Genomic DNA, 144,179 nt, shown 5'->3' on the forward strand with positions numbered 1-144,179 from the left:
GTACATACATAGACAAAAATCTGACATTACAGAGATATACATATAATTATCCATACATGAGGAGTAAAGTCCCTGCTCGCATGCCTGAGCTTACAGACTATCAGGAGGGGGTGCGAGACAGAATGGCAGAGGGGCAAAGTGCTTCATTGTTCTTATGGTCTGGCGATCATTATAAATAAGGCAGTGCAGGTAAGGGTGGATGAACCTGTCACCAGCCAATGCCTGCATGCACAGGTCTAAGTGCTTAGATGCTTGGTGTGTATGTATGTATGTATGTATGTATGTGGCTGTGTGTGCGTGTTGGAGGTAGGTGTGTGTGTGTGTGTGGGGGGGGGGGAGGTTGAGGGTAGCAGTCAAAATTAGGGAACCTGGTAAGCCTGCTTGAACAGATGAGTTTTGAGGGCACGTTTGAAGCTTTGTGTATTGGAGGTGAGCCTGACAGTCTTGGGTAATGCATTCCATAGAACTGGTGCAGCTCGGGTGAAGTCCTGGAGACGGGAGTGAGAGGTGCGGATTAAGGTGGATGTTAGTCTTAGGTCATTAGAGGAGCGTAAGGCACGGGTAGGGCGGTAGACGGAGATGAGGGAGGAGATGTAGGGAGGTGCAGCACTGTGGAGAGCTTTGTGGGTGAGCAGGAGGAGTTTAATAGGGAGCCAATGTAATGACTGGCAAGGGGGGGAGGCATCGGTATAGCGGCTGGACAGGGAGATGAGCCTGGCCGCTATATTGAGAATGGACTGGAGAGAGTTTAGAGGAAGGAAGGCCGATTAGTAAGGAATTGTAGTAGTCTAGACGGGAATGAATCAGAGCGACAATGAGAGTTTTAGCAGATTCAACAGTAAGGAAGGGACAGATTTTAGAGATGTTTTTTAGATGCAGATTACAGGAACGTGAAAGTTTTTTTTTTTCTTATTTCCCATGTTACTATCTATATTGTAAAATAATCCTGAAATCTTGCAGTTTTCATTCTCACCATTGGGTCCAAAACTAAGCTGAGACTTCCTGTTCTGTCTGTGATAAGGAGGAGGCTGCGGTAAAGTGATCTGTACAGAATTGCAGCAACAGGTGACACCAGTAGATCAGTATAAGACAATAACAGCTCCCTGTGGAATGACCTCTTCAGGGTACGCTCAGAAATGTTTAAAATTAATCTCATAGGGGTAGACAGTCTTTTGTCGTCTATGTCCATGAGAATTGCTGTAAAGCATGTCACGAAATGCTGTTAAAAACAGATCAGGCAAGATGGCAGCCCCCATAACAATGTACAAAAAGGGAAATAAAAAAAATTATAATAAAAATAAGAAAATAGAAACAGATTAGAATAAAAAAACAACCCTCAGTATCTGACTCGGTAAAAGAAAATCTAGGCAATATATTTCCTAAGTCGACCAAGGTGGAAGGTGTTTTCTGCAGTGTTTCCTTTCTCCAGCTCAGGTGGCAAGGGGCGTTTGAAAATTGGTAGCCCAGATGGGGTACCCCCAAGATAAATCTTTTTCTAATACTCATTCATTTATGTTATTGCATCACTTGTGACTTACACAGAACAAAACTGTAATATAAAACACGAACTCTCTCATGTTTACGAGTGTATGAGGAAGTTAGTCAGCAGTCAGCACTTGCATCACTGACGAAATCTGCACAGATTTTTAGTGACATATTGTTCTCCAGATGTGAAGCAGAAAAAGATGTAAACGAATATTTTTTTGTAAATTCCATAAAAGAAGGTTGGTGGACAAAACCCCACACAAATTACTATATATCACCGGGAATCCATAAACCCCACCAGAAGACCAGATGATGGGCGTAGTGTACTGGTGAAGGTGGTATAAGGGCAGGGGGTTACTTTCTGCTAAAAGGAGCTAGTGAGCAAACTATTCCAGGAAGGCAACAAGTGGTGGCTAGTGCCTGGTCACTGATCAGCTGAAATTCTCACAACTGAAAAAGAGAGGCCCACATCTCTCCTTGTAAGCCTAAGTAGGGATTCCCTCACTTGTAAATTTTAAGAATTTTTTCTTAATACTGTTTTTATCCTACATTTATTCCTATATTAAAGGCTCTGTTGGGTACCAGAAAACCAGAAAAAAACAATGCAGCATGCTCCAAATACCATGGTGGAAACCTGATGCACCCCATTAAAGTCATTGAAGGTCGATTGGGCACCATTCAAGTCAAGCTTGTAAAGGATCCACTCGTGCAGATCAGATGTGTACCTCATAATTATATATGTAAAGAAGAGCAAATGTTAGTTTTTATTACAGTAACTTACATCGCTGTACTGTTTTTCTCACCCATGGATCTATTCACTTCCTGGTTTCCTCTCTGAACTGTGAACACATTGTCCCATAATCCCTCTTCATTGCAGGTTTTCACGCATGCGCCGTAGTGCGTGGGAGCAGCGCAGGCGCACTGAGGGCCAAAGCCTATGCCCTCAATGGCTTCAATCAGTGCCTCTCAGACGCGCTACGGCGCATGCGCGAATCAAGCCGCGGGAGCTTGCATGCACTACACAGAACCAGGAAGCTACAGATGACAGCGCCAGGAGGCCGGGGGACGGGCGGCATGAATATTCAATACAAGCTGGGAGGAGGTAGTGGTGAAGCGGGCCAAAGTGCGGCACCAAGTGCGGCACAAAGCCATCACCACTCCCCCTCTTTGACAGTTATGAAGATAAATTACAGAAAGTACAGCACTGATCTGGAAAATAGAGGTATGAACCGGTTATACTTTGGTCTAGGCCATTTTATACCTGGGTATAATCTGGATGGGGGTTAATCTGGCCTGCTACACCGGGGCCCTAAGCTCCTGGGGGGCCCATGGCCACCCAAAAAGACATATACTATAGTGGTGTCTTGTCTCCTGACTACAGTTCTGCCATGATTTGCTAAAAAAAAAATGCTTCTTTTTTACCGCAATTTTGTACACATCAGGGCATCATGACATTATTTTGTACTATTAACACTATGCTTGTGCTGCCATAGTTACAGTGGGATGGGTGGGGGGCAGGTTTGGTGAACAGCCCAGGGCCTATGGTAAAGTTAATCCGCCCCTGGTGTTGGGGCAAGCTTGAGAGTAAGTTTGCCAGCCACCTCCCTACCTCTGGGCCTATCACAGCCCTGAAAAAGCTGACATATCAGGTGTTAAATTACCACAGACCTTGCTTCACCAACAGAATACAAATCATGGCCCTGACTTTTTAGTCTGATGGAAAGAGCTATGTGCTCAATTTAGGTCCAGTTTAGTGGGTCACCACATTTATATTGCAGCAACATGCTCAGCAGTGCTTTTCAGAGATTGCTCACAATATGAATTGTGGGAGGAACCCACACAAACTCCTTGCAAATGTTGCTTTTAGTGGGATTTAAACTCATAACCCCAACACTGCAATGACTTAGTGTAGTACCATCGCCACTGGGCGTCAGCAGGTGAATATACAGTTTTAGCTCTGGAGTCCAGTAGGTTGGGTATAATGCTCTGCTGCTATTAACATACATTTGGTCTCAGCCTCCAGGACCAGAAAAAGCTTATATGAACACTACAGCTGGTAATTATACTGGAGAACACTGTGTGCCAACAATGACGTTTTCGGAAAGTCCCTTATTGAGTCATGAGTAAACTGGACCGCAGAGAAGCCTGACCAGCCCTACCGGACTACCATGGGATGAATGAAGAGCTGACCGACTATCCAAAATAAGACTTCATCAATATATTAGAGGGATTTCCCTGTTATATGTAAATACATTATCGTAACTGCGTAAATGATCTAATATGCTTAAGGCTATGTTCACACTACGTAAGGCTCTGGACGTAGCGTGTTCCGTGAATAAGCGGCCGGAGACTTACGTAGTTTGCGTACAATGGAAAGTATACGATGTACGGCGGCACAGTTCACACTACGTACGAACTTACGCCCGGATCGTATGCGGCGCCGTAAAAAATGAACCAGACCATTGTTTGAGGACGAAAATGCCGTAACTTACGCCCATAGCGTTACATGTGGTCCCGTACGTAGTGGTGATTTCTTCATTTTGCAAGCTTTTTGTGTCGATCCAAAAGGTTCTGTGGGGTGTCCGGGGCTAGGCGAAGATTTCCAAGTAAAAGACCGCTGTCAGATCGCTACGTAGGGAGCTCGGGAAGCGTAAGTAGACTACGGGCGTAAGTTCGCGGTCCGTACATAGCCGGCCGCAACTTGCGTAAATTCCCAGCGAAAATATGCGGCCGGACATATACGTAGTGTGAACATAGCCTAAAGGAATATTCCTATCTCAACTAAGACAGCTATACTTGTAGAGCTTATCAAGTTAAATATTTTTGCAAATCCATTCATTTAGCAAACTTGCCTCCTTCTCTTGATATGCTGCTCTTTTCCTCCCATTGGTGACAGCTCGTTGTTTAGGTTGCTGACCACCACTCTGCTTTAAAAGCAGGGATCTGATTGGTATACGTATAGCTATAATGTAGTTGTATAGAGATATAGGGGGAGATTTATCAAAAGTAGAAAAGTAGAATTGTCTCAGTTGCCCCTTGCAACCAATCAGATTTCACCTTTCATTCCTCACAGACTCTTTGAAAAATGAAAGGTGGAATCTGATTGGTTGCTATGGGAAACTAAGACAATTCTACTTTACACCATGTTTGATGAATCTCCCCCATAGTGTGTATATACTGTGTAGTATATATAAATATGTATAGCAGATATACTGTATATACATCAGCCAGACCACTGCTTTTAGAGCAGAGTGGTGGTCTGTAAACTCCCAAAAATGGGAGGGAAACAGCAGCATATCAGTAGGAGGAGGCAAGTTTGATAAATGAATGTATTTGCAAAATTATTTAACTCAACGAGTATAACTATATTAGCTGAGATGAGAATACCCCTTTAGGGTAGCTTCACACGTACCGTATCGCAGTGGATTTGACTAAATGAATGAACACAGCATCAAATCTGCCGCGGATTCACAGCAGATTTTACAAAGTGGATTTGATGCTGTGCTCATTCATGTAGACAAATCTGCTGTGGATCCGCAGCAGAAAATCCACTGCGATACGATATGTGTGAAGCTACCCTTAGTATGCGTTGACGCGTACAGGATCTGCAGCAGATTTGATGGCGCAGATTTAAGCTGCAGATTCAAAGCAAATCAATTCTAGGCCATCAAACCTGCTGCGGATCTGCTGCAGATCCTGTACGTGTGAATGCACCATTAATGTTTTAAATCCTTCAGTTTGTGAAATCATAGGAGATATCTAAAGCAGCAATTCTCTACACATCTAATCCTGCTCTCAGCTGAAAAGTCAAGACAATGCTCTGTGAGCTAAATGTAACGTCAACACAAATTTCTTTGGTAGTGTTCCAGTTTAGAGTAAATGCTCTTTAGCTCAGAGAGCATTGTCCAGACTGGATACATCTGTATCACTTCTCAGCTGAGTGCAGGACTAGCTATGTACTATGTATCAGTCTGGAGTCCAGGCTGTAGAGCTCACAGAGCATTGTCTAAGCTGGATACAATTGTATTACTTCTCAGCTGAGAGCAGGACTAGCTATGTACAATGTATCAGTCTGAAGTCCAGGCTGTAGAGCTCACAGAGCATTGTCTAAGCTGGATACAATTGTATTACTTCTCAGCTGAGAGCAGGACTAGCTATGTACAATGTATCAGTCTGAAGTCCAGGCTGTAGAGCTCACAGAGCATTGTCTAAGCTGGATACAATTGTATCACTTCTCAGCTGAGAGCAGGACTAGCTATGTACAATGTATAAATCTGGGGTCTGGGCTGTTCATCTCACAAAGTTGAGCAGAAATGCTAAACTGTGCAGGTTCGTCACTGTTCTCCATACTCGAACGTTCGGGATTTGACTCCTGGCGGCTGGAAAACATGGATACAGCCTATGGCTATGTTCACACTATGTATATTTCAGTCAGTATTGCAACCAAAACCAGGAGTGGATTAAAAACACAGAAAGGCTCTGTTCACACAATGCTGAAATTGAGTGGATGGCCGCCATATAACAGTAAATAACTGCCATTATTTCAATATAACAGCCGTTGTTCTAAAATAACAGCAAATATTTGCAATTAAATGACGGCCATCCACTCAATTTCAACATTGTGTGAAAAGAGCCTTTCTGTGTTTTTAATCCACTCCTGGTTTTGGTTGCAATACTGACTGAAATACACTGACTGAAATATACGTATACTGACTGAAATATACGAACCTAAATAGTTCAGCATCTCTGCTCAACGCTACTCTTCAATCTATAGTACTATCAGAAAATAGATTGTATTCCTATATCTGTCTTTAATCAATAGAAAGAAATCTGGGTGCTACATTCCATTTAAAATGTTATCTTGTGGTGAATCAGCAATTGCTTGGAATACAAGGACAGGTAATCCATAGGTGATATCTTAGTCATGGACTAATAGGTAGAAGCTCATGGTCTCAGGTTTGGCGGCCTTTGTCAGGCTCCCAGCTACCATGATAATTCATGCCAGCCCGCCATCTTTTTGCCAGGTGCCATTGATCTAGTAATTAAAGCATTACCTACTGATTTCTTATTCATTACAGGGCTGTCAATCACCGAGAGGCTTTCATGTGATCTACACGTATAATATGGTGCTTTAAAGAGGATGTACCACCTGGTACATCCTCTTTAACCTAAACCCACTGATCGAACGGCGCCGGCACGGGGAAGCCGGTGCCAAAGTCCGTTTTCGGACCGAGGCCCCGTTCCCGTGCACGGCGCCGTTCTATGCACCAGAACCGGCCTGTGCTCAAGCACTGGAGGCTGGCCAGGCCGCCGCCAGTGGGAGGGAATTCCCTCCCCTGTATGACGCAGCTCCATTCATTCTAAGGGAGCTGCGTCATACAGGGGAGGGAATAACCTCCCACTGGGGCGTGAGCACCGGCCGGTTCCTCTGCATAGAACAGCGCCGTGCATGGGAACCGGGCCTCGGTCCGAAAAACGGACCGCTCCACCGGCTTCCCCGTGCCGGCGCCGTTTGATCAGTGGGTTTAGGTTAAATAGGGTGTACCAGGTGGTACATAATCTTTAAGGGGTTTTCCAGGTCTTCCAATTCATGGCCTCTCATCAGGGTAGGCCACTAATAGTAGATCAGTGAGAGTCTGACTGCCTGCACTTCACCATATAAGAGGGCCTGGTATGAAGTGAATACATGAAACCCCATGCAGCCACTATCCATCATTCAGAGCTGTATCTGGTAGGAAGTGAAGAGGTCACAGTAGCTGCATAAGTGCAGCGGCCCCTTTAATCAGCTGATCGGCAGGGTGTCACGAGTCAGACCCCCACTATTCCAGGTTTGATAGCCTATTATGAAGGTACCCTTACACCTTATACTAAAGTTGGCTTGCGTCAGGTTCCGCCGACAGTATAAGATATATGGGGGCTTCATGACTCTCCACTAACAGATAATGTTGGTGAAGATAGGGGTAGAGTGTGATGGAGTTTCACTGCCTGACTCTTTTGATAAGCAGTTGTCAGAGCCAGTGTACTGGCCGTGTCCATATATAAACTCATCACAGCTTTAAAAGCAAAGGGAACTCTTGTTTATAAAACTTTTCACACTTCCTCTTCATGAATGGGATGATTCATTACTAGCACTGACTAATGCCAAAGGCCTTAAAGGGATCCTACTTGTTTTTTCTAAGATATAACACCACTGATGTGAAGATGCCCCAATAGTATATACCCCTTGTGTCCTGTAGTATATACTGTAGACCCCCTGTATGTTCCCCCAATAGTATATAGACCCCCTGTGTGCCCCACCAGTAGTATATAGACCCCTGTGTGCTCCCCCAGTAGTATATAGCCCCCCTGTGTGCTCCCCCACTTGGATATAGACCTCCTGTGTGCTCTCCAAGTTGTATATAGACCCCATTCTGCTGCCCCAAGTAGTATATAGACCCCCTGTGTGCTGCCCCCAGTATTATATAGACCCCTCTGTGAAGCCCCAGTAGTCTATAGCCCCCCTGTGTGCTCCCGTTATATAGCCCCCCTGTGTGCTCCCCCCTTTTATATAGACCCCCGATGTGCACTCCCCAAGTTAAACAGACCCCTGTGTGCTCCCCCTCCCATATAGTATACAGTATAACCCTGCGATCACAAGGGGACGCACTCCCCTTGTCCTGGCTCCGATGCTCCAGTGATGTCACTGGAGCGCCGCCACCACAAGGACAAAGCTGCCACTTGTGACCGCAGGGAAAACCCTTCCTGCGGCCACAAGAGTGACTGACAGGAAGGGAGTCAATGTCTCCCGCCCTGTCAGTGCTGCTGCATGTAACTATGAGCGCTCATTACGAGTGCTTATAGTTACAATTCAGATGGCAGCAGCGAGCGGGGCAGCGGCCCTTTCCAGCGGTCTTGAGCACAAGAGTGGGGCGTGGGGGCCCCCCTAGATGTTGGGGGCCCCAAGCGATCGCTTGGGGTGCTTGGTGCCGAAGACCGCCACTGTATATATATATATATATATACTGTATATATATATATATATATATATATATATATATATATATATTTTTTTTTTTTTTTTCTTTCCCTTTTGTTCTAAGCAGCAGCACATAATGTGTTAGTTTGTGCTGCTGCTTCGGACTACAGGAAAGAGAATTTACAGTGAGTAGAAATTCCAATATATAGGTATGTGTATATAGTCCAACGCTATTTCAGATCTGAAACATATCTATATAGATCAGTAAAATCTTTGGGGATATGTGGGTACATTTTTCATGAGAAGGGATTGTCCCTACCAGGCCATAGTACTAGTTAAATGGGAATTTTTCACTAAAGGGAATCTGTTGACAATCTGTTCCAGCTTGCTATGTTTTGATATAGAGGAGGTTTGGGGAGGGGATGCAAAATCTTTGGCTTTAGGTGCTACCCATTCCTATGGGATATCCCATGTTACATACTGTACATATCACCCCCTAAGGTATACAAACCCCTACACTAATTCATACCCCAGACCAGACCCCGGAGATTTCTTTCTTCTAAGTGTCTGTGTTAAAAGCAATAGGAAAATAGAAGCTTTAAAAATTATGTGACCACATGTTTTCTGGATGCAATACAGCTCTCCTCATGTTTAAGGTATTTCCTCACCTTGTAGTACAGTGTGATTCTCTAATACACCTAGTTGGATGAGTGGAGTCAAAAAGTTCAAGAGGAGAAAGCAAAGTGGGAATACGCCAACTTCTAAAAGGCTTCTTACTAGAACTTAGGACCCTCTGTCACCTTTACGCCCTACCCAGTCCCACTTCTCCTCATGACCCACATAGATTTTAAAAATTAAGCCATTTAATTGCTTCCTCACAGCTAAAAAAAAAAACTACCCCACTGCTCACCGTCTGAAAGGGGTCAAACCCTACACTTTGGTCTCCTTCTCCCGGTCAAGAATGGTGGAGAGGCCAATGAATCGTGGCTACCATAACCCAACAATGACTGGCTTGGAAGCCATGGTGCTAACCATACCTCTGTACAGGTATCAGCATGCACCCACCAAACCTTTTTCAAAGATCAAAGATTTAAAGATCCCTTTAAATGTTCATATCTGCTTAATACCATAAAGACAGTAATGCTTCCATGAACCTGGAGATCTCTGACTTTTAATACATAGTAGTAGATGTGACCGATGAGTAATGTGACCTGTTACATCAGATTTATGGGAATGTGTGAATCATCGTCATTAAAGATCTTCTACTTCTCGTCCTATCACAAGCTATGCTCGTCCATTACTGGCCATTTTCATTTCTATAATTTTCTCTTATGGGAAATAAGAATTGTCATTGACTGCCAGGATGCCTAAAAATGTAGGTGCATTTTGGTGTAAGAAATACAAGTCTATTAGTGACACATGTGACCATTTCATCACCAGTTTCCTCTATAGATAAAGAACAGCTTACACTAAAGCCTGTGCTGTTAATAATAGGATTCTCTGCCTAAGGATTGACATTCTGTACAATGAGGCAAAAGTCTAAGGACATCCCTTTATTGCATAAACAAAAAAGAAAAAGAAATCTATATACCCCAGCCAGTAATGGGTGAGGGGAGCTGTCATCTAGGCTATAACTGGAACAAAAACCACCATATTGAATCAAAGGCAAGTTTATCCAGTAGGAAGGTGGTCATGTAGCATGTCCTAGAAGACCAGAGTTGACTCAGAAATTGCCTTCCACAGTCAAATTTGTAATATCTCTTTTGGTTCAACAGTTATCAATACAGAAAGTTGCAAATGAAAACATTTTCTTTAAAGCACAGCTATTTAACATGCTCAATGTGCTGTCGCTGGTGCTGAACACAGAGCCTAAAGGGGTTATTCAGCATTAAAAAACATGACCACTTTCTTCCAGAGACAGCACCACTCTTGTCTCCAATTCAGGTGTAGTTTGCAATTAAGCTCCATTCACTTCAATGGAACTGAGTAACAATACCTGCACCCAAACTGGAGACAAGAGTGGTGCCGTCTCTGGAAGAAAGTGGCCGTGTTTTTATAGTGCTGGATAACCCTTTTAAAAAGGTAATCCAGTGAGATCTTTTTTTTTTTTTTCAGATCAGTTGGTTGTAGAAAGCTATACAGATTTTTAATTTGCTTCTATTTAAAAATCTCACGTCTTCCAGATAGAGATGAGCGAATCAGCCGGATTTCTGGTTCGTATGAATCAGAAATCTCGGCGGCCGACTCCCGTTGCCTGCTCCCTCCGGGTGGATACATCGTAAGGAACGCCTGGAAAACTGGGATACAGCCAAGGCCAATGGCTGTATCCCAGTTTTCCAGGCGTTCCTTACAATGTATCCACCCACTGCACAGAGGGAACAGACAGTGGGAGTCAGCCGCCGAGATTTCTGATTCATACGAACCAGAAGTCCGGCTGATTCGCTCATCTCTACCTCCAGTATGTATCAGCTGCTGTACGTCCTGCAGGAAGTGGTGGATTGTTTCCAGTCTGGCTCTATGCTACCACCTCAGTGACTGTCCAGAGCAGCAGCAAATCCCCATAGAAAACCTCTCCTACTCTGGACAGGTCCTGAGATGGACAGAGGTGGCAGCAGAGAGCACTACATCACACTGGAAATAAAACACCACTACCTGCAGGACATACAGCAGCTGATAAGCACTGGAAGACTTGAGATTTTAAAATAGAAGTCATTTAAATATCTTTATAACTTTCTGACACCTGTTGATTTGAAAGAAGAAAAAAAAATCTCTTTAAGGTGCTGGATCTAATAATTATGAAGACTCAGCAGAAGGGGTAACCATGCAACCATGGGTAACTGCATGGAAACATTTTTCAATGCCCATTTTCTTGGCAGTCCAGGCTTTATTTAGGGGCTCTTCACATTAGAGGCTATTGGTTCAGATACAGAGTTCTCATTGTTATTCTTATAGCATAATAAATGCAATAATCCTATGGTAAAATATGGCAAATATTGTAGTGAATTCACATTCTTCACATTATTCTATCCAATAAAAATAGTATCAATCCATTTAACATGCTCAGACATTGATCTAGGCTGCTCCAACAATACACAGCACTGATACAATTGCTATGATACTATAGTGACACGTGTGATCATTTCATCACCAGTTTCCTCTACAGATGAAGAACAGGCTTTATTCCATTGCTCGCTGTGAAACATGAATATGCAAAAAAAGAGCCCGTGGAGCCTCATTCAAGAGTCTCGAAACACAGGACTAGCCAGATATCACTCCGAGAGGGACCCAGCCAAGGGGTGGCTCCTGTAGGGAAACCACCAAAACCACCATATTAAGTGGCCAATAAGTCAATGTAATGACAAGGGAAAAACCAAGGCCAGGTATCCATCCACAGACAGCTGTATCGGGGTTTTGCCCTTCATCAGTGTGGAGCAGGATTCTGGCTAGTTGGGAGAAATGCCTAATAAAGCCATAAGATAAACAGATCGCTGATCTCAGGGAGACCAGCCAAACGATAACACTGCCGGCTGCCGGTTAAATCGCTCCATGCAGTGGGATCCTAGGTGCATTGCTCCCTGGGAAATATGAACATGCAAAAGAAGAGCCCATGGAGCCTCATTCAAGAGTCTCGAAACACAGGACTAGCCAGATATCCCTCCGGGAAGGACCCAGCCAAGGGGTTGCTCCTGTAGGGAAACCACCAAAACCACCATATTAAGTGGCCCTATAAGTCAATGTAATGACAAGAGAAAAACCAAGGCCAGGTATCCATCCACAGAGAGCTGTTTCGGGGTGTTGCCCCTCATCAGCGTGGAGCAGGATTCTGGCTAGGTGGGAGCAATGCCTAGTTAAGCCAGAAACAGATCACTGATCTCAGGGAAACCAGCCAAACGATAACACTGCCGGCTGACAGTGAAAGCGCTCAATGCAGTGAAATCCTAGGTACAGAAAGTTGGAATCAGAAACATTTCCTGTTAAGCACAGCTATTTGGTGTGGTAGATGTGCTGTCCCCTTTGCCAAACATAGAGCTTAAGGTGCTGGCTCTAATAATTATGAAGACGCAGCACTAGGGGGCGCTATATGCAACCATGGGTAACTGCATGGAAACATTTTGCAATAATTCTTTGGTATTCAAAGCTTCTTCTAGGGACCTATATTCACATTAGATACAGTACATTCCTGCCTGGAGGCGTTAATTCAGATATAGAGTATTCTCCAGCAGAAATCAAGGCCATCCTCATCCTAGCATTATAAATACCACTAATTAGGGATGGTCTGAACCTGGTTCGGACGGGGTTCGTACGAACCCGAACCCTCTGCAATAATTACCGCTGTCTGCCCGCTCCGTGCAGCGGACGGATGCAGCGGGAGGACCGCCTGGAAAACTGGGATACAGCCATAGCCATAGGCTGTATCCCAGTTTTCCAGGCGGTCCTCCTGCTGTATCCGCCCGCTGCACGGAGCGGGCAGACAGCGGGAATCCGATGCCGAGCGTTGTTCATTTTATTACCTTATATTCCATAAAAATGGATCAAAAAGTTTCATCCTTCCCGAAAATGATGCCAAGCCCTCACACAGCCTTCTAGAAAATAACAAAACAAAGTTATAGGGGTCAGAACATCTTAGTTTTGTTTGTTTTTTTAGAAGGAGGATAATAAAGTTACATTTTGCGATAGACTTTCAGATATGTGAAGGCCTAAGCCTTGCATGTTAGGATTGTACCTGAACTGTGTAACACCAAGATCTAGAAGTAGTTCACTGTCAAATGCTCCATTCTTTTTCCAGTCTTGTGACTATGGGAAATTCCAAGATATAAAAAAATGGAAAAAAAAATGACACATGTGACTTATGCAATGCGGGATGGAATGCGCTTGTCTCTTCTGATTGGTGGAGGAGTGGGTCAGTCTAATTATAGATGAGGACACGGCCAGGCATGAGTCACCATCAGATGTGGCAGGTGTGCAAAGGTGAGACAGCTCCTAGTAAGGTAAGAACAATGATTTCTTTTATGTATGTTATTATATTACATTGTTTGCTTATTTATTTTATTATGTTATATCCTTTATTTATTTTTACATTTTTTTTAAATCATAAATTGAGACTTGAATTTTTTTTTTGTTTTAAGATTTGCATAACTACTAAGACTTTGTTCCACATCCATTAACTGAAAATGATGAATTTGAGTTTCCTAATTATAAAATTTCTATCTTAAGGGCCTGTTCACACAGAGCAAAAGGGGCAAAATTGTTGCAGGCCCTGCTTGAAATTCTGCCTCTTTTGGTCTGTATCAACAGGCCCTTAAGGGGGCTAAGAAGGAACAAAGATAATTTCAAAAACAGCACCAATACTGTACTTTAGTTGTGTGTGGAAATAGAGCTTTGCTTAATTCACTTCAATAGAATTGAGCTGCAATACCACACACAAACTGAGGGAAAGGGTAGCGCTGTTTATAGAAGAAAGCAGCTTTATTTTTCCCCAAACATTAACAGGAGTTGTAGACTTTTTGATAGAAGTGTTCCTCATGGATGAGCCAAACAATGCTAATCTTGCTGCTAAGAGAATTTAGAGATTTTTTTTTTCCAGATAACTGGTGCTAGAATGTTACAGAGTATTTATAATTAATTCTATTTAAAAAAAATCTCAAGTCTTACAATACTTATCAGCTGCTGTATGTCCTACAGGAATTGGTGTATTCTTTCCTGTCTGACATAGTGCTCTCTGCTGCCACCTCTGTCTGTTTCAGAAACTGTCCAGAGGAGTAGGAAATCCCCATAGAAAACTTCTTCTGCTCTGGACAATTCCTGACATAGACAGAGGTGGCAGTAGAGAGCACCGAATTTGAAAGACATAGTAAACAATGTAGATGAATTAAAGGTTATCTCCATGTGCTATAAACGCCTCTGCCAAATATCCTTCTTTGCACATACAGAAGCTCATACTTCACAACCTGTTTTGGGTTTCTGCCATTTCCCTCTTATTTCTCATGTGTCCCAAGTTTTCTCTTGTTTTAGTTGGAGGGGCCTGAGCTGAGTCAGTGTGTTGTGATAGAGATATGCAAAATAGTCCTCTGAGAGGAAATAACTTTTGTCTGTCTAGTGCCACCTAGTGGAGATCCAGCTACTGTATACAGCAGTGATTTTCAACCTTTTTTGAGCCGCGGGACACTTTTTATACTTAAAAAATCCCGGGGCACACCACCAACCAAAATGGCACAAAATGACACTAAAACAGTACATATTATACATATAGTTAATAATATAGATTCTAAATGTATTTATACTCACTCAGTGTGAAACCTGGGCCTGTTTTCTTCTCCCCCCTGTGCTTCTCTCCACCATGCTTCTCTCCACCATGCTTCTCTCTACCATACTTCTCCCCCTGCTTCTCTCCTGTGCTTCTCTCCCCCATGCTTCTCTCCACCATACTTCTCTCCCCCCTGCTTCTCTCCACCATACTTCTCCCCCCTGCTTCTCTCCACCATACTTCTCCCCCCTGCTTCTCTCCTGTGCTTCTCTCCCCCATGCTTCTCTCCCCCCTGCTTCTCTCCACCAAACTTCTCTCCCCCCTGCTTCTCTCCGCTGTTTCTCTCCCCCATCCCCAGGTTTCTCTCCCCCATGCTTCTCTCCCCCCCTGTTTCTCCCCCATGCTTCTCTCCCCCATCCCCAGGTTTCTCTCCCCCATTGTTTTCTCCTGTTTCTCTCCCCCATCCCCAGGTTTCTCTCCCCCCCTTCCTCCTCACCTCCTCTGAGATGGTCGCCGCTGCTGTCCGCCTCACCTACTGGACGCCCATAGGGCCCGGACGTGCTCCTCCAATCAGCGGACACAGGGAGCGTGGTGTGCTGCGGCGCACCACGCTCCCGGTCTCCGCTGATTGGATAGGAGGAGCACGTCCGGGCACTACAGGTGGCCAGTAGGTGAGGCGGACAGCAGCAGCGGGGCGATCTGCAGGGGCACCATAGTTTGGGGAACTTTCCCCGCGGTACACCCGACCATGTGTCGCGGCACACTAGTGTGCCACGGCACACTGGTTGAAAATCACTGGTATACAGTACAGCTTTCGACAGCTTTCTCTTACAGTCCCTGCATACAAATGCCCACAGAAGCTATTCTGAGTAGGGAGAGGAGAGGAGAGAAAGTGCCTGCCAAAGCAGCTCTGAGAGTGGCTTATCCTGCCAAGAAGAGACGTTGCATGTTAAATCCAACATGTTGCATCTCTTCTTTAATATCAACGGCTGGGAAAAAGTTATAAGGTCACATACACATCAGAAGGCCAGAAAACACTGTCAGCTTTAAAAAAAAAAAAAAAAAAAAAAGGTACCATATTTTCCGGAGTATAAGACGATGGGCATATAAGACAAGCCCAACTTTTCCAGTTAAAATATAGAGTTTGGGATATACTCACCGTATGATACTACCTCTGTTCCAACACACACCAATCTGCCCTTAATCGAGTTGCCGCATACGACGGGGATGCGGCGACTGCAGATTTTCCAGTCTTTCAGGACCCACCCTATAAAATGACACTCGTCCTATAAGACAACCTCTGACTTTTAAAAAAAGATTTTCCTGGTTAAAAAGTAATCTTATATGTAGGAAAATACTACACTGCAAAGTTATACAGATTTGTAAAGTACTTCTATTTAAAAATCTCCAGTCTTCCAATACTTATCAACTGCCACTATCTGTGGCCACCTCTATCTATGTTAGGAACTGACCAGATCAGTTGCAAATCCGCGTAAAAAAACTCTCTATTACATTGTTAACGTCACCTGCAAACCTCATCCCCCCCCCCCCCATATAAGGTGATTGGCTTCCCGGAGGCGGCCAGTCGGCTGTGTATAGTGGAGAGTAGGTTGTAGCCGGCAGTTAGAGAAGGAGAGAAATACAGAGATAAAGGGACAGAGAGGAGAGGAGGGTGGATTGGGATTCATTATACCAAGTCACTGGGTGTTGGGTGTGCATTATAGGAAGTCACAGTGAACACAGTGTTCATCTTTATAACTCACTGGGTGCTTATTTATCAATGTCCACTGCTGTCCTGGGAGAACGTTGATATTACTCGACTGATCCACCAACGTCCACTGCTGTCCATGGTGAAAATCGAGTGATTGACAGGCTGATTGACATTTTAAAAAAATTTACATTTCCCAATTTTGACACTGTCACCGCAACAGCCGTTGGAAAAAAATCACTACTCTGTAATAGTCCCACTATTGTAGCTACTACAGTTTGCCAGTTTTAATAAAAATTCATTTGCATGCGATTTGCGAATATTCGCAAATTCGCCCGAATATTCACAAAGTAAATTTCCAAGGGATTCGCTCATCTCTGGATGTCACCCTGGTCATCTTCCTAACCAGGTCAACCCTACTAGTGTATTCCTGAGGATCTCTACCTATTCTTAAGGTTACTTAAGTTACAACCACCCTTTTTTCTGTATTTTGGGTCCACTTGTTTCCTTGTTCCTCAAGAAAATCGATTCACTATTTCACAACACATATAGGTCAGTGACTCTGCAGGTCTCTTATTTTACTCATTTTCAATCACTTTTCAGTTATTATGCTTTTCTCTTTTCTTACATGCAGCTGCTCTGTAAGTTCTGCTGTTTGCCTTTAGAAATACACAATGGTTTACATAAATCCTGCTGCATGTGTTGCTCTCCTCGTCTTACGGTGGCCTCAGCCTCAGGGTGGTATTACACGGGCCGAGCAGGGCCCGATAATACCTGTAAGCGAGCAGTGATCTGCTAGATCGTTGCTCATTTACTGGGCCTATTACACGGCCCGATAATCGTTTGACAAGAGCTGCAAGGACATCGTTACTGATGTCCTTGCAGCCCTTGCTAAACTGGCATACATTACCCATCCACGTTCCAGGGCTGCTCCTGCCGTCCGCTTCACCACGGGTCCCGTGCGCGCTCTAGCTTCACAGCGGCCTGTCAGCTGGTAGGCCGCTCAGCCAATCACAAGCCGGGACCGCCGCGGCCTGTGATTGGCTGAGCGGCCTATCAGCTGACAGGCCGCTCAGCCAATCACAGGCCGCGTCGGTCCCGGCCTGTGATTGGCTGAGCGGCCTACCAGCTGACAGGCCGCTGTGAAGCTAGACCGCGCACGGGACCCCGGGAGAAGCGGACGGCAGGAGCAGCCCTGGAACGTGGATGGGTAATGTATATCGTTAGTCGCCGTCCACGCACCGCTATTACACGCAGCGGTACGCGGTCGGCGCCCGACGAAAATAGGTTCTAACCTATATCAACGATCAGCCGATGATCGTTGTCATCGGCTGATCGTTGCATTTATTACACGGAGCGATAATCAGCCGAATCGGGCCAATTCGGCCGATTATTGTTCCATGTAATAGTACCCTTAAGCAGTGCATCACCACTGGCCATTTTTTGCACGGCAAAGCATAACATGCTGTTCATGGTTTCACCAATATGTTGTGCTTTAGTTTCTTGTAGTATACACAGCACACCATGTGGTAAAGATTGTTATTGCAAGAATAGGTTTTTACCTATATCCTATAAAATACATAAAACTAACTTGATTATGGGGTTAAAAAACATAGACTATATATACCATATGGCTTCTGCCATTAGGCGGAATGAGTATTCCACCTCAGGCAGCAGATCCTTCTGTCCCGGAGGTGGTGGCCTAATCTTCCTACGCTCTCATCACCCGCCTCAACTCCAATGCAATGCGGGTGGTTAGGACACACTATATACTGCTCTGTGATATTTATTCAGTAAAGTTTGTAGAGAAAATATATTTAAAGGGGAGAAAAAAACTAATTAACAGGTGTCAGAACTAACAGGTGTCAGAACCTTATACAGATAAGGGTGCATTCACACTACAGAATCGGGGCGGCTAACCCGCCGTGGATTCTGTAGCTTGCCCCCGCTTGTGCCCGCGTCCATCTCCACCCGTGCCATAGACTCCATTCTATGGTCAGGTGAATTCTGCTGTCTGCCCAAAGAATTGACATGTCAATTCTTTGGGTGGATGGCAGAATCCGCCTGCCCATAAAATGGAGTCTATGGCACAGACGGAGATGTTCACGGGTGCGAGCAACAGAATCCACAGCAGGTTATCCACCTGGATTCTGTGGTGTGAACACAACCTTACGCTCTTAGGTGCCACAATCAGTGCTGGTAGCTGCTGTTTTCCACTCCACTAGTTGTCTCACTCCCCCAGTGTTCAACTGCAGTATGTGTGAAAAGGTTTAGCTTTGTTTATGTTTGACAAATCACAAGTGCCTTCTCTCTGTACATCACTTTCTCTCTCACCCACACTTCCTGTCACACTACCCTATATAAGGTAGGGGTTTCCTGGTTCAGTGCAGTTAAGAGGAGTCCAGGGCCTGACCTATAAGAGTCTGGTTCTGTTCCAGTAAGAGAGTAACAGCCAGTATGCAGTGCTTAACCCTTGAGGTGGGGTTCTTGGTTTGGTGGTGTCAGCTCAGCCAAAGGTGTTAGTGTTGTGACGCGCATGCTTGTCCAGCACACAGGTGTTATGTTGGTACCTGTTTGTTTGTGTGGCTGGCTGTGTTCCCCAATGGTCGGTAACCTGCCGGGTTGTAGTAGGTCCCTTGGCCTCTTGTCACTGCAGTCCTGAGTGGCAACTGAACCACCCGGACTATCGGTATGGCCACCCACAGAAAGGGGAAAAAGAAACCCTAGGTTTGCGGTTTGTGTGTATAGGTGCCAGTGCGTATAGAATATCACAGAGTCCCAGTGATTTAAAAATAGAACAGCTTTATTGTCAAGTTTTTCAATATAACAATACACTTTTACAGCATAGATAAATTTTCACATAGTCTTTTGCTGCTTGACCTTGTTGTGCTTGAGGAGGTACTTGAGAGTAGAGTGGAGGAGATGTAGTTGTAGCGATTTTTGAAGAGTAGAGTGGAGGAGTGAGTCAAAGGAGCCCCAACCCAATGTAGCTGTGTACTTTGCTGGAACCTGAAGATATACTTTGTAGTGAGAAGTTTACTACAGTTATGAGCTAGCTGTCCTGTTAGGGTAATACAAGCCCCAGTAGTGGTTCTCTGGGTGTAGTTAAGTGTCCAGGAGTGCCTCAGTTACCTGCACTGCGCAATAGGATATGTAGGCCTTCAGTACTGGCTGCTTTGTCCTATCGGGGGGTGTTTTCGGCGTGGGTTAGGATGTTCCTCGGTGACCTCTCCCTTTAAAGTGCTTAGCACTACATAGTAGATATAGTAGTAGTTGTGAAAGAACTGGTTGTCTCTTGCTGCATCTATACACTACTGTATCTAGACTAGACTGCACTGAACTGAACTGCTCACTTTCTCCCACACAGGGCTAACTAACTCCTCCTTCAGGGGGTAAGTGTGTGAAGAAAACAGGGATAGGTAGAAAAAGAGAAAGACCCTCCTATTGGTTAGCAATAGAGATGAGCAAACCGGGTTCGGATTCGAGTCGATCCGAACCCGAACGTTCGGTATTTGATTAGCTGGGGCTGCTGAAGTTGGATAAAGCTGTAAGGTTGTCTGGAAAACATGGATACAGCCAATGACTATATCCATGTTTTCCACATAGCCTTAGGGCTTTATCCAACTTCAGCAGCCCCCGCTAATCAAATGCCGAAAGTTTGGGTTCGGATCGACTCGAGCATGCTCATCTCTAGTTCGCTCATCTCTAGTTAGCAACATCTCTAGTTAGCAACAAACACATGGCATAACAAACATTAACCCATAACTTCCTGCAGCTGTGCATATAAGAACATAGGCATATAGAAGATACTGACACCTAGTGGTAAAACTTTAGAATACCTCATCACCACTTTACCTGAAGTGAGAACTTTGTGACGTGTGCACGAGACACTAATAGTGGGATATCACACATATATCTCCACTTTTGGGTTCCCCTTTTTTGTACTTGCCTGTTTCTGAGGCTACCCTATAAAATGGAGCAGCAGTTTGCCACATTCAGCTAATTATCTCCTAGGCGATAACTTCTTAAAATAGGATTACCCCTTTAGGAAAATCATTGGCAATTTAAAGTGTACCTGCTAGCAGGTGGATAAGCTTATAGGTAATCATCATGAGACCAAGAATACCTTTCTTTTCTTTATAGTCCTTTCTATTGCTGAGCTATAAGCTATATATTGTTAACATGCAAATCAGGCATAAGTGCCCAGGGGGTGTTACCCAGCATGGTATCAAGCCAAGGTAAGCCAGTCCATCTCTTCTTTACAGCCGCCCCATGGCCTCCATACATCGGCCTACCCTATGTAACAGGCAGCCAGTAGATAAAGAGAACATGGGTCTGTCTTACCTGGAAACCTTATACTGGGGAACGCCCCCTGGACACTTAAGTCTCATCTACATATTAACACAAAAGCTTATATCTTGGCAATGGAAAGGACTATGAGGATATATAGGTATAGCCAGAATTTTGATATGAAGCCCTTTACTCCATTTACTCCTGTTTTCTGCTGACAGGTTAATATGTTCTGCGTACCCCTCTGTAGGCAGCTCTACCATACAGAACTCATGAACTTCTAATAAATGGAGAATTTCTTGTAAATCCTATGGACTTTTTTCTGTTCAGTATTTTATTTTTAATAAATGAAAAAGATCCCACAATGCTAATATGTTCTAAATAGGGGAAGCTGAGGGATTTCTGCAGCCGCTCCGCCTGACATCACACTCACTCTCTCTCTCTTTACTCTGTTAATGTATAACAATTTTTGAAGGTTACAGTCCTCCGGCATAAACAGCTACAATTTTAGCTTTAAAGTGATGCCGATACCAGTGGCATGGTCCTTATTTTGAACCACAATTTCCAGCACACAGCGCTGGTGGGCCTGGGGGCTGGCCAGGCATGAAGGGCATGAAGGACTGGGGGTGGGCCCACCGCAGATTCCCCGCCCCCCCCCCCCCCCCCCACGGTGACTTGGCTCCATTGATTCTAATGGGGAGGGAAGATCGTCACACTGGGGGCCAGCGAGCCCCCAGTGTAACGATTAGTTTGATGATCTTGTCCTCAGTTTGATCTTGTTCTCAGTTTGTTTTTAGATAACCTCTGAAAAATTCGTAACTTAATATTTTTATCTTCTATAAAGCTAAAATGTGTTTTGATGAAGATGACTTTATATATAAATAATTTAATATTGCATATGTCCCTAAAAATTAGTAATTTTCTTTACTCCTTTTCATGGGCTTGGGTTTAGCAGTTAGGCATCTGGCAGCAGGAGGGGCCCTCCCCATACAGTCTCTATGTCTGCCCTCCTCCCTCCCCTTACAACACTGTGTCTGACTGGTGGTAATATACATTACATTTAGGACCACAGATTTTGGCAGAACGTGTATCAGGTCACATGACTTGCCCCCTATGGCAGACATCTTGAAAAAGGAATGATCAGCTGTCCTGTGTATGTACAAGAGGAGCAGGACTATATATGTAGTGTGGATGCAGACTAGCCTCTGTGTTGCTTCCTATACACTGTATAGACACTAAAAACAAGATCCTGCAATCCTACCTTATTGTAGAAAACAGTCAGAAGCTCCCAAACCAGCAATGAGCAGTCTAACATCTGAACCCAGTGTTTTCTTTGGCCACAAAGTCTGCACAGTGCACAGGCTGCTTCTCTCTTCTTCCTGCTCACTCATCCCCCTTGGCCCCTCCCCCCTCCATAGACTATAATTGGAAGAGCAAACCAATCTTCATTCTTCTTCTCTGTAATGTGGATATTTTTTTCTTGTTAATGAACAGATAAGCAGCCTTGTGAGTACATAAAGAAGCTTTCTTCTAATAAAACCAGAGTTTTGATTATGGATTTATGCAAAGATGTTTTAAATGACAGTTACCCTTTAAGTATCTTTAACTTTAAGTTTCATTAAAATCAAATTCTGCACCGCAGTATAAAACCTCTGTATTATAGACATAATCCTATTTACAGGGACTAAATACTAGGGGGAAAGAAAATTTTGAAACATTATAGGAATGGCTGGTATTTCTCTGTTGTCTCCGTAACCTTTTTTTTATTGCTTCTAAGAGGGTGAAAAGTCATTGTGAAGTCTTCTCAGTTTATACAGTTGCTGTTAGTTTCCTTCTATTCACATAGCTTTCATAGTCTTCTCAAACACATCAGTCACCTTGACATGTAATAAACTTTAAAAGGAGACATTAAAGAAGAAGTCTGGTAAAAATATTTTCTTCAGAAGATCCTTAGTAAATCTAAAGTTATATAACTTATAACTTTACTGTAATCAAAGGCTTTACCGACTTTGCCTTGCCTCCCTTGTATGGCTGTACACTAATCAGTGGAAGGGGGAACTGGATATGGGAGTTGCAGGGGGAACAGACTCGTGCCCAGAGGGATGCTGGGAACCGCAAAGTGCGGCTCTGTGCTAAAACAGTAAGTGGAGCGGGCCAGGAGTGTTCGGAAAAGGCATCTGGGGGCCCGAGAGGGTGACAATTTCTGGCAAAATACATTGGCAGGGATTTGGTAAGTAGAATCCCTGACCAAAACACATTTGTTTGTTTTTTTATACTGTGGCTGGATTTCTCCTTTAATTTAACATACTCCATTCTTCTGGTTTCCTATCTTTATTATAAAATAATCCCAAAATCTTGCAGTTTTATTTCTTACCACTAACCCTAAAACTAAGTTAAAAATTTCTGTTCTGTCTGTGATGATAAGTAGGAGGCTGCTGTAAGGTGATCTGTACAGCATTACAGAGACAGGTGACACCAGTCGATAGAGTCAATAGATGAAGCTCATAACCTTGTCTCCCCTTCTCTGTGGAATGATCTCTGCAAAGGTGACAGAGTATGCCCGGTAATGTTTCCTATTCATTACAATAGGACAGATCCTGTCATATATTAGAAAATAGAAACAGATAAGAAAACAAGAACAAGAACAAGATGTATCTGACAGGAATGTGCAGTAGCGTGGTGTGAACTGGGCCTGGTTTTTGCTTTTGTGTGTCACACCCGATTGCTTCTCAACTTCGGTCAATTCAGGAGTTAAGCTGAGTTCTGCTGGAGTTTAATATGCAGCTGAGGGGTCTGTGTCATTGACTGGCTTCTCTGGCTGTGTGCAACCTGGAAGATCAGAGTGCCGGTCCAATGGGGATCCGGACCGGGCTCTTGGTCAGCATAAAAGAAAGCTGAGGCAGTCTCTCAGCGCTGGCTATTAGGTTTCATACCCTGGTCCCAGCTCCCCCTGTCTTTTCCTGCGATCCCTGTCCTAACTCTCTCTGCTTGCTCGACTTCGTCACCTGCTCTCTGGCTTGACTTTTGACTATCCGATTGTTACTTGATTTTGTACTGCGCTGCCCGTTTGGTTCTGACCTTGCCTGTTTGACTATCCCATATTGTGTTTGTCTGTCTTGTTCTGTGTGCACGTATCTAGCACAGGGAATGTCTTCGTGGTTGTCCACGGCTGCCTAGGGCGGGTTGAGGCAAGTAAGTAAGGACAGTTGGTATGTTGAGCATCAGGGCTCACTGTCATGTCTTGTCCCTGCCTTCCCTGTCCTGACATTATCAGTATCTGGCTCTAATCAGCAAAAAAAATCTAGGGTACACATTCCCTTTAACCTTTTACTATAGCAAGCTACTCCTCCAACCAGGAAGAAATAAGCTGAACCCCACCCAAGAAGGAGGGAGATACACTGTATACGATACATAGGCTTCTATTCAGACTTCTTCCTCACAGTCAGGATGACATAATGGGAACAGTTTCCAGCAGACATTTGCACTTTTATTTGTTGGTTTTCATTCTGGTTTATTCTTCCCTCTAGGTTTTGGTTTTGCTTTAGGTTCAGAATTTTTATTTTTTTTTGCTTAATGTTTTTTGTTTCTTTCAGTTCTTTTTTTTCTTTTGTTGAAAAATTAAAATGACAAAAAAAATTGACAATTCACTGCTGCACACAATGGAGCGAGTGGCTGCGGCATGTCAGTTTTTCGTGCAGTCCGATGGAATCCCAGGGATTTCATTCATTCAAATGCAACATATGTTTTTCATAAATGATGGCAGTTATTGTAAATGGCAACAACAGCCTTGATTTATGTAAAACATATGTTGTGTGAACATGGCCATAAATGGTATTTCATAGATGAATTGTTAGTGATGGTGGAGATCGATTACATGGGAGATGGTGCTATTCTTTGGTGCTTACTCGTGATCCCCATGCTCCTTCCTCAAAGTTCGGAGTTCCATTGATGTATCTATGTGCACATGGGTGATTCATAAAAAGTTAGTAAAATTGCTGATTGTTGCAAAGATGAATATATGAAAAGCAAAAGCAAAGTGAATGTGTCATTATCTTTATTTCTTATGACTATGTGAAGGGGATAAAGGCGGCCCTTATACCTGACACAACTCACCCAGTGTGAACAAAGGACACCAGGAACCGGGCACTGGAGCGCCGCGATGTGGGACCCGCCGCTGGAACCGGGAGGTGAGTGGACGTCTTTTCCCTCAGCCACCTCACCTTTCCCAGCTCACATACTCTAAGCCAGACTCTCTCCAAGCCTAGAGGTTCCAGGTGTCTTTATATACAAATTTACCCAAAATGCAACACTCTTAAAGCAATATACACATGGGTTTACATTTAAACATAAAAGTGTTACAAACATATCCTTTTCTTACACAGCATAAAATCATAATACATATTGTGAAAATAAATAGCATAGAAATACACAAAATAACCAGGAATACAAAACCCAGTATAGCTGCATAGCTCCAGCTCAGTCTCACCTGGCAGTAATCAGGTCAGTGCTCCATATAAACCCAGCACCCCCTCCCTTCTGGTTCCTCCTGATGCTGTTTGTATGCTGGTGGATGTGTGTGTTGGTGGGATGTGCTGCACTTGTCTGTCTGTAGAAATAACAGTGGGTAGAAAGACGTTTTGCTGGCCAGCAGAGAAAGAAAGTGAGAGACAGACACAAACAGACAAATTTATACATCATTCACCCCCCACCAGCACTTCATGGCCATTATGCTTGCTCTTACCATCATTGATCAAGTAGATGCATTGGCGAATGGGCATGTGATCACCATGATGTAATAGTAAGTAGGCCCGATGCCTAGTGTAAGCGAGCGCCCATTTGCTAGATGAGTGCTCGCTTATTACACACCTCAATAATCTCAGAACAAGGGCTGTACATAAATATCTGTAGCCATGTCTGTGCAGCCCTTGCCTTTAGGTATAAAATAATAAACTGTATACAAACCTCTCCACGCTCCCGGTGTTCTCCTTACTTCTGCCCACTGATTGGTTCAGAGACCGGCTCTAAAGTTCCAGCAGCGGCTGCAGACAGCTGACAGAAATGAGGAGAACACCGGGAGCATGGAGAGATTTGTATACAGTTTACTTTTTTTTTACTCAGCCATCAGCCATTGGCTGCAAATCGCAATTACACTTAGCGATGTGCAGACGGCACTGGATTATTGATTTTTCAGCAGGTTAAAAGACAACGATCAGCTGATGATCGGCTCCTTGGCTGATCGTTGTCTTTATTACCCAAAGTGATAATCTGCCGCATCGGCATGATTGGGCACATTATTACTTAGTTTAATAGGGCCTTAAAGCAAATAAACCACTAGGTACATTGCAATGGGCTTTTTACATTAACGGATTGGCACCGGTTGTGATGCCAGTGGCTCCGTCCTTTTTTTTGAACCGTAGGCCAGTTCCTGTGCATGGCGACAGGCTATTCCCTGGGACCAGCCCAACATGAAGCACTGGGAGTGGGCCCGTCGCCCCCCAGTGTGACGATCTCCCCTCTGTGATTCAGCTCCATTGATTATGGGGGCTCGCTCCCCAGTGCTTAATGCCCAAATGGTGCTAAGGAATAGACTGGCGACGTGCTCGGGAACCAGACAGTGGTTTGCCCGCTCCTCTCTGGGCCAGTGTGTATTGTGCAAACCGCTGCCCGACACCAACAGGAAAATATATTCTATAACATTGCAGTTCTGGATCAGGACATTACAGATCATAGGATTCAATGACCCTTCCATCTATAGTGCCCAGTATTTTATCTCATTTATTTAACTAAAAACCCTTTGGTACAATATAAGGCCAGGTAGCCGTAGGACACAACTCTGAACACATAGGGGAATAACTAGTGTCTATACAGTGAATTGCTAATACAGTTGTGATGTTGCATGAAAGAACTTCTCTATTTTATTGTTATGTTATAGCACTTTATTTGCTGCCTCCAAGCTTAATGTTCTTAGTGTGCAGTGATTCCCCTTAATAAATCTAACATTTGATATCAGTAGGTTAGGCCCTAGGATGATGTGATCGCTCACCACTTCCTAATATTTCAGTAGACAATTTCATACTATTCCTTGACCAAAGGTCAAAGTTTATTACAGAACTGAGTCTGCCAGTTGGCATCAAGGTCATGTAAAAATTTACCGTACAGGCAATTGTTATAAGGCATAAGGACCACAGTGAAGAATAATCAATCATGCTTGAACAGTATGCCACTGACCAAAGTGTAAATAATAGGGATTCAGTATATTAATGGAAGTGGGTACTTTATTACTATAATGGGTACTATATTATTAGTATAATAATAATATAATAGTATATTGTTCTATGGTCCAAGGATTGTAAGGTTGAAATAATAAAAGTCATCCCTCACTAGTGGACCTGTCAGTAGTTTGAGCTACAGATGTGTCCACATCGTAACCTTACCTCTAATTTCAGCATATTCAGAGTTGTATCTTGTGAGATTAATAGATATAGTGTAAACCCTATGTAAATGTATGAGAGGAGACACTGACTGTCATCAAAATGAGGCCTCTAGAGCAGTGCTTCTCAAACTGTGAGGTGGGCCTCACCAATGAGGCGCCCCTAGTTGTTGGTGAGGCCCAGCTAAGGAGCCAGTTTTTTACAAAACTAACTACAGTATGATCTGCACAGTCCTCTAAAATCTCCATTTTAGCAACATTATTAATTGATTTTGTACTTGCTTAATTACTATATAGAGCTTGGGAGATGGGTGAAAGGCAGCCCTAGTATTATTTTCAGCTTTTAAATGGACTTCCACCACAGATGGTGAGGCCCAGGCATCCTCTTGGTCAGTCTGGTGAGGCCCAGGCATTGCCTTGGTCTGTTGGGTGAGGCTCCAGTAGAAATAGTTTGAGAAGCACTGCTCTAGAGTAAACTGCTAACATATGGGTATATTATAGTAAAAGGCTGCCATGGGAAATCCCATTTAATCACTTATCTAATGAAAAGGTAAGGCTGGACACATGTGTTTTAAAAACTATATAGAGGAGTTGTTAGGTGCCCAAGGCAGGCACTTTGCACACTATCACCACTTGACGTCTCACTCTCCCTTGTTACTTAGGCACAGCTGAAGGTGTAAGGGTTAACTGCTGATTAATGTATGGTCAGTTCTGACCAATCTCTAGTTCAGGTACCACACACACACTCCTGTCCTATAACACGCTTTCCTTTTTATAATCCTAGTATATTCCCCACCAATAGGAGGTTAGACTCCCCTATATAAGTGAGTTAGTTCCTGGTGGGAGCGTCTTTTGTCTTTGGTCTAGTCAGACAGTGAGTTGCTGCTGCAGTCTTCAGCAAGGCCTGGCATTAGGCCAGGGCCCTGGTATGGTCCTCTAGTCAGTACTGGAGTTGGTGAGAGACAGTTTGTCAGAGAGAGAGACTTTCAAGCTAAGATGCTCTGCTAAGCCTAAGGATGGGGTAACTATCACCTTAGGTCAACCTTGTCTACGCCTTGGATTTATCCTCAGTGGAACAAAGGGGCTAAGTCGAAGTATTCCACTGGTATCTGCTTGTCCTTCTTCGGTAATCTTGAGGGGTTAGCTTCATCCAGTTGTTCAAGCCTGGGACTCGTGTTACCAAACATGACAGTCTCTGAATTCGTTTGGCAAAAGGCGGTCTTCTACTTCTGTTCACTTCTTCTAACCATGAATACAAGGAGTTATTCTTCTGCTGCGCTAAGCCACTTTTCACACTATCCCAGCAGAATACTGAACAAATTAGGCAAGGTCCCCAAGATAGTCCTTAAATCTATCTCAAGTCAAGCAACACTTCTTCTACCTCTACCTTCTACTTTCAGTCACTACCTCAAGCACTATCAATGCCTCTACCTGCACCTATGTTATTTAACCTGTATTGCACTGAAGTTCTAAGGTAAAGTCATTCCTTGTTTAAAGGGGTTGGCCACTTTATAGTAAAATAGGTCAGTACAAAGTATTAGTAAGTGTAGTCACTGTATATACTGACAGCAACTCCCTGTGTCCCTCATAGAGCTAAAATCAGACCCCCCTGCACCAGACTGGGCTGCCCTGCTCTGTTTTGTTTCAGTCCATAAAATGGCTGACATGGAGGAGCATGTGACCATGCCCTGTCCACTGTGTCCTCCATAGACATATACAGGCTCAGTGGTGGACACTGGGGGGCGGGACATGGTCACATGCTCCTCCATGTCAGCCATCTTATGGACCAAAACACGACAGATCAGGGCAGCCCAGCCTGGAGGAGGGGAGTCTGATATTAGCTCTATGAGGTACACAGGGAGCTGCTGTCAGTGTATACATTGAGCACACTTACTAATACTGTACACTGAGCAATTTTACTATAAAGTGGGCAGCCCCTTTAAGTGCTGGACTCGGTTCCCATTTTTGTACTAGCCATCCCTGTCCCTGTTGCTGTACCTGATCTTTGCTCCTGTTACTGTACATAATCATTTCTCCTGTTACTGTACCTGATAATATACCCTTTTCCAGGTTGCTGTACTTAATCATCAGCCTAATCATCATTAGTGCACCTGATTGTCACTGCTCATAGTGTATCTGATTGTTGCTGCTGTTAGTGTATGTGATCCCCACTCCTATTAATTTACCTGATCCTTGCTCCAGTTAATGTACCTGATCCTTGCTGCAGTTACTATACCTGATCCTTGCTCCAGTTACTATACCTGATCCTTGCTCCAGTTACTATACCTGATCCTTGCTCCAGTTACTATACCTGATCCTTGCTCCTGTTACTATACTTGATTGTTGCTCCTGTTACTGTACTTGAAATGTAAAAAAATTTGCTACTTAACTTCTAAGCCCCATAATATCCTAAAAAGTAAAAGGACCATTACCAAATAATGCAAGCATGGCATAGACATATTGTAAATGAAAATTACTATGTTCTGTATACTTTGTGTTGCATGACTATGTTTGTTACATGCAGAGAATTTCAAACCTAGAGAAATACATTTCTTTTTTATTTCACCAAAATTTACCACTAAAGTGAAGTTACATTTTGTCACAAAAAAAAGAATCTAAGAATCACTTGGATAAGTTTAAGTGTCAAAAAGTTTAGTACATAAAAAAAGACCGGTCAGATTTGAAACATAGGGCTCGGTCCTTAAAATGTATCTATCATGAAGGGCCACCACAGGATCAGTGGAAAATTTCAATCTCCCGGTGGAAGTTTTGGGTCTCCATGGCGACAAACACATTCCATCATATGAAATTCATTTTATCAATTCAGTCCTCTTCCCCCAGTTTTTAGCTGCTGCTTTCTGTTGAAAACACAAATATGTGTGTGAGCCTTTGTCTCTGCCCCCCCTTTCTTAGATGGCTGATGTGAACAAGTGCTTGACTGGCTTTATCTGCAATTTGTAACTTCTTTCTGAGACTTGTTTACATCAGCTGTCTCAGAAGGGAGGGGAACTAGGGGGGTTACAGAGAGAAAGGCTTACCAACATATTTTTGTGTTTTCATCAGAAAACAGCAGCTGAAAACTGGAAGAAGGAAACTAAATAGACAATAACATAGTTATGTGTGAGTGGTATACCCCTTTAACGCTGCAGAAGTAATGGGTAGCCATAAGAAATGTTAGTGAGATTGAAAATCTTTGCTAGACAGATCCCTTTGTGATAAAGCTGGTCAGAGGATGTCCTGCTGCCGAGACCCTCAACGATCGATTGCAAACTGTGGAGCAGCCTTGCCTCAGTGTTCCAATTCTCTGCAGTGACACCTCAGGTGAAAGTGAGTATTACACAGTGTTTATTAAAATCAATGGTTTGTCCATACAATGCATGAACATATCAAGTCCTCCAGAGAAAAAGAGTGGTTGTCATAATCCATTTGATACACTCAGACATCTGCTTTTGGTATTGTGAGGTTTAAGAGGATTTATTCTCTGCCATTAAGTAGCATCAGACTACCAGCAGTTGTCCAGTGTATAGATTCTTTGTTTGCTGGGAATGGAAACTTTCTTGCTTTTATCCAAAAACTTAAAACCTGTTCCTGGTCACACAGGTGAGGGTTTCTTACAGTTGTATTCAGTCTAGACAATCCTCCTTGATCCAAACAACCTTGCCTCCAGACTGATACATTGTAACAAACTCTCAGGACTGGAAAGAGATCTGTGCTGATGATGTATTAAGGTTTTTAAGGTATTTTCCAGCTTACTAGTTCTTGCCACAGATGTTTTGTAAAAAAAAAACAAAAAAAAAAACACAAATAAGTGCTTGAAATCTATGTCCGTCAGGTACTACTTCTAGGGTACATTTCACCATTAGCAGCCCCCCCCCCCCAGACCTTTCCAGCTGTCTTCCTCATTTTTAATTCTGAAATAGCTCATCTGTTCCTCTTTTTTGTTATACAGAAAAACCCTATAAAGCACATTGGGCTCGGATTTGACGTTTTTAAACACCATGCTCCACCTGTGTAGGTGTATGGAAAATTTTTTCTGACTAATCATTTTTAAAGGAACACACCAGGGAAAAATGATAAACAGTTTTATGTCCAACGCTAGTGTCAAAGGGGTGGAGCAGGATGCAAGAAATATCTCCTTAGTGCCCCGCCCCCATACTTGCCATTATACAGGAAACCTATTGTTACTGCAAAAATATTTTGTATTCTAATCCAATGCCATATCGACTATCCATCACTGGTGAGATGGTTAATTACTCCTGAAACAAAAATCCCCCTTTAAATGTACCCCAATGACTTTCAAATTATGACTAAGGATCCAGAAAGCAGAGATTTGGGAGCTGTACACTGGGGATCTCACATATCACCTTCCTTTAAGAGTATATTTGACTGAAGAACAAAAAAAGCAACAATTTTGTCAGATTAATAATTTGGTGGTCTCATTGTTCCCTCCATGTCCCAGCACAGGACCTTTACACAGTGAGGACTCCCACAAACAGCTCCTCTGATCTCTTTCATCTTGGGGGGAGGTAATAGAATTTATTAGGGTTATGGTCGATTTTTTAGCATATGAGAAGAACGAACAGGTGCCTATTGTTAAAGGAGAAGTGCGGTGAAATTTTTTATTAAAGTATTGTTTTGCACCCCAAAACCTATACAAATTACCAATATACACTTATTACGGGAAATGCACATAAAGGGCTTTTTTCTCTGCACTTACTACTGCATCAAGGCTTCACTTCCTCGATAACATGGTGATGTCACAACCCAATTCCCAGAGCTGTGCGGGCTGTGGCCGCTGGAGAGGATGTCGGCAGAGGGATGCTCAGTGTCCCCCTGCCATCATCCTCTCCAGCAGCCACAGCCCGCACAGCTCTGGGAGTCGGGTCATGACATCAAAATTCTATCCAGGAAGTGACATCATCGTGTTATTCAGGAAGTGACATCACCATGTTATCCAGGAAGTGAAGCCTTGATGCAGTAGTAAGTGCAGGAAAAAAAACCACTTTATGTGCATTTCCCATAATGTAAATGTAAAGTGTATCTTGGTGATTTGTAAAACTTTTGGAGGGCAATACAATACTTTAATTAAAATTTTCACCACACTTCTCCTTTCAGACAAATTTTAAAGAAAATGCATAGTTTTATCAGAATAAACAAGGTGACAAGGTGATTTTAGTGCTCTCAATGCTGTCATGGAGCCTCCCAGTCCCCTTCATGATGTACAGCTAGCTCTCATTCTCAGCATTCCTAGGGGCAGACCAGAGATGAGCTTTTTACCAGTTGTATAAGCACAGGCTTTTCTCTAGTGAATAACAGCACAACACATTGCATACTCCTCTCTGCTATTCCATAGTGCTGGTGATAGTACACTGAACAGGCATAAAAATGTGCCAACTGCGGATTTGAAGAGAACACCACTATAGATGGCATGAGAGGAGAGAAGGGGCTACTGATGGAATGGGTTTGCAAGATGTTTTGAGAGTGGAAAGGAAAGAAACAGCAGCAGCACAGCAAACACTGAACAGGCTAGCACTGTGCTGGGTTTATGATATACAGTAAAGCTGTATAGATGTGAAGAATAAGGGATTACTGACAGGCTTGTTTTACAAAGCTATATGAGCAAAAAGGAAAGAAACAGCAGCACCAGTGCAAGCACTTAAAATGCTGCACTGTACTGGGGGGATTATGTAAAGCACTGAACCACTCTCCACTGAACTGAGGGATGAGATATACAGTATATTAGATGTAGAAGAGAAAGGGTTATTGTTGCACTTGATTTACAATGTGCTATATAAGCGGAAGGGAAAGAAACAGGAGCAGCACACCAAAGAGAGCTTTACGGTAAGTCATGCTGCTGCAGGGATGAGAAGGAAGCCTTTATCTTTTAACAACGGTGCAGATGATCTGGAGTTTCATTGCTTGTAGGTACAAATGACAGGATTTATCAAGATCACACCCAGACAAGGTATGCCCCCAACTTTTCCCACTTGTAATTTGTGTTGCTGAGGCTGTTACTACAGACAGATTTCCTCTGACAACAGGCAGTGAACTACAGATTGCAGGGAAAGGAGATGCCTAGAGTCCAAGACTTAAGTGCTGTTCTATCTTTCGGATAAGGAATAACTAGAGTGCGTTACAAGAATCTTAGTAACCAAATAGACTATCCTATGAATAGTTGTTGTTTTTTTCCCCCAATTTAGACTTCTTACCCAACTGACAGCTATGGGTAGGTTCACACTGCGTTTTTGCAATCCGTTTAACGGATCCATTTTTTTTAACGGACAAAAAAAATTGTGTCAGCAACGTCAAAAAAACGGATTCGTTTTGATCCTTTTTTTTTTATTTATAATGGAAGTTAATGGAAAAACGGATCAAAACGGATGCACACAAATGCAGCCGTTTTTGCAATCCGTTTTTAATCCGTTTTTTTTTTTTCTTCCAAAAAACAGATGAAAAAAAACGGATGGCAAAAACGCAGTGTGAACTCAGCCTATCTCTTCTGATCCCCACATAGATATGCACATTGGGGTTGGCTGAGAATGGGTAGAAGGAAAAAGCCTCCTCAAGACAGTTCTGGTTGACACAGGGCCTTCCTTATTTGCTAATTGTAGATTTGAGATTACTATAAGAGAATTGGGTCGCTGTGTTGCCAGTGACATACTTACATGGGAATTAGTAAGCCTTATGGGGTGTATGTTGCAGAACTATACTTTTACCAGTGATACAATTTTGCCATCTGTAGACATTGCTTCCATTATATTTCCAGTCTCATACAGTGCTCCTAAAATATTCATGATTTTTTTTCAACCAAGATAGGATCTCTCGATGCTCCCATAACATTGACAAGAATTGTCATTGCCACATTATGGTAGTCTATCTTCCTCCCTTTACTATCCTGCTCTGTACTCTGTAGACAGAATGTATATAGGGGAAGTCACTAGGCATGTACAGTATCTGCAGTCAATACCAGCATAAGAAGCATATCATCAAATACATATTATTACCTTTTCTGCAGAACTGACCTGAAGACTAGCAAAGTAATCTATAGGAAAGATTTCAGGTACTTACCATGGTAAAGAAGTCCACCCACTCATTACAGTATGCTCAGTTCTTTTATCACCAAGGCCATGGTTTATGGACTGTAGAATGTGACTGGAAATTTTCAGTCAATGTGGAAAATACCATTATTTGTCTGATTTCTCATAATGGGATGGTTAAGTGCACTGCAAAGTGCAGACGTGAAGGCAAAGTATCACAATAGCCTAAACTGCATCTTCACAAGAAGACTAGCAGATGTATGCATGCAACTGATAAAAAAATATATGGACCTCTGATGGTTCTCCTGAATCTAGATCACTTTACACTATCTAATTTAGACCAACTATTATTTGGCCTACTTTATGTCAGTGTAATACACCAACATTTTTGTGCATTTTTGACACTTGACAAATGCACTTAGGCACAAACCTTCTCAGATCAATCACAGAGGTGCAAAATACCCTAAAGGAGAACAAAAATAACAAATTGGCTGCAGGCAGAGGGGGACATAATAAGAAGCTCTACTTACCTGTTCCTGTGCCCCTGCAGCGCTGTGTCACAAGATCACTAAGCGTTGCTGGAACTCTTTTTCTCCTGAGTTCCCTTGTTGTCATGACCCAGGAGAAAGTACCCGACCTGGCTGATAGATTGCTTGCTCAGCCAGTCAGTGACTGCAGCAGTCTGTTGCTTCAGTCCCTGACTGGCTGAGTAGGCAATTCATCAGCTGGGTCAGTATGTCACTGGAGCATGACATCCAGGAGACTGGCGGGGGTCTGTAAGTGGTAAGGCAGCCCTATGGGGATAGGGTAAGTAGAGCTTCTTTATTATTTATTCCCCCCAGCCCAAGTCAGTTCCTCATGGTGGCCACACTTCTCCTTTAAAAGTGTCTAAAACATTTAAATTGTGATATATGGCAAATTGCACCAAAATGATAGTGTATTTGTAATAGTATATTTGCCTCTTTGCATCTAAGCAACATAAAACCTGCATTGTTTTATTACATTCAGAGTGGTGACAAGATGATGTAAATGCTCTTACTGCTGCTATTGAGCCCCTGACAACTTCCTCCATAGTGCACAGCTATTTCTAATTCTCTCCATTTTACGGGGCAGTGCCAGAGCTGAGCTCTTTGCCAGCAGTGCTCACTCCTGGTCTTCCCTTCCCTTACTTGTCTGGCCAATCACAGAAGTGCCCTGAACATCTGTCACTGTGCTGGGGGTGGTATTGCAGGACTAATGTTATTTTGTAATGATGCCATTCTTTGTACCATAAAATATGCTGCAAAATAGAAAAAAAATTGAGAGCTGAAATTGAAACAGTAGTTCATTTTTGCCCAACAATATTTTTGGGGAAACACAGCAAAACTGGCAGATTTCTTGGCAAACAAATCACCAAAGACTATACAAAAACAATGATAAATGCTCCCCATTATTCTAATTCTGCAGTACTATTACAGACATTTTTTTATAATTTTTTATGTTTTACTACTTCAAAAAAATTATTACAACTTAAAAAGAAATAAAAAAGCATTACTCTGATCCCTGTAACTTTTTATTTCTTTGTGTATGGAGCTATATCATTTTGCAGTACATGTTTTTTTTTTTTTTAATCCCTATGCAATTTTATTTATGATGTGACCAGAAATCATCAATTTTGGCATTTGGTCATAGTTTTCTTTTTAGCCAATTACTGTTTGGGATCAATAACAATATATTTGATTAGCTTAAACAATTCTGATACTAGCGTTATGTTCACACATAGTATTTCTGCCAGTCTTTTTCAATCAAAATCAGGAGTGGAATTGACAGAGAAATTAAAATGGAAAGGTTTGCACAGTTTCTGTGTTTTTAACCCACTCTTGGTTCTGGTTGAAAAATGCTGACCAAAAGACTGATGGAAATACTATGTGTGAACATAGCCCACGTGTTTATTTTTACTTTTTTTTTCAATTTGAAAAAGGTGGTAATTTGAACTTTTTAAATATTTTTTTTTTCTATTTATTCATATTTATATTAAATTGCCATTACATTGCATTGATCAGTGCTCTGCTTGTACACCTTGCCTGAGCTAGAATGTACAAAGAGATTTATCATGACAGGCATGGAAGCCATTAAAATTCCCCTTGCTTTTATAGTAACCCATCAACATAATCACAGGGGTGTAGATTAGACCCCTGACAGGTGCGGAACTTTCCAAATCACTCTCTTCATTCTGTGATCACCATTGATCCTAGCATCTTGGGGGTTAGACTGCCAGGATCGGACTGATTGACTCCCAATAGCTACAGGTAGGTGTCAGCTCTATGATACATTAGATGATAACAACTCATTTCTCTGTATCTGTAACAACCAGTGCTAGGACAATGTGTAAGTATAGCAAACCACATAATCCAAGCCATTTATGATCAACATATGCTGACTGATGCAACGTAATAGAACCAGCACAACTCAATGACACAACAGGGAAGTGGTGCAGCCATATTGTAGCTTTACAGAAGGAACAATAATGTGGAAAAAGACTGATGAGCAGACATAGAAACTGCAGCAGCAGCATATTATTGTTTGTAGCTTCTGATCCTATAAGCAAAAGGGAACCCAGAGCCACAATCTCCAGAAGCTTCCATTACCATTGAGTCAGTGCCTTATACCGGCAATGAAAGCAGAATGCTTTAGGGAACTGATGTTCAGTATAAGTCGAACTTTCTCACCATAAACCCAGGTCTTTAGTCATTGCAGCCCACACAGGAATACAAAAGTCCCTGTACAATATGGTTCGACCTGGGATTTTTTTTTTTTAATAATTGCCTGTCTATTACTCTTAAAAGGGCAAATCAAGCTACCCTGAGACTGGAGGGGTATGGCTCCTCCTTGAGAATGTCACTGCAAGGCATGAGTTATAGAACAGTAATGCTCCACTTGGAAAAAAGTATACCCTGAATATTGGTGTATTCAACCAGAGCATGTGCTGTAGCCATGGTTCTACAGAATACATGGAAGGCCATACATCATAACTTGCAATGTGGGAAGCCGGTGTCTCGTGAAGGTATATTTCACAGGGTTTTTCCCAAACCCCATCCAAACGCTTTTCCGTCCATAAAGCCCTAAAGCTCTTGAAAGTAACGTGATTGTTTGACGTCACGTAACCTTAGATGCTAATTGCAACGAGGATCAGAGATGAGGGAATTTCTTAGAACACACGTGGGTCTTAGAAAGTAGTTCTGCTACACACAGTGACATTCTAGAGAATTCTGTGTCTCCAACATTGTGGCATTAACTTGGAAACTCCCTTTTCCCCAAGCTCAAAGTGCAGTCCATCAAATATAGCTGGTTATGGAAGAACGATAGAGCCCAGTTCTTAAAATCACCATACTGTGAACCAACCCATCATCTAAAAAGGTAGTGGAGATTGTTAATGAAAAAACATCTATTGCCATTTTTGGAAATTCTACCCAAAAATGGAAATAGTGAGGCATTTATGCTTTCAGTTATAAAGTGTTGAATAAGTAAAAAGAAAAATTGAAAAAAAAAAAGACCTCATGAAACAAGGACCATAATTTTCTCCGGAAGACTGTTAGAGATTACAATTCTTGGTGGTTGCAATGGGTGATAAAAGCCTTGAAGCTGTGTTCATAAATAATAGTTTAGTTGGTATTTTTAAGCAAAACCAGGAGTGTGCTGAAAATACAGAAAAGCTTCATATCTTTTCAATAAAATGTTTCTCTACTCCTGATTTTGGCTAAAAATATTCACTGAAATTGATGTGTAATCCCGAGGCTCACTGATTGAAAGCAGCAAATGAAGCAGCAAAATAGTGAAAGACATTTTTTACATAACTAGTCTGGTTTGTGCAAAAATGTGTTACTTTTTGCCTGTCTGCCCACTTGATGGGTGGACAGGGGGCACAGCTTTACCATGATTTAGACTTGCAAACAGGCATACAGTTTTAATAGTTTGTACAGTTTATAAGACCCTATTTTCCTATACACTTTAAGGAATTTTGATCTAAAAGAGAGGTGCCCTCTATTTAAGACCCTTTACCAGTATCATGGCTATAGCGGTCGCAGGAGGTGCAGCTGCGACTGGGTGCATAAATCAGGGGAGCCCAGAGACCCTCCTCTTTAAGGCATTGCTTACCTGCTAATAGTCAGCTCCAATGCTCATCAGTATATGGAAGTTTGTGGAGCAGCACTGACAGGAGCAGAGGTAACACATTAGTTAGAGGTGGAGAAGACATAAAACAAGAGGCTCAAAGGAGTGAAAGAAATAAGAACTGTTTGTTAACCCTTTCCTCTCAATTTAGCATTTTCCTATGCTCTTCATCAACAAAGGTTAAAAATGAATAATTTTGTAGCTCTTTATATAGATTGGTTTTACCAATTATAGCTATGACAAGACCTTTAGCTTCATGTATATGTATTTTTGTAGAAAGCATATCTATAAGACCACAGATAAATAGGGCCAAACCAAGCATTTTTAGCGGGACCAGTAAACCTTTAGCTACGCCCCTGACGTATGCAGAGTATGCAAAAAAGGTCTTAAATTCTTGTGTCTTAAAACACAGGAATAACCAGATATCCCTCCAGAGAAGGAAAGCCTGCTGCCAAGGGGTGCCTCCCAGTGGGGAGATCACCAAACCACCCTTATACGTAGCCCCTTAAGTTCCAATCGGTTGTGAGTATTGGAACATAAATAGGGAAATAGCAAGGAGGTCGCTTTTGCATCAAAGTCTAACATGATATGAGTTTACCAAAGCCATGCATCCATCCATAGATAGCTGTTTCGGGGTTTAGGCCCCTCGTCAGTGTGGAGTAGAATTTTGGCTAACGGGGGTAATGAAAAGTAGACCAAAAAAACACGGCAATCACTAAGCTCAGGGAGATCAGTGAAAAAAATCCAATGAAATGCTCACTCAAGAGTCTCCATTGGTGGTTTTGTGATCTCCCCACTGGGAGGCACCCCTTTGCAACAGGCTTTCCTTCCCTGGAGGGATATCTGACTATTCCTGTGTTTTGAGACTCCCAACTGAGGCTCCTTTATTTCCATATTTAAATTTAATGGGGCAATTTATCAATGGAGACACTTGAGTACTTCACTGGAATTTTTTCACTGATCTCCCTGAGCTCAGTAATTACTTTGTTTAGAATGGAGAGTAGTTACAAATAATCTCTCTCTCCCTGGAGGACCTGCCCTGTATAACCCAAACAACCTATTTATTTCATTGCTCACTGTGTAATGTGTCATTCAATTGTGGTAGTGCTGAAAGGAAATTAAAACCTTATTAGATTTTCACATAGACATAGGTTATGTTCACACAAGGTTTTTTTCAGCTCCGTTTAAAATGATGTCCGTTATTTTAAGTGTAAAATAGCTGACGTCATTTAGCTGTCTGGCCTTCCCTTGGTGCAATGACTGGTGTTTGTGCATTATTCTAGTTTGGGTTACTAATTGGCCTTTGGGTGTGGCCTAATTGAAAAGTCCATTGAATTTAATAGTAAAAAAGGAGAAACAACAGTGGAAAAAGAAAAACTGTGTGTGAACTACTAACAAAAAATGTCCTCTGTTTGCAAAAGATGTCCAAAAATAATGATCATGTTCATTATTTTGATGTCCGCGGTAAAAATGTCCGTTATTCAATGCATTGTGTGCATTGGACGTCCGTCTTCCCATTGACTTCAATGCATTGCCATTGGAGTCAGTTAAATCGCGGCAAAAATGGACGTTTTTTAAAATATCAAAATTGGGCGTCTTTTCTTTATTTTTGACGTTGTGTGAACATAGCATATGAATGATCCCTGAGCTTACTATCAAAGGACCCTTTTAACAAGCAGGAATTGTCTATGGCGTTGAATCCCTAATATAACTATAGAAGCAAAGCTTATTGACTACGATGCCAATTATTCTTCATCTTTATACTAAGCTATCAACATCGATGCAGAGAAAACTTTTGAAGAACAAATCTGCCAATTATAAAAAGCAATGAGCTGTTGCACCATGTCCAGTAGTTTTACTCAACAAATCTGCACAGAGTGTAACCAATACTTCTTGCAAAACACTCCTAAAAATAATTAGAGAAGAGTACATTCCCCAAATGACTATTAAAACATTGTAACAATACAAGGGGGTTTACTCTTCCGAGACAACCCTTGTCACAATGCAGTAACAAACAGCTAATATTGCGCCTTCCTCCAGAACACTTTGTAGACTATAGAATACCACTGGGGGTTTAAGGCCACTTTAGTTCAATTAGGGCAAGATAAGCTTGGGGACCCCAGTACAATGTGTATATAGTAATAAGGGGTAAAACCAAAATACAGGTTCTGAATGTAGGGGTCTGGTCTGAGAAGGGTCTGGTGTGGGATCTGGGCTAATCAAGACTTGTGGACAGGGGTTTGAATATAATGTAGTTTGGGTCTGAATAAATGTAGGGTTTTGGCCTGTCTGTATTTATTCCAGGGTCTGAATATATTATGAGGTCTAATGTGGGGTTTGACATGACGTTGGGGTCCAGTCTATGATCTGGATCTATTCAAGGGTCTAGTCATAATGGATCTGGGGTCTATTTATTTGTAGGGTTGGGTTTGTAGTCTAGGGTGTGAATTAAAGAGGTGGTTCGGGGAGCAGAAAACATATTACCTGTTCTGTTCCCCAATGCTCCACCTTCACCCTTGGCACATCTTGGCCGCAAACCTTCTGAAGCTAATGGAGATGAGTACCAAATCACGATCATTGCATGAGGACAAAACCACTTTGGCGCTCAATGCCCAATAGCTACATAATGTTGCTGATGTTGTGGTGGTTTCAAAAACTACACTTCCAAGATATGCCAAGTAGAACACAACAATTATTAATAGTGTTTCTTTTCTCTTAACAATCCATTTATTTGGGGGGGTCTAAGGACTGATTTTTTTTAGGGTCCGGTTGAAAGTCTGTTTTGTTCTCTGCTATAAAGGGTTAAGGGGTTGTCTGTGCAGGACAGCATAGCAAATACATCAATGAATGGTTATTTAATTCACCATCCTGTACAACCCAGCTGCAAGAACCTCCTGAGCCTAACAGCCAAAAAGATACTGTAGCTGGGTCATATGTTTAAGAAGGTCCTGGCAGATTCTAAGAGTCAGTACCACTACACCATGGGGGTTAAGGCCTATACTGTACGTTGTTCGCATACATAAATGAATGCATGAATCTATAAATGGCATATAGGTTTAATATGAGGGTACAACTTAATTCATACATAGCACATATTTAATAAATTGAGTCATAATTTGTTGAGTATGGTGGGAAGGGCAGCTATAAGACTAGTTACACCACTGAGGATATTTTAAGTCTGGAAGGTATCTACTCTTTTCCAATGGCTCATTAAAGCTACATGGTCTGCATCTATGATAGGTATGAGATCTATATAGCAATTCCTGCACTAATACATTGAATATACTGGTCCCATTCTTTGGACCACTGGATAATTAATCACTTTTTACACCGACAAAGCCAGGGTGATGTGGACCTGAGACGATCTGTAGGGTCAGAAAAAAGATAGAAGACAGATGGATACCTATCTCTATGTATCCAGTTCTTGACATGTTCTTTACCCCATCCAGATATTCTCTTTGGCACATTATGTACATATGTTAATGAGAACAGTTTCGCTTCTGTAATGCAAATGTATTATTAGAGAAAAGGAACCTGAGTAATCACATAACACAGTTTTTACACAACAAAGTCATTACTCTAGTTACTTTAGGAATAAAACCATACGTCGCATAATATTGGAAGGCAAGTGTAACGGTAACATAATAGCCCCATTTTTTTTTTTTTTTTTTTTTTTTACCAAATCAGTTTTTGGATCACACCTAACATTTTATGTTTTAGGCAGATGAATAATATTGTTCAATATATGGTTTCTGAAATGTTAAATTTGTCCATAATCCAAGGCTATAGATGTCTTGTGCCTGATGGTCCTATTGTTGATAAGTGGATTTTCTTCTTGTCAGACATGAAGGACCTATGTTATCTAAATAGTTTTGAATTTTACTGTCTGTATCTGAGGCTGTACAAGCTTTAATTCTTTGTACGTTCTCTTGAGATTTTTTGGCTTCCTTCCTCAGTCTATATTTCTGTGCGAAAGTGATATGTGTGTGTTCCCACAGAATTTAGACTTATGTCTTTGTGCTCTACTGTATCAATGGCTTCCACTAGCCTCTCAGGTGCATAACTTAACAACAAATTGTCTTGGAGCTCTTAATAGTGAACTGTGAAAGTAAGGGGGCCACCCCTGAAACATTGCGTCAGGCAGGAGAAATGCCAGCTCCGGTGATCGCACACCTGTAACATCCCAAGCAGTCATTTGAATGTGTATCAAGATAAACAATAAATGTAAAATGAAGACGACACAACCGTGAGTCAAACTCTGGTTTATTGCCTTACTTCAAAGTGATACAGTTCACTATTAAGTGCTCCAGGACAATTTGTTGTTTGTGTATGGGGACCTTGAGTCTTCCCCATAATTGTAGGCTAGCAGTATTAAAGATATAATGCAATAATTTCTCAATCTTACCTAACTCTTACCTTAATAGTTCTTCTGGGACAATAACATTGGAATTACACGAAGGGAATAGGGTATATTTTGGCTGCAATGGTTATTATCCACTTAAAGGATATGTTTAACATTGCAACAAATATTGTGTGATGGCATCAAAAAGTAAAACTAAAGCAATTTTGTAAATAGTTTTATGTATAAATCTCTCAGAGGATCAAAAAAGGTCAAATACCCAGTAATCAATGTCTTCTGGGAAGCAGACTTAGACTTATTAAAGTGAATGTTGTTTATATATCGGCCCTAGATACTGAAATGTTTATTGTTTGTACTAATCTGTTTCGATGTTCCGATTGCATTTTTTATTTATTTCATTTTTAATACATTATTATGGGGGCGCCCATCTTGCCTGAACTGCTTTTTACAGCATTTAGTGACATACTTTATGGCAAGCCTCATGGACAATGAACATCTCTGGACCCAATTTTTGTATTCACTAATTTTGCAGTCCAGTTTCATCCATCTGTCATCTACAGATTTATCAAGTTTTGTATGTAAGAAATAGGAAACAGATTAGGTTAATTATACTGCAAGATTACACAGGGTCTCTGTCAGGACAAGGGATAAGGACATAGAGGTAAGGGGTAATCCTAACCTTCACCTGCATTGCTGTTTCTGCCTACTTGGATAATCCACCATAAATAGAAGCCCCCAGTTTGTGACAATCTTGTTGCTAACTGACTTCAAGGAGGGATAGAGGGATAGGGGAAACAAAAGACTGAAGGCCAGCAAGGAGTCAGCCCCAGGATATCATGACAATGTTTAACTCAGTATACAGAGGAAGGGTATGTTCAATTTAAGTAAAAGCTGTGGAATTTCGTGGCGGAGCCCCCACCATGGAATCCCATCTGCCTCAGTGTGTCTGCCTCAGCGCGCCTCCGCTTTACGCCACTCTATGCTCAAATAATTCACATGTCAATTCCTTGAGCGAAGAGTGGAGGTGTGTGCGGCATCCCATTGAAACAATGAGGCAGGCGAGATTCTGAGGTGGGTGCTCTGCTGTGGAATTCAGACGCTTTTACTCACTGTGAACATACCCGAATAGTAAGAATCAGGTTACAGGGTAAAAGTCCAAAAGAGTATGTTAGATCCAAATTCACAGTGCAGAGGAGGTAATCAACATAGTAAAAAAAAGGCAAGTGAACGTCGCCAGCGCTAAGTCTAATTGGCATATCATATCATCCCTGCTCCCTGACCAGCTGACCAGCCTTAATGTCAATAGAGGCACTGTGGGAGGGGAGTTGTCAGGGTGGGAGAGCTGTGATAGAGAGCTGAGCAACTACTCAACCAGGAGGTAGTGAGAGCACATCATAAGAGAACACAAAGGAATCAGTTCATCCATGCCCACGGCATATATTTCTAAACCAGTGCTTCCCAACCTTTTCCACCTTGAGGCACCCCTTGGGGGAAAAAAATTGGCTCGGGGCACCCCTACCAAATAATGTTCTACAAAATACAAAAAAGATCATTCAGTGACTCACTGGTGACGTCTTCTTTGATCTAAGGCATCACTTTCCCTTTTCCTTTCTATCTGGGCCGGACCACCGTGACGATTTCTTCCAGCTACGTTTCATGTCTTCAGAACCTGCCAGACAAACATCTTAGGCTCCGCACATTTCTAGCAACGTTCTTCCCTTTCTCCCTTCTATAGGCTCCCATAGTAACTGCGCTGTTTGGTGTCATGTGCAGTAAAGTGAATAGGAATTTGGGCTGCCTCCATTTGTAGCAACCCCTGCTGTGCCCCCATATAGTAAGAATGCCCCTGATGTGCCCCCTTATACTAATAATGCCCCCTGATATTCCCCCATTATACTAATAATGCCCCCTGACATTCCCCCATTATACTAATAATGCCCCCTGATATTCCCCCATTATACTAATAATGCCCCCTGCTGTGTACCCACATACAATAATAATGCCCCCTGCTGTGTACCCCCATACAATAATAGTTTCCCTTGCTGTGTACCCCATACAATAATAATGCCCCCTGCTGTGTACCCCATGCAATAATAATACTAATCACGTAGTGTGAACATAGCCTAAAAATGCTATATGGTTCTGATTTTCTTTAACCTAACCTTGGATTACCCCTTTAAATCTCACTTGGATATTTGCAACTTTTTATTTTTTAAACCACGGTCAACAATTTTTAGAAATTGGGCAGAGTTCACTGCAGAATTTTGGAGCCCCTGTTGCCCAGGATATTTACTATAATTCCTTATTTGGCCTTTGGCATATTCTGAAGATATTGTGTGGGTGTGAGCACGAGGCTCGGGGGATGCCAGCATAGAAAATCCCTTTAAATAGGGAAGCACACTGACCCTGGACTTGTATGTCTAAGCAAATACATCATATTGCATAAATGCGGGGTTAGAAGTTTTGTTTAATATGGCATAACCGAGTGACCTCCTGATCAACCTGAGAATGAACTATATGAACAGGATTGACCTCTTAGGGTTGTTGTTTTCCTATGTTCTATTGATACATATTCTCCCCAGAAACACTTGGGATAACAGAGAAACCATAGTTGTGCATTGATACCTATTATATTATACTGCATCTATACAGGCAAACTGATTTCCTGACTCGATAAAAAAAAAAAAAAAATTGGTTGCAAGAATCCCACTATATACAGACATACTGTATCCTTATCTATCGGGCACAGTGAAGAATAGATTAAAATAGAGTCTCTTGCTCTGGAGGACCGTCCATGTCAGTGCATTACATAAGCAACCTATTGATTTCAATGGATACTGAGAAATGCTTTTGCAGTGCTGCACTGGAACAGAACACTGCAATATGTTCTCCCTGATTACAGCCAATTACTGGGGGGTTTAGCAGTGGGTAACCTTGTTTTTTCCTATCTTTTCATTGGGGGATAATTTTGCAATAGACTGAATTAGGGGCAGAGCTAAAGAGGTCGCAGTTGTCGCAAATGGGCCCCTTACCACTACACTATATGCTGCCTGTGCTGCTTTTGTGGTGTGCCCCAGTCACTTGCTAGATGGAAGTGTGACGCCACTTCCTGTGGTGGATGGCCAAGATACAGCCGAACCATAAGCGTTTTTTCACATGACGCCTGTGCCTGGTGGGCACACAGGTGTGATGGCATGCCTGCTTTTAAGGTATAAGGCCGGTTGTACCCCTATCCCCTGTGGTCGGTGTCCTGTGGGGTTGCTGCAGGGTCCCTTGGGGTAGTGTTGTCACAGGTAATATAGTCAGAGATGGGCAGAGCAGTGTAATAAACCTCCCGAATAATAGTAGGACCCGCCACCCACAGAAAGGGGAGATGTCCCAAAGTTGCGGTGTAAGTGCTGTGCAGGTGGTAGAGAATAATCACAGACTCCATTGATAACATTGACTTGGTTTACTATTGGCAAATGTGCAACAGGTAAAACAGAAGTACTTGGATATATATATATATATATATATATATATATATATATATATACACTCAATAAAGTAACAATAAAAACTGAGAGGTAAAACCACCAGATCTGTCTGGTAAGTGCTGAGTAGGATGTAATAGAGTTGATGAGGTTGTACTGAGGTAGCGTAGTAGAGAGGAGGGTGCTGTGAGAGTCTCAACCCAGGTACTAATGTGCTCTGCCGGGATGTTGGAGTGTATCGAAGAATACTTGTAGAAGAAGGAGACAACCTGTGCCCATGTATTGACGTTTCTATAGTCTTCACACCACCTTATGACCACTAGCCTTGGTGGAACCGTACCAATGGGTGACACAGGCCCCAGACCTTGTTACCTGGGATGAGCAGAGTGCTGAGGGCTCCCTGGCTGACACTCGTGCTGCGAGATGTAGTTCATAGACCTTCTAGCAACCTTGCTCCACCCGGATCAGTTCCTAGCTCTTTGGCTCTGTAATGGATACTGTCCTGCACTGTTGTAGCTCCTAGTCCTCGGCATGGGTTGAGATGATCTGCTGGCTAGTCCTTTCCTGAAGGGTCTAGCACTGCATCACTCGCGATACAGGTACTTCAGGAAAGAAGTCTGTAAGAGGGCTCTGTCCTGCGTCCTACCCATGCGGGGTACTGACTACGACTGCGACTTCTCTGTCAAGAGGACCTGACAAAAATTTCACCATGTAGGGTAAAAATTAGCCAAACTAGGGAGGAATCACCATTATCTGGCAGTGGAGCCAATGTGTATGCCATTTTAGATTTGTCATTATGATGGAATTGTCCCCCCGCCCCTTGCCAGCTCTGCCACAAGATTCTTTGTTGTCAGCTGGTAGTGCTCGAGGATCCCATTGTGTGACTATAGTATATTACAGAAAGGGATCGCCCATAGTGGAGAACCCCTTTAATCATATGATATAATAATAGAGAATACTGAGAATTTGAGATGAATTAGGAAGCTTGTATGGAATGGAAACTGTGACCTCCCTTAAAGTCTTCCCACGGTTAAAGAATCTTCTGTATTTGTTTATGTCACTTTGAAAGCTTCAGTAGTCTTTTGGTTATGTCTACTTCACGGTAACTTGCTTTTATTGGAAAGGATTGACCTGTCTATTATTTGTTTAACAAGTTAAGGGAAGATTGTATAGTCACTTCCTGAGTGTCAGTAGATGCTATAATGTATAATAACACATTACTCAATGACTGATCTGACATGTACCCTTAGAGGGTTTTTCCATTGTATACTCTAAAAATACACCATCACTTACTCATTAGGGTGGTCAGCCAACCCTAAGATTAAGGAGCTCCAATGCTGTATTACAAAAATAAAAGCTTTCCTAGAAAACTAAGCTTCTGGTCCCTGGCTGTCTATAGAGGTGCAGCACTGCTAGGTTCACTAGAAGGGACCTATCAGGCAGAAAAACAATATGAAGCTCTACATTATTCCCCACTGCTTCTTTAATAGTACAATCATGGCCAAAAGTTTTGAGAATGACACAAATATTATATTTTCACATGATCTGCTGTCCTCTGGTTTTTATGTGTGTTTGTCAGATGTTTTTATCACATACAGAAATATAATTGCAATCATATTATGAGTAACAAAAGCTTATATTGACAGAATGAGTTAATGCAGCAAGTCAATATTTGCAGTGTTGACCCTTCTTCTTCAGGACCTCTGCAATTCTCCCTGGCTGCTCTCAATCAACTTCTGGACCAAATCCTGACTGATAACAGTCCATTATTGCACAATCAATGCTTGCATTTTGTCAGAATTTGTTGGTTTTTGTTTGTCCACCCGTCTCTTGATGATTGACCACAAGTTCTCAATGGGATTAGGATCTGGGGAGTTTTTAGACCATGGACCCAAAATCTCTGTTTTGTTCCCTGAGCCATTTAGTTATCACCTTTGCTTTATGGCAAAGTGGTCCATCATGCTGAAAAGGCATTGTTGATCGCCAAACTGCTCTTGGACGGTTGGGAGAAGTTGCTCTTGGAGGACATTCTGGTACCATTCTTTATTCATGGCTGTGTATTTAGGGAAGACTGTGAGAGAGCCGATTCCCTTGGCTGAGAAGCAACCCCACACATGAATGGTTTCAGAATGCTTTACAGTTGGCATGAGACAAGACTGGTGGTAGCGATCACCTCGTCTTCTCCGAATAAGCTGTTTTTCAGATGTCCCAAACAATCGGAAAGGGGATTCATCAGAGAAAATGACTCTTTGCTGCCTTCCTTGAGACCAGGCCTTGCTCCAAGAGTCTCCGCCTCACAGTGCGTGCAGATGCACTCACACCTGCCTGCTGCCATTCCTGAGCAAGCTCTGCACTGCTGGTAGCCCGATCCCGCAGCTGATCCTGGCACTTGCTGGTTTTTCTTTTGGCAACAATGGAACCTGTCTCCTTGAAGTTAAATCCTATCTGTATGTTTTGGATGTGGGAGGAAACCCAAGTAAACACAGAGAGAACATACAAGCTCCTTGCAGATGTCATCTTTGGTGGGATGTGAACCCAGGACCCTAGCCAAGCTAGACAACAGTGCTAACCACCCCTCCCCCAGTCTTCTGAAACTGAACATGAAAAAAGTTTTAAAAAGTTGCATTTTCAAAATTGCAATCCCCCCCTAAAAAAAAATAAAAATGTAAAAACCCCATAGTAGATTTCTCCCATCAAGTGTTGTCATAGGAGACAACTATTTGTCCCAGTCAAGGTCAAAGACTCCTACATCGCTATAACAAACACCTGCAGAAATTCTTTCATACTAAAGGAAGAAATAGCTGTTGTTGGTGTTCAGTGAGATAACTTTTATATTGAGTCAATAAGAACTGGATATCATGCTTGATAAAAAGGGAACGTGCAGCGGCATGCTTATTCTTCATATGATTATACATCTATAGGAATGGGACTGCTGGATAATAATGAGATTTCTCTGTTTGTTCAGCAGGTTTTAATCGGGACAATAAATATCAAAGGGAAATTCTCAGTATGTAGAGGAACCTCCTCCCACACGAGAGACGTCACGCTATCTGAGCACTTCCCTAACACAAGTTTCGGCTGCTCCTAGACTGCCAGTGTGCTTTGGATTTCAGAGCGGCAGGGTTGTCACCTCCCGGAGGACTTGGATATTATAGCAGAGGTCGCAGCATAAAGCAAGTAAGTTATTACAGCTCTCACTCCTTACCAGGAAATCAGGTTCTTCCTGTCCATGGCTATGTGCACACTGAGCAATTCTCGAGGAATTGTAGCTGAAAGTTTTCAGGCAGAATTCAAGCAGAATTTAAGCCCCCCATTGACTTCTATAGGATTCCTCTAGCAGATCTACAGCAGAAAATTCTGCTTGGAAATTCTGCAGTGCGAACAACAGAGCAGAAAACCCATTGAACACAATGGGACTTTGCTCTGCACATTTTTTACGGGAGGAATTTCAAGCTGAATTTCGAGCTGAATTTCAAGCTGAATTCCTCGCCTTTTCCTCAGTGTGCACATAGCCCATGAATGGCTTGTCAGTCTGATCTCTGGCACCAGCAACGGTGTGGTTTGGTTCTGCAGTAGTTTGTTGTTAACTACCTTACAACAGCGTTCTCAGGCTGTAAAACTACAACTCCCAGCATGCCCTAATTGGTGTCGTTTCCATCCAATGGAGGGTCGTAGGTTGGAGATCACTGTCATATCTTTTCCAAAATAGATTGAAACATAAAATTCAGCTTTTAGTTCTCATTCTGTACGGATGTAGTAGAGCTGAGTTTGTTATTACACTTGTTGGAGCCACGTCTTGTTAGTTTTATGTATGTTATAAAGGTTATATTAGGGCAGGCATGGCCCTCCAGCTGTTCCAAAACTACAATTCTCATCGTGCCTGGAAAGCCAAAGGGCATACAGACAGAGGAGACCCTTACTCTCACTTTGATAGTTGTGGTCCATCAATGTGTTACATAGATGGTCACCGATGCAAATAAATGCATGTAGCAGTATGATTTCTCCTGTAGTTGGCGCTATAAATAATAATCAATAATCAATTTGTGGTCATTGCAAATGTGGGTTCATGGAGTTGAAGCCTGGAGCTGGTGGTGATGACATCTTACCGGGATAGTCTGTAATAAGTAGCTTCCTCTACAACACTATATAAACACTATATAAAACCAGAATGTGATATCTATGGGTGCCAAAAGGACAATCCTCCATGCACTAGAACCCCCATACTGTACAAAAAGACCTCCAGAATGACACCTCACACAGCCCCATAGACCAAAGGATAAAAGTGTTTAAAAAAGGTTTTAATTTTTTAAAAGCCCTCAAATAAAATAAAAGTTACACAAGTTACATACCGTTGTAATTGTTACAACTTGAGTAATATGCGTAATAAGTCATTTTTACCCTAGGGCAAACGGCGTAAACAGAAAACCTCCCCAAATTTAAAAAAATCATTTTTTTTTCAATTTCATCACACATTTCATTTTTTTCTGGTTTTGCTGCATATTTTATGCAAAAATTAAGTCTGCCATTGCAAAGTACAATTAGTGGCGCAAATAAAAGGGCTCATTTGGGTCTGTAGGTGAAAATTGCAAGCGCTATTGCCTTTTAAACACGTGGAGGAATAAACAAAAGCGCAAAAACTAAAATTAGCCCAGTCCTGAAGGGGTTAAGGATAGTCCTTTCTACTTCTCCTCAAAAGCGTCAATGAAGCCATGGTGCTACCAGAGTCCACCAAAGCAGCTCTTTACAGCAGTTTTCTAATAAAGCTAATAAAGAGTAAAGCAATGTCAGAAACTTCTCATGGGCAGAGATTGTTCCCCTCTAGTAATGCTTAAAGTTTAAAATGTAAAACTATAACATTAAAGAGCAACAATAAAAGGTTCTATGATGACTAATATGTAAGGATTGTAAAAGTAAGTTAACCTTGAAGTTTTTAGTCTAGCACTTATGTGGAAATACAAGAAAAAAAAAGTTTAATGTCTTTAGGTAACCTTCGGCTGCTAGTTATTTATCAGAATAAGTGTGCTGCAATAAGTGTTGGTGTAGGGTGTGTGTCCAAGCAGTGCTTATTGGTGTCCCTTTGAGTAATTTAATTAATCAAAATTCCTTAAATAGGACCTGTAGCCAACCCCCCAAAAAATAAGTTATTATGAAATAGCAGTTAGGGCATCCTGATTAAACTTCTGTCTACAGTTCCTTGATACCCCCTCCCATTTACGAGATATGTGGATTTATAGTTTGTCTGACAATTCAGTTAAATGGGTTATCCAGCATTAGAGAAACATGGCTACTTTGTACCAGAGATAGCATGACTGTTATCTCCAGTATGGGTGGCGGTTTGCAACTCACTTCCATTGAATTGAATGAAGCTTAAATCCCCCTATACTTACCTCATCGTGCCGGGTCCCGCTTCCTGAGCCGGTCGGGTGACTAAGATTTCAGCGCCCGAAGCCCAGCGCGTGGGCTCACAGGAGAGTCCGATGCCCATAGAGAATGACGGAGCATCGGACTCCCCATTCATTTTCTATGAGCATCTGACTCTCCTGTGAGCGCGCAATGAGGTAAGTATAGGGTGATCCAACAGGGGGTCGGGAGTCTGTCACCCCGGCACGGGGGGTGACAGGTTTCCTTTAAGGAGGGGTTGTCCAGCATAATCTTTTTCTTTCAAATCAACTGGTGTCAGAAAGCTATATAGATTTAAAAATCTCAAGTCTTCCCATACTTATTAGCTACTATATGTCATGCAGGAAATGCTGACATCTCTGGCCGAGAAAAGAACTGTACAGAGCAGGAGAATTTTCCTATGGGGGTTCATAGAAAACTGAGACAGGGCTGTATTTACCACTAGGCACCCGTGGTCCGGTGCCTAGGGCAGCACCTTGCAGGGGGGCAGCACCAGGGAGCAGGGGGACAGAAAAAAACTATTTTTTTTTTTTATTATTTTCCCTCCTCCCGTTCAGACTTGCCAGTAAATCTGGTGTCTTTTCCAGGGGGGTGGGGGTATGGTGGTATTGGTCAGGTCTGGTATCGCCAATAGGTGCGTGTAGATGGGGTGTCTTCAGGTTTAGTGCCAAGGGCAGCAGCAGCTGTTAATACAGCCCTGGACAGAGTTTCTGTGTCGGCCAGAGATGTCAGCAGAAAGCAGTGTCAGACTGAAAATAAAACAACAGCAGAAATCTGTATAACTTTCTGATACCAGTTGATTTGAAAGAATCCAGATCCAGATTTTTGCTGGACAACCCCTTTAACCCCTCAAGGACCGGGCCTGAAATGGCCTTAAAGACAGAGGCAAATTTTATGAATATGACCAGTGTCACTTCATTCATTAATAACTTCGGGATGCTTTTACCTATCCGGCTGATTCTGAGATTGTTTTCTCGTGACAAATTGTACTTTACATTTCTGGTAAATTGGAGTCGATACTTACAGTATAATGAATCTGAATCTTGTACAGAAAATGGTTTTGCCACATAAATTATATATTAAATAGCATGAGCGATATGTCTACTTTATGTTGGCAGCATTTATTGAACTATCTTTTAATTTATTCAGACAATAGGAAGCCTAAAACGTTAGCAGCAATTTTCCAAATTTTCTGTAAAATTTCAAAATCAGATTCTTTCAGGGACCTGTTAAGGTTTAAAGTGTATTTGAGGGGACTATATGTTAGAAAGCCCCACAAAGCACCCCATTTCAGAAACTGCACCTCCGAAACTCTGCAAAAGCACATCCAGAAAGTTTTTTAAACCTTTAGGTGAGTCACAGAAATAAAAGCTAAGTGTGTACAAAAATTGAAATTGTCAATTTTCTGTGCAGAAATTCTATTGTATTCCAATATCTTTTATAATTATAAACTTATTACCAGAGAAATGCACCGCAATATTTATTGCCCAGTTTCTATAGTTTATAGAACTACCCCATATGTGGCCCTATTGCGCTATTTGACGCAACCACAAGCCTCAGATATAAAGGAGCGCCTAGTGAATTTCAACGCCTCCGTTATATTTGGTCAATTTTGACTGTAACACTTGAGGTTGGCAGAGGCTCTGGGGTGCCAAAACATAAAAAACACCCCTAAAGGGACACCATTTAGAAAACTACATCCCTCGAGGAATGTAACAAGGGGTGCGGTGAGCATTTGGACCCCACAGGTGCTTTACAGATTTTCAGAACAATGTGGCGTGAAAAAAGAAAAATGTATTTTTTACACTGAAATGTTGTTCTAGCCTTCAATTTTTCATTTTCACAAAGGGATAAAAGGAAAAAAAAAACACAAAATGTGTAGCGCAGTTTCTCCTGAGTACGGAAATACCTCACATGTGGACATAAAGTGCCAAGCGGGCGCAGGACGAGCCTCCAAAGGGAAGGAGCGCCAATTGGCTTTTGAAAGCTGGATTTCACTGAAATGGATTTCAAGCGCCATGTCGCATTTACATAGCCCTCGTGCTGCCAAAACACTGGAAACCCCCACAAGTGATCCCATTCTGGATATTTCACCCCTCAAGGAATCTAACAAGGGGGGCAGTGAGCATATGGACCCCACTGGTGACAGGAACAAATGTGGAACAATGTGAAGTGAAAGTGAAAAATTTCATTTTTTCACTTTCACGGCACAAATGTGCCTGTTATCAAGGGGTCCATATCCTCACTGCACCCCTTATTAGATTCTTTGAGGGATGTAGTTTCCAGAATGGCGTCACTTTTGGGGGGTTTCCACTGTCTTGGCAGAACAAGGGCTCTGTAAATGCGACATGGTGTTCATCATCCATTCTAGCCAAATCCAGCCTCCAAAATCTTTCCCTTCGGAGGTTTGCCCTGCACCCTGGCGCTTTATGTCCACATGTGGGGTATTTACGGACTCAGGGGAATTTTTTTTTTCTCTTTTAACCCCTTGTGAAAATGAAAAAATCAAGGCTCGACAAACATTATAGTGAAAAAAATTTCATATTTCATTTTCACGCCACATTGTTCCACATTTGTGCCCGTCATCAGTGGGGTCCATATGCTCACTACACCTATTGTTAAATTCCTTGTGGGGTGTAGTTTCCATAATGGGGTCACTTGTGGGGGGTTTCCACTGTCCTGGCAGCACAGGAGCTTTGTAATTGCGACATGGCCTCCATCCTCCATTTCAGCCTCTAAATGGTGCTCTGTCCCTTTGGTGGCTTGCCCTGTGCCCATATGGATCATTATGTCCACATGTGGGGTATTTTCGTACTCAGGGGAAATTACCCTACACGTTTTGCGCTCGTTTTCTTTTTTAAACCCTTGTGGAAATGGAAGTGGAATGGAATGCGCCACTTTTGGGGATTTTCACTGGCTTGGCAGCACAGGGAGTTTTTAAATGCAACATGGCCCTCAAAATCCATTCTACCCAAATCCAGCCCCAAAAAGCTAAATGGCGCTCCTTCCCATTGGAGGCTCGTCTTGCGGCCGCATAGCGCCTTAAGTCCACATGTGGGGTATTTCCGTACTCGGGGGAAATTTCTCTACATGTTTTGTTTTTTCTCTTTTAACCCCTTGTGCAAATGAGAAATATCAAGACTAGATCAATGATGTTGTGTAAAAATAGTTCAAACTTAAACATTGGCTTGGCCATGAATTTTTCATTTTTCACAAGGGTTTAAAAGAGAAAAAAACACAAAACGTGTAGAGCAGTTTGTCCTGAGTACTGAAATACCCCACATGTGGGCATAAAGTGCCATGTGGACGCAAGACGGGCCTCCGAAGGGAAGGAGCGCCATTTGGCTTTTGGAGGCTGGATTTGGCTGAAATGGATTTAAAGCGCCATGTTGCATTTACAAAGAACCTATGCTGCCAGGACAGTGGTAAACCCCCACAAGTGACCACATTTTAGAAACTACACCCCTCAAGGAATCTAACAGGGAACAAATGTGGAACAATGTGACGTGAAAATGACAGATGTCATTTTTTCATTTTCACAGCACAAATGTGCCCTTCATCAAGGGGTCCATATCCTCACTGCACCCCTTATTAGATTCCTTGAGGGGTGCAGTTTCCAGAATGCGGTCACTTTTGGGGGGTTTCTACTGTCTTGGCAACACAGGGCCTTTGTAAATGCGACATGGCATTTACCATCCATTCTTGCCAAATGGCGCTCCCTCCCTTCGGAGGCTTACCCTGCACCCACATGGTGCTTTATGTCCACATGTGAGGTATTTATAAGTGTTTTTTTTCTTTTAACTTCTTGTGAAAATGAAAAAATAAAGACTAGATCAATGATTTAGTGTAAAAATTAAAAAAAAAAAAAATCATTAAATGCTGGTCTATCCTTGATTTTTTTTCATTTCCACAAGGGGTTAAAAGAGAAAATAAATGCAAAACGTGTAGGGTTATTTCCTCGGAGTACGAAAATATCCCACATGTGGACATAATGTGCCGTATGGACACAGGGCACCAAAGGGACAGAGGGCCATTTAGAGGCTGGAATGGAGGATAGAGGCCATGTCACATTTACAAAGCTTCTGTGCTGCCAGGACAGTGGGAACCCCCCACAAGCGACCCCATTCTGAAAACTACACCCCTCAAGGAATCTAAAAATGGGCGCAATAAGCATATGGACCCCACTGGTGACGGGCACATATGTAGAACCCCAAAGCCACTGATTAGAGTAATATGTACACTAATCAGCCGCTAGGGGGCAGTACAATGTACCTAGATGAAGCTAGCCGAAGATGGACAAAAAAAGCAAAAGAAAGATGCCGGGATCAGGTGAGTAAGGTGCTCACACACCACACACACCTGCTCTGCACTCCTCAGCTAACTGATTGAGGGGTGCAGATCAAAGTATAAATATTTATTTTTACTTATTGGCCGGCCAATAATGGCGATCTGGAGGGTGGCACCATGGCCCCCTTCACAGTACACACTGTACACTGTCTCGGACAGCACCAATCATCATTGATTTCCGGGTCCTTGGGTCACCGATGACCCGGGAACCGGAAAATCACTGTAGTTGGCTGGTTTAAATAAATCAGCCAATTACAGTGATCGTCGGCATGGTGGGTGTAATCCACCCCCTATCATTACCCAATCGCTGTGTGTTTACACACAGCGATCGGGTAAATAGCGGGCGTAAATGTACGTGCATTAAGGCATTAAGGCACGGGCTGCGGGGGCGTACATTTACGCTCGCTGTCATTAAGGGGTTAACTAGAAACAACACCTGAACTGGAAACAAGAGTCGTGCTGTCTCTAGAAGAAACTGGCCGTGTTATACTAATGCTGGATAACCCATTTAATAGTCAGCTGGAAGTTAAGAAAGTAGTCAGAGTCCAGAAAGCCCAGAGTCAGAAATACCAGATACTGTATATCAAAATGCAGGAAACGCTTGGTCAAGACACACTAGTAAACTAGGCTCTATCTTATGTTTGGTTCACCCCTGACAGGAAGTTGAAAATAAAAGAACTTTATAGGTGTGTTGTCTCCAGATTCCCAGTTCCCTTCTCTCTCATTAATTGATTGTCCTTGAGAAAGAGATTTAATATCTCGATACGCGTTGGGCTATGAATAAAACCTAGTAAAGTTTATACAGAATCCTAATTTACTTGAGAAATCGATACAGGAATCCCAGTGTTTCTCTCCAGATGCTGAAAGGTAGCTACAAGAAACAAAGACTGATCTAGATGCCTGCTGAGATGTTTCTGAAGGAGAACCTGGAGGTGGAGGGGACGTTCCAAAACTCCCCTCCTCAGCGTGAGTAACATCTGTGGTCCCTTTTTAACGATACATATTTATGATTTTATCAGATGTAAAGTTCGCTCTCCTATTTTTTTATATTTTTTTGTTTGGTATTTCGGAGACCGGGGAACTGAGAGTTCACACCGGGAGGATCGCAGCGAGCCTTGCATAATTATCTTTGGGCGTGTTACTTTTAGGAGTGGTGAAATCCTCACCACTCACCAAGTGTAAGTTCACCATTTCTAAGGACTAGTTCACACGGAAGACTTTACCGCTCCCAAAGTTTTTTTTTCTTTCTTTTCTATTTTTAGCTCTCTGTAAAGAACACATCATTCCTTGCTGACACTTGAGGCTTAGCTGGACCTTGTCTCTGAGCTCCTCCATGTCTGACCACATCTGACATCAGCATGTCTGATAAGCCCCTCCAGCCTACATAACTATCTCCCTGTCATATACATGCTGCCTTGTGATAAATGCTTTAGGGAGGGGGGGGGGGCAAAAATAAAATGTTTTTGCTAAGCTGCATTTCCTGTGTGCCAAGGTGGAGAACAGGAAGTGGTGATTTACCTCGGCCAGTGATTGGAAGCACTGAGTAGTGGGAGATCAGTAGTGGATTGGGGATGACTGAGTACATACATTTTTATTTTTTTCCTCCCACCTTGGACACTTTGTATATAAAAACATTTTCCTGTACAATCTTTTTGTTAATTTAGCACCCTGCTTGCTCTACAGAACTCAAATGCTAAACTTCTTCTTTACTGCAGAGACTCGTTATAGAAAACTCCCATAACTTCCTCCTAGTTCTACTTAAATAAATAAATAAGCTTGAAAAAACAGACTGATCTGCATTTCTCCAATTGAATTTCATCACGAATAACAGAGCAGCCCAGTTTACTTCTTTTTTCGTCTGCTAAGAGGCAGCAATGAAATATTCTGTGATTTTGGGCATTGGGCATGGGTAGAATTGAGTTTGACAGTTTATTTTCCTAACATGCAAACATTGATAATATTGGCACAGCGAGTGGTGGTGGCGACCAGGGCCAGCCCTAGGGTAAATGGTGCCCTGGTGGTAAATGTGAAACCTTTTTTTGCGCCCCCCCCCCTCCAGACAACACCCATCACCTGACTCCCCGCCATACCCACAACTACACCCCAGCCATTGAAACAACTACCAGCCCCCCACACAACTACCAGCCACGTGCACAACTATAGCCCATTACACAACTACCACCCCCAGCTCCCCACACAACTACCACCCCATTACCCCACAAAACTACCACCCCCAGCCCCCCACACAACTACTATCCCCAGCTCCTCACACAACTACCACCCCCAGCCCCCCACACAACTACTATCCCCAGCTCCCCACACAACTACCACCCCCATCCCCCCACACAACTACTATCCCTAGCTGCCCACACAACTACCTTCCCCCAGCTCCCCACACAACTACCACCCCATCTCCCCACACACAACTACCATCCCCCAGCTCCCCACACAACTACCACCCCCTAGCTCCCCACACACAACTACCATCCCCCAGCTCCCCACACAACTACCATCCCCCAGCCCCTCACACAACTACAACCCCCATCTCCCGACACACAATTACCAGCTCCCCACACAACTACCAACCCCATCTCCCCACACACAATTACCATCCGCCAGCTCCCCACACAACTACCACCCCCATCTCCCCACACACAATTACCATCCGCCAGCTCCCCACACAACTACCACCCCCAGCTCCCCACACAACTACCACCCCCTAGCTCCCCACACACAACTACCATCCCCCAGCTCCCCACACAACTACCATCCCCCAGCCCCTCACACAACTACAACCCCCATCTCCCCACACACAATTACCAGCACCCCACACAACTACCACCCCCATCTCCCCACACACAATTACCATCCCCCAGCTCCCCACACACAACTACCATCCCCCAGCTCCCCACACAACTACCACCCCCAGCTCCCCACACAACTACCACCCCCAGCTCCCCACACAACCACCAACCCCAGCCCCCCTGTGTAGTAGAAAAACAACAAAAAAAGGACACTCACCTCTCACATGGATCCTCAGCAGCAGCTTCCTCCTCCTGAGGCTCTGGTCCAAGTAGTGGCTATTTGCACATACAGGGAGCTTCTTGAGCAGCCAACCTCACACATAGCTCAGCTACCTTCCCTCAAAGCTCCTATCTGCCTGCACTCTCTTCTCTCCTGCCTGTCCCTGACATGTGACATCAGCAGCAGCACCAAGGAGAAGATAACAGGAGAGAAGAGTGTGCAGGCTCTGTGGGACTGGAGATATGAGCTTCGGGGGGAGGTAGCTGAGCTGTGTGTGAGGCTGGCTTTGAAAGGGACAAAGTGTCTCTGAAGCCATCGGACACTGTCAGCGGCCACTGACAGATATGCTTATAGTGTCAGATGGATTCAGGGACACCCCCCCTCCAGTGTTTGTCAGTGACTGTGGCCTACTTCAGTGCGTGACAGCGGCGTCTGGAAGCAGTTGCAGTCCCGATTAGCTCTCTTCCTGTCGGAGCCCCCCCAGCTGGCCAGGAGTGAGGTTGCACACTCCAAAGGTCGGCCCTGATGGCCACAAGAAGTGCAAGGGGGAGGAACTCCATGAGTAGAAAGTATAGAACCTGAAAGGGGGGGGGGGGGGTAGGTGATGCCCCACTTACAACACAGAACTGGGTTGGATTACTGTTTTTCTCTTGTTTGGTCCATCAGCTGTGATTTCTTTAACAGGTTTGCCTAAAGTGGAGGAAACCCAACTGGATCCCACACTTGCTACTGGGTTTATGCACATTGCCGTTTCAAAAGTTTTATAATTCACCTCTAAACAGCCATATACTTCATTCCCCTCCAAAATGAATTACATTTCTTTAATAAAGTTATATAACTTTGTATTATATCCACTAGTGTTCTTGTAGAAACCAGGTATTTTTTAGGCTACGTTCACACAGAATTCCGCCACTTTTGCTCCATGTGCATGTAGCCTTATTTCCTTAAATAAGGAGGAGGGAGTTTGCAGCCGACTAATAAACCCAATTACAAAGTTTCTTAAAATCGCCTGCACTATTGATTTCTGCAAAGAAAAATTTCACGACAGTGACTCTTTAATCATAGCACATGTGTGTTGTGCAAAAGACTCAATAGTCAAGTAAACAGACTCATGTAATGCAAATATATAAACATAAAAAAGCTGGATAAAAAACTATTACTACAAGCCACTATGGAAAGTATTATGTTCGTAAAAGCAATATTGTACAAAAAAATAAAAGAGGAGAAAGGAAGAGCTAAATAATCGTAGTTGTACAAGTTCCATGAATCTGCCATATCGCAGCAAGTATCTGCTATAAATAAACTGTATGGTGACAATAAAAACTCCCATGGGCCATGCATAGGCATTTTATGTACTTGGCAGCAGGTTTCTTCCCTTTCCAAATTCAGAATACATGCTAAATGCATATGTATGTGTCAAGAGAGTGATTGGGCAAGGGTTATTGGTAATATATAGACAACCTGCCTATACATATTCTTTTAATACGTATGAAGGCTAATCAGTGGTCCTCCTTCAAGGTAAATTCACACAAAGGGGTTATCCAGGCTAAGAAAAACATGGCCATTTTTTTTCAGAAATGACCACTATTCAGTTTGGCTGTAGTTCTGCAATGCTATTCCATTTAATTTGATGGAACAAAATTGTAATACCACTCACAACATGAGAGCAGGGGTGGCGCTGTTTTGCAAAAGAGTAGTCTAATCCTGCCTAACCACTTTAACATATCTGATCCTTTGTTCTTCTAGAAGATTCTGTCAGAACTATCTGGCAAGGCTTTACCCCAACCTCCCAATCCATATAACTTCTTAAAGAGTAAAAAAACAATTGTCAGCTATAACTGATAGCTGTACATTTATAGGGAGATTAGAAATGACGACTGCCGACAGGTTTTCAATCTCTGCCATATTTGATGGATCATTTTACCTAATCGGAAATGTCCTTGGCAAATAGTGTGGATCAGTTAGGTTTTTGTGATGTCTATGTTGCATTTCTTATTGATAGTTTATAAACGAATAGCAATCATTCTCTATGAAGAATACTGTAAATGGAAAATATTACTAATGACTAAGCAAAGCAGAATGAGGAGGACTTGTGCTGTAGGCCTCTCCTCCTTGGAAAACCCCTTGAGATCATCCCCGTCTTCTTAAATTCTGCAGTCTCTCTGAGTTTATTTCTTGCCTCGTCTGATATGTTTTCAGTTCTTTGGCATTGCAGTCACATGACCCAAGAGGCCTCTTTCTGGGAAAACTCCATTGAATTTTACAGCTCAACATAGAGGTAAATTGAATATGTGCTCAAACAATCCGGCAACAGATACATTTTTAAATATTTTAGAATTACTAAAATTTAGCATTTACATCTTCCAGCAGCCTTTAGCTCTTTTCTCCTTTGTAGGCTCTGTGTAAACTTACAGAAACTTCCTGAATAGCTGAATAGCTTGTGTTGACTTGTTCCAGATTGGGCCAGTTTGCCTTATTCATGGATAGGCACCCCTAAGTTACCCCCACATAGCTAAGCTAACTTTTTCTAGTTGGTTATCCAAATATTGTAATTTTTTTCTCTTTTCTTTTCCCTATGATAATTTATTTTTATATGACTAAGTTTTATATTACTAGATCAAGTTTTTTTTTTTTTTTCAAAGGTCTTGATCACTTTTTAAAATTTTATTTTACCCTTTTTTCTTAAATGTATCCCCTTTCCATTACGGATGTTTTAAATATAGAAACGGTGGTTTGGGAAACTGCCGAATTTTTATTATTTATTTTGTTTACTATACAGACCTAGAGAAAGAGTAGTGGCTGCACCTCACACCCATGTTTTACATTAGTGCCTCTCGGCTATATTTAAAAACCAACGCCAGAATGTTGGTATATAACTTGATCAAACCATATTGCCTCATGTACCGTGTGCAGGTCTTTTGGCACACGAGTCCCTACTCTAAAACAGCACTGTGCTGGTTATTGACCGCCAACCCCGCAAGGCAAGCGCCAACAGGGGAGGGGGGGGATGAAATAGCCCTGCAACCCCACCGCCACAGGACCAAACCCCATGGGCCCCCACGCCTTGCAGGCACCGCAAGTGGAGAAGGCAGCTGCCAAGCAACACAAGTGTGAACAAGGTTACTACTAGGAGTGCAGCCACTCCTCTTTCTTTAGGTCCTTATTTTGTTTACTATTTGCTTTACACATTCTGCTCCCTATTATAAAAGTAATTTGGGGAAGATTTTGACATTTTTTGGGTTTTTTCCCCTGTAACTGGGGCTGACACATTAGAACCAGTGTAACCAGTTTATACAGACTAGAAACGCTCCTTCGACCAAAAATCAGGTGAGGCGCAGGAAAGGCCTAAGCGGCTAATCGCAACTTTGGTGCAGGTGGTAAAAAACAACATAATTGGTTGCGCATTTCCTGTGTAAACAATATATTTAAATGGCCACACGAACAATACAGTGATTGTTCATGTGGCCCGGTCACCCAGCAATGCCTTCTAAAGGATCGAATAAGACATAATAACTAAAGGAAAGAGTAAGAGGACTGGAGATGGTTCTGTATTATTTCTGTTTGAGAGAGGATAGGGAGAAGATAGTGGAGACAAGTGCTCAGGAATGAGCCTACCTTTATATGATGCTACACTTTGGCTTTGTAATAATCTTAGTATACAAAATTCCACCTAGCTTTAATCTGTGAAGCCTCAGAGAAAATGTTCCAGTGGCATTCAATATGATGAAGAGGGTGGGGAGGAGGGACGGAGGGGTGGTGCAAAGTTAGGGCCCAGATACTCTAAGCCACCCCTGTAGGGCAAAATACAAGTGCAATGGTCTTTTAAATACAAAATTCAAATAAAAAAAACATAGCGTAAAAGCGAAAAGTGGCTCAGTCCTTAAAGTGACACTGTCACCCCCTTTTGTGCATTCTGACATCTCTACACAGATATAAAGGGTAAATTTTAGCGGTTTTCATACATTATTTTTTATCATAAGTCATGATGCTTGTTTAAGTAAAAAGTCATTTTTTTATCAACTGCAGATTATGCTAAGTGGGCGGGGCCTTGCACCATTAGCGCCATTTAGCCCACCCACAATGTCACCGTTGGCTCCGCCCCCTCACCAGCCATTGGTACAGGCTGGCCTAAAGGTCTAGGACCCACCCCCTCTAAGTCGGCCAACCAATGGCCGTCAAGTGGGTGGGGCCAACAGTGGTGTTGTGGGCGGGGCTAAGTGTCGCTAATGCCGCGGGGCCCCGCCCACTTAACACAATCTGCAGTTCATAAAAGATCACTTTTTACTCGAACAAGCACCATGACGTATGATATAAAATAAGGTGTGAAAACTGCAAAATTTATCCTTTACACATGTGTAGAGATGTCAGAATGCACAAAGGGGGTGACAGTGTCACTTTAAGGTTAAGGAAGTGAGTCACCTAAATTTTCTTTTAGTAATTAGAGTTGGATACTAAAATTTGTTCTTTCATTCTAATCCGTTTCTATTTTCTAACTTTACTTTTTTTTTTTTTTTATTTCACTTTTTGTACAGTGTTATGGGGGCAGCCATCTTCTTAACAGCCTTTGGTGACATGCTTTACAGCAAGCCTTGTGGACATAGATGACAATAGACAGACTCTGTCCCCTTAAGATGAATGTAAAACATAATTGAGCACACTCCCCAGGGAGATGCTATTGTTTTGTATTGATGCTATCTGTATACTTTTCTCACACATTGCTGCAATGCTGTACAGATCACTTTACAGTAGCCCATACCTCCCAACCGCCCCGGATCAAGCGGGACAGTCACGATTTTCGGGTGATTTCCCGCTGTCCCGAAACGGCCCCCCTGTGTCCCGCCGCCCCCCCTCATGGCGTCACTGAAGCCATCTGACAGTGTAAGCGGCTCCTGCGGCTGCTGACAGTGTCAGATGGCTTCAGGGACGCTGTTTGCACATGCAGGGAGCTTCTGCAGCAGCCGGCCTCACACACAGGTCAGCTGCTGCCCCGGAAGCTCTCTGCTCCAGCCCCGCGCGGTACCTGCTTTCCTCTTCTCTACTCTTATCTCCTGTCTGCTGCCGCGGCTGCTGGTGACGTCACAGGTCAGTGAAAGGTCGGAGAGAAGATGAAAGCAGGAGCCGGGGGGCTGGAGCTGTGTGTCGGGCTGCTCCTCTCCTGCTCTGTCCCTGACAACCTGTGACCACAGCAGCAGCTGGAGAAGCTATGTGACTGATCCCTGATTAGGTGAGTATATATCTTTATTATTTTCTGTCAGGGATGGGTCTGCCTAGAGGAGAGGGAGGAGTGGGACCTACAGTACTATAGTGGGGTTGGCGGTACTACAGTGGGACCTACATTACTATAGGGAGATTGGGGGGGGGATACTACAGTGGGACCTACAGTATTATAGGGAGATTGGGGGGGGATACTACAGTGGGACCTACAGTACTATAGGGAGATTGGGGGGGGATACTACAGTGGGACCTACAGTACTATAGGGAGATTGGGGGGGGATACTACAGTGGGACCTACAGTACTATAGGGAGATTGGGGGGGGGGGATACTACAGTGGGACCTACAGTACTATAGGGAGATTGGGGGGGGGTACTACAGTGGGACCTACAGTACTATAGGGAGATTGGGGGGGGTACTACAGTGGGACCTACAGTACTATAGAGAGATTGGGGGGGGGAGATACTACAGTGGGACCTACAGTACTATAGGGAGATTGGGGGGATACTACAGTGGGACCTACAGTATTATAGGGAGATTGGGGGGTACTACAGTGGGACCTACAGTACTATAGGGGGTGGGGGTGGGGGGTACTACAGTGGGACCTACAGTACTATAGGAAGATGGGGGTGGGGGTGCTACAGTGGGACCTACAGTACTATAGGGAGATTGGGGGGGATACTACAGTGGGACCTACAGTACTATAGGGGGGTGGGGGTGGGGGGTACTACAGTGGGACCTACAGTACTATAGGAAATGGGGGTAGGGGTGCTACAGTGGGACCTACAGTACTATAGGGGGTGAGGGTGGGGGGTACTACAGTGGGACCTACAGTACTATAGGGGGGTGGGGGTTACTACAGTGGGACCTACAGTACTATAGGAAGATGGGGGTGGGGGTGCTACTGTGGGACGTACAGTACTATAGTGAGATTGGGGGGGATACCACAGTGGGACCTACAGTACTATAGGGAAATTCGGGGGGAGTGGATACTACAGTGGGATTAACTGGGGGAGGGGGATTACTACAGTGAGAATAACTAGGGGAGGGGGATTACTACAGTGAGATTAACTGGGGGGATTTCTACAGGGGGATTAACTGGGGGAGGGGGGTTACTACAGGGGGATTACTACAGTGAGATTAACTGGGGGAGGGGGGTACTACAGGGGGATTAACTGGGGGAGGGGGATTACTACAGTGGGATTAACTGGGGAGGGGGAATACTACAGGGGGATTAACTGGGGAGGGGGATTACTACAGGGGGATTAACTGGGGAGGAGGGTTACTACAAAGGGATTACTACAGTGGGATTAACTGGGGGAGGGGGGTTACTACAGGGGGATTAACTGGGGGAGGGGGGATAACTACAGGGGGATTAACTGGGGGAGGGGATTACTACAGTGGGATTAACTGGGGGAGGGGGGTTACTACAGGGGGATTAACTGGGGGAGGGGATTACTACAGTGGGATTAACTGGGGGAGGGGGGTTACTACAGGGGGATTAACTGGGGGAGGGGGATTACTACAGTGTGTGGGGGAGAGGGGAGCTACTACAGTGTGTTCTATGGGGAGATGGGGGTTACTACAGTGGGATTAACTAGGGAGATGGGGTACTACAATAGGATATGGAGGCACAGAGGGGTCTGTACCATATGGGGCATAGAGAGTTACTGTGAAGCAGATGAGGATGAGCCTAAAATGTTTGTCTCACAGATGGCCGGAGAGGTTTTCAAGATGGCCGTGCATGATGGCGAAGAAACACAAAAGTGACCAACAAGAGAAAACGTCCCCTGTGAGTCACTGAATACCTGCACTATAATCACTTATAAGGTCTGCAGGTGTACAGTTTAATCTACTGCTATATAGTCGCTGCTGAGGGAGAGTACTTCTCTGTGTATAGTAGATGTTATACAGTAATGGTATAAGGGGGTATAAGTCACTATGCGGTGAAGATCTGGTGATATTATTTGTTTCCTATATAATGGTAATAGTTGATGTGGCTATAGGGGCGTGGTTATGTAGAGGGCGTGGCTATGGGGGCGTGGCACACTGCCGTGACTGTCCCTCTTTCCTCCCAGCAAAAGTTGGGAGGTATGCAGTAGCCTCCTCTTATCAGTACAGACAGAACAGGAAGTCCTATCTTAGTTTTAGCCCCAGTGGTAAGAATGAAAACTGCAAGATTATTTTATATTATAAATAGAAAAATGTCAACGAAAATTCTTTAAAAAAATGTTCAACATAAAAACAGTATTTAAATAATAAGTAATTTTTATGATGACACATTCCATTTCAGTATACTACACTACTAAAAACAGCTCAGGCGAGATGGTAGCACCCATAATGCTTTTGTTTTGTTTCCCTTGGTTATGACCTGCCTCTGGGCATCCACTAAGGTTGTCACACATGCTTAGTTTAGCTACAATCTCCTAATCTGTCCTACTACTACTGGCAGTCAGTCTCCATTGTGCATGTTAGCAAGGAGTTTATGGGAAAGTGTGTGCTGTGTTGCATATCAGCATCAAGGTCACAGTTTATCAATGAAAACAGTAAGTAATTGAACAGTACGTTGATATAAATTATTTAACATATAAACAGTACATTTGAACTCTTGTGATACAAATCTGATTTTATAGGGATCCCCCTCTGCTGCTGAACGGGTGAGTGGGCTGGAAACGTCACGTCTCACACACCAGGAAGCAGCCAGGCACCGCCAACCGGTGCAGCACTATTTGGGACCCGGTGCTGGAGCCAGGGAAGTAAGTGGACGTCATTGCCTTCATCTACCCCTTCCCCGGCCATAGGCAAAAAAGCCCCCCTTAAAGAGGACCTGTCATCTCCGCTGCCCAGGTGACAGGCTCTCGACCCCCCGCTGGAGCACCCTATACTCACCTGATCGCGCCGGGTCCCGCTTCTTGAGCCGGTCGGGTGACTGCGATATCAGCGCCCGAAGCCCGGTGCGCACGCTCCTCAGATGAGTCCAACACTCCTAGAGAATGACAGGTGAGTCCGACGCTCCGTCATTCTCTATGAGCGTTGGACTCATCTGAGGAGCGTGCGCGCCGGGCTTTGGGCACTGATATCTCAGTCACCCGACCGGCTCAAGAAGCGGGACCCGGCGGGATCAGGTGAGTATAGGGTGCTCCAGCAGGGGGCCGGGAGCCTGTCACCCCGGCACGGGGGGTGACAGGTCCCCTTTAAGCAATAAAGTATAAAGATAAATCAATCATAACAGTTGGTGGGTTACGTGGGATCCTATCAGTGTCATGGATATGTTATACTTTTGGCAATCCCTTCTCTTTGTTCCTTACTGGCATGTGTTGTTGTGTTATATTGTATTATATTTTGTATTTTACTGTCTATGAAAAATCTTATAAATAAACAATTTATGAAAAAAAATTAATCATAACAAAATTACTTTTTTTAATTACAGATAAATTCTAAGATGAATTTGTGGCCGATTGCTTTCTTGACTACCTTTTATCTCATCAGTCAAGGTAAGTAAAACAACAATCTACATCAACTATGTACATCAGTGGATTCTAGCTTGAGAACTACAGGTTGACCAATGACCTACATAATAAAGGAGAGGTGTGCAACCAATTGCTCTAGGAAAGCACTTGTCTGACTGGTCTTTAATGTTTAAAAGGGTATTTCGACCCTAGAGCTACTGAGGCAGGAGGAAAATAATAACATACTTACCTAGCCCCATCCCATGCCTCTATTTGCCTCTGTCCAATCTCAGGATCTCTCTTCTTCCTGCTTCTTAGATGAGTGCTCAAAAGCGATACCTTCTATCTCAGCAGATCACTGGCCACAGCAGTGTCTCGTCTCAGCCACTGACTGACTGAGCCAGCAGGTCCTGCTTCTATGTGCTCATCTAAGCATTTAAGCAGAAGGGAGACAGAATATTAGAGGACTGGACAGGGACATACATGATCTGCTCAGGAGCAATGAAGACATCATATTCTTTTTATACTAGAGCTGAAATACCCATTTAAAAACAATCATGCAGAGAATTCAGTATCATGTAGTAAACAAGAGAAAGACATTAGAAAGATATATGGGGTATTTACAAAATATTGATATCTGATCGGTGGGGATACAGCACGCTGATCACCTGTTTGCCTGACCTCTGGCTATGCAATATAGGCAGTGAATGAGCTTCATTCACACAGGAGTGTGAAGTAAATGGTGCCTGAGGTCCTCCATTAGATGAGTAAGTCTGTCCAGTAGTAAAAAAGTCTATCGTTAGATAGGTGTCCCCTGTAAAAATTGTCCTCTATTAGGTAGGTGGCCCCCATAGAAAATACTCCATTAGGTAAGTGATCCCTGTAGCTAATATCCTCCATTAGGTAGGTGGTCCCTATAGATATTATTTCTTATAGGTGGGTGGTCCCTGTGGCTAATATCGCTATTAGGTACGGTAGATCTCCCTCAGCATATAAAACCCACAGCTAGCAGTTTTTCTTATAAGGCTGTTCCACCTGTAGTTTCTCCCATTAGGTAGGTTACCTCATTAGATAGCTCCCCCTCCCCTCGCAGATAGCTTTGCACATAGCTCTTCCCCACCACCACCTAGAAGGTAGTTTTAGGTCGGTCCTGCTCCCTGTTACCAAGAATAACTGAGCCCAGATTATATATATATATATATATATATATATATATATATATATATATATATATAGTATAAGAAGTCATTAAAGTTAAGGCACTATTACACTAAATAATTATCTGCCGTATTTGGCCGATTTCGGCCGTTACAGCCGATAATGGTCTGGTGTAATAGAAGGCAACCATCAGCCGACATGAACGATGTAGGCTGATCGTTGCTGTCATTTGTCTTTCAATATGTTTAAAGACAAACAACCAGGAGCCCCCACACGCCTCTCCCCGCCTCCCGGCTCTTACCCACTCATTGCCGAGGATGCATGTAATAGCTGCGGCATCGAGCAGGGAACAAGGAGCAAGCGAGCGCTGGCATAGCTAGTTTGCTCCTCAACATTGCCCCGTGTAATAGGGGCTTTAGAAGGAATTGTACGCTTTGTCTGACCCCTGTGTGGTGGTAGAAAAGGTCCCTGTTGTATTGCATCACATTTTACAAATATGTCAATAATATATAAATTTTACAAATATTTTTTAATGCTATGTAATAATAAATATAATTATTATTATTTTTCTATCATTGCAGGTACAGCCACGCCAAGTAATGAAGTAACGGCTTATGTAACAGGGGTGGCAGATCTAAAATGCCGCTTTGAAAATACCCAGAACACTTCACTTCATCACTTACGTTTTGTCTGGGAAAAAGAAAAAGCACAGAAAGTGGGCTCTGGGAATCATGTGGTGGCTGAGTTAAACAAAGGAGAAAGAATATGGGATCATGTCACTGACATATTCAAAAACCGCACTATAGAGATCATGCCCAATGGGGACCTACAGATATCTGACATAACACTAGAAGATGAAGGGAAGTACTTGTGTTATGTCTTTAAACAAATTAAAGATTCTGTCTTAGAACACATAGAAATATGGAAGCTTATCATACTGGGTAAGAATTATATTACATCCAACAATTGTCTTGCTTCTGACTCTCCTGTGTGGTATAGTAAGGAGGAAGTGTCCTGTGTGGTGTAGTATAGAGGATGTGTCCTGTGTGGTGTAGTATAGAGGACGTGTCCTGTGTGGTGTAGTATAGAGGATGTGTCCTGTGTGGTATAGTAAGGAGGAAGTGTCCTGTGTGGTGTAGTATAGGGGAGGTGTCCTGTGTGGTGTAGTATAGGGGATGTGTCCTGTGTGGTGTAGTATAGAAGATGTGTCCTGTGTGGTGTAGTAAGGAGGATGTGTCCTGTGTGGTGGAGTATATAGGATGTGCCCTGTGTGGTGTAGTATAGAGCATGTGTCCTGTGTGGTGTAGTATAGAGGATGTGTCCTGTGTGGTGTAGTATAGAGGATGTGTCCTATGTGGTGTATTATAGAGGATGTGTCCTGTGTGGTGTAGTATAGAGGATGTGTCCTGTGTGGTGTAGTATAGAGGATGTGTCCTGTGGTGTAGTATAGAAGATGTGTCCTGTGTGGTTTTGTATAGGGGAGGTGTCCTGTGTGGAGTAGTATGGAGGATTTGTCCTGTGTGGTGTAGTAGAGAGGATGTGTCCTGTGTGGTGTAGTATAGAGGAGGTTTCCTGTGTGGTGTAGTATAGAAGATGTGTCCTGTGTGGTGTAGTATAGAGGATGTGTCCTGTGTGGTGTAGTATAGAGGATGTGTCCTGTGTGGTATAGTATAGAGGATGTGTCCTGTGTGGTGTAGTATAGGGGACGTGTCCTGTGTGGTGTAGTATAGAGGATGTGTCCTGTGTGGTGTAGTATAGGGGAGGTTTCCTGTGTGGTGTAGTATAGAGGATGTGTCCTGTGTGGTGTAGTATAGAAGATGTGTCCTGTGTGGTGTAGTATAGGGGAGGTGTCCTGTGTGGTGTAGTATAGAGGATGTGTCCTGTGTGGTGTGGTGTAGTATAGGGGAGGTGTCCTGTGTTGTGTAGTATAGAGGATGTGTCCCCGTGTTGTGTAGTATATAGAGGAGGTGTCCTGTGTGGTGTAGTATAGAGGATGTGTCCTGTGTGGTGTAGTATAACGGATGTGTCCTGTGTGGTGTGGTGTAGTATAGAGGATGTGTCCTGTGTGGTGTAGTATAGAAGATGTGTCCTGTGTGGTGTAGTATAGGGGAGGTGTCCTGTGTGGTGTAGTATAGAGGATGTGTCCTGTGTGGTGTGGTGTAGTATAGGGGAGGTGTCCTGTGTTGTGTAGTATAGGGGATGTGTCCCCGTGTTGTGTAGTATATAGAGGAGGTGTCCTGTGTGGTGTAGTATAGAGGATGTGTCCTGTGTGGTGTAGTATAACGGATGTGTCCTGTGTGGTGTGGTGTAGTATAGAGGATGTGTCCTGGGTGGTGTAGTATAGAGGATGTGTCCTGTGTGGTGTAGTATAGAAGATGTGTCCTGTGTGGTGTAGTATAGGGGAGGTGTCCTGTGTGGTGTAGTATAGAGGATGTGTCCTGTGTGGTGTGGTGTAGTATAGGGGAGGTGTCCTGTGTTGTGTAGTATAGAGGATGTGTCCCCGTGTTGTGTAGTATATAGAGGAGGTGTCCTGTGTGGTGTAGTATAGAGGATGTGTCCTGTGTGGTGTAGTATAACGGATGTGTCCTGTGTGGTGTGGTGTAGTATAGAGGATGTGTCCTGTGTGGTGTAGTATAGAGGATGTGTCCTGTGTGGTGTAGTATAGAGGATGTGTCCTGTGTGGTGTAGTATAGAGGACGTGTCCTGTGTGGAGTAGTATAGAGGACGTGTCCTGTGTGGTGTAGTATAGAGGACGTGTCCTGTGTGGTGTAGTATAGAGGACGTGTCCTGTGTGGTGTAGTATAGAGGATGTGTCCTGTGTGGTGTAGTATAGAGGATGTGTCCTGTGTGGTGTAGTATAGAGGATGTGTCCTGTGTGGTGTAGTATAGGGGACGTGTCCTGTGTGGTGTAGTATAGAGGATGTGTCCTGTGTGGTGTAGTATAGAGGATGTGTCCTGTGTGGTGTAGTATAGGGGAGGTTTCCTGTGTGGTGTAGTATAGAGGATGTGTCCTGTGTGGTGTAGTATAGAAGATGTGTCCTGTGTGGTGTAGTATAGGGGAGGTGTCCTGTGTGGTGTAGTATAGAGGATGTGTCCTGTGTGGTGTGGTGTAGTATAGGGGAGGTGTCCTGTGTTGTGTAGTATAGAGGATGTGTCCCCGTGTTGTGTAGTATATAGAGGAGGTGTCCTGTGTGGTGTAGTATAGAGGATGTGTCCTGTGTGGTGTAGTATAACGGATGTGTCCTGTGTGGTGTGGTGTGGTGTAGTATAGAGGATGTGTCCTGTGTGGTGTAGTATAGAAGATGTGTCCTGTGTGGTGTAGTATAGGGGAGGTGTCCTGTGTGGTGTAGTATAGAGGATGTGTCCTGTGTGGTGTGGTGTAGTATAGGGGAGGTGTCCTGTGTTGTGTAGTATAGAGGATGTGTCCCCGTGTTGTGTAGTATATAGAGGAGGTGTCCTGTGTGGTGTAGTATAGAGGATGTGTCCTGTGTGGTGTAGTATAACGGATGTGTCCTGTGTGGTGTGGTGTAGTATAGAGGATGTGTCCTGTGTGGTGTAGTATAGAAGATGTGTCCTGTGTGGTGTAGTATAGGGGAGGTGTCCTGTGTGGTGTGGTGTAGTATAGGCAGGGGCGGGCTGGGCCGGGGGGCAGGGGGGCGCATGCCCCCCGGGCCGGTCTTCCCCCAGCTGTCAGGGCCGCATGGCTGCTGACAGCTGGCTGGAGTCCTCAGTGCCCGCCTCCCCTGCTTACAGCCCCGCCCCTCTTCAGTCATATTTACCTGTGGCTGTGCTGTGGATCCGGTCTGTGCTGGAAGCGGCCGCTGAAGCCCCGCCCCCATGACGGTAAGCCCCGCCCCCTTTATGGCCATTATGCTTTCTATAAGCCTATGAGGCTTATGGTAAAAAGCAAACTGCTGTACGCAGTATCTTCCTCCGGCCACTAGAGGCCGCTCTCTCCTCCCAGCTCGTTCTCCTGTGTCTGGGCTAGAAGAGCCTGAAGACCGAGAAGATGGAGACTGCAGGAAGCCAGGTACCTACACAGCAGGACATCTACACAGCAGGACATAGGGCAGGGGGAGGGGACCAAGGCTCTCCAGCTGTTGCAAAACTACTACTCCCATCATACCTGGGTAGCCATAGGCTGTCCATGCATGATGGGAGTTGTAGTTTTGCAACAGCTGAAGAGCCAAGGTTCCCTATCCCTGACATAGAGGATACATATACACAGGAGACCTACACAGGAGGATACATATATACAGGAGACCTACACAGGAGGATACATATATACAGGAGACCTACACAGGAGGATACATATATACAGGAGGAGACATACAGAGGAGTATATAGAGGATACATACAGAGGAGTATATAGAGGATACAAATATACAGGAGGAGACATATATACAGGGGTACATGGAGGATACATATATACAAGAGGAAACATACAGAGGAATTAGGGCTGGGTGAGTAATCAAATTAATTCGCCCAGAAGGTTAGAATCGATTCGATTTTTTGTGAAAATCTTAAATTTAATTTTCACAAAAATCATTGCAGGCGGAGCAGCATGGATTGTCGGGTTGGCGGCCAAGCAAGAGGTGCAGGTCAAGCGGGCGGCGCGGAGGTGAGGTGCATGGCGGGCTTATGGCGGTGCGTGGAGTGTCGGGCCGGAGGTGAGGTGCAGGGCGGTCGGGCAGTCCGCCTAACAGAGCTGCGACTGACCTGCCTGAGCTATAAATATCACGTCCTGCTCCCCTCCCGGCCACACGTGCAGGTCCCCGGTCTCTGGAGCAGGTGATATCACCACTACAGTCCCTGTGGCCTCCTTCAAAGACCGGGGACCTGCACGTGTGGCCGGGAGGGGAACTTGTGTGCCAGGGTGAGAGGAAGAGGAGGAGGGCTATGTGCACTCCTGCCCCAATCACCTCCAGCTGCCCCAGTCTCCCTAGAGTCACCCCCAGTCTGCCTCAGTGCCCCTCAATCACCCCCAGTCTGCCCCAGTCCCCCTCAGTCACCCCCAGTCTTCCCCATTTCCCCTCCGTCATCCCCAGTCTGCCCCAGTCCCCCTTCAGTCAACTCCAACTGTCCCCAGTCCCCCTTCAGTCAACCCCAGTTTGCCCCATACACCCCCAGCTCTCCCAGTCACCCTCAGCTCCCCCAGTTTGCCCCATACACCCCCAGCTCTCCCAGTCACCCCCAGCTCCCCCAGTTTGCCCCATACACCCCCAGCTCTCCCAGTCACCCCCAGCTCCCCCAGTTTGCCCCATACACCCCCAGCTCTCCCAGTCACCCTCAGCTCCCCCAGTTTGCCCCATACACTCCCAGTCACCCTCAGCTCCCCCAGTTTGCACCGTACACCCCCAGCTCTCCCAGTCACCCCCAGCTGCCCCAGTTTCCCCCAGTGACCCCTCAGCTATACCCGTATTACTACTACACCCCTCATCTTTACCTGTACTACTACTACAGCCCACATCTGTACCTGTACTTCTAATCCCCCTCATCTGTACTACTAATACACCCCTCATTTATACCTGTACTACCATACCCCTCATCTTTACCTGTACTACTACTACTAATGCCCCTCATCTGTATTACTAATACCCCCCATATCTATACCTGTACTACCTCACCCCTCATCTTTACCTGTACTACTACACCCCTTATTCACTTTACCTCCACTACTACACCCTACCTAGATGGAGGCACCAGTGGTATGGTGGTATAAGTAACTATGTGGTGATAATATTTGTTACTTATATAATGGTAATAGATGATGTGGCTATGGGGTCATAGAGCGCAGTTATGGGCGTGGCTATGTCCCTCTTTCCCCCCAGCAAAAGTTGGGGGGTATGCATATATACAGGAGTACATAGAGAAGACATATATACAGAAGTATATAGATGATACATACAGTATATACAGTAGTACATAGAGGAGACATATATACAGAAGTATATAGATGATACATATATACAGGAGTACATAGAGGATACATCATATATCCTCTATGTACTCCTGTATATATGCATCCTCTATGTACTGCTGTATATATGTCTCCTCTGTACTGCTGTATATATGTCTCCTCTATGTACTGCTGTATATATGTCTCCTCTATGTACTCCTGTATATATGCATCCTCTATGTACTGCTGTGTAGGTCTCCTCCTGTGTATATATGTATATATATAGTTACACTGATCAAATTTTCCTGCATTGCATATTCCCTCGTGAATATATATATATATATATATATATATATATATATATATATATACGCACACACAGGAGGAGACCTACACAGCAGTACATAGAGGATACATATATACAGCAGTACATAGAGGATACATATATACAGGAGGAGACATACACAGCAGTACATAGAGGATAAATATATACAGGAGTAGACATACACAGCAGTACATAGAGGATACATATATACAGGAGTAGACATACACAGCAGTACATAGAGGGGACATATATACAGGAGGAGACATATACAGGAGTACATAGAGGATACATATATACAGGAGTACATAGAGGATACATATAAGTATGTGTGTTTGTTGTTTTGTTTATTATTATTTTTACTAATGGGGGGTGCACACACGAGGGGGGTGTTCTAAAAAGAAAAATGCCTATACCCACAGGACCACAGCAGTGATATAAACTATTGTAAAAAAAAAATACAGAAACCCCAGCTTTCCCAGCATCTTGTATTTGTAGTCAGTATAATGGAGGTCACCCAGCTTTTCCACCATCTTATACTCAGTATGATGGAGGTCACCCAGCTTTTCCACCATCTTATACTCAGTATGATGGAGGTCACCCAGCTTTCTCAGCATCTTATAGTCAGTAGGATGGAGGTCACCCAGCTTTCTCACCATCCTATACTCAGTATGATGGAGGTCACCCAGCTTTCCCAGCATCTTATAGTCAGTAGGATGGAGGTAACCCAGCTTTCCAGCATCTTATACTCAGTATGATGGAGATCACCCAGCTTTCACAGCATCTTATACTCAGTTTGATGAAGGTCAACCAGCTTTCCAGCATCATATACTCAGTATGATGGAGGTCACCCAGCATTCCTAGCATCTGTCTATGGGTACGTTCCGTGTCATCGCTGAGCCGCCCCATAGACTTATACAGGAAAGTGACTTCTGATCCCTTCACAGGGCACAGTAGGATATTTGGTCACAAATGATGAAGATGTTATAGGTAAGGGCCAGAGTGGTCCTTAAAGGATGGGCCGCCAGCCTGCTACTTATGGGCCAGTGCTGTGTGCTTGCCCCCCGGGCTAAAATTTGCCAGCCAGCCCCTGAGTATAGGGGAGGTGTCCTGTGTTGTGTAGTATAGAGGATGTGTCCCCGTGTTGTGTAGTATATAGAGGAGGTGTCCTTTGTGGTGTAGTATAGAGGATGTGTCCTGTGTGGTGTAGTATAACGGATGTGTCCTGTGTGGTGTGGTGTAGTATAGAGGATGTGTCCTGTGTGGTGTAGTATAGAAGATGTGTCCTGTGTGGTGTAGTATAGGGGAGGTGTCCTGTGTGGTGTAGTATAGAGGATGTGTCCTGTGTGGTGTGGTGTAGTATAGGGGAGGTGTCCTGTGTTGTGTAGTATAGGGGATGTGTCCCCGTGTTGTGTAGTATATAGAGGAGGTGTCCTGTGTGGTGTAGTATAGAGGATGTGTCCTGTGTGGTGTAGTATAGAGGATGTGTCCTGTGTGGTGTAGTATAGAGGATGTGTCCTGTGTGGTGTAGTATAACGGATGTGTCCTGTGTGGTGTAGTATAACGGATGTGTCCTGTGTGGTGTGGTGTAGTATAGAGGATGTGTCCTGGGTGGTGTAGTATAGAGGATGTGTCCTGTGTGGTGTAGTATAGAAGATGTGTCCTGTGTGGTGTAGTATAGGGGAGGTGTCCTGTGTGGTGTAGTATAGAGGATGTGTCCTGTGTGGTGTGGTGTAGTATAGGGGAGGTGTCCTGTGTTGTGTAGTATAGAGGATGTGTCCCCGTGTTGTGTAGTATATAGAGGAGGTGTCCTGTGTGGTGTAGTATAGAGGATGTGTCCTGTGTGGTGTAGTATAACGGATGTGTCCTGTGTGGTGTGGTGTAGTATAGAGGATGTGTCCTGTGTGGTGTAGTATAGAGGATGTGTCCTGTGTGGTGTAGTATAGAGGATGTGTCCTGTGTGGTGTAGTATAGAGGACGTGTCCTGTGTGGAGTAGTATAGAGGACGTGTCCTGTGTGGTGTAGTATAGAGGACGTGTCCTGTGTGGTGTAGTATAGAGGACGTGTCCTGTGTGGTGTAGTATAGAGGACGTGTCCTGTGTGGTGTAGTATAGAGGACGTGTCCTGTGTGGTGTAGTATAGAGGATGTGTCCTGTGTGGAGTAGTATAGAGGACGTGTCCTGTGTGGTGTAGTATAGGGGACGTGTCCTGTGTGGTGTAGTATAGAGGATGTGTGCTGTGTGGTGTAGTATAGGGGAGGTTTCCTGTGTGGTGTAGTATAGAGGATGTGTCCTGTGTGGTGTAGTATAGAAGATGTGTCCTGTGTGGTGTAGTATAGGGGAGGTGTCCTGTGTGGTGTAGTATAGAGGATGTGTCCTGTGTGGTGTGGTGTAGTATAGGGGAGGTGTCCTGTGTTGTGTAGTATAGAGGATGTGTCCCCGTGTTGTATAGTATATAGAGGAGGTGTCCTGTGTGGTGTAGTATAGAGGATGTGTCCTGTGTGGTGTAGTATAACGGATGTGTCCTGTGTGGTGTGGTGTAGTATAGAGGATGTGTCCTGTGTGGTGTAGTATAGAAGATGTGTCCTGTGTGGTGTAGTATAGGGGAGGTGTCCTGTGTGGTGTAGTATAGAGGATGTGTCCTGTGTGGTGTGGTGTAGTATAGGGGAGGTATCCTGTGTTGTGTAGTATAGAGGATGTGTCCCCGTGTTGTGTAGTATATAGAGGAGGTGTCCTGTGTGGTGTAGTATAGAGGATGTGTCCTGTGTGGTGTAGTATAACGGATGTGTCCTGTGTGGTGTGGTGTAGTATAGAGGATGTGTCCTGTGTGGTGTAGTATAGAAGATGTGTCCTGTGTGGTGTAGTATAGGGGAGGTGTCCTGTGTGGTGTAGTATAGAGGATGTGTCCTGTGTGGTGTGGTGTAGTATAGGGGAGGTGTCCTGTGTTGTGTAGTATAGGGGATGTGTCCCCGTGTTGTGTAGTATATAGAGGAGGTGTCCTGTGTGGTGTAGTATAGAGGATGTGTCCTGTGTGGTGTAGTATAACGGATGTGTCCTGTGTGGTGTGGTGTAGTATAGAGGATGTGTCCTGTGTGGTGTAGTATAGAGGATGTGTCCTGTGTGGTGTAGTATAGAGGATGTGTCCTGTGTGGTGTAGTATAGAGGATGTGTCCTGTGTGGTGTAGTATAGAAGATGTGTCCTGTGTGGTGTAGTATAGGGGAGGTGTCCTGTGTGGTGTAGTATAGAGGATGTGTCCTGTGTGGTGTGGTGTAGTATAGGGGAGGTGTCCTGTGTTGTGTAGTATAGAGGATGTGTCCCCGTGTTGTGTAGTATATAGAGGAGGTGTCCTGTGTGGTGTAGTATAGAGGATGTGTCCTGTGTGGTGTAGTATAACGGATGTGTCCTGTGTGGTGTGGTGTAGTATAGAGGATGTGTCCTGTGTGGTGTAGTATAGAGGATGTGTCCTGTGTGGTGTAGTATAGAGGATGTGTCCTGTGTGGTGTAGTATAGAGGACGTGTCCTGTGTGGTGTAGTATAGAGGATGTTTCCTGTGTGGAGTAGTATAGAGGACGTGTCCTGTGTGGTGTAGTATAGAGGACGTGTCCTGTGTGGTGTAGTATAGAGGACGTGTCCTGTGTGGTGTAGTATAGAGGACGTGTCCTGTGTGGTGTAGTATAGAGGATGTGTCCTGTGTGGTGTAGTATAGAGGATGTGTCCTGTGTGGTGTAGTATAGAGGATGTGTCCTGTGTGGTGTAGTATAGAAGATGTGTCCTGTGTGGTGTAGTATAGAGGATGTGTCCGGTGTGGTGTAGTATAGAAGATGTGTCCTGTGTGGTGTAGTAAGGAGGATGTGTCCTGTGTGGTGGAGTATATAGGATGTGCCCTGTGTGGTGGAGTATAGAAGATGTGTCCTGTGTGGTGTAGTATAGAGGATGTGTCCGGTGTGGTGTAGTATAGAAGATGTGTCCTGTGTGGTGTAGTAAGGAGGATGTGTCCTGTGTGGTGTAGTATAGAGGACGTGTCCTGTGTGGTGTAGTATAGAGGATGTGTCCTGTGTGGTGTAGTATAGAGGATGTGTCCTGTGTGGTGTAGTATAGAGGATGTGTCCTATGTGGTGTATTATAGAGGATGTGTCCTGTGTGGTGTAGTATAGAGGATGTGTCCTGTGTGGTGTAGTATAGAGGATGTGTCCTGTGGTGTAGTATAGAAGATGTGTCCTGTGTGGTTTTGTATAGGGGAGGTGTCCTGTGTGGAGTAGTATGGAGGATTTGTCCTGTGTGGTGTAGTAGAGAGGATGTGTCCTGTGTGGTGTAGTATAGAGGAGGTTTCCTGTGTGGTGTAGTATAGAAGATGTGTCCTGTGTGGTGTAGTATAGAGGATGTGTCCTGTGTGGTGTAGTATAGAGGATGTGTCCTGTGTGGTGTAGTATAGAGGACGTGTCCTGTGTGGTGTAGTATAGGGGACGTGTCCTGTGTGGTGTAGTATAGAGGATGTGTCCTGTGTGGTGTAGTATAGAGGATGTGTCCTGTGTGGTGTAGTATAGGGGAGGTTTCCTGTGTGGTGTAGTATAGAGGATGTGTCCTGTGTGGTGTAGTATAGAAGATGTGTCCTGTGTGGTGTAGTATAGGGGAGGTGTCCTGTGTGGTGTAGTATAGAGGATGTGTCCTGTGTGGTGTGGTGTAGTATAGGGGAGGTGTCCTGTGTTGTGTAGTATAGAGGATGTGTCCCCGTGTTGTGTAGTATATAGAGGAGGTGTCCTGTGTGGTGTAGTATAGAGGATGTGTCCTGTGTGGTGTAGTATAACGGATGTGTCCTGTGTGGTGTGGTGTAGTATAGAGGATATGTCCTGTGTGGTGTAGTATAGAAGATGTGTCCTGTGTGGTGTAGTATAGGGGAGGTGTCCTGTGTGGTGTAGTATAGAGGATGTGTCCTGTGTGGTGTGGTGTAGTATAGGGGAGGTGTCCTGTGTTGTGTAGTATAGAGGATGTGTCCCCGTGTTGTGTAGTATATAGAGGAGGTGTCCTGTGTGGTGTAGTATAGAGGATGTGTCCTGTGTGGTGTAGTATAACGGATGTGTCCTGTGTGGTGTGGTGTAGTTTAGAGGATGTGTCCTGTGTGGTGTAGTATAGAAGATGTGTCCTGTGTGGTGTAGTATAGAGGATGTGTCCTGTGTGGTGTAGTATAGAGGACGTGTCCTGTGTGGTGTAGTATAGAGGACGTGTCCTGTGTGGTGTAGTATAGAGGAGGTGTCCTGTGTGGTGTAGTATAGAGGATGTGTCCTGTGTGGTGTAGTATAGAGGAGGTGTCCTGTGTGGTGTAGTATAGAGGACGTGTCCTGTGTGGTGTAGTATAGAGGATGTGTCCTGTGTGGTGTAGTATAGAGGATGTGTCCTGTGTGGTGTAGTATAGAGGATGTGTCCTGTGTGGTGTAGTATAGAGGATGTGTCCTGTGTGGTGTAGTATAGAGGATGTGTCCTGTGTGGTGTAGTATAGAGGATGTGTCCTGTGTGGTGTAGTATAGAGGATGTGTCCTGTGTGGTGTAGTATAGAGGAGGTGTCCTGTGTGGTGTAGTATAGAGGAGGTGTCCTGTGTGGTGTAGTATAGAGGAGGTGTCCTGTGTGGTGTAGTATAGAGGATGTGTCCTGTGTGGTGTAGTATAGAGGATGTGTCCTGTGTGGTGTAGTATATAGAGGAGGTGTCCTGTGTGGTGTAGTATAGAGGATGTGTCCGAGTATTAGAGTACAAACTTCTTTGTAATCATTTCTCTTATCTGTAATCATTTCTCTGAAGACTTTACATTTCTTTTCTAGCTAACTTTAGTGTCCCACATATCAGCAGTGACAGTCATCTAGTGATGGAGCAGAATTCGGTTGTCAACTTTCACTGCTCGTCGTCAAACGGCTTTCCAAAACCCTATGGAATATATTGGGTGATTACTGATGAAAATGGAACACACAGTCACTATATAGACTGCAATCTGAACCACGGTCCATTGTGCAACATTAGGAGCAACTCCAGAACCTTCCACATCTTCAGCAATTTTACATGGACAGTGAAAAGCAACATCAGCATCACCTGTACAGTGGTGGCTCACCACAACGTCTCCTCCAAAGCGCTGCACGTAGGTCAGTGATTTATTCTATTAAAAAAAAAAAAAAAAAGATTTCCTTAAAGTGTCTAAATCAACAGTAGATGTGATATAAAGCAAGTTTGCAATATTCGTTCATTATTTATTTTTGTTGCTATCATGCTGTAAAACAAATCTGTACTTAGCAGAAATCCAGGTCCAGTCTCCTGAAGGCAGATTTTCTGCTCGTTGAAAAAAAAACAACTAAAAACAGGAATTCCGGCCAGTACAGAGAGCAACGGCTCAATGTGTCCATCAGTCACATGACTGCCTTCTCTCTGTAAGGGCTCACATGACCTGGGATACACAGGACTTCATGTTTTCCGACTGTTTCCTGTTTTTTGAGAAAAAAAAAAACAGTCAAAAAACAGGAAGTGCCATTTTTATCATGATAACTAAAAAAAAAATAATAATAATGAATGTAAATTGCAAACTTGCTTTATAGCACATCTACTGTTGATTTAGAGTTTAAAAGTTATAGCAACAGTGACACTTTAAAGGAGACATTTCTTAGCATGAAATGCATAATTGTGAGTTATTTACTACATATTGTTTGAAAGTCTGACAGATCCACGTTAGATCAGTGGGGGTTTAACACCAGCATCTTCATTATTTACTTGCAGCAGTGATCCCCCTCTGTGCATCCATATAGTGGCTAGACCAATGTATGTAAGGCCACCGTAGGTAGTGACCCCTATGTAGCTATCCCCCTCTGATTAATTAACCACCCATAGTTAGCCCTTATTTCCCTATGTAGGTGCCTTATGGTAAGTAGTCCCCCTGGTTAAGCTCCACCATAGGTAATTCTCTGAAAGCATTAACCCCAGTTTTAAGCCCCCATCCCCTTATGTAAGCATCCCCTCTCTGTAATTTAAGACATTTTCTTCTCTATCCGGCCCAGTCATCGTGAAGGTCTCTCCTGGCCACATCCCATCTCCACAAAATCTGCCGGATGAATATTTTTGGCTTACCACTCCAGCATCATCCTCACTTCTATGCAAACTCCCTTGCTGTAACAGTAACTTTCTCCACACAGTAACAGTGTTGACTTTGTGTTCCCATGTAGATTAAGGGCCAATTTAAGCACTGAAATGGTACTTAGGCTCCCTCCATGCCCTCTCAGTAGATAAGCACCCATCTGTGCCCTATTGAATAGATAGGTTCAACCTGAGTATTCATACAGAAGATAGGCCTGTCTTTGCTTCCATATAGTAGTTATCCCGTCTGTGACCCCCATATAGTAGTTAGACCTCTCTGTACCACCCATATAGTAGTTAGGAACCTCTTTGCCTCCATAGGCACTCTCTATGCCACTATAAGGTAATTAGGCCTATCTGTGCAGGATGGCCCTCCATAGGTAGAAGACAGATACCCCCCATACTCACCTGGCTGCACAGTTAACCAGTGTCTCCTCTTCACCCCCACTTTGTGAGTGTAGAAAGGGCACTGGTGGGAGAGAGTAGCCCTTAAAACACTTTCTGCGGGAAGAGTGACTGAGAGGGTGAGGGGCCAAAGGCTCCTTGCATCATAAAACAAAGAAACATAAAATTTAACTGTAAGCGATTGTAACGCCTGGAGTTGTGGATCCAATGAACCGTCACTAGCGATGGCACTAACTTCACCAGGGAGCGGAGTCTAAGGGGCCGCTGGTCTTCACCAGAGCCCGCCGCAAGGCGAGATGGACTTGCTGCGTCAGGCGACCCCCAGGTCGCTACCCCTGGCTTGGTTGCTAGTGACGGCAGGCTAGGCGTGGCAGGAGCAGTAGGCAGGAGATAGTGCAGGCAGAGGTCTGTAGGCGTGATCGCAGGTGGCGGGCAGGAACTAGGGACAAGGACTGCGGACAGGAACAAGGAACAAGGACTAAGGTCAGGAACAACAGGGAGCTGGGCCAACCGCTATGGGAAGCAAGCAGAGGCTCCAACACCTGTAGTGGGGCAGGGCTGGAATTTATAGGGAGTGATTAGTGCAACTTCCAATTAGGGGCGGACTGGCCCTTTAAATCTGAGACAGCCGGCGCGTGCGCACCCTAGGAGGCGGGGATGCGTGCACCGGCCGGCACAGACAGGAGTGAGTCGAATCTCTTCCCCCTCCGAATCAGGAGGCTCTGGCACTCTAGCTTGGGGCCCACCAGGAAATCCCCAGACCAAAACTGGGCTTACCAGTCTGTCCCTGTTTTATAACCACCACAAATCTGAGTTTTGTGTTTGTTAGTTTCTTCCTATGTCAGGTAAAGTAAAAATAGTAGTTCCTGGTTGAGCAGTTACCCAGTGTTACTTTCCCTCAGCTGTTCACAGTGCTCCCTGCCCAGAGCCAGAGCAGCTGCTGAACATTCCCTGCCTGAATCTGCTGTATTCGCTACCTTCTCCTCTTATTGGAGCTTTGTTTCAGCACAAGGCAGCATGCTGTAAACACTGTGAGGGTACGTTCACACTTCCCGCATCCGCAGCGTATTTTCCGCTGCGGATCCGCAGCAGATTTCATTTAAATAACTGAACACAACATCAAATCTGCACCATCAAATCTGCTGCAGATCTGCTGCGGATCCTGTAGGTGTGAACGCACCCTAAACCTAAAAATAGGACTAATAATTAATATCCATATGCATCAAGACTGTATACACTCACCGGCCACTTTATTAGGTACATCATGCTAGTAACGGGTTGGACCCCCTTTTGCCTTCAGAACTGCCTCAATTCTTCGTGGCATAGATACAACAAGGTGCTGGAAGCTTCCTCAGAGATTTTGGTCCATATTGACATGATGGCATCACACAGTTGCCGCAGATTTGTCGGCTGCACATCCATGATGCAAATCTCCCGTTCCACCACATCCCAAAGATGCTCTATTGGATTGAGATCTGGTGACTGTGGAGGCCATTTGAGTACAGTGAACTCATTGTCATGTTCAAGAAACCAGTCTGAGATGATTCTAGCTTTATGACATGGCGCATTATCCTGCTGAAAGTAGCCATCAGATGTTGGGTACATTGTGGTCATAAAGGGATGGACATGGTCAGCAACAATACTCAGGTAGGCTGTGGCATTGCAACGATGCTCAATTGGTACCAAGGGGCCCAAGGAGTGCCAAGAAAATATTCCCCACACCATGACACCACCACCACCAGCCTGAACCGTTGATACAAGGCAGGATGGATCCATGCTTTCATGTTGTGGACGCCAAATTCTGACCCTACCATCCGAATGTCGCAGCAGAAATCGAGACTCATCAGACCAGACGTTTTTCCAATCTTCTACTGTCCAATTTCAATGAGCTTGTGCAAATTGTAGCCTCAGTTTCCTGTTCTTAGCTGAAAGGAGTGGCACCCGGTGTGGTCTTCTGCTGCTGTAGCCCATCTGCCTCAAAGTTGGCCGTACTGTGCGTTCAGAGATGCTCTTCTGCCTACCTTGGTTGTAACGGTTGGCTATTTGAGTCACTGTTGCCTTTCTATTAGCTCAAACCAGTCTGCCCATTCTCCTCTGACCTCTGGCATCAACAAGGCATTTCCGCCCACAGAACTGCCGCTCACTGGATGATTTTTATTTTTCGGACCGTTCTCTGTAAACCTTAGAGATGGTTGTGCGTGAAAATCCCAGTAGATCAGCAGTTTCTGAAATACTCAGACCAGCCCTTCTAGCACCAACAACCATGCCACGTTCAAAGGCACTCAAATCACCTTTCTTCCCCATACTGATGCTCGGTTTGAACTGCAGGAGATTGTCTTGACCATGTCTACATGCCTAAATGCACTGAGTTGCCGCCATGTGATTGGCTGATTAGAAATTAAGTGGTAACGTGCAGTTGGACAGGTGTACCTAATAAAGTGGCCGGTGAGTGTATATAACCTACAACTAAAGAATGCTGGACAAAATTCTTATTTAATCAATAAATGCTTTATTTTTACATACAGAAAATATTATTTAACCCCTTAACGACATCGGGCGTAAATTTACGCCCTGATGCCGGTAAGGAAGTTCAGAGCGGGGCCGCGCGGCGACCCCGCTCTGAACCGCGCCGGTCCCGGGTGCCGCGAGTAGCCTGGGACCGTAGGTATTAGCGGGCACGGTCCGATCGCCGTGCCCGCTAATACAGTATTCAGATGCAGCTGTCAAACATGACAGCTGCATCCGATTACCGGATTCAGCCGTTCCCTGGTGTCTAGTGGAGGAGATCGCTCCTCCGGGATGTTATCCCGGAGGAGCGATCTCCGTAACTGAAGCCGGCCGGGGGCGCGTCCAAGATGGCGCCGTCCTCGGCTCGGCACTCGTTTGTTTCCGGCTGCAGCAGCCGAAAGCAAACGAGTGCCGATCTCATGGATCTCTGCAGCATATCTATGCTGCAGAGATCTCAATGAGAGATCAGAGCACTTATACTAGAAGTCCCCCAGGGGGGCTTCTAGTATAAGTGTAAAAGTAAAAAAAAAAGTGTTGTTAATAGTAAAAAGCCCCCTCCCCTAATAAAAGTCTGAATCACCCCCCTTTTCCCAGGTTATAAATAAAAGTAAATAAATAAATAAATAAACATGTTTGCTATCGCCGCGTGCGTAATCGCCCGAACTATTAATTAATCACATTCCTGATCTCACACGGTAAATGGCGTCAGCGCAAAACAATCCCAAAGTGCAAAATTGCGCATTTTTGGTCGCATCAAATCCAGAAAAATTGTAATAAAAAGCGATCAAAAAGTCGTATATGCGCAATCAAGGTACCGATAGAAAGTAAACATCATGGCGCAAAAAATGACACCTCACACAGCCCCATAGACCAAAGGATAAAAGCGCTATAAGCCTGGGAATGGAGCGATTTTAAGTGACGTATATTTGTTGACAATGGTTTAAATTTTTTACAGGCCATCAGATACAATATAAGTTATACATGTTACATATCGTTTTAATCGTAACGACTTGAGGAACATGCATAACAAGTCAGTTTTACCCCAGGGCGAATGGCGTAAAAACACATTTCCCCCAAATAAACAAAATGCGTTTTTTTTTTTTCAATTTCCCCACACTTTGAATTTTTTTCTGGTTTCGCAGTGTACTTTATGCAAAAATTCAGCCTGTCATTGCAAAGTACAATTAGTGATGCAAAAAATAAGGGCTCATGTGGGTCGCTAGGTGGAAAAATGCAACTGCTATGGCCTTTTAAGCACAAGGAGGAAAAACCGAAAACGCAAAAATCGAAATTGGCTCTTTCCTTAAAGGGTTAAAAACATATTAAAAAGGGAAGCAGAAAACAATACAATACATGCATCAGATGGTTTACAAGGCAGATATAGGTAAATATTGCATGCACTATATATTTAAACAATGATGGTAAATCAATCAAACCCCAGAGGCACAAAAGTGCTTATATGCAGATAAAGTGCTAAAATGAAAGGTGGACCCTTGATAAAGCTGGTACGGCAAAACGCAGCGTTGGGTGAGTGGTGTTACTAGGCAGGATATTTTAGTTCTCAGAGGTTCAAATATAGTCACTTTTTATTTATTATTTTTTGATATTGCACTTTAGTCTGCACTTGCAGCATTACACGTGTAGTTCATTTTAGCACTTTATCTGCATATAAGCACTTTTGTGCCTCTGGGGTTTGATTGGTTTACCATCATTGTTTGAATATATAGTGTATGCAATATTTACCTATATCTGCCTTGTAAACCATCTGATGCATGTATTGTATTGTTTTCTGCTTCCCTTTTTAATATGTTTTTAAATAATATTTTCTGTATGTAAAAATAAAGCATTTATTGATTAAATAAGAATTTTGTCCAGCATTCTTTAGTTGTAGGATATATATATATATATATATATATATTAAGTAATATAACTTCATTAACCCCTTAACGACCGCAGGCGTAAATGTAAGCCCCCAAAGCCCGTGCCTTAATGCAAACGGGCGTACATTTATGCCCGTCGTGTCCCCAATCGCTGTGTGCACACACAGTGATCGGGGAAGATGGCCTGCTATAATGTATAGCAGGCCATCATAGCTTGTCGGCACGGGGGTGTTTAACCCCTCTCTTGCCGTCGATCGCCGACGATTAATTCAGATCAGCCAATAGCGGCAATCTGCAGCTTTCCGGGTCATAGGCGACCCGGTGACCTGGAAAGCAATGGCGTTCGGTGCTGTCCGAGAACGGCACCGGCCGCCATTACTGTTAAAAGTAATGGTGGCCACGGTGCCACGTCCCGATCGGCCGGCTGGGACTGACCGGCCGATCACGGTGATATAAGTCCCCCAAGAAAGGGTTAAATATCTTCTGTTGACACCTCAGCCAGGAGACTGAGGTGTCCACAGCAGGTATTGACTCATACTCACCTGATCCAGCGTCCCAATCGCGTCCTCTTCTTTGGTCGGCGTCTTCAGCTATTTCCGTCGGTCCGGCTTCGGCAATCTTCGGCTCCCTTCGACTTTTTCCGGAATTTGCGTTCTACTTCCCCCTAGCGGCTGATAAGTGTCTATAATACACTTATTAGTAGCTATTGAGTTGAAGAAAAAAAAAAAAAATTTCCAATTTTTTTTTTTTTTTTTTTTCGCAACCTACCGCCGCTGAGTGCTGATCAGCATCGCACGTAAGTGCGCTGCTCATCAGCAACTCCTCCTTTCTGGCGTAGGGTGCTTTTTTCTATATCCTACAGCCACGTTCTGCTGATAAGTGCGGCATTTAACAGCAACATCTTTTTGGGCGTAGGTTTTTTTATACTTAAATAATACTTTATACCTAAATAAACACGTAAAAAACACTATTACACTACACAAAATAAAGTTTTACACTACACCACTACACATTTACATACCCCATATACCAATCCCCATGTAAAAATGGCCCTCAGGGTGTTTTCGGCGTCATACGCATACGCTATTATTGCCTCCGACACCAAAACAGCCAGTGAGGATGAATGGGGGGATCCTTTTTTCCTCCATTCATGCTCATCCTCATCATCCAGTGACGTGTCTGGGGTTAGCATAGCGTACGCTGCCCCCCAGACACGTCTTTTCCGCCAGTACTGTCCCAATAATAGATGACGGTATGGCGTGAAATTCTACTAACTCTGTGAGAGTACCTCAGGGTACACTTACAGATTTAGGGAACGTGCACACTGCAGATTAGCGAAGGATAACCCTTTGTGCATTCCGTAGCGTGCACCCGCCGGCGGACTGATGCAGGCGCGCACGTGTCCGTCCGTGTCATAGACTCTATCCTATGCACAGGCGGACTCCGTCGTCCGTCCAAAGAATGAACGTGTTCATTCTTTGGACGGACGACGGAGTCCGCCTGTGCATAGAATGGAGTCAATGACGTGTGGAGACCTGCGCGCCCGCATCAGTCCGCCGGCGGGTGCCAGCTGCGGAATGCATGAAGGGTTATCCTTCGCCATTCCGCAGTGTGCACGTACCCTTACAGTGTATGAAGGAAGGGACACCCGAATCCAGCCCCCAGATGCCCCCCCCCCCCAATCCTCCAAGTTAGTGGGAAGATCGTCCGGGAACTGATCTTCCCACTGCTGGATAAAGGTTACCACCTGTATGGAGATAACTTTTATACCAGCATCCCCTCTTACGGTCCCTCGCTGCCTGAGCTACTGTAGCTTGCGTCACGATCCGAAAATATCAGAAGCCATAATAAAGCCCTAATATTTAGCAGCCATGGAGCGGACCCAGCGCTTCTGGATATGAAGGACCCCGTATTGCACCAGGACAACATTTTCCAGGTGACGTCCCGCACACTGGAAAACAGGAGACCCCAGAAGACGTGCAGATTGTGGCGTAATAGGGGGATCAGGAAGGACACCATTTTCCAGTGTGCCACCTGTCCTGATCACCCAGGCCTCTGCATACAGGATCGCTTCAAGGCGTACCACACGTCAGTTCTTAATTTTCAAAATTCGGTCCCTTATTCCTATTTCAGGGGTCACGTTGATCCAGGGATTATTCTGATCGCCATTATGGAGTCGGGAAGGAATTTTTTCCCTGTGATGGGGCTACTGTCGTCTGCCTCAAAAGGGTTTTTGCCTTCCTCTGGATCAACACAGATTGAATTTGATGGACTCCTGTCCTTTTCAACCTTATAAACTAATATTTGGCCTAAAACCCCCAAATAAATTAAAATTATCCCTTTTCCCCAATGAAGTAGGCATGGCCGCCATTCCCATTAGAGACTTGCCATGATGCAATTACAAAGCCTCTGTGCGGCCAGGACAGTAGAAACCCCCCACAAGTGACCCCATTCTGGAAACTACACCCCATAAGGAATCTAACAAGAGGGGCAGCAGTGATATGTCCCCTTGGAGACGGACACATTTGTGCCCTGAAAATGAAAAAAAAAAAATAGTATTTTTTATTTTCACACCACATGTTTTACATACTGTATGTGCCTGTCACCAGTGGGGTCCATATGCTCACTGCACCACTTGTTAGATTCCTTGAGGGGTGTAGTTTCCAGAATGGGGTCACTTGTGGGGGGTTTCTACTGTCCTGGCAGCACAGGAGCTTTGTAATTGCAACGTGGCCTCCATCCTCCATTACAGCCTCTAAATGGCGCTCTGTCCCTTTGGTGGCTTGCCCTGTGCCCATATGGATCATGTGGGGCATTTTTGTACTCAGGGGAAATTACCCTACATGTTTTGCGCTCATTTTTTTTTAAACCCTTGTGGAAATGGAAAAAATCAAGGCTAGACCTTAAATGTAATTTTTTTTTTATTTTTACACTAAATCATTGACCTTGTCTTGATTTTTTTCACTTTAACAAGGAGTTAAAAGATTAAAAAAAACACAAAAAGTTTAGAGCAATTTCCCCTGAGTACGAAAATACCCCACATGTGGACATAAAGCGCCATGCGGGTGCAGGGTAAGCCTCCAAAGGGAAGGAGCGCCATTTGGCTTTTGGAGACTGGATTTGGCTGGAATGGATTTCGAGGGCCATGTTGCATGTAAAAGGCCTCTGTGTTACTAAGACAGTTGAAACTCCCCACAAGTGACCGCATTATGGAAACTACACCCCTTAGGGAATGTAACAAGGGGTGTAGTGAGCATATGGACCCCACTGGTGACGGGCACAAATGTGGAACAATGTGGCGTGAAAATTAAATATTACATTTTTTACACTATAATGTTGGTCTAGCCTTGATTTTTTTTTCATTTTCACAAGGGGTTAAAAGATAAAAAAAAAAAAAAAAATATCTGTAGAGCAATTTCTCCCGAGTACGTAAATACCTCACAAGAGGACTTAAAGCACCATGTGGGCGCAGGGCAAGCCTCCAAAGGGAAGGAGCGCCATTTGGATTCTGGAGGCTGGATTTGGCTAGAATGGATGATGAACACTGTGTCGCATTTACAGAGCCCTTGTGCTGCCAAAACACTGGAAACCCCCCAGTGACCCCATTCTGGAAACTACACCCCTCAAGGAATCTAACAAGGGGTGAAGTGAGCATATGGACCCCTTGATGACGGGCACATTTGTGCCGTGAAAGTGAAAAAAATTAATTTTTCACTTTCACGTCACATTGTTCCACATTTGTGCCCGTCACCAGTGGGGTCCATATGCTGACTGCACCCCTTGTTAGATTCCTTGAGGAGTGTAGTTTCCAGAATGGGGTCACTTGTGGGGGGTTTACAGTGTTTTGCCAGCACGAGGGCTTTTTAAATGCGATGTGGCCCTTGAAATCCATTCCAGTGAAATCCAGCTTCCAAAAGCCAATTGGCGCTCCTTCCCTTTGGAGGCTCGTCCTGCGCCCGCTTGGCACTTTATGTCCACATGTGGGGTATTTCCGTACTCAGGAAAAACTGCGCTACACGTTTTTTGGGTTGTTTTTCCTTTTATCCCTTTGTCAAAATGAAAAATTGTAGGCTAGAACGTTTTAGTGAAAAAAATATTTTTTTCTTTTTTCACGCCACATTGTTTTGAAAGTTTGTGAAGCACCTGTGGGGTCCAGATGCTCACCACACCACTTGTTACATTCCTTGAGGGGTGTAGTTTCCTAAATGGTGTCCCTTTTAGGGGTGTTTTTTTAATGTTTTGGTACTCCAGAGCCTCTGCCAATCTGAAGTGGTACAGTCAAAAATGACCAAATAACAGAGGCATTGAAATTCACTAGGCGCTCCTTTGTATCTGAGGCTTGTGGTTGCATCAAACAACACATTAGGGCCACATATAGGGTATTTCTATAAACTGCAGAAACGGGGCAATCAATATTGGGGTGCATTTCTCCAGTAATAGGTTGATAATTATGAAAGATATTGGATTACAATAAAAATCTATGCACAGAAAATTTAAATTTTTATTAACATGTATTAAAATTTTTATTAAAGTTTGGTATTGCCCCCCAAAAGTTATACAGTTATAAGGGCCCTATTACATGGAACAATTATCTTGCGAAAAATTGTTAAATCGTTCGAATTTAAACGACAATCGTTTAGTGTAACTGCAGGCAACAATCGAAAAATCGTTTGTATGTCATTGATCGTTGATTTAGATCTGAACCTAAAATTATCGTTAATCGTTCACTGTAATTCCACGTTCGTTCGCTCAAGTTCCGCGTTTTTTCACTAATCGTTCAGTGTAGTTGCACATTGTTCATTGTTTTTCTGGTATCAGAAGGAATAAACGATCCTAGTAATGATCGCAATAACGATAATAGTAACGATCGTAACTAACGATTATTGTTCTGTGTAATATAGTGAACGTTTTCAGGTTAACGATAAACAGGTTAACGTTAATAGTTAAAAAATCGCTCGGTTTAATAGGACCCTCAGTTAAAAGTCATCAATATACACTTATTACGGAAATGTTTATAAAGTGCTTTTTCCCCTGCACCCAGAGCTGTGCGGGCTGTGGCTGCTGGAGAGGATGATGGCAGGGGGACACTGAGGGACACAGGGCACTGGAGGGACACTAAGCATCCCTCTGCCATCATTCTCTCCAGCAGCCACAGCCCGCACAGCTCTGGGAGTCGGGTCGTGACATCACCATTTTATCCACGAAGTGACATCACCATGTTATTCAGGAAGTGACACCACCATTTTATCCAGGAAGTGACATCACCATGTTATCCAGGAAGTGAAGCCTTGATGCAGTAGTAAGTGCAGGGAAAAAGGCACTTTATAAGCATTTCCCGTAATATTGGTGATTTGTGTAACTTTTGGGGGGCAATACAATACTTTAATAAAAAATTTTGCCAGACTTCTCCTTTAATTCTAAGTAGAAGTGATTTAGAAAAATTACTATTGTACCCAGTGCTGCCTGTTGATCACTGTTCATACAACTACAGGTACACTATAAGTTGTAGGTAAAGTTTTTTTTTTTTTTTAAATGTGGCATGTTTTCAGTCGGGAAAGAATACAGGATGTAAAGTAGCTCTGGTGATCAGTTTAAAATCTTCCCCTGCCTCCCCACAGTGACAGAGAGGGCAGGACTGTTTCCAGGCTGCCCCAACCACTGCCATCCTTCTCTTTGCTCTCTCTGTGCCCTCAGACCCCCGGTCTCTGTGCCCGAGACAGCTGCCCCTAGTTACAGTTAGGCCATGTTCACACAATGTATGTTTTGCATAAATAACGTCCATTGTTACAATTTGCAGTGGCCCTGATTTATACAAAACATACATTGTATTTGAATGAATGGAATCTTGGCTGGAATGTATACACATAGGGGGAGATTTATCAAACGGTGTAATGTAAAATTGTCTCAGTTTCCCCTAGCAACCAATCAGATTCCAACTTTCATTTTTCAAAGAGTCTGTGAGGAATAAAAAGTGGAATCTGATTGGTTGCTAGGGGGAAACTAAGACAATTCTACTTTACACCAGTTTAATAAATTTCCCCCATAGTATATGCTCCGGCCGAATCCATCCAGCCGCACGAAAAACTGTCAGTTTTCTGCGGCTGTTATTCATTGAATAGCGGCCGCTCAGACATGCCACTTCACACAATGAAGCTTGTGGCTCTGGCCGCACACTCCATTGTGTGCAATAGTGAATTGGGATGTGGACATACAAGGTGCGCATGCATCCCAATTCAACAGAAATTAAGATCATCCGGCTGGTACTGCAGTGCCGGCCAGAATGATCTTCAGTAACACCGGCCGTTCTGTGACCTTGCCTGGTCATAGAACAGCCGGAGTTTTATGCAGTCGGAACATGGCCTTAAAAAAAGACCATCAAGTTCATCCAAGGAGGGGATGGATGGAGGGAGGGGGCATGGATAAAGGGAAGTTATATCCATAGGATCCACCGCAGCCATCACTCCATTCATTTCTTTTGGGCATGTAGCCTAAAAATCTGATGTGAATAAGGGCCCATGTACACTAAGTATATCTAGATGAAAACTACAGCGATGATGATGATGATGATGATGATGATGTCTGGGGGGCACATATTTTCTTGAATTAACTTTATTAACTTTCTATTCCAGGTATAAGGCAAAAACTTCCTCCACCAAGTGAGAATGACAACCTAAAGTACATTATAGCAGCCGTTATCATAATTGGCATCATCACTGTCTTCTTTGTATACTTTGGCTGTAGGAGGAAAAGAAAAATGTGTGGATTGAGTAAGTAAATGTGACTGCAAATCTGCTGGTGATCACTGGAATATAGCATAACACCAATTTATGTCATTTCTTTTACCTTATGTATTGCTGTGGTAAATCACTTAAAGGGGGTTTCCAGCTTTTGAACATAAATGGAATTCTTAAACAGGATGAATGAAATGGGTTATCCAGGCTTTGAATAACATGGCTATTTTTTCCCCCAGAAACAGCACTGCCCCTGTCCTCAGTTTGGGTCTAGTATTGCAGCTCAGTCCCATTGAAGTAAAAGGTGGTGATTTTTAATATAACACTCACAACTTGTAGGAAGGGCTGGCACTGTTTTTAGCAGTTTTTTCTAATCTTTTTCTAACCCTTCCAAATAAGATAAGCAAAACAAAACAGTTATCAACACACACAACATTTATCAATTTAATTGATAACAGTATAACCCTGTAAACAGGGTTGTATGCTAGAGACAAAAAATCGTCAGTGTCAGGCAGCTGGGGGACTTTGCAGATTCCTCGGGTTGTAATAACAACAGATCAGCTCGGCAACTCTGATTCCTGAATTTTATTAGGGACCAACTCCGACTTCAGCTCCTTCATAAATGGCCACTGTGTTTGTGCAGTGAATGCAGCCAGTCTCCAGCCACTATGTCCTGAAGAACTCAGAACTAGACCATTCTGCTTCAGGCGGCATATTCTACAGATCTGCAGGGGGCAGCATAATGTTCCCCCTGCTTTCATTTTAGTTAAGTTTCACTTAACAAAAAGGACAGCAGCCACTGCCCTGCAGCCGCTCGCTTGTCCCACCCCAGCCATCCAGCCACCAACAGGGAAATGCAGAAAACTGGGAAAAGAAAAACTGTTCACAGTGCCAGATACCTGTGATATAGAGGCAGTAGCGGTCTTTGGCACCATGCACCCTAAGCGATCGCTTGGGGCCCCCAACATCCAGGGGGGCCCCCACGCCCTGCTCTTCTCTTGTGCTCAAGACCACTAGACAGGGCCGCTGATCGCTCGCTGCTGTTATCTGAACTGTAACTATGAGCACTCGTAATGAGCGCTCACAGTTACATGCAGCAGCAGCAGCACTGACAGGGCGGGAGCCATTTGCTCCCTTCCTGTCAGTCACTCTTGTGGCCACAGGAAGTGTTTTACCTGCGGTCACAAGTGCCCGCTCTGTTCTTGTGGTGTAGGTACTGCAGTGACATCACTGGAGCATCGGCGCCAGCAGAAGGGGAGCGCAGCCTCTTGTGACTGCAGGGAAAACCCTTGCGGCCACAAGAGTGAAGAGAAGAGGAGACGCCCGGACCCAGGTGAGTATAAGTGTTTGTTTTATTGTGTTATATACTATATGGGAGGGGGAGCACACAGGGGCATGTGTAACTGGGGGAGCGCAAAGCGGGGGTCTATATAAATGGGGGGAGCACACAGTGGGGCTATATAACGGGGAAGACACGGGGGGCTATATATAACGGAGAGCACACAGGGGAGCTATAGACTACTGGGGCTTCACAGAGGGGTCAATATACTACTTGGGTCAGCGCACAGGGGGTCTATATACTACTTGGGGCAGCAGAATGGGGTCTATATGCAACTGGGGGAGCACACAGGAGGTCTATAGCCAAATGGGGGAGCACACTGGAGGGCTATATATTACTGGGGGAGCGCACAGGGGTCTATATACTACTGGGGTAGCACACAGGGGGTCTATATACTACTGGTGGGGCACACAGGGGGTCTATATACTACTGGTGGGGCACACATGGGGTCGATATACTGCTGAGGCACACAGGGGGTCTATATACTACTGGGGAACACACAGGAGTCTATATACTACTGGTGGGGCACATAGGGGGTCGATATACTACTGAGGCAGCACACAGGGGTCTATATATAACTGGGGATCACACAGGGGTCTATATACTACTGGTGCAGCACACAGAGGGTCTATATACTACTGGAGGAGCACACAGATGTTCATATACTACTGGTGGGGCACACAGGGGGTCTATATACTACTGGGGGAACACACAGAGGGTCTATATACTACTCGTGGGGCACACAAGGGGCCCATGTACTACTGGAGGCAGCACACATGGGGTCTATATATAACGGGGAGCACACAGGTGGTCTATATATAACTGGGGGAGCACACAGGGGGTCTATATATAACTGGGAGCAGCACACAAGGGGTCTATATACTGCTGGAGGAGCACATGGTAGTCTATATACTATTTGGGGAGCACACAGGGGTCTATATATAACTAGGGGCACACAGGGGTCTATATACTACTGGGGCAGCACACAGGGGGTCTATATACTATAAAAACGTATTAAGAGTGTCCTTGCCCCCCTTTCCAGATAATGATGTGGTGTTTATCTGGAAAGGGGGCAAGGACACTCTTAATACGTTTTTAAATAATATTAATAAAAATAGTTTTTATCTCACTTTTACCCCCGAGTACAGTCAAACAGAGATACACTTTTTAGATTTAACTATCTACATCCAGGATAACCAAATTTTAACTAAAACTTATTATAAACCAACTGATAGCAATAGTTTTATTGATAGAAATAGTTGTCATTTACCTAGCTGGCTACTAAACATTCCCAAGGGCCAATTCATCAGATTGCGTAGAAACTGTACTTCAAAAGAGCAATATACAAAGGAAGCAATACAACTCCAAGGAAAATTTGCCTCTTAAGGATATGAGGTTGCAAAAATGCAACAAACTGCCCTAGAAATAGGGGAGAAAAATAGAGATGAATTTTTGCAAGACAAAAACACAAGGATAAAAGAAAATATGGTGACAAAAGAAAACGAAAAATATATAAAAATTCCCATTATTACCACATACAGTAAAGATAGTCATAAATTCAAACAAATAGTACAAAAACACTGGGACATTTTAAAGAATGATAAAGTAATAGGAGATAAATTGCCTGAAAAACCCAACTTTATTTTTAAAAAGGCGCAGAATCTGGAAAACTTAGTAGCCCCCACCATAAAACGATATAACAAAGGAGGGGAAAGTAACAGAGCAACACAGGGACAGTTGGGGGAGAAGAATGGTTTCTTTCCTTGCAAAAGCTGCAAACCATGCAGAACAGCAGGTAAACAAACTATAATCACTTCAATCCAAGAAGGAGACATGACAGTTCAAATCCGCAAACACATCACTTGCAAAAGTAGAGGAGTTATATACTACATTAAATACCCGTGTGGAAAACTCTACATAGGAAGGACAAAAAGATCATTAAATGTACGTATAACAGAGCATATATACATTATTGAAAGAAAATTCATGGGCCATCCTCTTTCTAAACATTTTACGGAGCAACATTCCGGATCTTTTAAACATGCACAATTTGCAGGAATAGAAATAGTAGCGCCGAATTGGAGAGGTGGTAATTATGTTGAAAAAATGTCTAGGACAGAAACAGAATATATTTTAAAATTTAATAGCCTCATACCTCACGGTCTGAACGCGGATTTAGAACTCTTTGCGTTTTTAAATTGAATGTTCAGAGATCAACATGTACATTTTCTGAAGGGAGAAGGAAATGTTCTAAATAAATAGGGGAGAATTTAAGTGAGACATATGGATCATGCCGTGAGATAGCGGTATTAACCTATATATGGAGGGCCACTTATGTATCTTTCCCGAAAAAACATTGAAATAATCATGAATTGAGAACTTACAACGGATCATTAGTAACAGCAAAGGAGAAACCAGCCTGTTTGGTGAACACTACTCACCTCAACATAGCTGGTAAAGGAGGAGGAATGATAGGTGGAGTAGTCAATATAAGGAGGAAGCACTGGAGCCTGTCCCATCTCTGACGAGGGCGACCGCAAGCTCACTGAAACGCGTTAGATGTTTTTCCCCACATCGGCCTCCGTATCCACCAAAGTGACGTCACTCAACTGTGGATTCCTCCGGATCTACTCCACTACGTCGGGTGTAAGGTAGCAGCAGAGCCACCGGCCGGGGCTCGCTCCCGACCCCGATAAAAGGGACATCTACGTTCTTCTCCAATCCTTTAGGACTACATCATTTACAGTTAAACCGCAAAGTATGAATATGTGAAACAGACATCATCACGGCGCAAGACAGGTAGGAACATCGGTACCATCTAACCAGCTATATATCATATAGTGCTGTGTACCTTGTTATCGTAACAGCTGATTGTATATACCTGGGGCCATCACCGGTCTTTAATGATAACCACCTTTGATACATTTGAATTTATTTGCTTCACGCCATATCATCATTAGAAGACACTACATTCCCTCAGTTACTATAGCGCTATAGATCGTCTTGGTATTTTGTTTTTTAAATAATATATATCAAATTAATATATAATATTTGACCAGCTATTCCTGTCTGTTCCGGGCTTTGTCTCCATCTCCCTGCTGTCCCAAAGCAATCCTATGTAATGACACTGCCACAGTCTGTGCCCTGTCCTGTGTAACACCCAGTACAATGTCACCATGTTTTCCTACAGTAACAATAAGGGCAGCAACACCTCATGCTCATCAAATCGCTAATTTCCGTGCACTTCTCTCATCTTTAATAGTGATTTACAGGTTAGCCATAGTGATATACAGGTCAGCTATAGTGATATACAGTTCAGACATAGACCTAGATTTATCAGCTCTCTGTCCACACTCGTGAATCATCACGGCCCCACAGGAACTACCCACTCAGCCAGTCAGTGACTACAGCTGTCCTGTCTCACTCACTGATTGGCTGAGTGTGCATTTCTTGTGGGGTCGTGACATCACAGGATCAGGAGCCTGGTGAGGGACCATGAGCGGTGACGCTGCATTGCGTCCCCCTGGATTTTTCACTGTTGCCCAGAATACCCCTTTAATTTCTGCCTCTCTCTCTATAACACACAGCTTGTTGTAGCCATAGCACATGCACACACGCACACACACACACACACACACACACACACACACAGCCTGCTGCAGCCATAGTGCGCACCCACACACACACACACACAGCCTGCTGAAGCCATAGCAGATATACATACACACAGCCTGCTGCAGCAATAGCACACACACACAGCCTGTTGCAACCAAAGCACGCACACACACACACACACACACACACACAGCCTGCTGCAGCCATATCAAAAACACACAGCCTGCTGCAGCCATAGCACGCACACACACACACACAGCTTGCTGCTGCCATAGCGGATACACACAGCCTGCTGCAGCAATAGCACACACACACACACACAGCCTGCTGCAGCCATAGCAGATACACACATGCACAGCCTGTTGCAGCCATAGCACACTGAAGAAAATCATACAATTTTCTCCTAGAGAGAAAACACCACATTGAGGACAGAGTTTCCTGCTACACTTCTTATGGCTTCTTCACAAATACAATCATTCAGCATCCAGGAAGAGAACAGCACAGATCTCTCCTCGCACAATGGACTCTTTCAGCTCAGAAACAAACTGCCAAAAAGGGACTGCCAACTTTTCCCCGACCACCTTATTTAATAGGGCCAGTGCTTTATTACTCATGTATAGTGGAAACTAAATGTATGTGAGAAAGGTTTTGTTTCCTGGTTTTAAAAATAAGGGGCTTAGATTAATAGGACATAAATTTTGTTGAGGAACATTTATAAAATTCATCAGAAAATTCTATTATAAAAATTTGAAAGAATTTTTTAAAGCTGTCAGGAGCCAATCTGGACCACTCATCCACCAATTAAGTATGTGAAAGCTAGTTAAATGCTGCTGCCAGTTTTGACAGCATCTAAATGGCTAAATAACCATCACGGGTGATCGATCCGCCCTGGCTATTAGCGACCGTCCCCAGCTGCTGACAGCAGGTGGAATTTGCTGAGTATGGAGCTGGCTCAAGTCCCTTGTTCGCTCCACACACCCTTAAATGGCCCTATGAAGAAAATACTCATCATAGGTCATTAATGAGTTAAAGTGAAATTCCAGCATCAGAAAGTTATCACCTCAAGGTATATTACCTACTAATAGAGTGTCATGACTAATAATACTTGCTTTTGCGTGGTTTCACATGATTCAACCATGACAGGAAGTTGAAGGTAGAAGAACTACAAAATGAGTATTGTCTTCCTCTCTCCTTAGAAAGCCCATTATCCTTTGAGGACAAAGAGAGCTTTGGCTGGATCTTGTGTCTCTTGAGCTCTAGCCCCACCCCATGAGTGATATTGTGTAAACCAGGAGATGAAGGATGGTAACTGCAGGAGCTAAAGATGTTGCAGTACCGCTAAATGACTTATCACTGGGCCTTAGTGGCAGATAGTTCTCCTCAAGTCACAACACATGGCTGTTAATATTTTCCTAGTATTCCCTCCTACAGTGTGAAACTTAAATAAGCATTCCACTTTTGTTTTGTTTTTCTTCACCACCAGAAAGCTGACACATATACTTACCATTGATAATCGGTTTGCCGCAACACAGTTTTATTCCAGTTTTATGTTGCTGTTCAGGTCCTGCTGGCAGTAATGTCACGTTTCTTCTGACCCCTCTTCTTTCCTGTAAGTCAGGGTATCAAATGCATCTCTATGAGAGCGCTGTCATAAAGGTGCATTGGAAACCCTGTCTTCTGGCCTCCTTAGCTGTGGGCCAATCGGCAAAGATGTCACATGGGCGCCATCGAGATTTGAATGGCACCATAGTGAGATCATACAATCTTCAATCAATTTATGTTCCACTTTCAATTTCTTTCCCCCACTGTCAATTGATGGGGTCATCAGGAAGTATTTGGAAATGAGTTATAGGTAATCTTCAATGACTGTCTTTATGCACTGGTTCCACAAGGTATACTGTTTTGGAGTAACTAGATGGAAGGTTCATTTGGAAGATATCAATCACAATGCCAAGTCTGGCGGACACAGTGAAGCCCCAGTTTAGACCTGCTTTGGGTTCTTATTTTATTAAAAGTGAGGAGCAAAAACTGCCTGCATTTTATAACAACATTCACACTCTATACAAGCTGCAGAGTATTTCACATGGGAGGGAAGTACGGGCAACTCCTGATATTCTTGGCAAAAAAACGTAATTCTGTTATTGTTGTTGTTTTTATTTCTTACCTGATCCACTTGAAACCCCTGAACCCAAAGGCAGAAATCTGTATCAGAGCCCCCTCACTTGCCATTTTGAGCTTACGGGATCTCATTGGTGGTGCAGGTGTTCAGATAGGCTCCCCAAGACACAGTCACAGAGGGTCGATCTGTTATCAAGGCACCCGTTATCAGTTGTCAAATTATGGTAGGCATGGCAACTGAGGTAGTCTGGTTACTGTTCTTTGTCCTGGCCAAAAAGTGAATGTAGAATGAGTAAGCAAATAACTTGTAGAGTTATTAAAGATAATATCTGAATTGTGTAAAATTGTTTTTGACAGCATCATCCCGGCGCCATGGTGAACCTGCAAACACAATGGACTCAAACAACCTCCCCGAGACGTATGTATTCCTTTAATAATATATACCCCATATTGCATTCAGCATATAACCTCCATTGAGATATATGGCACATCTAAAATGTTGGGCCTGTGGCTGAATGTTTCGGTTGTTTACGGCACACATAAGGGCTCAGGCTCAACATTGGGATTTGGAATTAGAGGGAATTTTCTTACCTTCATCCTCAGTGCCATTTTCGGTAAATGTTCATTTTATTCAATGTATAAGTTGGATGGTTTTGATGCAAATTAAGTGGAACTGCTGCCTTTAGTGCATCGATTGCCCCCGCCCCTCTAGAAAGGTCAAATATTTCCTATGCATAGAGCAACATTAAGCTCCTGGATGCTAATTTTAAACTATGTAGCAGGGCCCCCAATTATGAGTAGAAGCAAGGAGCATCAAAGGGCAACCACAATTGATGCATCCCTATGGTTATGTCCTGTCTATGGAAATGTTGGGAAATGCCTCCATTTCCTTGTGCTAAGATTCAACACTCCTACGCTTACTGATTAAATTTTTTTTTTTATATACTGTATGGTTAGGGGGTTGCTGTAATAATAGAAAAGAAGTGATACTCACCTACCCTGATGCCCCTTAGCTGTGATTTGGACAGCTCCAAGTGCCTACTCTTCAAGGCTCCTTTTTGGTTTCCATGATGTAGTGACTCCACAGAGCCTAGAAACCATCTAAATGGCAGCTGTGGGTGACTGGGGTAGATGATAAGTATCACCAACCTATGTTTATAACATTCCCAGCCATGCTCCTAGTAGGAACACTCACTGGCGATAATTAACATGTAAAAAGGGTCCGTTGAATGAGAAACCTCTTATTTTTCTTCAGATTTCAATAATTGTGGGAGCATTCATTTCATTGCTAGTTGGATGCACATCTTCCTGTGTATACAGGAATATGTGGCCCACTATGATGAAATTAAAGGGGTTGTCTGACCATGGCCCCTTTAAGCACTATGCCCAGTGAGGGCGTGAATGGAAAAAAATAACATGCAATTAGCTCCCTGGCTCCCACACCACACTTGATATGCCACTTTAGTCCCTATTGTGTGGCTTCTGGGTTTGGGAACGTAATGTAGCAAGTCCTCTAAGCTATTCAGTGGCTGAAGCGGTGTCGCCCCTCTGTCACTGAATGGCTAAGTGGGCCTGCTATGTCACGTCTCTGAATCCAGAAGTGGCCACACAATGGAGAATGTAGCTGCGTAGTTTGGGCAGCAGCATAAGAACCAGGGAGGTAAGTGTGTGTGTGTGTGGGGGGGTTCACTTACCCCCTCTCCAGGCAAAGCACTTGAAGGAGTCCTGGCTGAACAAACCCTTTTGCCTATCAGTGAATGTAAAAGGGCCTTTGGTTCTATTAATTGATGCAGTCTCAAACAAAGAATTAAACTTTATTAACTGACAATTTCCTAATAAAAAATAAGTAAAAAATTGCAGTTTCATATTTTCTCATTTTGAATTTAAAAATGTTACCATCAATATCTAATTTTTGATCTGTTTTTTTGTTGTCAGAGGGGAACTTCTATCCATTGGAAAAGAAGCAGAAGTCAACGTCTCTTGACTAAGCAACAGACATTTTCTTCAATGTCATTTCAAAAGCACTCTATTGGATACAAAACTGACCCCTGTTTTCTTTATACTGTCAATCTTCCAATGGTTTCTCAGAAGTATCTATATTTTTAGTAACCCTTGGAAGTTCAAACCTTACTGACAGAAATTTCTCCCACCCAACACTATGGTGACTGGAGCCAGGATGGATTTTCGTGTTCACATACAATTTATTTTGGTAGTATAATGATTTGAGTTCTTAAATGTGGCTGCCTTTCTATGTATTAGGGTGTTCTTACAGAGTGGGCATATAAAGGATGGAAATAAGACCAACCTATCAACAAAAAAGACAGCGTTTTAATTATGCCTCCTTATGAAAAGAACAAGTTTTCAAAAATATCCAGTTTGAGCAATTTTAATGTTTGATCATTAGAAATTGTTTTGTGGACCATCCTGCAGCTGAATTTCCAATAATCTGTAAACTGAAGGGTTTAACATGTACAAACTGGATTTTTCTCTAGCTATTGAATGTATATTGTGTATATATAGTCTACTACTAGACTACTAGGTGCACAAGTGCAATGTATTTCTGTAGATAAGCTTTGGTTTTGCCATTTACAAGCTTTTACGAACAAATCACATAGGTTAGGGCTAAGGGTGGCAGGGTTTATTATTTATTTTTTTTGTATTTTTTTTATAACTGACTTTTTATCTTTTTTATCATTTTTGTTTTATATATAACTGTTAAATAATAAAATAAAGGGATTAAAATTAGGGAATGGCAAGCACTTTAAGCTCTCTATGTTTTTTGTTACAGTATGATTCCTATGCAGTGGGAAGTAGTACTGCCCCCCCCCCCCCCCCCTACTCTTGTCATTCTTCCACTTTGACTTGTTCTTATTTTAAAAGGGTTTTTCCCAGGAAAAAATGTCAGTATATATCTATAGGGCTGTCAATATTTGACCTGTAGGGATGCCGTATCGGCTCTATACCTTGTTTGGCCGAAGTCAGGGTATTACACTTATTCAATTCAATAGAAGCGGAGGCTTCAGTACCCTTGTGCCAAACCTATATTTTTCCAGCTACGTTCTCAGTGAAGTGTGGGTACTGAACAGCTGATCGGCGAGGGTGCCCCACTGATCATCTGGAAAAAAAGCCTTTAAGATTGCACTGTAGAGCTTAAAGTTCAATGGTAACACTGTACTGTGTTTTATTACGCTTTTTTACCACAACACCCTGATTCGGTGCTTTACTGTTCCACAAGTCATGTGCTCCACTGTGACCTTTCTGTTTCATGACCTTGTAACTGCTAAGTTGATAACTCTGTGAATAGTCATACGCAATTGTTATACTCATTTAATTTCCATAAAACAGAATTGTGCATGTGCCCAGTGTCATTTAACAGCCAAGCTCATCATGTAACCTGTAAAATTTGCATTTTGACCTGAAACATGTGAATTTTCAAGCCTTTACTGATCTACTATCAGAACTTATTTGTTCTGATAACTTGTTAATATACTTTGTTGCTTCTTCTGCAGTATTGTAAGTATTTTTTGAAGGTACTGTTTAAAGCATTTTTGTACTTCAACCAGTTATGAAGTTTGTATTGGACATGAAGGCAATCTGTTAGATGTTTATACTTTCAAAACAGATGGTTCCATATAGATTATGGAGTTAAAACATAGGTTGCACTAGAAATTTTTTTAAAATAAAACAAATAAAGTTCTGTAGTAGCTTGGATAGTGTTATCGCAAGTGTCCAAGAGGTGAAGCCTTCATGCTAAGTGCTCTGATCACCTCCTTGGTTTTACCTCTGAGCCCACAGTGATAGATCTACTGTCCAATCAAGAGATCACAAGGCACTTGGAGCTGAGAGGAGGAGCCAGGGAAGTGCACAGGGTCAACCTCTTGGACACTTGCCATAGCAGTGCCTGAGACACTACAAAAATCTTATAAGGCATGCAACCCCTGCCACCAGATTTGTATATGTGTTAACTCCCTATCCTTTATACAGAACTGTCAGCATTTCTCAGGTCTTACAACCAGACAATTAGGCAATTTGAAGTGATGTAAATCTGCCCTTTAACATTGCTGCCTGTATTTTCTTTAATGTTTGTTTAACTTGTATTTATATTGTTCAGTGTTTGTAATGTATTACCTTTTGTAATATTTATGGAAAGAAATATTGTCAGAAGTTTGGTTGAGATATATTGAATAAGGCTGGAATCACACTGGTGTTCTAGTGATAGTAGAAAGCTATAGGACAGGAGTAGCTGAGGAGACTTAGATGTTGCATTATAGGAAAAATATATCTTTCTGCATTTAAGAGTCCAGTGGGCAGTCCTTCCTCAGTGATTGACCACTGTCTGTGTAGGCACCCACTGGACTCCTAAGGATTTAAAAAGGACCTCTAGGTACACCCTGTTTTACGGTTTATGCATATGCCCTACAATTTCTGAGGTATGTAGGTTTATAGATTGACAATTCAGTTGGGCATGAACTTCATTTTAAAAATGAATATCAAGTGATTATATAGTCAGGGGGTTCTCATATACATGCCTCTAACTGTACAATCACACCCATCACCTGATATTCACCAATATTCTCTATTATTTAAATTAAGTTCACGCCTAAAGGACTAAGGGGGACATTTATGAAGTCCGGCGTTTTATACGCCGGACTTATAAATGTCCCCGCATCTCCGGCGCTACGGAGATTTATGTGGAGTCGGACCGCCTCTGCATAAATCCCGTGCGCGTCGGTGCGCACAGCCGAAAACCTACGCCACCTGAAAGGTGAAGTAGGTTTTTGGCGTATCATTGCGCCGAAAAAATGTTAAATCGCGCGGACTCTGAGTCCGCGCCCCCCCGTAACGCCCCCTCCACACCCCCTCCCCGCCCCCCTGGCGTACTCGGCGGGAAGTGCGGATATGCGAATATTTTATTCGCAAATCGGCCATTTGCGAATAAAAAAATATGCAAATCGGCACTTTCCGCCGAAAATCATCCGTACGCCGGATGATACATGTCGCCCTAAGAGTATAAACCCACATATCTCACCAAGGGGAAGGCGTAGCAAGAAACTGTAAACAGGTGTAGGAATAGGAAACCCTAAGCTATTTAATAATTGTATACATCCGGAGGGGCTGAGTGAATTGATATACAGATTCTACAATGTTCAACATATCAGACATGTTGAAAAAGAAAAGTTTGCTTGTGTTCAGTCACAATCAATATATTGAAAAAACATTAATGTGAAGGCAGCCTAACAGGAACAAAAAGTTCACATAGATGGAAACCACTTGGGATGATACAGGATTTACGCTATGTTCCTACTTGAGGAACCTAGCGAAGAAAGTCGACGGTCTCGCTAAATAGATGGCCACTAATAATGATCATGTTCTATTTAATGAGACGCTCACCTTCCTCTGCTATGTTGCCAAAGTGGGAACATAGCCTAAGTGTTTTTTGACAATCCGTTTTTTTCATTTTAGTATACATTATATATACCTTTTAAGTAAAGTTTTCTGTAATTTAATTTTTGTAATAAAACTATTTAACTGATTTAGTTTTGTGTTTTCTTTATTTATTATAATAATTTATTATCATTATTTTAGCTATTAAGTGCTGATTTGGTGCTATGCTTTTTCTGAAACCAGGCCGAAAGAGGACCCACATACAATCACTGGTCTTGCATCTAACTGGATAGCCAAGCTTTTTTTTTTTTTTTTTTGCCCATATCATACACAATCATCATCATTAATCCAACAGTGCCATGTGCTTTATTCCAGCGCATGCATGAATTTCATTACTGTAACTGTGTCATGTAATCATCAGCCTGACCCACAGCAAATCCCAGTGCTTAGGAAGTGTTATGTCCTGGGTGAGCTGACTTTCTGTGAACTACAGGATTACTTTGTCACTTATAAGATATATATTCTGTATAGAAGGTGAACAATAGATGAGATTTTTCTGTTGTACAATAGGGTTGCAAAGGCAACATTTCTCAACTGTTAAAGGGTATTCTCATTCCAGCTTGTAACAGGGATAATAATCTGATAACTGGGGTCAAAATGCTAGGACCCCCTGCCAAACCCAAGAACTCAGCATTTGGTGGCCCCACAGAGAAGGAATGGAGCACAGGAGTGGCCGCACAGACACGGTGAGCACTCCTATTATTGCAGGAACGATTCCATTTGCGTTCAAGATGGATAGGGATAACATGCTCAGATTGGAAAACCTTTTTAAGAAAAGCTCGAAAAAGACAATTGGATACTTATAGACCCCTCATGCTCCACTTGGAACCCAGTAATAGCACCCAGTGAACTATTAACCTCTTCAAGACCCAGGACGTAACTGTACGTCCTGGGTAGGGGAGATCAGAGGGGGGTTTACCCCACTCTGAACTGCCACAATCCCATCTGCTATTAATAGCCCAGGGCTGCGGCATTTAGCGGGCACAGTCTGATTGCCGTGCCCGCTAATGAGCCATTTAGATGCAGCTGTCAAAACTGACAGCTGCATCTAAATAGCTGTTTGTCCCCCCAATTGGGATGAGATTGCGGAGGGGCGATCCGTTCAACATATCTGGCCGGGCCTTAACGTTGGAATGGTGCTGATCCCGGCTCGGTATTCTACTGATCTGGTCTGGTCTGCAGCAGACCAATAGAGCATCGATCTAATAGATTGATGCTCTATTATATACACAGCATTCATATTGTTGTGCAAAAAAAAATAATAAAGTTTTTGCATTAATAAAAAATTTCCTCCCCTAACAAAAAATTTAAATCACCCCCCTTTTTCAATTTTTTAAAAAAAAATGAATAAACATTTGGTATCACTGCGTGCGTAATCGACCAAACTATTAAATTATCACATTCCTGATCTCACACAGTATATGGCATAAGCGCACAAACCCTCAAAATTACTGATTTTTTGTCACATCAAATCCAGAAAAATTGTAATAAAAAGTGATCAAAATAGTTGCATATATGCAAACAAGGTACAGATAGAAAAGACAGATCATGGTGCAAAAAATGACACCTCACACAGCCCCATAGACTAAAGCATTAAAGCGTGGTAAAAGAGAAATTTAAAGGAGCATTTAGGTTTTTAAAAAGGTTTTAATTTTTTAAAAGCCATCAAACAGAATAAAAGTTATACAAGTTACGTATAAAGAAATGCATTTTCCATTTCACTGCACAGATTTTTTTTTTCGGTTTCACAGCATATTTTATGGAAAACTGCCACTGCATGGTACAATTAGTGGTGCAAAAAATAAGGGTTTGTGTGGGTCTGTAGGTAAAAAAAAAAAAAAGGAAGTGCTACGGCCTTTAAAGACGAGGAGGAAAAAACAAAAGCGCAAAAACGAAAATCTGCCCAGTTCTGAAGGGGTTAAGATGGTTTCTGTCTTCACTGCTCCCAGTGACTTGGTATTATAGACAGCCAGCACCCAGTGACTTGGTATTATGCACACTCTGCATCCAGTGACTTGTTAAAATGCACAACAGGCACCCAGTTACTTAGTATACTTTACAGTGGCTTCACAGCTCCCACTGAGAACCACCAACAATCTACTCTCCTATCCTCTCCTCTCTGTCCATATCTCTTTGTATTTCTCTCCCTGCTCTGACTGCTTCAACCTGCTCTTAACAACACACACAGCATACTGCCAGCCTCCAGGAAGTAAATTACCCTATAGACAGGGGGAGGGGGAGGTGCTGACATCACAGTGGAGCTTGCAGGTGATTGGACGCCCATGGATAATCCCTTGCTCTGTAAGCTAACATGTGCGGCCGTACTGTATAGTTTGGGGGTCCTGTATACCTGTACTGTATAGTTGGGGAGTCCTGTGTACCTGTACTGTATAGTTTGGGGGTCCTGTATACCTGTAGTATATACTGTACTATATAGTTGGGGGTTCTGTATACCTCCTGGTCACCTAATGTACCTGCGTGCCAAATTTGGGGTCAAGCAGTTCAAGCATTCAGAAGTCTATAGAGAGCTAACAGACAGACATTCATTTTTATTACATATATGTATACTTTAGCTTTGTAGACCAGCAAGCTTACTATATGTTGGGGTTGAGAGCAGGGGCGTACTTAGAAATGGCTGGGCCCCATAGCAAACTTTCAATTAGGCCCCCCTCTCGTCCAACCACTATGCCATCAACACACCCATCTCTGCAAAGGTTCTGTACTTCATATAAATTACAGGCAGTTATATTAAGTGACTCACAGGGGATGTCTTCTCTGATCAGAGTTGTTTTCTTCTTCGCCTGCCCTGGGCCATTATGGGAATTTCTCTGAGCCACGAATCCACAGAATCTGCCAGACAAACATATTGGGCTCCTCACTCTGGCACCATCCTTATCTCTATACTAACTGCACATCTGTATTGGCCCCTTTGTGCCCTCATTTAGTGGGTAGCCCTGACACTATGTGATCCCCCTCATAGTATTATCCCTCTCTATGTAGCCGCCTTATACTCTTCCATATAGATGGCCCCATGTGCATCTCCTTGAGAGCCCCCATGTGTAGTCCCCCTATTGTAGATGACACCCTCTGTGCATCCCCTATAGTATATGGCCCTCCTCTCTGTAGCCCCTCCTTAAAGATGGCCCCTCTGTGTAGTCCACTATAGTAGATGCCCCCCACTGTGCATCCCCTATTGTATACGCCCCCCTTTGTTGTCCTCCTTATAGATGGCCCCTTTGTTGTCCCTCTTATAGATGCCCCCCTCTGTGTAGTGCCCCTTATATATGGCCCCTTTGTGTAGTCTCCCTTATATATGGCCCCCCTCTGGGAAGTCTCCCTTACAGACAGCCCCCCTTTGTGTATCCCCTCTTATAGATGACTTCCTCTGTGTAATCCCCCTTACAGATGCCCCCCCCCCGTGTTGTCCTCCTCTGCCCCCTTATAAATTGCCTCCCCATGTTGTCCCCCTTATAGATGCCTCCCTTATGTTGTCCCTCTTAAAGATGCCCCCTTGTGTTGGCGCCTTTATAGATGCCCCCCCCTTGTGCTGGCGCCCTTATCAATGCCCCCCCTTGTACTGGCCCCTTTATAGATGCCTTTCCTTTTGTTGGCTCCCTTTTATATGCCCCCTTGTGTTGGCCCCCTTATAGATCCCCCCTTGTGTTTTCCCCCTTATAGCTTCCCCCTTATGCTTTCTGCCTTATACAATAGCTCCCATGTTATAGGTGCCCCCTTATGTTCTCCCCCTTATAGCTCCCCCCTTATGATTCCCCCCTTACAAATGCCCCCTCTGCAAGGCAGCTAAAAAGAAAAAAAAATAACTCACCTAACAACTCGCTCCCCCGTCGCAGCTCTATTGTGCTCTCAGCTCCCTGGAGGTCTCTCATGTATTCCCGGGCAGTGCAGCCTCGGTGACCTCCGGGGCTGGTACTTCAGGCACAGGGAGCATCGCTTACCTACGGAAGTCAGCTCCAGCACACCGAGCTCCCTGTTACCTGCGCTGCCTGGGGATAGGATGGGGCGGTCCCGTCCTATCACCGGGCAGCGCAGGTACCAGGGAGCTCAGTGTGCATCGGCGGCCGGGACTTCCGGCAGAGGGAACGCGTGTTAGCGATGCCCCCTGTGCCGGAAGTACCAAACCTGGCGATCACCAAGCCTGCGCTACCCGGGACACCCCCGCCACTAATCGCATCCCAAACAACTGCAGCACCAGGGAGACCTGCTCGGCCGCCGGGTACTGCAGGCATTGTCCGCCACTGGTTGAAAGTTGTTTTTACATATATAACAGGGTAATGTTAGTGAGCCATTGTTTCTGCTGAGGTTGACAAGCACCAGGTAAACATGTCTTGGGATCACACACAGAAATGTAAAGGTGACCAGGTTCTCACCATCCTATGATACTGTATATATATATATATATATATATATATATACTAGAAAATGTACCCGGCGCTGCCCGGGTATAAAGTGTCAGTGTGTTAATTAGATTTGTTCTAAGGTGCCCAGGAGGCCAAGCTAAAGGTATTGTTTCATCTGAGTTAATCAGTGGAATTAGTGTATACCTGTAGTGCATAGTTGGAGGGGTTCTGTATACCCACAATGTATAGTTTTTAGGGGTCTCGCATATCTGTAGTGCATAGTTGGGGGGGGGCTGTATACCTATAGTGTATAGTTGAGGGAGGTCCTGTATACCTGCAGTGTACAGTTGGTGAAGGTCCTGTATACCTGTACTGTATAGTTCGGGGGTCCTGTATACCTGTAGTATATAGTTGGTGCTGTATACCTGTAATGTATAGTTGATGGAGGTCTTGTATACCTGTAGTTTATAGTTTGAGGGTCCTGGATACCTGTAGTGTATAATTGGTGGAGGTCTTGTATACCTGTAGTATATAGTTCGGGGGTCCTGTATACCTGTAGTAAATAGTTTGAGGGTCCTGTATAACTATAGTATACAGTTGGTGGAGGTCCTGTATACCTGTAGTGTATAGTTTGGGGTCCTATATACCTGTAGTATATAGCTGGTGGAGTTCCTGTATACCTGTAGTATATTTGGGGTCCTGCATACTTGTAGTATAGAGTTGGTGAAGGTGCTGTATACCTGTATTATAGAGTTGGTGTAGGTGCTGTATACCTGTATTATAGAGTTGGTGTAGGTCCTGTATACCTGTAGTGTATGGTTTTGAGGTCCTGTATACCTGTAGTATATAGTTTGGGGTCCTATATACCTGTAGTATATAGTTGGTGGAGTTCCTGTATACCTGTAGTGTATAGTTTTGGGGTCCTGTATACCTGTAGTGTATAGTTTGGGGTCCTGTATACCTGTAGTATATAGTTGGTGGAGGTCCTGTATACCTGAAGTATATAGGTGGTGGAGGTCCTGTATACCTGTGGTATATAGTTTTGGGGTCCTGTATACCTGTAGTGTAAAGTTTGGGGTCCTGTATACCTGTAGTATATAGTTTTGTGGAGGTCCTGTGCACTTGTAGTGCATAGTTTTGGGGTCCTGTATACCTGTAGTGTCCTGTATACCTGCAGGGTTGTATTTACCCGTATGGCAGTGTTATTCAGTCACAGTGTGTCGGTATTGGTCATGTCTGGTATAGCGGTGTTATCCAGTCACAGTATGGCGGTATTGGTCAGGTCTGGTGTGGCGGTGTTATCCAGTCACGGTATGGTGGTATTGGTCAGGTCTGGTTTAGCGGTGTTATCCAGTCACAGTATGGCAGTATTGGTCAGGTCTGATATGATGGTGTTATCCAGTCACAGTATGGTGCTATTGGTCAGGACTGGTGTGGCGGTGTTACCCAGTCACAGTTTGCCGGTATTGGTCAGGTCTGGTATGGCAGTGTTATCCAGTCACAGTATGGCGGTATTGATCAGGTCTGGTATGACAGTGTTATCCAGCACAGTATGGTGGTATTGGTCAGGTCTGGTATGGCAGTGTTATCCAGTCACAGTATGGCGGTATTGGTCAGGTCTGGTATGACAGTGTTATCCAGCACAGTATGGCGGTATTGGTCAGGTCTGGTGTGGCGGTGTTACCCAGTCACAGTATGGCGGTATTGGTCAGGTCTGGTGTGGCGGTGTTACCCAGTCACAGTATGGCGGTATTGGTCAGGTCTGGTATGGAGGTGTTATCTAGTCACAGTATGGCGGTATTGGTCAGGTCTGGCAGTGTTATCCAGTCACAGTATGGCGGTATTGGTCAGGTCTGGTATGACAGTGTTATCCAGCACAGTATGGCGGTATTGGTCAGGTCTGGTGTAGCAGTGTTACCCAGTCACAGTAGGAGTAGGGGGTCCTGTATATACATGTACTGTATAGATGGAGTAGGAGGTCCTGTATATACATGTACTGTATAGATGGAGTAGGGGGCCCTGTATATACATGTACTGTATAGATGGAGTAGGGGGTCCTGTATATACATGTACTGTATAGATGGAGTAGGGGGTCCTTTATATACATGTACTGTATATATGGAGTAGGGGGTCCTGTATATACATGTACTGTATAGATGGAGTAGGGGTCCTGTATATACATGTACTGTATAGATGGAGTAGGGGGTCCTGTATATACATGTACTGTATAGATGGAGTAGGGGGTCCTGTATATACATGTACTGTATAGATGGAGTAGGGGGTCCTGTATATACATGTACTGTATAGATGGAGTAGAGGGTCCTGTATATACATGTACTGTATGGATGGAGTAGGGGGTCCTGTATATACATGTACTGTATAGATGGAGTAGGGGGTCCTGTATATACATGTACTGTATAGATGGAGTAGGGGGTCCTGTATATACATGTACTGTATAGATGGAGTAGGGGGTCCTGTATATACATGTACTGTATGGATGGAGTAGGGGGTCCTGTATATACATGTACTGTATGGATGGAGTAGGGGGACCTGTATATACATGTACTGTATAGATGGAGTAGGGGGTCCTGTATATACATGTACTGTATAGATGGAGTAGGGGGCCCTGTATATACATGTACTGTATAGATGGAGTAGGGGGTCCTGTATATACATGTACTGTATAGATGGAGTAGGGGGCCCTGTATATACATGTACTGTATAGATGGAGTAGGAGCTCCTGTATATACATGTAGTGTATAGATGGAGTAGGGGGTCCTGTATATATATGTACTGTATAGATAGAGTAGGGGGCCCTGTATATACATGTACTGTATAGATGGAGTAGGGGGTCCTGTATATACATGTACTGTATAGATGGAGTAGGGGGTCCTGTATATACATGTACTGTATAGATGGAGTAGGGGGTCCTGTATATACATGTACTGTATAGATGGAGTAGGGGGTCCTGTATATACATGTACTGTATAGATGGAGTAGGGGGTCCTGTATATACATGTACTGCATAGATGGAGTAGGGGCTCCTGTATATACATGTACTGTATAGATAGAGTAGGGGGCCCTGTATATACATGTACTGTATAGATGGAGTAGGGGGCCCTGTATATACATGTTCTGTATAGATGGAGTAGGGGGTCCTGTATATACATGTAGTGTATAGATGGAGTAGGGGGTCCTGTATATACATGTACTGTATAGAAGGAGTAGGGGGTCCTGTATATACATGTACTGTATAGATGGAGTAGGGGGTCCTGTATATACATGTACTGTATAGTTGGAGTAGGGGATCCTGTATATACATGTACTGTATAGATGGAGTAGGGGGTCCTGTGTACATGTACTGTATAGATGGAGTAGGGGGTCCTGTATATACATGTAATGTGTAGTTGGAGTAGGAGGTCCTGTATATACATGTACTGTATAGATGGAGTAGGGGGTCCTGTATATACATGTACTGTATAGATGGAGTAGGGGTTCCTGTATATACATGTACTGTATAGATGGAGTAGGGGGCCCTGTATATACATGTACTGTATAGTTGGAGTAGGGGATCCTGTATATACATGTACTGTATAGATGGAGTAGGGGGTCCTGTGTACATGTACTGTATAGATGGAGTAGGGGGTCCTGTATATACATGTAATGTGTAGTTGGAGTAGGAGGTCCTGTATATACATGTACTGTATAGATGGAGTAGGGGGTCCTGTATATACATGTACTGTATAGATGGAGTAGGGGTTCCTGTATATACATGTACTGTATAGATGGAGTAGGGGGCCCTGTATATACATGTACTGTATAGATGGAGTAGGGGGTCCTGTATATACATGTACTGTATAGATGGAGTAGGGGGTCCTGTATATACATGTACTGTATAGATGGAGTAGGGGGCCCTGTATATACATGTACTGTATAGATGGAGTAGGGGGTCCTGTATATACATGTACTGTATAGATGGAGTAGGGGGTCCTGTATATACATGTACTGTATAGATGGAGTAGAGGGTCCTGTATATACATGTACTGTATGGATGGAGTAGGGGGTCCTGTATATACATGTACTGTATAGATGGAGTAGGGGGTCCTGTATATACATGTACTGTATAGATGGAGTAGGGGGTCCTGTATATACATGTACTGTATAGATGGAGTAGGGGGTCCTGTATATACATGTACTGTATGGATGGAGTAGGGGGTCCTGTATATACATGTACTGTATGGATGGAGTAGGGGGACCTGTATATACATGTACTGTATAGATGGAGTAGGGGGTCCTGTATATACATGTACTGTATAGATGGAGAAGGGGGCCCTGTATATACATGTACTGTATAGATGGAGTAGGGGGTCCTGTATATACATGTACTGTATAGATGGAGTAGGGGGCCCTGTATATACATGTACTGTATAGATGGAGTAGGAGCTCCTGTATATACATGTAGTGTATAGATGGAGTAGGGGGTCCTGTATATATATGTACTGTATAGATAGAGTAGGGGGCCCTGTATATACATGTACTGTATAGATGGAGTAGGGGGTCCTGTATATACATGTACTGTATAGATGGAGTAGGGGGTCCTGTATATACATGTACTGTATAGATGGAGTAGGGGGTCCTGTATATACATGTACTGTATAGATGGAGTAGGGGGTCCTGTATATACATGTACTGCATAGATGGAGTAGGGGCTCCTGTATATACATGTACTGTATAGATAGAGTAGGGGGCCCTGTATATACATGTACTGTATAGATGGAGTAGGGGGCCCTGTATATACATGTTCTGTATAGATGGAGTAGGGGGTCCTGTATATACATGTAGTGTATAGATGGAGTAGGGGGTCCTGTATATACATGTACTGTATAGAAGGAGTAGGGGGTCCTGTATATACATGTACTGTATAGATGGAGTAGGGGGTCCTGTATATATGTACTGTATGGATGGAGTAGGGGGGTCCTGTATATACATGTACTGTATAGATGGAGTAGGGGGTCCTGTATATACATGTACTGTATAGTTGGAGTAGGGGATCCTGTATATACATGTACTGTATAGATGGAGTAGGGGGTCCTGTGTACATGTACTGTATAGATGGAGTAGGGGGTCCTGTATATACATGTAATGTGTAGTTGGAGTAGGAGGTCCTGTATATACATGTACTGTATAGATGGAGTAGGGGGTCCTGTATATACATGTACTGTATAGATGGAGTAGGGGTTCCTGTATATACATGTACTGTATAGATGGAGTAGGGGGCCCTGTATATACATGTACTGTATAGATGGAGTAGGGGGTCCTGTATATACATGTACTGTATAGATGGAGTAGGGGGTCCTGTATATACATGTACTGTATAAATGGAGTAGGGGGCTCTGTATATACATGTACTGTATAGATGGAGTAGGGGGTTCTGTATATACATGTACTGTATAGATGGAGTAGGGGGTCCTGTATATACATGTACTGTATAGATGGAGTAGGGGGCCCTGTATATACATGTACTGTATAGATGGAGTAGGGGGTCTACCAGTTATTACTGTGGATGTTGTGAGGCAGCTTCCCTAGCAACCATTGCTCCCTGTGAAAATGAAAGCAGTAATGCTATTGGTTGCTAAGGCTCCAACTGCCGTGTCTGCTGCAGCTAATTATATCACCTGTGTTTGCAGTGAGGAGATTTTCCCCTTCATCTCTATGGAGCGCCTCTCTTTCCCCTCCCCCTCCCCTCCTGTACATCTGGCGGGGACGGGACCTTCGCAATAACCTTCCCGGGCACCCAATGTATCTGTGTGCCAAATTTGGGGTCAAACGGTTCAGGCGTTTGGAAGTCTATAAAGGACAGACAGAAAGACAGACAGACAGAAGGACAGACAAACAGACAGACTTTGATTTTTATGATATATATATATATATATATATATATATATATATATCACAGAGCAGGTGCACCTACCAGCATCTTCTAGGAAATTCCATCATCTTCAAAAACATCAAGGCTCTGATCGTCTTTCTTATAGCTGTGGAAATTCCCCAGTGAACACAGTGTCTATCTTAATAACTCACTGGGTGCTCATTTACCAATGTTTATGCTGTCCTGGGAGAAAATTTATATTATGCCACTGATCCACCAATGTCCATTGCTGTCCATGGCAGAAATTGAATGATTGACAGGCTGATTGACATTTTTTTTTTTTTTTAAATTGATATTTTCTAATTCTGACACTGTCACAGCAACTTCACAGTGGCTGTAATGATAGGTACGCTTTAAATAATCACTGTTAACTTCCCTCCATGTGATAGCAAGTGTGATTCCTAACATATTTATAAAAGCGACTCTGTACCCACAATCTGCCCCCACCAAACTGCCAGAGATGCAGTTATTGTCCTCAAAAAAACCTTTCAAACTTGCAGCCCTGTGTCAAATTGGCGTGGCCTAGAGTACCCATGCCCTAGGATTGCGACACCCCTCTGTCCCTCCTCCCCACCCTCCTCATCATTAGGAATGACCCAGACAGGATTTTTCCTATTCATCACCTGTCTGAACACTGCACAGGTGCCTAAACGATCCAGCACATTGTGGAGTGTTTACACAGGTAATGAATAGGAGAAATTGTTCTAGGGGCATTCCTAAGGATGAAGAGGGCGGGGAGGAGGGACAGAGGGGTGTCGCAATCTTAGGGTATGGTACTCTAGGCCATGCCAATTTGACACAGGGCTGCAAGTTTAAAAGTTGTTTATTAGGACAATAACTGCATCACCTGCAGAATGAACCCCAGGACAGATCTTGGATTAAAAGCAGCTATCCAAAGGTACATGCAGTTTCGGGGGGGGGGGGGGGGGGGGGGTCAGACTGTGGGTACAGAGTAGCTTTAATTTACCAAAAATCATTCCTTTTTTCAGAAAAGAACTGCTCTAAAGTCTTGGCCACCAGATGTCTCCCCTCTCTGTAATCTGGAGTCTACTGCCTATTGCAAGGGGAAGTTGAACATCAAGTTGAACAATTTTGCTTTTAGAGCAGAGTGGTCAGTAACCTAGACAACAAGCTGTAAACAATGGGAGGGAAGGAGCAGCATGTCAGAAGAATGAGGCAAATTTGCTAAATTACTGTATGCACACAAATATTTAAGGGGAAGTCCATCAGGGAGTAGGTGGCTGAACATAACAACATGCACCTACCTCCCCAACTCCAGTGCAGGGGTCAGCTGTCCCTCACTCCGGTTCCCGATCCCCCGGCAACTTCCGGGTCTGAGCAGGGGCTTGAGTGGTGACGTGTCAGACCTACTCAGCCAGTTAGTGGCTGTAGCCGATTCTGTCGACGCCTTTAACTTGACAAGTCATACAAGTATGAGATAGGACTGGCCCTTTAACAGTTTAAAAAAGCACTTTTTTTGACAGATGGCCCAAAACATTGACTGCACACTGCCTAAGGGGAATTTTGAGCATTTTATTGTAGACAGGTGGGGCTCACTATTACAACAAGCAAGCCATGTTTCAGCCCATCTATTTGCTTTTTTTCAGGGCACTTATGAGAAGTGGGGACATCATTTGTTACTTATCAGGCTTACCATGGATAAATATAAATATGGTGACATTCATACCTCCTGTGTCCCTCTTTTGGAAGGATAGTGTCAGGATGGTATCTCTGCGGAGCTGCTCGTGCTGTTCGTCCGAGAAGGCACTGATTTTCTTGTATCCTGTTTCTGTGTTTTGTTTTGCTGTGTGTGAACTCTGTTTTATTGCTCACCTGGGTTAGGAGACACACCCGACTTCACCTGTTCTGTTCACGAGTTCTGTCTGGCCATGTCAGGGTTAATCTGTGTTCTGGTTCTGCTGTGACTGACAGGTCTTCCTGCCAGTGGATCTGTCTTGTTCTCAGGTGTCTGTGCTTGGAGATCAGGGGGATGGTCCAATTACATTCTGGACCAGAGCCCTGGCCTACTATATAACAAACCTCAGTCTGTGCACTTATTGCTGGTTATTGACTTAGTCTCTGCCTGCTTGTATCTTCTTTGTATTTGCTATCCCTGATCTTTGCCTTATTCCTTGACCTCCCTTGCTTGCCGCCTGCCCTTGACTATATTGCCTGGACTTTGACTACGTTTATAGGATTGTGATTTTGTACTTTTGCTGCCCGATTGTTGTGACCCGGACTGTGGACTATTCTTTATTGTGTTTTGTCTGTCTGTCTTGTCTTTGTATCCCACCTAGCCAGTGCAGGGACTGCCGCCCAGTTGCTCGCCGCCATCTTAGGGCGGATTGTGGCAAGTAGGTAGAGGACAGTGGGCGGGGCTGAGCTTAGGGCTCACTGTCTTGTCTTGTCCTGCTGTCCGGTTCCTGACAGATAGTGCCTACTTTTGATCCACGTCCCTCTGTCCCTCTTTTTAACCTAGGAATAAGATTTGCATTACTGGTTTGTTTCTTACTTTATAAAAGACCCAAACCTGCACATTATTCCATCATGTGGAGTAAGTTATATCCTAAAAATTGTTATATTTAGACTCGTGTGACATTATGGCCCTTTTCACACATCATTTCACACATGCAGACTCATTGTGTTCTTTGGTCCCATACACACATCTGCAGGGGTTACGGATCCGTTTGGGGCATGATCTGTGACACAAAAAAGTAATTGCACGTCCATGTGTCCTATTTAAATCAGTGGGTCCCTGCAAATGCGGACAGTTATTAAACACATTTGTAATCCCGTCTGCACTTGTGGGTCCACATAACTAAATGCATCAATCTGCATCAGATCCTGTATGTGTAAATGCATCCTTGAATTTAACAGTATAGAAATGTCTGTAATAAATGTGTTGTAAAGCACAAGTGTCCCTCTTTGGCTGTCCAAAAAGTTGGAAGGTATGGTGACATTAAGTGCTGTTTATGTGGAATTTTGTTGCAATTCTGTGATTTCCTATAATGCACACCCAGCACCCAGTTACTTGGTATAATGAACAACAGTCACCCAGTTACTTGATATACTGGACAATGGCTTCACTGCACCCCCAGGAAACCACCCACAATACACCCTCCTTTCCTCTCTGTCCCTATCTGTCTGTATTTCTCTCCCTGCTCTAACTGCCGGCTACAACCTGCTCTCCACTATACACAGCCAACTGGCCGCCTCCAGGAAGGCAATCAACCTATATTGAGGGGGAGGGGAGGTTCTGACATCATAGTGTTTGCATCTGATGCAGATTATGGATAATCTCTTGCTCCTGCCAAAAGGCAATTCTGTAAGGGCCCTTTTACACAGAAAGATTATCTGACAGATTATCTGCCAAAGATTTGAAGCCAAAACCAGGAGTGGATTTGAGAAAAGAGGAGAAATCTCAGGCTTTCCTTTATGACCTGATGCCTGTTTATAGTCCAGTCCTGGCTTTGGCTTCAAATCTTTGGCAGATAATCTGTCAGATAATCTTTCCGTGTAAAAGGGCCCTAAAATAACATGTGCGGCTGCCATGTTTAGCTAATTTGTGAAGCGAATCTAGCAAATTCGAAAATCACTGCAAAGGGAATTTAATGCCTGATTTGCTGTAATTCGGAATTCGTCAGATTCACTTTGCTCATCTCTATTTATATTTATTAAAAGTAATCACCTTATTTTTGTTATGTAATAATTTATTAAATGTTTATTGATACTATTATTTATTCTGTTTTACTTCCCTAATGTTTAATGATTTATTTCAATGGGGGAGTCATCTTGCCTGGGCAGGTGAACAGCAGTCAAAAAGATTTAGGCTGGGTTCACACTACGTATATTTCAGTCAGTATTGTGGTCCTCATATTGCAACCAAAACCAGGAGTGGATTGAAAACACAGAAAGGCTCTGTTCACACAATGTTGAAATTGAGTGTGAACCCAGGGTACAAACACACACAGCAGATACGCAGCAGATTTGATGCTGTGTTCAGTTATTTAGATCTAATCTGCTGCGTATCTGCTGCGTATCGCAGCAGTAAATACGCAGCGTATATGCTGTGTGTGTTTGTACCCTTAGGGAAAAAAAAAAAATATCAGATTGCTTCTGATCACCTTTTTGGCAGCCCGATCTACACTGTGTATGCAGCCAGATGCAGGAGGCTCTGTTCACTGTGTTCAAAATTACCAAACAGGTTCTGCTGTTGATTGTTTGTCTCTTCACAAGTTATTCACAGTCTACAGCTCTACAACACAATGCTGCCACCATAAGGATTTATAGGGAGAAGAATGTTTTTGGTAGTTTATGATGATTTAATAACTCTTCAACTGTCATTCTCTTGAGCTGTTCTATGCTGACAAATTGTGTTAGCCCAGAACATGCTCTCAGACCAGTGGCGTAGCTACCATAGAGGCAGGGAAGGCAGTTGCTATGGGGCCCGTGGAGGGAGGGGGCCCAGGGATGCACAGGGAAGATAAGAGCCTCCTGTGTCCTTTTGCTTAACCCCTTATGTACTGCAGTGTGTAAGTGACCCAGTGTTCTCTTACATGCTGCAACACAAAAAAGGGTTCATTTGCTAAAGACAATTAGCTCTCTGCCCTCACTACTCTGATAACCTCTGACTTCTGTTCTCTGAGCTCCTGCAGAGTGCAGGAGTAGTGAGGCAGAGAGCTAATTGTCTTCTATATTAACCCTTTTTTTGTTGCAGCGTGTAAGAGAACACTGGGTCACTTCCACACTGCAGTACATAAGGGGTTAAGCAAAAGGTAGTGTGCTCCTGCACCTATGTATATAACCATGAGACTCCTAATAGGCTGTTATAGTTAAATACAGTGGATGGATAGAACAAGCAGACATTGGCTTTCTCCTCTGCCAGTCACTGTTGTGGTTGCATGCAGGATTCTGCCTCTGGCCACAAGAGAATGTTTTTGGCCACATTACAGAGTGTGTGTGTGTGTGTGTATATATATATATATATATATATATATATATATATATATAATTTTTTTTTTGCTATGGGGCCCCATGAATCCTAACTAAACCCCTGTCTCAGACCCTCTGCAGACTCCATCTCTTCAGTTGTCCCTTAGCTAGTGGGTGTAGAATAGCTGATATGATGTTTCACAGACGAAGAGATACTGCTCCTTATGTCTTTATAGTGAACCTTACAATTGTTTTAGGGGCACTATATCTGCATGTGATATATCTTGTAAATGGCATTTTTCAGTTTCCCAGAGCTGTGGTGTTTTCTCTCTCTCTCTCTCTCTCTCTTGTTTTTTATATCCATCTTTCCTATTGATCTATACAAAGTTTGTTGAAATGACAGGAGACAGCAGCATGAAAGACATTATAGAGCAGTTCTGTGCAGTCTACACAGTCAATTAAAGAGGATGTACCATCAGGTACATCCTCTTTAATCTGACCCAGGGATAGAACGGCCGGTGCCGCGGTCCGTTTTTTGAACCACGGCCCAGTACCCGTGTACGGCGCTGTTCTATCCACAGGTCCCGGGCCGGAGCTGAACCACAGGAGGCGGGCCGGCCCGCCCCCAATAAGAGGAATCTCCCACCCCTGTATGACGAGTCTCCATTAATTCTAATGAAGTCACGTCATAGAGGGGAGGGAATTCCCTCCCACTGGGGGCGGGCCGGCTGCCTCCTGTGCTTCAGCTCCGGCCCGAGACCCGAGGATAGAACGTTGCCATACACGGGAACCGGGCCGCAGTTCAAAAATCGAACCGCAGCACCGGCTTACCCATGACAGCGTTGTTCTATCCATGGGACCTGATGGTACATCCTCTTTAAGCACTGTGAAAGATTGAATACTCATAGTAATCATGTATGCATCCTTTGCAGTCTCTGCTTTTGGTTTATCACACCCCTCCTCTGTCCTTACCACTTTGTACATAGACTTCAATGAGCAGCATATAATTTAACCTATCAGTGAGATACTATTGTCTTGTGAAGGCAAAATGAACTTGGGCATTTTTTTCTTAACGTAACTTAGGGAGTAAGCAGGAGATTGGTCTTGTAAGAGAGGAAGAAGGCATTTTTCTTTGATACAATATATTACAATGTGTGCACATGGGGTGCTGAGGATGAAGGTAAGTCTTTACCTTCATTCTTGGCACCTTTCCCAAGCAGTTTGTGGTGTAATTGTCAGGAGAAGGAGGTACAGACACGACAAGACAGTGTGCCCTAGGTTTGAACCCACCCACTGTCCCTGCCTACTTGCCTCAGTCGGCCCTAGGCCGCCGTAGACAACCACGTTGACGTTCCCTGCGCTAAATACGTGGACACGGAACAAGATGGACAAACAAACACAAAAAAATAGTCAAACAGGCAAGGTCAAAATCCAAACAGGCAGCACAGTACAGAATCAGCAAACGGATAGTCGGATAGTCAGGCAGGAGGTCAGGTAACAAGTCGTGCAAAACAGAGGGATTAGGAGCGGGGATCGCAGGAGTAGACAGGACAAGCTGGGACCAGGAAGTTAACCTAATAGCCAGCGCTGAAACTCTGCCTCAGCTTAGTTTTATGCTGACCAAGAGCCCGGTCCGGATCCCCATTGGACCAGCGCTCTGATCAGGCAGACAGGCAGAGGTACCTGTCAATCACACACAACACAGGTGCATTATCAAGTTCAGCAGCTTCTCAGCTTAACTTCTGCATTGCCGGAAGCTGAGAAGAAGTCAGGTGAGGCACACAAAAACAAACACCATGCCCAGTTAACACCAGGTACAACACATTCCTGACAGTAGTCCTGTGTTTGGTAAGGCTGCTTGAAGCACTGGCTGGGGGCAGATTGGTGCTCTGGGGGTGGTAGCTAAAGATGAGCGAACCAGTTCGGCCGGTATGGGATCCGGTTTGGATTTTTCCAAAAGTCCGAGTCCGGTCGGATTCGGGTTTTTGGAAGTCTGCTCGTTTTTTTTTTTCTTGCTTTCTAAAATGGCAGCCGCCATTAGATTAGGCATAGGAGAACAAAGGGTGCACAGAACAAAAACGTGCTATACAGATATATAAGTACTATACTGTCACCCTTGCGAGAGTGTATATGACATACTTGTTATCCTGAGGCACAAATATACCTTGTGCATGTGTGTAGAATAAAACTCTAAAAAAAAGTGCTCTACAGATATTCCAAGTACAATAGTTGGATCCTTGTGAGCGTGTATATGACATACGTGTTATCCTAAAACACAAATATACCTCGTGCATTTGTGTAGAATAAAACTCTAAAAAAAGTGCTCTACAGATATACAAGTACTATAGTTGGACCCTTGCGAGAGTGTATATGACATAGGTGTTTTCCTGAGACACAAATATATACCTCGTGCATGTGTGTAGAATAAAACTCTAAAAAAAAAGTGCTATACAGATATACAAGTACTATAGTTGGACCCTTTTTCTTGCATAGACCCTGTAATGGTGAATTTCCTGCATAGACCCTGTAATGGTGAATATTGAAGTCTAAAAAACAAAATTGACTTTGAGATATTAAAAAGATAATGATGTTACTGAAATGTAGAGCCCTAAATTCAACCAAATACACTACCTCCGTATTATATAGATGCTTTAAACTATGAAATCCGAAGAAATCCTAAATTCGGACGAACCAAACTTTTCAAAAAAATCCGGAAGTCCGGTCGGAACAAACTTTTGAAAAGTTTGAAAATCTCTAGTGGTAGCCTTGCCTCCAGTGCTCCAAACGGCTTTACCAGACACAGGATTACACTATAAACTGTGCGGGGATGGTGCTGAGGATGAAGGTAAGAGACATACCTTCATCCTCATCAACCCATGTGCAAAAAGGAGCTATTAGCAGGTTAGATTTGATCAACATGCTGATATTTCCCATTTAAAGAAGCACTCCTTATACAGCTTATACAATTGATACACAGTTGTAATGGATATGATGACAGTTCAGCCTCTATATATAAATATAGATATCCAGAGAGGAGGATTATTACACTGTCCTTGTGTGGTGTCCCATCATGAGTGTTGCTAGTCTATATACCCCTCAAAAAAACCTGTACTACAAGTAAACGTGGTAATGAAGTAGTACCTAAGTTTTACCACTAGATGTTGCTATTTTATAAGCACTAGTATATTGCACAGCAGTAGTGAACAAGAGGTTATTGTTTGTTTGTTATCTGTGCACCAATAAGAGCTATTTTCTTTTCTTCAACTATCTCTATTCTTCTTCTTCTCTCTGTGCTTTCTTCTCCACCACTCACAGGAGATATTGCTGTAGGAAGTAGTCACATGGGGAGAGGAAGAACACACCCACACTTAGTGAGTCTTATCCAAGTCTTGGTGGAGAGGGACGCAAGACAATACGGTCCCGGCTGTGGTTCAGCTGGGCCCTGGTTCTGCCAGGTCCCCCACCAGTCCAGTGTAGTCTAATCGGGAGTGTAGTAGTGGACGGACACACATGGGAGACAGAGAGACTTTCTTCTTAAACGCTATCTTTGTTCCAACTATGCAGTGCTAAACAGCTAAGTAGAGGACAAGTCACCTCAACCCACACCGTGAACATCTCTAATAGTGCAGGACCGTATCCTGAAACAAGAGAAACTGATCCGGATAGAGCAAAGTTGCTACAAGCCTATGTACTATGTATCACGCAGTGTGGGTGTAACCAGGTATTTTGGCCACCCTGCTCTACTCAGGTAACAAGGTCTGGGGCTTGTGTCACCCTAGGAGGACGGGTCACTCGACACTGTAGGGCAACAAGTGGTACAGTGACAACAACGATCGAAACACGAGCACAAGTATTTTTCTATTTTCAAGTATTCTTTAGTATTCTACTTCTTCTTCCAAAGGTCCGGCAGAGCACACTTCTACCCTGGGTTTGGACTCTCGGCACAAACTCCTCTCTTCTATTCTGAACTTGCAGCACAAACTCCTCTCTACTTCTCTAAGCTTACTCTGCTTCTCAGTGCCCAACCACATCAGTACAGCTCTTCTGTTCCAACAGCTGTTAACGCAGATTGTGTCTAGTCAAGTCAGAAGTCTATTATCAGCTGCTGCATTAAGTGTTTCTCCAGTAAAGAGGATTTTATTTATAATAACAGGACTCAGTGTTTTTTTGTTCGGGTACCTACACAGGAACCCAAGGGACCCCCTCACAGCCTGGCAGGTCACCGACCACAAAAGAAAGGGTATAGCTAGCCACTGTTAAGTAAAAGCAGACGTGCCTCCATATCTGTGGGCCCCACTGGCACTGGCGTCATGACAACCTACCAGCTGGCTGAGCTATATTCCAACCAACCACCATAGTGGTGACGTCATACAGCACCAACTGGCAAGTGACCGGTTGAGCGCCCATGGGCAGCAAAAAAGAGAATGCTTCAATAAAATTATTTTCTTATTAACAATTATAAAAGCTTGATGGGAAAGCTTATTTCAGTCCAGCTTTATTTTCAGTGAACACCGCTTCCAGTTCTCTTTTCTTCCACACTGCCTAAATACAATTGTACACCCACACAACAAATGCTCACCTTACTGTTCAACATGTGTCATCCAGCACAGTTTCTTCATTGTGATACCCATCAGAAAGTTTCTATTGTAACTTTTTTGCTTGATAGCAGAACTAAAACCTTTGCTCTACTCTTCAGTGGCTCAAGGTCTACAAAATTTTACCACTTCTCCATGCGTAAAGGTTTCTTTAGTCAAAAATAGAACCGTGACTCTCACGTCTTGATTGACATATACTGCCAAAATCTGTTATCATGGGACGGTATCATCAAAGACCAAACCTAAAGATAATTCTATGAGTATAAAATATTCTGCCAGCCTTGTAGGTTCACTTATTCTTCTGACACCAAAGTATGTAGGTGTCTACATTTTTTGTGTCCTTATTTACCCAAATCGAAAGTCTTGGAAGGCTTTTTTTTTTTTTGTAGGACCAATTGTACTTTTTTGCACCTCTGACATAAAATGTACTGCAAAACAGAAAAAGTATTTATAAGGGGAAATTGAAGAAAAAGAATGCAATTTTGCAAATTATGTACATTTCTGTTTTTACATAATCCAGGTTTGAGGAAAAAGAGACATATCTATATTCTCTGAGTCAGTAAGATTACAACAATATCCATTTTACATACCTTTTGTTTGTTTTCTACTGCATGTACAAAGTTAACACATTTTCTTGGGAAAAAAAGTTATACTTAAAGAGGTACTGTATTTGGGACATTAAAGCAGTGTCTGGAATACCCCTTGAAATTTGCTCTATTCTGACACCTATAATTTTTTTTGTCTTTCCATTTTCTTTTAGTTTTTTTTTTGTTGTTGTTTGTATCGTGATCTGCAGTTTTTTTATCAGTACCATCAGCAGGGGTGTAGTTAGGATTCATGGGGCCCCATAGCAAAAAAAAAAAAAATTATATATATATATATATATATATATATATATTATATATATATATATATATATATATATATATATATATAATAAAAGTCTGTCTGTCTGTCTGTCCTTCTGTCCTATAGACTTCCAAACACCTGAACCGTTTGACCCCAAATTTGGCACACAGATACATTGGGTGCCCGGGAAGGTTATTGCGAAGGTCCCGTCCCCGCCAGATGTACAGGAGGGGAGGGGGAGGGGAAAGAGAGGCGCCCCATAGAGATGAATGGGAAAATCTCCTCACTGCAAACACAGGTGATATAATTAGCTGCAGCAGACACGGCAGTTGGAGCCTTAGCAACCAATAGGATTACTGCTCTCATTTTCACAGGGAGCAATGGTTGCTAGGGAAGCTGCCTCACAACATCCACAGTAATAACTGGTAGACCCCCTACTCCATCTATACAGTACATGTATATACAGGGCCCCCTACTCCATCTATACAGTACATGTATACAGGACCCCCTACTCCAACTATACATTACATGTATATACAGGGCACTACAGATAAACCAAACTGTGACTGGGTAACACTGCCACACCAGACCTGACCAATACCGCCATACTGTGACTGGATAACACTGCCACACCAGACCTGACCAATACCAGCAAACTGTGACTGGGTAACACCACCACACCAGACCTGACCAATACCGCCTTACTGTGACTGGATAACACCATCATATCAGACCTGACCAATACCACCATACTGTGACTGGATAACACTGCCACACCAGACCTGACCAATACCGCCATACTGTGACTGAATAACACTACCACACCAGACCTGACCAATACCAGAAAACTGTGACTGGGTAACACCACCACACCAGACCTGACCAATACCGCCATACTGTGACTGGATAACACCATCATATCAGACCTGACCAATACTGCCATACTGTGACTGGATAACACCGCTATACCAGAACTGACCAATGCCACCATACCATGACTGGATAACACCACCACACCAGACCTGACCAATACTACCATACTGTGACTGGATAACACCGCCATACCAGACATAACCAATACAGACACACAGTGACTGAATAATACTGCCATATGGGTAAATACAACCCTACAGGTATACAGGACCCCAAAACTATACACTACAGGTGCACGGGACCTCCACAAAACTATATACTACAGGTATACAGGACCCCAAAACTATACACTACAGGTATACAGGACCTCCACCAACTATATACTTTAGGTATACAGGACCTCCACCAACTATATACTACAGGTATACAGGACCCCAAACTATACACTACAGGTATACAGGACCTCCATCAACTCTATACTATAGTTATACAGGACCCTCAAACTATTTACTACAGGTATACAGGACCCCCGAACTATATACTACAGGTATACAAGACCTCCACCAATTATACACTACAGGTATCCAGGACCCTCAAACTATAAACTACAGGTATACAAGACCTCCACCAACTATACATTACAGGTATACAGCACCAACTATATACTACAGGTATACAGGACCTTCACCAACTGTACACTGCAGGTATACAGGACCTCCCTCAACTATACACTACAGGTATACAGCCCCCCCAACTACACACTACAGGTATACAGGATTCCCCCAACTATACACTATAGGTATACATAGTATACAGGTATAGATTACTGCTTTCATTTTCACAGGGAGTTGTGGTTGCTAAGGAAACTGCCTCACAACATCCACAGAAATAAGTGGTAGACCCCCTACTCCATCTATACAGTACATGTATACAGGGCCCCCTACTCCATCTATACAGGACATGTATTTACATGTGGGCCCACAGATACATTGGGTGCCCGGGAAGGTTTTAGCGAAGGTCCCGTCCTTGCCAGAGGTACAGGGGGAAGAGCGGCGCCCCATAGAGATGAATTGGAAAATCTCCTCACTGCACACACATAATTAGCTGCAGCTGCCCAGAGAAAATGGCAGTTGAGAGCCTTAGCAACCAATAGGATTACTGCTTTTATTTTCACAGGGAGTTGTGGTTGCTAAGGAAGCTGCCTCACAACATCCACAGAAACAACTGGTAGACCCCCTACTCCATCTATACAGTACATGTATACAGGGCCCCCTACTCCATCTATACAGGACATGTATATACAGGACCCCCTACTCCATCTATACAGTACATGTTGTAGGGATCTTCACGGGGGATGGTGTGTTTGGACACAGTTCACAGCAGACTTGGACTTGTAAAATATCAGCTTGGCGTTTATTTGCAGCATAAACAGTCCATCAAACAGAAATACAGCAGCACCGTGCTTTAAGAATAAAACAAACAAAAAGGTCTTGCCCGTCGGGGCGCTTACTAACAGGTCTTCTCACCTATCTGACACTATAACACAGCGTCTTCCACCTGGATACCGCAGGGTGTATCTTAGCTCCATCCGTGGCTGTATTCACAGCTTCCACCAAACACACTGGCTGATCACTCCTGGCTGAGAGCAACCACCTGCAGCTCTGCAGAGCTTTTACCTTTTTTCAGGCTCATCAGAGCACACCTGATCACAACACCCAAACTGGATCGGGGGGAGGGAATGGCAAGTCCCACTACCAAAACCTACCTGCCATTCCATGTAAATCCAGGCCCGATAAAAATAAATAACAACTCAGCAGCATAATACTGCTGAGCAACAGATCCATCCTGGACTTACCATCTCACCGTGTGTAGCAACCTAGGCGAGATGTACAACCCCTCGAGCACTTCACCTGTGACATGTCTACAATGTATACAGGACCCCCTACTCCATCTATACAGTACATGTATACATGGCCCCCTACTCCATCTATACAATACATGTATACAGAACCCCCTACTCCATCTATACAGTACATGTATACAGGACCCCCTACTCCATCTATACAGTACATGTATACAGGACTCCCTACTCCATCTATACAGTACATGTATACAGGACCCCCTACTCCATCTATACAGTACATGTATACAGGACCCCCTACTCCATCTATACAGTACATGTATACAGGGCCCCCTACTCCATCTATACAGTACATGTATACAGGGCCCCCTACTCCATCTATAAAGTACATGTATACAGGGCCCTCTACTCCATCTATACAGTACATGTATACAGGACCCCCTACTCCATCTATACAGTACATGTATACAGGGCCCCCTACTCCATCTATACAGTACATGTATACAGGGCCCCCTACTCCATCTATAAAGTACATGTATACAGGGCCCTCTACTCCATCTATACAGTACATGTATACAGGGCCCCCAACTCCATCTATACAGTACTTGTATACAGGGCTCCCTACTCTATCTATACAGTACATGTATACAGGACCCACTACTCCATCTATACAGTACATGTATACAGGACCCCCTACTCCATATATACAGTACATGTATACAGGACCCCCTACTCCATCTATACAGTACATGTATACAGGGCCCTCTACTCCATCTATACAGTACATGTATACTGGACCCCCTACTCCATCTGTACAGTACATGTATACAGGGCCCCCTACTCCATCTATACAGTACATGTATACAGGGCCCCCTACTCCATCTATACAGTACATGTATACAGGACCCCCTACTCCATCTATACAGTACATGTATACAGGACCTCCTACTCCATCTATACAGTACATGTATACAGGGCAGTATTACCAGCTTTTGTTGCCCTAAGCGCTAAACCTGGGGACACCCCATCCTCACTCACCAATTAGCATCAGGATTGGTAGGTAATAGCTCCAGACATCACATTTAACACCGCCACACCAGATTTGACCAATACCGCCATACTGTGACTGGATAACACCGCCATACCAGACCTGACCAATACCGCCATACTGTGACTGGATAACACTGTCATAACACACCTGACCAATACCACCATACTGTGACTGGATAACACTGCCATACCAGACCTGACCAATACCGCCATACTGTGACTGGGTAACACCTCCATACCGGACCTGACCAATACCACCATACTGTGACTGGATAACACCTCCATACCAGACCCGACCAATACCGCCATACTGTGACTGGATAACACTGCCACACCAGACCTGACCAATACTGCCACACTGTGACTGGATAACACTGCCATGCCGGACCTGACCAATACCGCCACACTGTGACTGGATAACACCGCCACACCAGACCTGACCAATACCACCACACTGTGACTGGATAACACTGCCATACCAGACCTGACCAATACGACCACACTGTGACTGGATAACACTGCCATACCACACCTGACAAATACCGCCATACTGTGAATGGATAACACCGCTATACCAGACCTTACCAATACCGCAATATTGTAACTGGATGAATCTGCCATACCAGACCTGACCAATACCGCCATACTGTGACTGGATAACACCGCCATACCTGACCTGACCAATACCACCATACTGTGACTGGATAACACTGCCATACCAGACCTGACCAATACCACCATACTGTGACTGGATAACACTGCCATACCAGACCTGATCAATACCACCATACTGTGACTGGATAACACCGCCATACCACACCTGACCAATACCACCACACTGTGACTGGATAACACTGCCATACCAGACCTGACCAATACCGCCATACTGTGACTGGATAACACTGCCATACCAGACCTCACCAATACCACCATACTGTGACTGGATAACACTGCCACAGCACCTCCACTAACTCTATACTACAGGTATACAGAACCCCAAACTATACACTACAGGTATTCAGGACCCCAAAACTATACACTACAAGTATTCAGGACCCCAAAACTATACACTACAGGTATACAGGAACTCCACCAACTATATACTACAGGTATACAGGACCCCCGAACTATATACTTCAGGTATACAAGACCTGCACCAACTCTATACTACAGGTATACAGCACCTCCACTAACTCTATACTACAGGTATACAGGACCCCCTATACACACTGACACTTTATACCCGGGCAGCGCCGGGTACATTTTCTAGTATATATATATATATATATATATATATATATATATATATATATATACACTCGGTAATGTGGCCAAAAAAATTCTCTTGTGGCCAGAGGCAGAATCCTGCACGCAACCACAACAGTGACTGGCAGAGACGAAAGCCAATGTCTGCTTGTTCTGTCCATCCACTGTATTTAACTATAACAGCCTATTAGGAGCCTCATGGTTATATACATAGGTGCATGAGCACACTACCTTTTGCTTAACCCCTTATGTACTGCAGTGTGAAAGTGACCCAGTGTTCTCTTACATGCTGCAACAAAAAAAGGGTTAATATAGAAGAAAATTAGCTCTCTTACTCACTACTCCTGCACTCTGCAGGAGCTCAGAGAACAGAAGTCAAAGGTTATCAGAGTAGTGAGGGCAGAGAGCTAATTGTCTTTAGCAAATTAACCCTTTTTTGTGTTGCAGCATGTAGGAGAACACTGGGTCACTTACACACTGCAGTACATTAGGGGTTAAGCTAAAGGACACAGGAGGCTCTTATCTTCCCTGTGCATGCCTGGGCCCCCTCCCTCCACGGGCCCCATAGCAACTGCCTTCCCTGCCTCTATGGTAGCTACACCACTGACCATCAGTACCATACAAATATATGAGGACCTCCACCAGTAAGGCCCCCATTATGCATGCCTTGTTCAAGCTAAGAGGGAAATTTAATAAAGCCCCCAAGCTGTGACCCAGTAATAGTTTTTACTGGGTCTATGTGCTGTTATCTTTTTTTTACAGCTCTGCTGCCATGGCTGAGGCTGACGGCACTGCAGCACAAGGATGAACCTCTTTAGCACCACAGTAGCAGTTTCTACCTACTGGCTGCTTGGCTTTGCTTCTTCCTCTTCTACATTGGTGCCAGATGGAGTGCGATTGTGGACTATGAGCGGCATCATTGTAGGGTAAACTTTTATCCCAGAACAGGAAGTATTACTAATTACAATGCACAGTGTCCATGTCCTCTTCCCTCATCTCACCCTGTGCTCTCCATCCTCTTCCTTCCTCTCTGTCACTCCTCCTTCATCTTTCTGTTGTGTCCCCTATGGGTGTGCCACTAAGTCTTATATCACCTGTGTAAAGGTAACTCTGTCAGATGTCACACCCTGGGATGATAGGTGCCTTTACACACAATCACCGGTGTCTCACTCTTCCCTGTCTGTCAAGCACAGCTGAAGGTGCAAGGGTTAACTGCTGTTCTTACTGTTTACTGTTTTGACCAATCACTGGTGCAGGTACCCCACATATTCTCCACCTATTACACTTCTCCTTTCTCTAGCACTTTCCCCACCAATAGGAGATTAGACCTGGTCACCCCTATATAACCTAGCTAGTTCATGTTAGGAGGGCTTTTAGTTTCTAGTCATTAGTGGAGTTGGTTTGAGACAGAGACACAGTTTTTTTTTCTTCCAAGAGAAGTAAGGATGCATTGCTAAATCCAAAGGTGGGATTACTGTCACCTGAGTCAACCTTGCCTAAGCCTGGGATCCTTCTCAACAGTCAGGACAATCTACAAAGTCAAGGGATTGATGCTCAGTGGGACGAAGGACCTAAGTCAAAGTATCCCCCTGCTTGACCTCCTAGCGGAAAGGCAGCCACTCACCGGTCAGGTGCAGCATTTATTCAGGTAACACCAACATAGGTTCATAGGCAGACATAACAAGTGCATCCCATTGAGCCCAGTAGCCCTTTCTGCTACTGTTTCTTTATTGCTCCCAGTGTCGGACTGGAGTGCCTTGGCCCACCAGGGGAAATCATTCTTGGGGCCCACCCTTCTGCCACCGCACTTATCTATGGTAACATTAATAAGGGTCCATTAACACGGCGTGATATGGGGCAGCATAGGGCTGCAAATGATTGCTAATCAGCAGGGCAGGTGATGTGCAGCCGACAGCAATGATCTTAGCCGCACAAAAGATCAAATCAGTCGACTATGGGACATTTGCTTGCATGTCAGCAGATCTCTGGCACTTTTACATGGGCCGATCATCGGCTGAATAGACTTCCTAGGAGCACTTGTTACCGATTATTGGCCGGTGTAATTAGGCTATAAGACAATTTTTTTGTATGATAACGCTGTATACTTAGATACAAGTCATACAGCTACCAATAACACCAGTATACAAAGAGCAAATATCCCCACACATATTACCGCTATATAGTAACTGACCAAATCCTGTCTATCAAGACCGATATTACCAATAAACCAGTATACAGGAGGGAAATAGTATCACCATACATATTACCGCTATACTGTTACTGACCAAATCCTGTATACTGAGACCAATATTACCAGTATACAAGGGGGAAATATTACCGCAACACCACAACCATTGCTACCATATTGTTACTGACCAAATCTGGTATACTAAGACCAATGAACACCACACCAGATTACAAGTAACAAATAATACCCCCACATACTGACTAACACCACCAAATACTGACTAACACCACCGCTGCTACTGAATAAAATCCTCTGAACAAAAGATCAATATCCCCTCATACAGTCATACAGAGGTAGCCCCAGCTCTACACTATATACGTTACAGTGCACATAGATTTAGTGACTCACAGGGGACGTCTTCTCTGATCGGAGTTCTTCCCTTTTCATCTTCTTCTCCATCTGCCCTGGGCCCTTATGAGAACTTCTCCGAGCCACGAATCCACAGAATCTGCCAGAGAAATATATTAGGCTCCTCACTCTGTCACCATCCTCATCTCTCTACAAACTGCACATCTGTACTGGCCCCTTTACACCTTCTCTCAGTGATTAGCCCTGACTATTTGTAGCGTGTGTATGTGTGTGTGTGTATATATATATATATATATATATATATATATATATAGTGTACACACCTTGTAGATGGCCCCTTGTTCAGTTCTCCATATAGATGGCCCTGTGTGCCTCTACTATAGTAGAGATCCCCCTCTGTGTAATCCCCTTACAGTAGATGACAACCTCTGTGCATTCCCTATATCAGGGGTAGGGAACTTCTCCAGCTGTTGCAAAACTACAACTCCCATCATGCCTGGACAGCCACAGCTAAAGCTGTAGTTTTGCAACAGCTGGAGAGCCAAGGTTCCCTATTCCTGCCCTATAGTATATAGCCCCCTCTGTGTAGTCCCCTTATAGATGACCCCTCTGTGTAGTCCACTAAAGTAGATGCCCCTCTCTGTGCATGCCCTATTGTATACACACCGCACCCAGTATAGTTACCCTTATACATTGTTGTCCCCCTCTGTGTAGTGCCCTTTGTAGATGCCTCCTCAGTGTTGTCCTCCTTATGAATTGCCCCCAACCAGTGTCCCTTATAGATGGCTCCCTGTGTTATCCCCCTTATAACTGGCCCGCTTGTGTTATCCATCCCCCCATATAGATAGCCCCCTTATGTTGGCCATCCCTACCCCCCATATAGCTCCTTATGTTGTCTATTCCCCCATATAGCCCCCTTAGGTTGTCCTTGCCCCATATAGCCCCTTATGTTTTCCTTCCCCTGTATATAGCCCCTTATGTTGTCCTTCCCCTGTATATAGCCCCCCTTATGTTGTCCTTTCCTGTATACAGCCCCCTTATATTGTCCTTTCCTGTATATAGCCCCTTATGTTTTCCTTCCCCTGTATATAGCCCCTTATGTTGTCCTCCCCCTGTATATAGCCCCCCTTCTGTTGTCCTCCCCCTGTATACAGACCCCCTTCTGTTGTCCTCCCCCTGTATACAGCCCCCCCCTTATGTTGTCCTCCCCCTGTATACAGCCCCCCCTTATGTTGTCCTCCCCCTGTATACAGACCCCCTTATGTTGTCCTCCCCCTGTATATAGCCCCCCTTCTGTTGTCCTCCCCCTGTATACAGACCCCCTTCTGTTGTCCTCCCCCGGTATATAGCCCCCCTTATGTTGTCCTCCCCCTGTATACAGCCCCCCCCCTAATGTTGTCCTCCCCCTGTATATAGCCCCCCTTATGTTGTCCTCCCCTGTATACAGCCCCCTTATGTTGTCCTCCCCCTGTATATAGCCCCCCTTATGTTGTCCTCCCCCCTGTATACAGCCCCCCTTATGTTGTCCTCCCCCCTGTATACAGCCCCCCTTATGTTGTCCTCCCCCCTGTATACAGCCCCCCTTATGTTTTCCTTCCCTGTATATACCCCCTTATGTTGTCCTCCCCTGTATACAGCCCCCCTTATGTTGTCCTCCCCCTGTATATAGCCCCCTTATGTTGTCCTCCCCCTGTATATAGCCCCCCTATGTTGTCCTCCCCCTGTATACAGCCCCCCTTATGTTGTCCTCCCCCTGTATATAGCCCCCCTATGTTGTCCTCCCCCTGTATACAGCCCCCCTTATGTTGTCCTCCCCTGTATACAGCCCCCCTTATGTTGTCCTCCACCCTGTATACAGCCCCCCTTATGTTGTCCTCCACCCTGTATACAGCCCCCCTTATGTTGTCCTCCCCTGTATACAGCCCCCCTTATGTTGTCCTCCCCTGTATACAGCCCCTTATGTTGTCCTCCACCCTGTATACAGCCCCTTATGTTGTCCTCCACCCTGTATACAGCCCCCCTTATGTTGTTCTCCCCCTGTATACAGCCCCCTTATGTTATCCTCCCCCTGTATACAGCCCCCCTTATGTTATCCTCCCCCTGTATACAGCCCCCCTTATGTTATCCTCCCCCTGTATACAGCCCCTTATGTTATCCTCCCCCTGTATACAGCCCCCTTATGTTATCCTCCCCCTGTATACAGCCCCCCTTATGTTGTCCTCCCCCTGTATACAGCCCCCCTTATGTTGTCCTCCCCCTGTATATAGCCCCCCTTCTGTTGTCCTCCCCTGTATATAGCCCCCCTTCTGTTGTCCTCCCCTGTATATAGCCCCTTATGTTGTCCTCCCCCTGTATGCAGCCCCCCTTATGTTGTCCTCCCCTGTATATAGCCCCCCTTCTGTTGTCCTCCCCTGTATATAGCCCCCCTTCTGTTGTCCTCCCCTGTATATAGCCCCCCTTCTGTTGTCCTCCCCCTGTATATAGCCCCCCTTCTGTTGTCCTCCCCCTGTATATAGCCCCCCTTCTGTTGTCCTCCCCTGTATATAGCCCCCCTTCTGTTGTCCTCCCCTGTATATAGCCCCCCTTCTGTTGTCCTCCCCCTGTATATAGCCCCTTATGTTGTCCTCCCCCCTGTATATAGCCCCTTATGTTGTCCCCCCTGTATACAGCCCCCCTAATGTTGTCCTCCCCCTGTATATAGCCCCCCTTATGTTGTCCTCCCCCTGTATATAGCCCCCCTTATGTTGTCCTCCCCTGTATATAGCCCCCCTTATGTTGTCCTCCCCCTGTATATACCCCCCCTATGTTGTCCTCCCCCTGTATACAGCCCCCCCCCCCCTTATCTTACCCCCTCTGATAAAAAAAACAAAACAAAAAACACAAGACTACTCACCTAACCACACGCTCCCCCGTCGGACGCCGGCCTCCTCTTCTCTCTTCTCCTGACAGGTGAGCAGCTCCGTTGCGAAGTGCCGCCAGCGCCATCACTGACCTCAGTGTGCGCCGCGGTGGCTGGGACTTCCGGTATGCGCTCCATGAACCGGAAGTCCTAGCCGCCGCGGCGCACACTGAGGTCAGTGATGGCGCTGGCGGCACTTCGCAACGGAGCTTGTGACACTCTTGTGATCGCAAGCAAATCTCTGCTTGCGGTCACAAGACTGATTGACAGGGCGGGAAGCCTATGGCTTCCCGCTTTGTCAATCAGAACACTTCCTTACATTTAACTGGAAGCGATTGTTGCGATCGCTTCCAGTTAAAAAGGGAGGCGCGGCCCCCGGCCCCCCTAGGAGCGGGGGGGCCCACTCCAGCTCGGGGCCCACCGGGGGTTTCCCCGGCCCCCCGGTGGCCCAGTCCGAGCCTGATTGCTCCCATGAATTTATCGCTTGGCTGAGCACTACCGAGAGTGTAACTAACTGCATGGCACGTGTCCAGTATCAGAAAGATGCCGCACCAGTGACTGACTCACAATAACAAGGAGAGGCAGTGCCTAGCTGCTTTGTTGCTTTTTCTAACGGACTATTTTCAGTTAAGCTACACTTCTTCAAAATAATAAAGGGGAGCTCCACATAATATTTTTACATAGGACTCATCATCACCCATCCCAAGAAAGGGGTTCTAGGGACAGTCTAAGAATCCAGAAGCAATAAGACAATTCTTATACTATGTCTACCTGATTGCTTAAAAAGTATTGCCTGTAGAACTGAACCAAGAAACTGAAAAGAGGATATTCAATATTTTTTGTGTGTAACCAGGTAACTACTGTATATGACACAAAGAGAATTTGGCTGGACGGGAAGTTTAGTTATATATAGGATTCTGTGTATTAGTTTCCTCTATCTTCTCACAGCAGAATTAAGACATGGACCGTCAGCTATCAGTGCGCCTTCTGATGAGTCTGGTTCTCTTCTATTCAGGACTTATAGTCTCAGGTAAGGATTCTCTATAATATTGCAAGGATTTGTTGGGGAATAGGAGAAGATTATAGGTTGTGATCCTGATTATAGGTCTTGTAAACACTGACCAAAATTAAACCTGCTAATGGCTCCCTCGATTTGACACCTTTAATGGTCAGTACTTCAGCTTAGCTACACGAATTAAATCTTCATTTAACCCTATGGCTATGTTCACACAACGTTTTTTCAACTCCGTTTAAAATGACGTCCGTCATTTTGAGTATAAAAAAACAGACGTTATTAAGCAGCCTGGCCACCCCTTGTGCAATGACTGGTGTTTGTACATTATTCTAGTTTGGTTACTAGTTGGTCTTTGGTTGTGGCTTAATTAAAAAGTCCATTAAATTTAATAGTAAAAATGAAGAAAGAATGGAGAGAAAAGCAAAACTGTGTGTGAACAGTTAATAAAAAAAGATCTGCTGTTTGCAAAAGACATCCAAAAATAATTATCATAATCATTACTTTGACGTCGGCAGTAAAAACGTCCGTTATCCAATGCATTGTGTGCATTAGACGTCCCTCTTCCCATTGACTTCAATGCATTGCCATTGCAGTCAGTTAAATCGTGGCAAAAACTTGCATTTTTTTAAATTTCAAAATCTGCCGTCTTTTCTCTATTTTTGACGTTGAGTGAACATAGCCTGTGACTGTATGTCAAACAAAAACAGAGATTTCAAGAAACGTACCAGTAAAAAAAAAAATCAAAACTATGTATTGGCAAGAATATTCAAATGTGTAAATAAAGCTCTATTCAAATGTATTGTTTTTCTTGAATTTTTCTATTGAGTGATTTGCCATCCCTTGTACAGAAAAAAGGGAAAATTGTAACTGTATGAAAACTGTAAAACCGCCTTCTCCACTTTCTTGTCTCTATGACACGTCAAAGGGGAACTATCAGCAGGTTAGACAAACCTAACCATAGGGCGCTGAGGATGAAGGCATGTCCCTTACCTTCATCCTCTGCACCAATCACATGAAGTTTTATTGTAATCTTGTGTTTTGTAGTGTCGTGGCGGAAGGGGGAAGATCACTGCCCTAGCAGTGGGGCAGTGCTCCAAACGGCTATACCAGACACAAGATTATATTAAAACTGCATGGGAATGGCGCTGAGGATGAAGGTAGGAGACATGCCTTCATCCTCAGCACAGTAGGGAGCTATCAGCAGATTAGGTTAGCCTAGGCTGCTGATAGTTCCCCTTTAAACTTTTTTTAAAGTGAAAGGTAAATCTTAAAGCGACTCTGTGCCCACAATCTGACCCCCCCCCCCCAACCGCTTGTATCTTCAGATACCTGCTTTTAATCCAAGATCTGTCCTGAGGTCCGTTTGACAGGTGATGCAGTTATTGTGCTGAAAAACAACTTTTAAACTGGCAGCCCCGTGCCCTACGGGAGTGGCCTAGATTTTGTATGCATTAGGCTGGCACAACCTCTCTGACCCTCCTTATCATGCTCAAGGCAGATTGGGCTGGATCGTTAGGACACCTGTGCAAATGTTCAGCATGGAGAAAATGTTTCAGTGGCATTCCTAATGATGAAGAGGGTGGGGAGGAGGGACAGAGGGGTGGTGCAAAGTTAGGGCACAGATACTCCCGTTTGGCACGGGGTTGTAAGTTTAAAAGTTGTTTTTTAGCACAATAACTGCATCACCTGCCAAATGGACCACAGGACAGATCTTGGATTAAAAGCAGCTATCTTAAGGTACAAGCTGTTTGGGGGGTCAGATTGTGGGTACAGAGTCTCTTTAAGCTCTACTTTTGGTTGCTATGAACAACATAGAGAATCTTACCATAAGGCAGAGTGATTAATTTCTTCCTTTGACCCTAAGTTTGGCATCTAAGTACATCTGGTGTTCAAGATTTTTTTTTACAAAATCCCTACTTTTGTGTGTGTGTGTGCCTGGCAGCGGCACCGCGGGTCACGTGTATGACAGTAAAGTTTCGTGCTTGTCTTTGCCAGCCAACACAGGGTGTTTGTGGCAAAGTTAGTGTCTGGTGTCTCAGTGTGTGGAAAGCAACCCAGGGGAACCTAGATCTCCTAAATTCCTCCAATCCCAACCTATTGTGATCCTTCTTTGGTTTGTCATCCCCTTAGGTCCGCCCCCTTGCCAAGTGACGGCCGGGATTGGTGTGTGACATGACTACCCCATCAGCTATATATGGCACTCACTCACTATTGTTAGCCATTATCACAGCCTATACAGCATCCAATCACCTCAGCGGTTTGACCCCAAATTGGCACATAGGTACTTTGGGTCCTGATCTTGACAGACGTTTACTACATTTGATCACTGTTGTTCTTTGTTATCAGTCAATTTTGCAACTTGTTTGGAAGAGCCTGAACTGTTTGGAGGAGATTTATGGCGCCTTATAGTAAGACTCTCTCTGCTGCCCATAGCAGCCAATCACATCTCAGCTTTCATCTTACCAGATCAATGTGACAAATAAAAGCTGAGCTGCGATTGGTTCATATGGGCAACAGAGAGAGTCTTAGTGCTGCCTGAGGCGTATCCTAAAAACATGGTGCCCCTTGTGCCCACACCGCCCCATCAACCCTCTAGCCTATTTAAAGTCATAAGTAAACAAAGCATGTGTAATATATATAATAATAAGTCCATACACAATCCAGCTTCATCATAAATTACCCTGGTCATGCATTACCTTCCATCCTTGGTGAGGTCAAGACAGAAAAAGTTTCCAATTCCACCTGTGTGTAAACAATTCTTCAATCTTTATTCCTTCTCCAAGAATAAAAGCACCTGACATACAAACAGAGTCAGTGTATTGTGACTACTCCTGGTGAGCTTATTCATGGTCATACTACCATTACACCTCGTGCTTCATATAAAGGGGTCACTTGTAGTGTAGTGATGTCTGAAGCATATAACAATACATACAAAGTGGTTCCAGTCCTGACTCCCTTGCATTCTGCGTCTGTATCTAGCTAGTAATGATTTTTGCTCAATTTACAGGATATTTATATCACCAGAATTTCAAAGCTCTTGCGCTCATTAAGGTCATTGACTGTCAATTGCCCAATACTGCTCTTGTGGTATTGATTATGTATGATGATCTTTCTTTCTCATAATTTGCGCATTGACTTGTTAGGGAAGTTGTCTTTAGGAACCCCATCATTTGGTTTCTAAAACTACATTGAGAGGATGACTTAACTCCTTTGTTCTTCATAGACAATATTGCACCACTGGTTAATTTCACAGCATTACATGATGTAAATTATGAAACTTTTTTTTTATATGCAACCACTACGATAAATATTCATTTTTAAAAGAATAAATGTAACAATTGTTTCGTCATTCACTGTATGGCAAATATGTATGTGTTGCCATCTTCCATGTGCGTATTCCTAATTCTCTCTCCCAGTTATGCCCCTATGGATACTTATCTCACCAAGATTCTTGTCTTCCAGATGTGGTGAGGGTGAGAAGAGGCCAGCCTGCTGTTCTGCAGTGTGATGCTGATCCTGGAGACACATTACTACAAGTTACATGGAAGCTTCATCTATATAATTCCTCCTGTATAATATCATATAAAATAGAGGAAGGCAATGCAAAGAAATCACACAGCTCCTGCAGCACAAGGGTGAGAAGTGACAATCTATCACTGAGTATCACTAATACGGAGGTATCTGATGGAGGAAGGTACACATGTGAAGTGGTATATGGTACAACCACAGTCATCAGAGACATTGTACTACAAGTAATAGGTAAGTAGGAACTCATGCTATTGCTGTTACTATAAGGCTGATACTCAGGTGTTCCTATATAAGTTTCTGAAAATACTTCTCTCCTGTGCATATGCTCCTTTGGGGGTTCAGGTTCATAATGTTGTCCTTAATGGCCCTGGATATTCAATACATTTTGCGCTATTGTGTGTATGGTCCTATTTGCTGCTACATAATGAGTGTATATAATATTTGACCTGAAAGGATCTCATTGTCCTGTCAGTGTAGAAAATGTTAGTAATCAATGTATAACTGGAATATACAGTCTTCCCATTTGTTATTGAAAAATCTTCTCTTTAAAGTGTAACTGTAAAGTAAAAAGTGATTATAGTGCAGCACTGTGCACAATTATGATTTCTCTAAACTACACAAATACCTGTATTGAGTGGTTACTGCCCGCACACCCTGTCATCCATAACTAGACGCAAAAAGTGCAATAGCCAACACCTTAGAATGTAATGTGATCCTAAGATCTGGCTATGAATCCTTTGGAGACCCAACAGAAGGCTCTGTCTCCTAATACATAGTTATGAGCAGCAGTAGCATGATCAACAATGACAGATATTTACATGCAGCTGAAATATAATTTAGAAAAATGCTTAGTGTGCACAGTACTGCACTATAATAAGTTTTCATCTAACTTTACAATAGCACTTTAAGTGTTTGGTACTAATATGTGTTCTCTGTCATCCTCCACACTTTTCATGCACCCCCTAACCAGACAGGCCTGCCCAGGCAACCCCTTTAAAGTTTATGAGGCATAAAAAAAACTAAAAACCTGCACCTAGTCCCATGAGGGTCATATGCTCTGACGTGCTCCCCTAGCTATAAAGGAGATATCTCCACCACTTTTTTTCACAATGTATCAAAACACAATATTGCTAAGTTTGCATCCAAAATTATTCTTTCATCATTCTGTATGGCATATAAGTGTGTGCTGCCAGCTTCCATGTGCATATTCATAATAAAGTTTAATGATTATTATATAAGTTTGACGTAGCACTCTGGCCAGTCAGCTCTCCCAGTGAATACTTTGGATACCATGGATACTTTTTTTTTTTAATCTCACCAAGATTCTTGTCTTCCAGATGTGGTGAGGGTGAGAAGAGGCCAGTCTGTTGTTCTGCAGTGTGATGCTGATCCTGGAGACACATTACTACAAGTTGCATGGAAGCTTCATCTATATAATTCCTCCTGTATAATATCATATAGAATAGAGGAAGACAATACAAAGTCATCATACAGCTCCTGCAGCACAAGGGTGAGAATTAGCCATTCATCACTGAGCATCAGTAGTACTGAAGTATCTGATGGAGGAAAGTACAGCTGTGAAGTGGTACATGATACAGACACAACCATCAGAGGCACTTTACTCCAAGTATTAGGTGAGTACTACTTATGACCCTGTCCCTATCACCATTAATCTAATCAAATCCCCACTAAAGCTCTTTTTAAGTTTATGGAATTAGTAGACGATATACAGGGAGTTCTTGTAGGGTCAACACCTCACAGGAGGAAAAAAAATAGCTGAGAGCATTGTGGACTGGAAGCCATCCAAATGGGGATCAATGAATTTGGGTAGATACCCTTTTTTATTTTTATAGTGTCCCAAACCAAATATAAAAATGTGGAGTTATCATAAATTTTATCCAAGACTGCGTTCAGTCCATGCCTATAGTGCATTCATCTCTAAAATTCTGTTACTGCTCTGATATGGGAGAACGGTCTATCTAGAAAATTGAATTAGGAAATTAACTCTTTGTAGGCTTCTAGCTACAATAAGTCTATGGGGGCCAAAAAATGCTTTCGAGTTCAAAACTCAGAAGTTTTGGTAGCCCCATAGATAATAAATTGAGTTGGCCTCATTGGCCCCGTTGTAAGCTACGTTCATTGCAGGACGATTGCTTCCCCATACTTGGTATATTGAGGATTATACTGGTTGCCCCCCCCCCCCCCCCCCCCCCCCCCCAGCGATCAGCTTGTTATCCTCTATCTTATGGATAGAGGATAACAAGCTAAGATGGAAACCACTTTTTAGAGGACAATGATGTCCACATGGTACAACATTAAAGCGACTCTGTACCCACAATCTGTGCCCCCCCCCCCCCCCAAACCACTTGTACCTTCGG

The 144,179-nt window shown here is 43.8% G+C and overlaps 2 protein-coding genes across 4 annotated transcripts in view; both read left to right on the top strand.

The window, feature by feature from the left end:
* The first annotated feature begins 13,361 nt into the window (after nucleotides 1–13,361).
* On the top strand, nucleotides 13,362–106,177 carry CD86 (CD86 molecule). 3 transcript variants are annotated; one of them, XM_069945675.1, is made up of 9 exons: nucleotides 13,387–13,428; nucleotides 49,097–49,308; nucleotides 66,748–66,870; nucleotides 67,545–67,608; nucleotides 69,303–69,662; nucleotides 80,755–81,069; nucleotides 93,471–93,608; nucleotides 101,002–101,062; nucleotides 102,580–106,177. In XM_069945675.1, the coding sequence occupies exons 4-9, from the start codon at nucleotides 67,557–67,559 to the stop codon at nucleotides 102,626–102,628; spliced, it is 975 nt and encodes a 324-aa protein (XP_069801776.1). In that variant the 5' UTR covers nucleotides 13,387–13,428; nucleotides 49,097–49,308; nucleotides 66,748–66,870; nucleotides 67,545–67,556; the 3' UTR covers nucleotides 102,629–106,177. The 3 variants fall into 3 exon arrangements, with proteins under 3 accessions (XP_069801777.1, XP_069801776.1, XP_069801775.1); XM_069945676.1 differs by lacking the exon at nucleotides 66,748–66,870 and having other exon boundaries at nucleotides 13,362–13,428; nucleotides 49,100–49,308; XM_069945674.1 differs by lacking the exon at nucleotides 66,748–66,870.
* Nucleotides 106,178–138,204: 32,027 nt separating this feature from the next.
* Nucleotides 138,205–144,179, top strand: part of LOC138767909 (cell surface glycoprotein CD200 receptor 5-like) — a 9,771-nt gene continuing 3,796 nt past the window's right edge. Inside the window, exons 1-3 of the mRNA XM_069945781.1 lie at nucleotides 138,205–138,288; nucleotides 141,736–142,032; nucleotides 143,139–143,435. Of these exons, the coding sequence (XP_069801882.1) occupies nucleotides 138,219–138,288; nucleotides 141,736–142,032; nucleotides 143,139–143,435 (664 nt within the window). The 5' untranslated portion in view covers nucleotides 138,205–138,218. The remainder of the gene's footprint in view (nucleotides 138,289–141,735; nucleotides 142,033–143,138; nucleotides 143,436–144,179) is intronic.

This window comes from Dendropsophus ebraccatus, chromosome 11, assembly GCF_027789765.1.
Source record: "Dendropsophus ebraccatus isolate aDenEbr1 chromosome 11, aDenEbr1.pat, whole genome shotgun sequence".
Classification (NCBI taxonomy): domain Eukaryota; kingdom Metazoa; phylum Chordata; class Amphibia; order Anura; family Hylidae; genus Dendropsophus; species Dendropsophus ebraccatus.

Bases quoted from the DNA above. Each gene is read 5' to 3' on its own strand.
- CD86 (XM_069945676.1), top strand. From the start codon at position 67,557: ATGAATTTGTGGCCGATTGCTTTCTTGACTACCTTTTATCTCATCAGT. The intron at 67,609-69,302 runs GTAAGTAAAACA...CTATCATTGCAG, and splicing joins CTTTTATCTCATCAGTCAAG to GTACAGCCACGCCAAGTAAT. The intron at 69,663-80,754 runs GTAAGAATTATA...TTTCTTTTCTAG, and splicing joins ATGGAAGCTTATCATACTGG to CTAACTTTAGTGTCCCACAT.